This window comes from Bos mutus, chromosome 20 (genome assembly GCF_027580195.1).
Source record: "Bos mutus isolate GX-2022 chromosome 20, NWIPB_WYAK_1.1, whole genome shotgun sequence".
Lineage (NCBI taxonomy): Eukaryota > Metazoa > Chordata > Mammalia > Artiodactyla > Bovidae > Bos > Bos mutus.
Window position 1 is genome coordinate 55,753,486 of NC_091636.1, and position 144,179 is coordinate 55,897,664.

At 42.3% G+C, this 144,179-nt stretch overlaps 1 protein-coding gene across 5 annotated transcripts; it reads right to left on the reverse strand.

The window, feature by feature from the left end:
* Positions 1-28,745: 28,745 nt before the first annotated feature.
* Positions 28,746-118,247, reverse strand: BASP1 (brain abundant membrane attached signal protein 1). 5 transcript variants are annotated; one of them, XM_070357691.1, is made up of 3 exons: positions 83,876-84,115; positions 77,488-77,561; positions 28,746-30,348 (listed from the first exon to the last, which is right to left on the reverse strand). In XM_070357691.1, exon 3 carries the CDS (start codon positions 30,337-30,339, stop codon positions 29,656-29,658), a length of 684 nt encoding a protein of 227 aa, XP_070213792.1. In that variant the 5' UTR covers positions 30,340-30,348; positions 77,488-77,561; positions 83,876-84,115; the 3' UTR covers positions 28,746-29,655. The 5 variants fall into 5 exon arrangements, with proteins under 5 accessions (XP_070213792.1, XP_070213795.1, XP_070213793.1 ...); XM_070357694.1 differs by lacking the exons at positions 77,488-77,561; positions 83,876-84,115 and adding an exon at positions 118,229-118,247; XM_070357692.1 differs by lacking the exons at positions 77,488-77,561; positions 83,876-84,115 and adding an exon at positions 84,609-84,628.
* Between the last annotated feature and the right edge of the window lie 25,932 nt (positions 118,248-144,179).

Here is a 144,179-nt window from a genome sequence, read left to right on the forward strand (position 1 = left end):
ATAGCCCTTCGCAAACCATATTACACTTCTAGTGGTCTATTTAACTAGCCAACAAGGCATGAAGCTCCCGCCTCATTTCCAACATGAAGAATAACTTTTATTTTAAATCATGATTTTTCTCTGATGAAAATAGTGAATTTAACTTACAGTGACCAAAGCATAACGCCTCGAGGCAACAATTGAACAACATCTCTTTTATTCTAGAAGTCAGGCTTTGGGGAAATCTAGCCATCTTGAACACAAATATGAACGCAGAAGTAAGTTAGGCATGAGTGTGGAAAAAATCCAGGTCATTAAATCATAAAGTATGCCTAACGTTGCATTTATTTAGCCAGCTGCTTCCTGAGTACGCACCAAGCATGTTTATGCCCTGTGCTCATGGCTTCCCCCTTGCAATAATTCAGATCAGAGAAAAAATTACTGTCAAATAAAACGGCAATTCAATCAAGAACAAGTAAGGCTTTAAGGCAGATTTAAACTAAGACACTAGCCATAAATCCACAGAAAGTCAGGATATTAGAAAATAGCAGTGTAAGAACATATGGATGCTGTCAAGCCTGCATTTGAGATTGAGATTTCTATATAGTATAAAATTTTCCAAGGGCCTGACATTATTAACCCCGTCCATCCCCACAAGAACTCCAAAGCATAGGTACCCATTTTACAGATGTGGCAGAGGGTAAGTCATTCAGCCAGGATTATCCTTGGGAGAAGGCAATGGCACCCCACTCCAGTACTTTTGCCTGGAAAATCCCATGGACGGAGGAGCCTGGTAGGCTGCAGTCCATGGGATCGCTAAGAGTCGGGCACGACTGAGCGACTTCACTTTCACTTTCACGTTTCAGAGTCAGAACTAGATGTCAAGTCGTGGGAGATGAAACCTCTGAGTTTATTATTAACAAACTACACTGGGCTTCCCTGGTGGGCTAGTGGTTGGGATTCTTCCTGCAAATGCAGAGGACAAGGGTTGGATCCCTGCTTGGGGATGATCCCACCTGCCATGGAGCAGCTGAGCCCGCCTTGCTCAACAACTGCTGAGCCCAAGCTCTGGGGCCCACAAGCCGCAACTAACGAAGCCCTCGAGCTCTGGGGCCTGTGCTCTGCAATGAGAGAGGCCACTTCAATGAGAAGGCCGCTCACCGCAACAGAAAATAGCCCCCACTTGACACGACTAGAGAAAGCCCACTCACAGCAATGAAGACCTAGGGCAGTCAAAAATAAATAAATAACTCTTAAAAAAAAAAAAAAAAAAACTACAACATCCATTACCATGGTACCGATGAGCAAGAGAAATAAGTTTTTTCTTTTGACCTGATTGTGTGGCATTCTGTAAGGACTTTGAAATGCTAAAAGATGAAGTGTGGTTGCTGTTTAGATGTGCACTCCTTTGCGATCCTATGAACTGTAGCCTGCCTGGTTCCTCTGTCCAAGGAATTCTCCAGGCAAGAATACTGGTGTGGGTTGCCATTTTCTTCTCCAGGGGATCTTCCCAACCCAGGGATCGAACCGGGTCTCCTGCAATCCAGGCAGATTCTTCACCATGTGAGCCATCAAGAAAACCCCAAGCCCCTCCCAATTCCCCCTAGTTGTCAAGGCAACACATACCAGTGAGCCTTAATTTTCAGCCTTACAGGTGGCTTACAGCCTTACAGCCTTACAGCTGCAGGTGGATGAGTATGGAGAGAAACCGAAGAACAATATCAGGATTATCTGTACAGGCAAGAGGGTCAGGAAAGTGAAAGTGTTAGTCACTCAGTCATGTCTGACTCTTAACAACCCCATGAACTGTAGCCCTCCAGACTCCTCTGTCCATGAAATTCTTCAGGCAAGAATACTGGAGTCAGTTTCCATTTCCTCCTTCAGGGGATCTTCCCAATCCAGGAATCAAACCTGGATCTCCTGCACTGCAGGCAGATTACTATATAAGCCACCAGAGAGTCAGGGGATCTAGGTAAAAGGCAAAATTCAGAAATCATGCAGGTAGCATCTAGTCTTCGGCAAGCCTCTGTTGGCTGCAGCTGGATCTTGCCACTAGCAGTGAGCTCAGGACCTGGCCTCCCAGTCACAAGGAGGACTGGCAAGATCTAGGAAGGACCTCAATTCTGGAGGAGCACAGTTTACGAAGGCATAGATTCCAGGATATGCCGCTGATCCTCTAATCCTAAATAGGTCCACAGGTAGATTAGGTCCCAAAGCCTAGGTGGTACAGCCATAATTAGCCTCAATGTTGGGCTAAGGCTTCCTAAGTCCCCTGATGGGACTGAGGTCAAGAAATGGTCCTCTATCTTGGAGGCAAAGAGGAATCTTCATATGTAAGTGAAGTCTTCCCAGAGGCAGAAAGAAGAGGAATTCAGAGGATGAGAATCAGGCAGGGGCTGTGCACATAATGGAAGGTGATGGTGTGATCTTTCTGTGATTACATGGAGAAATCATGACCTGTGAGGATCAGGGTTCCAGCCTTCTAAATTTGGTAGGTATGCTTCAAAGGTGGCTCAGTGGTAAAGAATCCGCCTGCCAATGCAAGAGACTCCGGTTTGATCCCCGGGTCCGGAAGATTCCCCCGGAGAAGGGACTGGCTCCCCAATCCAGTATTCTTGCCTGGAAAATCCCATGGACAGAGGCGGCTGGAGGGCTACAGTCCCTGGATTGCAAAGAGTTGGACACAACTTAGTGAAACAGCAACAATGCTCTGAATCAATGGTTCTCGTCCAGGGGCAGGGATGCTGCTGCTGCTGCTGCTAAGTCGCTTCAGTCGTGTCTGACTCTATGCAGCCCCATCCCCCGTCCCTGGGATTCTCCAGGCAAGAGCACTGGAGTGGGTTGCCACTTCCTTCTCCAATGCATGAAAGTGAAAAGTGAAAGTGAAGTCACTCAGTCATGTCTGACTCTTAGCGACCCCATGGACTGCAGCCTACCAGGCTTCTCCATCCTTGGGATTTTCCAGGCAAGAGTACTGGGGGCAGGGATGACATGCATCTATTCTCTTTGAGAAGATCACTCAGTGATGAGAATTCTTACATGCCCCAGCATTCCATAAATCTCTGCTATGAACAAATCAAAGTTATACAGTCTTAACTTTTTTGGGGGGATCACATAGCGTGGCTTATGGGATCTTAGTTTCCTGACCAGGGATTGAACTCATGCCCTCAGCAGTGAAAGCATGAAGTCCTAACCACTGGACCCCCAGGGAAGTCCCAATTTAAGCATATTTCTATTTTAGTCCTCTGTGAATGTGGGAGTGGAGGGTATGCTGGGAAGCTTCTTCCTTGAGAAAAAGAAAACAAAACCTCTCCAAGTATTTAAAGACACAGAAACGGTCATTTAGCGGTCTCTTGTTGGAGGCCGAGCAATGTCTGTTCAACATTTCATGAATTAAGTTTAGCAATCATTCAGATATAGACAGCAAAGCAGAGAGCCCAGGAATTATTATTATTATTATTATTTTTAGTACCAGACTGGAAAAAAATTAGATACACACCTATGACATACATTTGAGAAATAGACAGTTTCCAACTGCATAGAATAAATATCATTAATTATTTGAAATCCCTTAAGACCTAGCTATTGATGTGTGGAGCAAGGACCAGCAGTGTGGGCACCCCTTGGGAGCTGTTTAGAAATGATGAGCCTTTGCTTCAGCCTAGACCTACTGAATCAGAATCTTCGATTTAATGAGGTTTCCAGGTGACTCATATGCATGCTATGTTTGAGAAATACTCTGAGATATTTACTAGTACCTTTACCTTTTCAGTATGTGCAATAAAGGAAATTTAGAAAATTACCTTCATTTCTTATGCAGAAAACTCTCCATCATAGTTACCATTTTGGTCAGTAAGTTGTGTCTGACTTTTTGATAACCATGCACTGTAGCCTGCCAGGCTCCTCTGTCCATGAGATTTCCCAGGGAAGAATACTGGAGGGAGTTGTCATTTTCTTCTCCAGGTTTCTTCCTGACCCAGGGATCGAACCCGCATCTCCTGGATTGGCAGGCGGAATCTTTACCAGCTGAACCAATAGGGAAATGAAGTTACCATTTGTTACCTTTAAATATAGCTCTTAATTGGTGAAAATAAATATACTAAGGAACTACTTCCTATCTCCACTCTCCACCTCAACCATTTTTAAATGGTGAAAATTCCCTTATGCTCAGCAAACTTATCAGAAACACAAGTGGGGTGAGGAATGGTGTGAGCAGCAGAAAGGAAGTCCACACATTCAGGAAAAGCTCTGGGAGGACTGGGGAGAAGACAAAAGGCTGAAGAGATAGACTGGAGAGAAATTGAAAGCATGGATCATCTATGGTAAATGCACGCATGGTTGGATGTTTGGTTTCCTAAATCACAAAAATCTCTGATTTCTGATCTTGCCTCTTGACTGGATGCTCAAGTGAAGAACCAGCTTCTTCTTCATCTGATTTGCTAGTTCCCAGTTGATATGCTTATTCCTGGGCCCTGTTGGTTTTCAGATATCTATTCTGTCTGCAACTATTACTCCCACACCTTTATTTTTCTAAGTGATCTTCTTCAAAGATCACATAAGCCTCTCTTCTAACTCTTCCATAAGCCAAGTTATCTCAAGGCAAATTGGAGAACCATAGTCTAGGATATTTTTTTTTTAAGGAGCCAAAATTCAAATGCAAAGTATCTTTTGGTTCAACTTAACAAAGTCTTCTGAATCAGGACCCATACTTTGGCCACCTCTTCTTTTTGGGCATGGTAGTTGCTTGTAGCTGGTATAAAATCTCTCATGAGAATTAGTTTGTGTTTGCTTCAGAGAGTTGGAAGATGGACAAAGTGAAGAATTCTGATTAGAACATCAGAAGGACCTCGTGGGAGTGACTTTGAGCTATGGAGTATAGACCATTGGGCAGCCAACAAAATGATGGCGCTCAAAAAAAGTAACAAGATTTAATCTAGCAACTTCTCAGTTGATAGACCCATTGATAGATCCATATGTTTCTTAAGACCAAGATTATAAGAAAGTATCAGCCAAAAAAGGTAGCGTGACTAGCCAGAATTTCTCCCTAAAATCAGATACCCAGGATAAACTACCAATGTGAACGTGTTTTATAACAAATATAATAATCCATATGTCTATAACCTTACACAGATTTTCATTGTATTATAAATTGGGTAACTGAACAAATTTAAGGAAAATAGTAGGATTTTTTTCTTTTTAAAGGTGCATTGTGATTGCAGTATCTTTTTGTATGCTCTCTGTAAGTGAAGAATAATGTTATTTTTTAATTATTGAAATATAATGAGGATATAAGTCTTCCCTTGGAGCTCCTGCCTGCAATGCAGGAGACCCAGGTTCAATTCCTGGGTTGGGAAGATCCCCTGGAGAAGGAAATGGTAATCCACTCCAGTCTTCTCGTCTGGAGAATCACATGGACAGAGGAGCCTGGCAGGCTACTCTCCATGGGGCTGCAAGAGTCAGACATGACTTAATGACTTAGTGATTAAACCACCATCAATGAGGATATAGGTATATGCATAGTAGCGTGATATGATTGATGGAAATCATGAACACATACTTTTTCCATAAGAAAAAGAAAATACCATGGTTCATACAAAGAAAATCTAGAAGAGAATTATGTACATTTCCACTAGAAGTTACCAAACCATCATCCATTACATAGAGAGAGAAGATAACTTGTATGTTAGTTTACTGTAAGGGCTTTGCCAGAATAAATTCACTCTCTAGTTACTTAATAACTCTGATGGATTGATTATAGACTTAGTGTGTAAATTCTTAGTTTCTTGTTTTAAAAAGATAAAGCTACTCAATGATTATTAGTGATCTTTAGGGAGACTCAGAGAATTAGGTAAATTAATATCAGCTCTTCTGACTGAACTTCCTATGGAACTTTCAGGAAAAGGCTGAAACTCCAAGACTATGCAACAGACTTCAGATTTCCAGCAACCCATGAAAAACTCAATAATAAATGTCACTTTCTCCAAAGAATATCAAGCAAAGCAGATTGTTACTCTAACTGCTTTCTAATTTCTTTTATTTTCTCCAAATTTAAGTTGAAAAATACAGCATTTTTAGCAAGATCACAGTAAGCTCATCTGCTCATTACCACCCAATTCCATAGGAAAACTACTGGAGAGCCACTGGAATCTATACTCAGATAGGAAGTGTATGAGGTAATTCCATTCAACTTCTTCATAAAATAAAAATGACTGGCTTCAATTTGTGATTCACAGATGCATGTTTTTGATTTGTAATATTTAATTTAGGACAAGCCTCACATCTCTTCTTTTCCAAACACTAGAGACTGCTATACTTTAAATTCCTTAATAAGATAACAAACTATGTTGTTTTCATATCATGTATTTGTAACAAATACCAGATACAGATTTGCCTTTATTAGTTGAGAAAGTCAAAACCAGCCACCCATGATGCAATTTCATTAGTTCTAGGAAGATCCTCATCAATAATATTGTTTTGCCCACCCAACATCACCTCAATCTTCCCCAAATAAATACCTCTCTTGTGCCTAACCATCTACCTGAAACTGGACAATGAAAGTCATTTTTACTTAAACCTTTTGTCTTGTCTAATAAAGCAAATAAGTCTGGGAGAAGACATAAGAAATGCTATTACATAACCCACTTCCATCTCAACAAATATTTTAAAAATAGTGTGAGGCAACATTCAAAAGACTGGAGATAAGAAAAGGAGAAGTTATATGTCTGCCTTCAATCACTCCCAGCTAATAAAGGACCTCTATGACAGAAAGGATTTGAAAAAGTCCAGTAAGGCTGGATTTTAGGAAATATTTGGAGAAGCAGAGAGACAGAAACCCTCAGGTTTTCTTTAGTCTGTCACTGGGCTCCAGTGAAAGTGAAAATTGGATTCCAGGTACAGTGCATCAGGTCCATGATAGCATTGATCTTGGTGACAACCCTGCAAGTTGGGTGAGAGTATTACTCCCATTTTACAGATAAGGAGGACAATGCACAAAGAGGTGAAGTAATTTGCCCAAGGTTGCTGAACTCAGAAAGTCTCAGAGACAAGCTTCAAACCAGGGAATCTGCTAATATCTTCTCGGTGTAGGGAGTGAGAGAGAAAGGGTCCAAGAGAATGGAGACATGGGAGGTCTTTGGAGAGATCCGAGGTGATCAGAGAAGTGAGTGCTAAGCCTAAGCCTAAAGCAGGTTCACCAACACAGACATGTGCTTTGTCTGAGGTCCAGCCTGCAGGGTCCACTGAAGCAAAGTGGAGAATACATCTTTACCCATTAGGGCCAGAATTCACTGTCCTCAGAGGGAGCATTAAAGCTTAATCTCCACGTCTCTCATCTCTGATTACTATCGGCCAACACACAAGTGTAAGTTACTGGAGTCACTTATTTGGTGCAAGACCATCATTCCCATAATGCACTGCTTCCCTGCCCAGCCTCAGCTGCGGAAGCACAGCATCAGAGCAAGGAAATGCCTTTTACCCTCTATCTTCTTTACGGAACATCCCTGCCCCTCCTTGCCTTAACTGAAGCCGTGAGGATGAACTCCCCAGAGACCTCTCACGTGAGGCTGGTGAGCTCTTTGCTTCCTATGGCAAACTCCAGAAGTGTATTGGGCAATGGTTCTGTGAAAAGTCTGCAGTGGAGGAGACCCGGATTCGATTCCTGGGTGGGAAAGACTCCCTGGAGAAGGGAATGGCAACTCACTCCAGAATTCTTGCCTGGAGAATTCCATGGACAGAGGAGCCTGGTGGATTGCAGTCCATGGGGTCACAAAGAGTCAGACATGACTGTATGACTAATACGTTCACTTTCTGTGAAAAACAGCACCGTCTGCTTTGAAGTTTATGCCCTTTGGCCAAAGCATTCCCTCCTCCTCACATTTTCATGGGTTCCTGTTTACGCCTTCTCTTTCCCCACGTCTTGGCCACCAGCCTTGTGCATGGCGTCGCCTTTCACATGGGCAGCTTAGCGCAAGTCCTGGCTCTTAATGGCTTCACTTCCTCTTATTCAATAACGTATTCATCTCCTCAGCAACCTTCTTCCTCAGTCACAAGGAAAATTGTCACCGTGCAAAACTTCTCCACCTCCAAAACTTCCTATTCCAGTGTCCTCCTCCATTTCTCAAACATGCTTTTCCAGCCACTCTTATCACTACTGTGGTTCAGCTTTCTCAATGTGTTATCCCACTCCCTGCTTTCCTTTCTCCCCATCTACCAGTCTCCTGTTGTTCACACTCCCTTGGTCTTATTGTCATGTGATGGCCACCATATCAACAAAAATCTTGCCAGTTCTCTAGTTGGATTTTGAGGCCTGTTTTTCTGACACGTGCACTGGAAAAGTCCAACCCTGGAGGCCCCAGCTGTGCTCTTTTTATATGTCTGCACCTAAGTAGTCAAGGAACTCTGAGGAAGAACAAGCAACAGAACATCACGATTCGTTAGTCAAGATAAGCCATCTCTGATGGGCCCTCAAGTGTGTCTTAAAAAAGTTAGTCTCTCAGTCATGTCTGACTCTTTGACTCCATGTACTATAGCCTGTCAGGCTCCTCTGTCCATGAAATTCTCCAGCCAAGAATACTGGAATGGGTTGCCAGTTCTCTTTTCAAGTGTATCTTACCACCTTACTAAACTTGGAGGTCATCTTGCAGATATTCCTTCTTCATCTTTAGGTTTCCTACCTTCACGCGAGTGTATGTTCCTCGGTTCTTTGTCTCGTCAAAACAAGGATTTGGAGCAACGGACATTAAAGCCCTCAGCGCATCACAGCTCTCGGGTCTTGGACAAACCGTGTTACAGCTCTTAGGCAAATCAGTGTTACAGCTCCATTTTATTTAGAAGATAGCAGGAGAATCCAAGACTCGAAGAGAAGAGAGTGGAGGAGTGTGTGGGGAGGGAGGGAGGGAGAGAGAAAGAGAGAGAGAGAAAGAGAGAGAGAGAGCACGTGCACGCACGAGGGAGAGAGAGTTCTGAGAAAGCGCTTTGGCTCCTCCTTTTATATGTTTTTTCCTCCACCTGGGTCTGCCCTATGCAAATTGGGCTTAGCCAGGAGTGCTGTTTGTTCTGTTTGTTCTGCCTGAAGTCTTCACTCTGGTCCTCGGACCTTCCTTGTCTTTTAGTCACCACCATTTTGGACTCCTTTTCCCTATTCTACCTACCTAACATTCCCCCCTCAAGAGATGGGAGGCCCAATTCTTTGGCAATAGGGGCGTTGAGGTCTTTCTGGCTACTTCCTGCTGAACTGGGGTGGCGAGGGGTATTGGGCCTCCCCGTCTTGCTAGTCTCAATCCTCAGAGTCCTTATAGCAGTGTCCAAGGGTGTGTGTGATATTTTCTGTGGTCAGTTGTAGTTTTATATCTTTGTTGAACTGGCACTGCACGTTGTAGCTGGTTGACCTGGGCAGAGACAAAACAGGTTAGCCAATTGACAGTACATGGAATAATCATAAGCATCATCAATATAGCATAACAAGGACTAGTAGGGACATTGGTCAATTTTAAATTCACATCACCAGGATAGCTCAAGTCCCTCCTTGTTCAGGGATCAGAAGATCTATCTCCTGTCTGTCTTAGAGTACAATCTCTGTCAAGCTGTGTTGGCTCCTTAGAGTTATCCTGAGAAGTCTTATCCCCAGAAACCAGATTTTGGGTGTGTTCATTAGAATGGCACTCATTGGTAGTTCTAAATAGGTATCTGTGATCTCCCAGGGGCTCACAGGTGTATTGAGTGTCTTCTGTTTTCTTCCACGGCTTGACTCGTGAGTAGTGAATCCAGGAGTCATGTCCTGGTATCTTGACTGCTGTGAGGGTAGAAAGTATTACAGGGTAGGGGCCCTTCCATGTGGGCTGGAGTTGAGCCTTTGGGGACCCATCTTTCCAGACTTTAATTAGGACTTGAGTTCCTGGAGCATATAGTGGTGACTCTTTAGAATCTTTGGGTCCTGGTTCATACCCCACAAGCGTATATCCTGTTGGAATTGCCCAATGGCCATGGTATAAGACTGGAGGGTCTGAACCTCTGGATCTAGGAAGAGGTCATTGACATAAACAAAAGGTCTCCCATATAGCATCTCATAAGGACTAAGACCAACCTGTTCCTTAGAGGCAATGTGGGTGTGGAGGAGAGCTATTGGTAAAGCCTCCTTCCATCCCAGGGAGGTCTCCTGGGTTATCTTTTTTATTGCTGATTTTAAGAGTTGATTGGCTCTTTCTACTTTTCCTGAAGATTGAGGCCTCCAGGCACAATGGAGATAATAAGTAATGCCCAATGCTTTCAAGACCCTTTGAGTGACCTTAGAAGTAAATGATGTCCCATTTACACTTTGTAATGACCTGGGCAGACCAAATCTTGGAATGATTTCATGGAGCAGTTTTTTTACCACCTCCTCAGCCTTCTCAGTCCGGGTGGGAAAGCCTTCAATCCATCCTGTGAATGTGTCTATCATAACTAATAGGTATTTATACTCTTGAGAAACTGGCATCTGGGTGAAGTCCATCTGCCAGTCTTCTCCTGGGTAGGCCCCACGTCATTGGATGGGCTGGGCCAGCCGGGGTCTTCGAGCTCCTTGGGGGTTGTTTAATTGGCAAGTGGGGCAAGAGGAGACCACCTGTCTTATAGTTGTTTGGAGGCCTGTTCCTCTGAAGGACCTTTCTAGTAATCTTTGGAGGGCCTTTTCTCCTAAATGAGTGGTGGCAGGTAAGGAGTTAACCAACTTCCATTGGAGGTTTCCAGGCAGAAAAAGGAGTCCCTCCTTTTTGAACCACCTCATAGGATCTTCTTGAAAGCCCTCGCTCTTAGAGTTTCACCTTCAGTATATGAAGGAGTTTCTGGCAAATTAGTCTGTGGAACTAAGGTGGCAATCCCTATTAGGTCATGGTTCTGTAATGCTGCTCTCCTAGCTGCCTGATCAGCTGCTTGGTTCCCTCGTGCCACTTCCGTGTTCCCTTTTTGGTGTCCTTTACAGTGGGAGACTGAAACCTCAGTGGGAAGATGGACTGCCTCCAAGAGTCAAAGAATCTGATCACCATATTTGATTGGGGACCCTCAGGTGGTCAAGTGGCCCCTTTCTTTCCAAATAGCCACATGTGCATGTAGCACCAGAAAGGCATACTTGGAGTCAGTGTAAATGGCTATTCCTTTTCCTTTTCCCAGCTCTAAAGCTCGAGTCAGGGCTATGAGCTCAGCTAATTGGGCTGAAGTACCTGGTGGCAGAGGCTTAGCCTCTATGGTCTCAAAATTGGAGACTACTGCATACCCGGCTCTTCTTTTTCCATCCAAGACAAAGCTGCTTCCATCAGTACCAGATTTCCTCAGGATTGGTCAGAGGATCTTCTGACAATCCCTCTCGGGGTTTTGTCCAGTGGTCCAAGGTTTCTAGACAAGAGTGAAAGGGAAGAGAGCCCTCGGGGGTAAGGAGGAGGGTGGCTGGGTTAAGAACCTCACAAGAGGATATAGTGAGGCCTGGATTTTCCATCAGCATTACTTGATATCTGAGGATTCTTTGATCAGACATCCATAAATGGCCTCTCCCATTTGGGAGTTGTTTTACTTGGTGGCTGGTAAAAACAGTTAGTTTGCCCCCAAAGGAGAGTTTTAAAGCATCTTCTATCATGATTGCAATAGTTACAAGATTTCGAAGGCAGAGGGGCCAACCTCGGGAAGTTGGATCGAGGCTCTTGGATTAATAAGCTACAGGCTGGGGCTCAGATCCCAATCTTTGAGTTAACACTCCCAAGGCTATTCCCTCTCTTTCATGGACATAAAGTTGGAATGCTTTTTCTGGGTCTGGCAACCTCAAGGCAGGTGCCTGAGTTAAGGCCTGTTTTGGTGTAGCCTCTGCCTCCTTTTGAGGAGTTCCCCACATCAGTGGGATTGAATCATCTCGTCCCTTTAAGCTTTCATATAAGGGCTGGGCGATTAGACCATAATTGGGTATCCAGATTCTACAATAACGTTAGCCCCAGGAAAGCTCGCAATTGTTTTCGAGTCGTGGGGGGAGGGCAACTGGAGGATTCCTTGTACCCGATCAGAGGACAGCCTCCTGGACCCGTGTGTAATCTGAACTCCCAGGTAAGTGACCTTTGTCTCGACCATCTGTGCCTTAGCATGGGAGACTTTATATCCCCTTTCTGCCAAGAAGTTTAGAACCTGAATTGCATGTTGTTGGGCACTTTTCTCATCTGGAGAGCAGATTAGTAGGTCATCTACATATTGTAATATTTTCCCATTAGGTCCCAGGTCTAGATCTAGGAGATTCCGACTAAGGGCCTGTCCAAACAGGTGGGGGCTATCTCTGAACCCCTGAGGTAATACTGTCCAAGTCATCTGTTGGTGTTTTTCTCCTGGAGCCTCCCACTCAAAGGAAAAAAGGTATTGGGATTCTTTAGCCAGTGGTATGCAAAAAAATAAAATGTATCTTTGAGATCCAAGACTGTAAACCATTTGGCACTGGGTGGGATTTCTCCCAAGATTACATAGGGATCGGGTACTGTGGGATGGAGGGGGTCTACAGCTTCATTTATGATCCGGAGATCTTGAACCATTCACCAGGTTCCGTCTTTTTTCTTTACTGAGAGGATTGGGGTGTTACATGGCAAACTGGTAGGGACCAATAGCCTACAAGCAAGGAATTTATTTATTAAAGGCTGTAGTCCCTCCTGAGCCTCTCTTTTGAGTGGATATTGTTTCCGGTTAGGAAACCAAGTGGGATCTCGGAGGACGATGATGACCAGTTCAGCTTGGTGGGCTCGTCCAGGAATCCCCTGGTCCCACACCTGGGGGTTAATTTTGTCTTCCCATAGTTTTTGGTCCCTCTCTATTGAAGGTGTAATGGGTTCTTCAGTAGTAACCAGGAGCTGTAGAGCTCTAGGGGCTGAAAAACTTCCCATCACAAGGGTGGTCCCCAGTTTAGTGAGTATATCTCTTCCCATTAAGGGGGTAGGACACTCAGGGACCACCAGAAACTGGTGGGAAAATATTTGTCCATCCCAGCAACAAAGAAGTGCTCGGGTGAATCTTTTAGTAGTTGCTTTTCCTGTAGCACCCAAAATGGTACAGGTTTGGGAGGAGAAGGCTCCGGAGTAGGAGATCAAGACAGACTAGGTAGCCCCTGTGTCAACCAAGAAATTCTCGGACCTACCTGCCACATCTAGTTGCACCCTTGGCTCCAGCCCCATGATGGTTATCTGTGACAGGCGGGCTGGCTGGAGCGGGCCGCTTCAGTCCTCTTGAACCATCGTGAGGGTAGGCTTGGCGCTTGACCTTGAGGCTCTTGGGTCCCAAGGGCAGAGTGCCGCCCAATGTCCCAGTTGATGGCATTTGTGGCAAGCCGTTCTAGGAGACTTGTCACGGTTTGGACACTCTTTGGCCCAATGCCCCACCTGTCTACAGATCAGGCATCTGTCTCGTGCCTTGTCCCTCAAGGACTCGGGGTGTGCCATAGGGCTTCTCTGGAGGGCGGCCAGCATCTGGGCATGCCTTATCTCTTTCTTTCTCTCCTTCTCCTGGGCCTTGGCCTCCTTCTCCTGTTCTGTTATAAAAGGTATTGGTGGCTGTCTGGACCATCTCATCTAAAGAGGCAGCAGGGTTCTGCTGTTGTAGTTGTTGTAACTTAATTCTGATATCTGATGCACATTGGGACAGGAATTTGTCCTTTAAAATCGCCCATCCCTCGTAAGAGTCTAAGTCCAGGTTGGTAAACTTGCCTTTTTTAGCCTCTCCAGAAAGGCAATGGGGTTCTCATTGGGCTCCTGAGTTATTGCTGAGACTGGGCACAGTCCCACAAGTAATAGGCTTCTTTATGTTTCCATGGGTGGACTTCCTTAGGCGTGAGTCTTTCTAAAGCTTATCCTACCCAGAACTGTTACAACCTGAGAGCCAGGCGTCCCCGGGTCAGGGTGCAGATCCCCAGGCAGACTGAGGCATGACAGCCTCCTAGAGATCGAATCCCCAGGGAGGTCGAGGCATGACGGCCTCCCGAGGATTGGGTCCCTGGGCAGATCGAGGCGTGACGACCTCCTGGGACCCCTGGGACTAGAGGATCCCCGAACAAGTTGAGGCGTGACAACCTTTTGAAGACCGATCCCTAGGCAGGTCAAGGCGTGATGACCTCCTGGGACCCCCCGGACTGGAGTTTGGGCGTCCCCAAGATCTCCAGTGTGACCAGTATTGGGTAGGATTAGGGGGTTGGATATTATAGAGTATTTCCCTCCCAAGGCCAGCTATTTTCTGGTTGTCTCTCCAGAAGATTGTAGAGGCAGTCTTGTGGGTCTGGATGGGGCTCAGAAAAAGAGCATGAAACAGGAGGGAAGGGGGCAGAGCACAACCTTTGAAAGAATGACATAGCACAAGGGTATAATGTAAACTAATTAAAATCAATTGGGTCCAAGATGACAAGTCAAATTCAAGTAAACCTTAATCCCCAATCTATAAACCAACAGACACACGCAGAGGTGGCAAGACAGCTCCAAGGCACAAGGTCAGAAGAGGGAGGAGTGGGTGGTTCCCCAATGGCTGGGATGATCCTCTCACTCATTAGCATATGAATTCCATCCCCTCACAAAACCTAGCCAGGCCTAATACCAGGGCCGAAGCCCTTGCCCTTGGCAATGGTTCACATCCTGGAGGGTGGCTTCTCTCTGGATCCTAACAAATCTACCTCTTATTGCTTTGTCTCTCAATGAATTTTTGCAATGAGACATCAGAGCCTGAGTTTCATTAGTTTTGGCCCGGCTTGAGTCCCGGGAGAGAGCTGAAGGACAGGAGGAAAAAGCAGTGGGTAAAACATGCCAAGGAATCCCCTTCATAGCCCACTGGAAAATTTGCTAAATATCTGACTGGTGCTCACAGTTTCATTGGTCTGATCTTTGGCACAGAGAAGAGAAAGGACAGAAGAACCCCCACCGGCTTGTATAACAGCTACTGGGGCTCAGCAGATAGCGCCTTTGGGACATGCTGAGGAGCAGCCTCTCCAGAGTCCCTCACTTGTGCCCCTGCTGCCCGCCTGTTCGCGGGAGGTTCGAGGAAACAAGAAACGAGAGATTGTAAAGGTCCCTCCAGCCATAGGAGCGAGGACCTCTTACCTTAACTGGAGGTCTTCTGGAATCTGAGACTGGGCCGCATGAGCTTTCTGCTGAGTTTGTTTTTCGCTGTCCCGGTTTCCAGCACCATGGGCCTTCCCCTGCGCTGGGTTTCTTCGCCTTCCGCTTCTAGCGCGGGAGCTTTGCTGAGTTGGTCTCCTGTTGTGCTTGGCCTCTTCCACGCAGAGGTTGTTTCAGCCAGGTTATATCAGAGTCACAGCACCATAGATGTCACGCGAGTGTATGTTCCTCGGTTCTTTGTCTCGTCAAAACAAGGATTTGGAGCAACGGACATTAAAGCCCTCGGCGCATCACAGCTCTCGGGTCTTGGACAAACCGTGTTACAGCTCTTAGGCAAATCAGTGTTACAGCTCCATTTTATTTAGAAGATAGCAGGAGAATCCAAGACTCGAAGAGAAGAGAGTGGAGGAGTGTGTGGGGAGGGAGGGAGGGAGAGGGAGAGAGAGAGAGAGAGAGAGAGAGAGAGAGAGCGCGCGCGTGCGCACACACACGCAGGAGATAGAGTCCGAGAGAAAGCGCTTTGGCTCCTCCTTTTATATGTTTTTTCCTCCACCTGGGTCTGCCCTATGCAAATTGGGCTTAGCCAGGAGTGCTGTTTGTTCTGTTTGTTCTGCCTGAAGTCTTCACTCTGGTCCTCGGACCTTCCTTGTCTTTTAGTCACCACCATTTTGGACTCCTTTTCCCTATTCTACCTACCTAACACTACCAAGCTATCTGCCCAGCACTCCAGCTGGTCTGCCTCAGTCACAGTAAATACTCTTTCCCCAGAGGAATAGTCATGACTTATCTGAGAACAGGGGTGTGACTTTACCTGGAACCAATGCTACATTCATTTTCAGTAGTTATATGGGCTTTCCTGGTGGCTCAGACAGTAAAGAATCTGCCTGTATTGCAAGAGACCTGGGTGTGATCCCTGGAAGGGGAAGATCCCCTGGAGAAATGAATGGCTGCCCACTCCAGTATTATTGCCTGGGAAATCCCATGGACAGAGGAGCCTGGAGGGTTACAGTACATGGGGTCAAAAAGAGTTGGACACAACTGAGACCACTTGCACTTTGGGGGCTTTTCTGGCTGTTATTATGGCAGTCATGGCCCTGGTGGGTGTGTCTTTAGCATTCTAATGTATTACAATGAAGTTCAAGGTCTACCGTAAGTCAAGACTTCCACCTTGGGCCTAGCAGGTTCTATCCAGTTCTTGCTTTGTTCTCTCTGCAGCTTCTTCCTGAAACTTAGATAAGAGTAGTTGGTTTCCATCAGGGAGAGACAGAGGTATGATTCTGGGGCAACAGTCCTGGTAACACTCATACACTGTGCCAAACACATCCTTTGATTCTCTTCACAATTCCCCACCCCCATCCCTAGACAGGCATGTTCTCTAATTTTCAGATTAGCATATTGAGGCTCTAAGAAGTTAATGCTGTCCTCAGTTCACAAAGTTAACTACACAATAGAGATAGGATTCCAAGTTCTTCACCTGCCATACACAAAGGGGATTCATTCTCCTTCATTGACTCATATCTTAGTTATCTCAGTAACCTAATATGAACATTCTCAGGAAAGCCATCTTGGATTTTGACCTTCCCCACCTCCCCACACCAAGTGGTTTCCATGCCTTGCATGTGTGTTTTATTTTTTTCCTACTGTTAAGTAGTTAGAATAGGAAAAAGGGGTCCAAAATGGTGGTGGCTAAAAGACAGACAAAGAAAGGAAAAGGCCCGCGAAAAGGGAGCAAAGGAAGTATCCTTGGACCTGAGTGAGAACCTCGGGTGAAACAAACATGCTCCCCTGCTGGCTAGGCCTAATTTGCATAGGGCAGGCTCAAGGGGGAGGAGATAAAAGATATAAAAAGAGGGAGCCAAGACTTGTTGAGGCTCCTCATTTGGGGTTGGCCTGCCCTCACGCCTCTTGCTGCAGCAAGACAAAACCAAGGAAATTACACACTCTCCCAGCACTACAAACTAGGCTGTTTCATCCAGGATAACTTGAGTCTCAAGTCCATAGTCATTGTCTTTGTATGTCCAAGGAAACATTAAGAAATGTCTTCCCATTACATTTTCCTTTGCAATTTAAAGACAAGCCAGAGCTTACAATCTCAGCTTTTTTAGAAACTAAAACCTTTGCTGTGGTTCATTGAGTATATGTCAAGAGTTGGTTACTTCTGGCTCTTGCTAAAAAATATTCACTGCAGCTTATTATTATTCCTTTTTCCTAATGAGGTAAGTGAGCCTCAGAGATGTTAAGTAATTTACTTAAGATCAAATTATCCTGAAAAACAGATTCTAACCCAAGTCTCTTTGAAAATTGTATGAAAGTCACACTATCTCAGTGAACTCCCAAAGAAGGGCTTTGTGAAACTCTTCCCCTCCCTCTGCCTTCCATAGGAACTGCTGGTTCAAAATCATGGCTTGGTGCCTGGATTTTGTTTATTTCAATATCCTAGAAGTTTTTAGGTAGTCAGGTTGTATGACATTTCAGAACCACTGCCCTGCCTTCTGGAAGAGTTTCTTGATGTGAAACCTTTAGGATTCCCTTTTAATGAGCACTCCACATCAAAGACCATTTAAAATTATTTTAGATTCTGATTTAATCCTCCTTAATCTCCCTGTTGCCAATATCGCTGGATCATGGAAAAACCAAGAGAGTTCCAGAAAAACATCTATTTCTGCTTTATTGACTATGCCAAAGCCTTTGACTGTGTGGATCACAATAAACTGTGGGAAATTCTGAAAGAGATGGGAATACCAGACCACCTGACTTGCCTCTTGAGAAACCTATATGCAGGTCAGGAAGCAACAGTTAGAACTGGACATGGAACAACAGACTGGTTCCAAATAGGAAAAGGAGTATGTCAAAGCTGTATATTGTCACCCTGCTTATTTAACTTATATGCAGAGTACATCATGAGAAACGCTGGGCTGGAAGAAGCACAAGCTGGAATCAAGATTGCCGAGAGAAATATCAATAACCTCAGATGTGCAGATGACACCACCCATATGGCAGAAAGTGAAGAGGAACTAAAAAGCCTCTTGATGAAAGTGAAAGAGGAGAGTGAAAAAGTTGGCTTAAAGCTCAACTTTCAGAAAACGAAGATCATCTGGTCCCATCACTTCATGGGAAATAGATGGGGAAACAGTGTCAGACTTTATTTTTCTGGGCTCCAAAATCACTGCAGATGGTGATTGCAGCCATGAAATTAAAAGATGCTTACTCCTTGGAAGGAAAGTTATGACCAAACTAGATAGCATATTGAAAAACAGAGATATTACTTTGCCAACAAAGGTCCGTCTAGTCAAGGCTATGGTTTTTCCAGTAGTCATGTATGGATGTGAGAGTTGGACTGTGAAGAAATCTGAGCTCTGAAGAATTGATGCTTTTGAACTGTGGTGTTGGAAAAGACTCTTGAGAGTCCCTTGGACTGCAAGGAGATCCAACCAGTCCATCCTAAAGGAGATCAGTCCTGGGTGTTCATTGGAAGGACTGATGGGGAGGCTGAAACTCCAGTACTTTGGCCACCTCATGCAAAGAGTTGACTCATTGGAAAAGACCTTGATGCTGGGAGGGATTAGGGACAGGAGGAGAAGGGGACGACAGAGGATGAGATGGCTAGCTGGCATCACCAACTTGATGGACATGAGTTTGAGTGAACTCCGGGAGTTGGTGATGGACAGGGAGGCCTGGTCCTGTGATTCATGGGGTCACAAAGAGTCAGACACTATTGAGCTACTGAACTGAACTAATCTCCCTGTTATTCTTATAGATAAGTGGGGGGAGGGGGAAAGTAAATAAAGTACAGATGAGTTCCAAGAAAAGTACATTATTCTTTCTGAGCAAAGAACAAAATAATGTGTTGTGCAAAGTAAAAAACAAAACAGTACACTTGATGTGTATGTAGAAAGTACACACTTATGATGTATATACTTTTTACAGTTTTTACCCAGGGTATGTATTTGCCTCAGTGTGAATTCAGTGGGCAGAAGGAAGGAAGGAAGGAAGGAAAGGAGGAAGGAGACAGTGGCAATATCTTTTTAGAATTTCACTAGCTGATCAAGGAAAAAAAAATAGAAGTAGGAAACTTGATGGGAAAGACAAAATACAGAGGAAGAGAGGAAATAAAAGATTTTTTTTTTAAGTTATAATGAAATTCTGGCTAGCATCAGAAATGTAAGTAACTCTTTTTTGTCTTCTATTTATGTTATTTTTGGTTTCGTTGTTTTTACTAGTGTGTGTGTGTCTGTGTGTGCATGTGTTATTTAGAAAACTTAGACTTTGCCCTGAATGTCAAGGCATTTTTCAGCCCCTGCTAGAGAAAGCAGATGAATAGGTAGCAAGTAAAATATAGGCTCTATTATACACAGCTAAAAAAAATATATATATATATATTTTTTTTTTTATTCAAGAAGAAGAAGAAGGAAAAGCACCCTCTGGGGAATTTGCATACTAGTCAGACTCTGGTGGCTGCAGTGGGTGGTTCCGGCTGAGAGGCAGCTCTATTCTTAGACGTCTGTGCTGAGGATGGAAATTGTTCACTGCTGCTACAGGACTGCTGTTCTTCTAGTCAGTGCTTTTAACGGGGTTCACCTGTCAGATCAAATTTCCCAAACCTGCGTAAAAGGTGATTGTAATCAGACGTGTCATTCCCTTCTGCTTATGGCAAATCTCCAAACAGGGCTCTTTCTGTCAGTAAAGTACTGAAATGTAGTCTTTCCCTTCCATTAAGAGGATTGCTTTCATTTTAGGGGCTCAGGGATTTTTTTTTTTCTTTTTCAGTTTTTTTCACTGTTCTTTTTGTTAACAAAAATGTATTACAAGTAACTATGGTTTCCTCTAGTTTAAAAAAAAAAGTGCCTTTTTCCTTTGAGTAACAACATTGATGGGCCAGAGTTTCTGAATGTGTGGCTCTTAAATACAAACCAACTGATATTAAGGATTAATTTAGTCAACAAGGCAAGAATAGTCTTTGGTGCTTATTTCAACATTGTTTCTACTTGAATAAATTCACAGCTTAAAAGCCAAAAGATAGTGAGGTTGCCAGTAGTCTACCTAGTGACTGAAACTGAGTCTTTAAGATATACATTTTTAATGTATCAGAATATTTATATAAGTTTAAAATAGCCAATTTCGTTTGAAGCTTTAGTAGACTGTCCGACACCCATGCCTTTGGGGAAGCCTACAGCCTGTCTGGCTTGGTTTTCCTTTATCTGAAACTGCCTTAGAATTAGGGAAATAGATGTAAAGCCGTATTCAAGATGAGAATTCCTCAATACAACATTTTTGGACTCTTTTTTCTTACTCTTAAATCCTGGACTACATAATCAAAAACATGTGAAGAAAGCAAATACGAAAGCTTTCTTGATGATTCTAAATTGGTGCTTATCGTGCCATCATTTTGTCATTTGACCAGTAAAGACATGAATCTGGGGGAGTTAAAGCAAAAGAAGTAGACACATTATAGAAGGCTTATTAATTTATAAATAAATGATGTTAAATGTGAATTCTCCTGGACTCAGAGGGAAACTTGGGAGAAACATAAAACCACCTTCAAAGGAAATGAAATGAGGAACAAATGTGATATTTGGGCCTTAGGAAAATATGAAGGTCAAGTGTACATGAGATAGAGATATATGATATTGCTATTCAATTTTCTATTTCAATGTGTACAGTTGTGCCAAGCATCCTTTTCAAGAGCATAGTTCTTTTGCAAAAAGATTTCCCTCCAGGAATTTAAATATGTAAGTGAATGGAAGTACACAGCTTCAGAAGAAAAATTGCTTTTAATAAAATGACTGAGAGAAGTTTGGAGAAATGTACTTAACCAATGGTTCGTGGATTTTGAGATTTCATACACTAATAAAATTTTTATCCTTAAAAAGGCACAAGGCATATAGGCTCATGAAAAGAAACTTTTTTCTTTTTAATCAAGGACATATATCTTTATTTAAAACTGCACTCCTAATACAGGGGGCACAGGTTCAATCCTTGGTTGTGGAACTAAGATCCTGCATGCTGCATGGCACAGTCAAAAAATACATAAACTTTTAAAAAGACAAATACTTTTATGAAAAACTCTCTGAATTACTCTCTTCACTTTCCCATGAACAGGAAGGGTTAAAAACTCCTGGCCAAAAAGCAGTCATTGACTAAACATTTAAAACATGAACTACTTGGCTGACCAAAACAATGTCAGTTATAAATGAGGAAAATTTGGTCTCCATTTATAAGGATGCAAAGAAAAATTCATCTGATTAATCCCACAAATATCAGTGGCATTGTTATTTGGTATATTGTTTTTTCCTTCATCTTAGCATTTTTTTAATTGGAGGATAATTGCTTTACACTACTGTGTTGGTTTCTGCCATATATCAACATGAATCAGCCACAAGTACGCATATATCCCCTCCTTCCTGAATCCCTCTCCCATTTCCCTCTCCATCCCACCCCTTTAAGTTGTCATAGAGCACTGGGTTGAGCTCCCTGTGTCACATAGCAAATTCCCACTTGCTACTTATTTTACATACGGTAATATATATGTTTCCATGCTATTCTCTCAATTCATCCCACCTTCTCTTTCCCCCACTGTGTCCATAAGTCTGTTCTCTGTCTGCATCTCCATTGCTGCCCTGCAAATAGGTTCATCAGCACCATCCTTCTAGATTCCATACACGTGGTAATATACAACACTTGTCTCTTTCTGACTTACTTCACTCTAATAGGCCCTAGGTTCATCCACCTCATTAGGACTGACTCAAATGCATTCTTTTTAACAGTTGAGTAATATTCCATTGTGTATACGTACCACAATCTCTGTATCCATTCATCTGTTGATGGGTATCTGGTTGCTTCTGAGAGAGTCAATTCTTAGGCAAGTTGATGAGAAGTCTGGGATCTCAGAGGAGTTGAAAGGGGTCTGGGGCTCTTGAGAAGGAGAAAAGGATAAACTTTTTTTCTACATTCCTTCATCTCATAAAACGTTTTCTTCTTTAAGCCTAGAGCTGATGATTACAAAACAAACAACTCAGCTTAAACTCTGTACCAGTGATTATATAACAACAATGTATCCTGCTCCAGGACATGTTTCTACTTCTTATGACCCTTTTGACTAATTCTGTCATCTTTAAATGTATATTATGGCAGTGGGTCTAGGAAGATCTTTCTATTGTTAGCTCTAATCCCTTTATCTTAAAATGTAAATCATGGGAGTTGGTCTGGTAAGACCTTTACAAAATTGAGACATTCTTCTGATTTACTGTAATAACAAATTGAAAAATGTATATAGCTCTCTTGCTAAGACTAGCAAAGGGGGCACGCTCCGTCCCCCTTCTGATGTCTATGTCAGAAGCTTCCTCTCTCTTTTTATACTTGAATAAAATTCTGCTATAGCAAGGAGAGATGAATCTCTTCAAGAAAATTAGAGATACCAGGGAAACATTTCTTGCAAAGATGGGTACTATAAAGACAGAAATGGTATAGACCTAACAGAAGCAGAAGATATGAAGAAGAGGTGGCAAGAATACACAGAATTATACAAAAATGATCTTCACAACCCAGATAGTCACAGTGGTGTGATCACTCACCTAGAGCGAGACATCCTGGAGTCCAAAGTCAAGTCACTATGAACAAAGCTAGTGGAAGTGATGGAATTCCAGCTGAGCTATTTCAAATCCTAAAAGATGATGCTGTGAAAGTGCTGCACTAAATTTGCCAGCAAATTTGGAAAACTCAGCAGTGGCCACAGGACTGGAAAAGGTCAGTTTTCATTCCAATCCCCAAGAAAGGTAACACCAAAGAATATTCAAACTACCGCATAATTGCACTCATCTCACACGTAGCAAAGAAATGCTCAAAATTCTCCAAATGAAGCTTCAACAGTACGTGAACCAAGAATATCCAGATGTTCAAGCTGGATTTAGAAAAGGCAGAAAAAACAGAGATCAAATTGCCAACGTGTGTTGGATCATAAAAAAAGCAAGAGAGCTCCAGAAAAACATCTATTTCTGCTTTATTGACTATGCCAAAGCCTTTGACTGTGTGGACCACAACAAACTGTGGAAAATTCTTAAAGAGATAGGAATACCAGACCACTTGACCTGCCTCCTGAGACATGTGTATGCAGGCCAAGAAGCAACAGTTAGAACTGGATATGGAACAACAGACTGGTTCCAAATTGGGAAAGGAGTACGTCAAGGCTGTATATTGTCACCCTGCCTATTTAACTTATATACAGAAGACATCATGCATCATGTGAAATGCCAGGCTGGATGAAGCACAAGTTGGAATCAATATTTCAAGAAATATCAATAACCTCAGATATGCAGATGACACCATCCTTATGGCAGAAAGAAAAGAGGAACTAAAGAGCCTCTTCATGAAAGCGAGAGAGGAGAGTGAAAAAGTTGGCTCAAAGCTCAACATTCAAAAAACTAAGATCATGGCATCCAGTCCCATCATTTCATGGCAAATAGATGGGGAAACAATGGATACAGTGACAGACTTTATTTTTTTGGTTTCCAAAATCACTGCAGATGGTGACTGCAGCCATGAAATTAAAAGACATTTGCTCCTTGGAAGAAAAGCTATGATCAACCTGGACAGCATATTAAAAAGCAGACATTACTTTACCAACAAAAGTCCATCTAGTCAAAGCTATGGTTTTTCCAGTAGTCATGTATGGATGTGAGAGTTGGACCATAAAGCAAGCTGAGCCCAGAAGAATTGATGCTTTTGAACTGTGGTGTTGGAGAAGACTCTTGAGAGTCCTTTGGACTGCAAAGAGATCCAACCAGTCCATCCTAAAGGAAATCAATCCCGAATACTCATTGGAAGGATTGATGCTGAAGCTGAAGCTCCAATACTTTGGCCACATGATGGGAAGAACTGACTCATTGGAAAGACCCAGATGTTGGGAAAGATTGACGGCACGAGGATAAGGGGACAACAGAGGATGAGATGAATGGACGGCATCACCAACTCAATGGGTATGAGTTTGAGCAAGCTCTGGGAGTTGGTGATGGGCAGGGATGCCTGGAGTGCTGTAGTCCATGGGGTCACAAAGAGTTGTACATGACTGAGTGCCTGAACTGAACTAAACTGAAAACTCTGCTATATAAAACCTTTTGAGTGATCAAGCCTGGTCCCTGGTCCAGAAGCTAAATCTTCTTCTTTGTAGATCATGAATCTGACATTGTTCACTTTAAGCTATCACTTCCATGCCCTAGCTATTGTTAAAAGTGCTGAATGAACACTGGGGTACACGTGTGCATGCTCAGTCACATCAGTGTGTCCAATTTTTTGTGACCCTTTGGACTCTAGCCTGCCAGGCTCCTATGTCCATAGGATTCTCCAGGTAAGGATACTGGAATGGGTTGCCATGCCCTCCCCCAGGGGATCTTCCTGACTCGGGGATACAATCCAAGCCTGCCTTGTGGGCAGACTCTTTACCACTGAGGAACCAGGGACACCCAGGGTACACGCGTATCTTTCACTAGTGCTTTTCTCAGGTTATATGCCCAGTAGCGGGATTGTTGGGCCATAATGTAGTTCTATTCCTAGCTTTTTAAGGACTCCACATACTGTTCTCCATAGTGGCTGTATCAATTTACATTCCCACCAACAAGGAAATAGTCACTCAAATCCAGGAAGCCCAGAGTCTGATACAGGATAAATCCAAAGAGAAATATACAAAGATACATAATTAATCAAACTAACAAAAATTAAACAGAAAGGAAAACTATTAAAAGCCACAAGGGAAAAGCAAAAAATGACATACAAAGGAATCCCCATAAGGCTAACAGATGATTTTTCAACAGAAACTCTGCAGGCCAGAAATGAGTGGAAGGATATATTTAAAGTGATGAAAGAGGAAATCCTAAATCAAGGTTACTCTACCCAGAAAGGATTTCATTTAGATTTGATGGTAAGAAAATTATCTTCCAAGCATCTGATTTCCAATATTGTGTAAATTGGTTAAAAATAAAGAGTAAAATAACTGCACTGTTATGCTGGGAAATAGAAATCAAAAGAATGAGAACTAATCTCATCAATCTTGAGGAAAGAATTTGGATTACAACAAAATAGTAAATTATCTAAATAGTAATTTTTTTTCCATAAATAAAACTTGAGTGAAATTTACTATATGTCAAAGCCTTATGTCTGTAAAGAAACAATGTAAATGTGTGTTCCTAAGCCAGTTTTGACAGTGGATGGACATCAATTGATGTTGAGTGTTACAATGAAGATAATGTGTTTCAATAGAGCATGGTATTTCATTTAATGAAAATTAAGATTTGGGGATGTTTTATGAGAACAAAGTGTGTAGCTGCTGCATTTAATAATTTTCCCAACTGAGGCAACTAAAGAATGTCTAGATTTTATCAGCACCAGATGGTTGACAACCATGTGCCTAGTGTACACCGAACCTTGGCCTTGACTCCTCTAACAACGGCAAGTGTGGTTCCTGGATGGTGGCCATGTGAGGCCTCTGCATCAGTGACCACAGACAGGCTGAAGATGGCCTGCTCTTAGGGTTGAGGCCAGGCGGGATCACCATGGCACACACCAGCTCTTGAGGACTTGAGTCCATCCCTAACATGCAGCAGCAGTGTTAGCTACTGGACAGGAGATTCAAGGTAAAGGGACAAAGCTGGTCACTGTGGAAAGGCTCATTTCACTCTCCGTTGCTTTTGCTGTAGGTACATTGGCACCCAGTGAGTGGAACCCTTTCTTCTCCGTAAAGCAGATGTTAAATACACATGAAGTGGTGAGCCAAACATGTGGTGAGTCCCCAAATAACTTGCCAGTGACGCACAAGTCTATGCAGTACCTTCCCTTTATTTAAGATCATTCATGAGAACGGAGCAATTGAGCTTCCTCCAGAGTTAAAATGGACGCTCAACATTTCCGGGCTGAGTGCATCACTCCCACACACAAAACACGTTCTGCTGAATACACAACTTCAAACCAAGGTTTTCTTCACTACAGTAAAATTAAATGTCATGAACCACGGTTGGGTTGAAATTCTGATTTCGGTACTTGGAGGACCACATTTCTGATAATTTTTCATTGCTGGAACACCGACTGGAGTTAGAAAAGAGAAAAATAACTCGGATTTTTTAATTCTCCCACACAACTTTAAGTGTAAATAAACTAAGGAAAGTGCCTCCTTGCTTTCGTTTATCCCTAAATGGGAATTTATAGCGATAAACACTAATCCAGGAGACTGATTTGATTGTTCTAATCACCCAAAAGCCTAGTGAGTTTTTTATGAGAAAAGGATGGAGTGAATTTATATGACTTTCATCAACGAGCACATCTATCTGCAAGAAATGCATGGTACTTAATATTAGTAATCATTTAAATACCCTCCATGGTTCAAAGAATCTGTTCTCTACCAGCACCACTAATCCACCCCCGAGCTATTTTACATAGGCCAGGACACACTGGTAATAATATGGACATTTCTCTGCTATTTTTCTTACCTAAAACAGCTGCTTGGTGGTTAATGTGTTTACATATTTCTTGCTGTGCTTTCAAGCATTAAGAGTTCAAATTTATTTCACTATAGAAACAAGAAACCGCATTGAACCCTAGTATCCAGTTTCACCGTTTCTTCTTCTCCAGTATAACCCACTGGCAACATCTTAAGTGTGGTACAGTCTAGACTACTGAGATGATAATTGGAGGGGACTTCTCCTTTTTTAATCCTGTGTAATGTAACCCATAAAAACCGAATAAGGTCCCTCCTCATCCACTGTTCACTAGTGGATGAGGATGAACTAATTTGGGGGATTAATTCCAGTATACTGGCCCTTCACAAATTCTAAAGAAAATTTCCTAGGTCAGGGTCTATTTATTACTCTATTACTATTATTTCTCTATTACCACCCAACCCACTCTTCTCAAACCTGCCATTTCATGGACTCAATCATGAGAAATCTTTGTCTAGGATTAACTTTGGGGCTTCCCTGATAGCTCAGTTGGTAAAGAATCTGCCTGCAATGCAGGAGACCCCGGTTGGATTCTTGGGTTGGGATGATCCCCTGGAGAAGGGAAAGGCTACCCACTCCAGTACTCTTGGGCTTCCCTAGTGGCTCAGCTGGTAAAGAATCTGCCTGCATGCGGGAGACCTGGGTTTGATCCCTGGGTTGGTTAGATCCCCTGGAGAAGGGAAAGGCTACTTACTCCAGTATATGGCCTGGAGAATTCCATGAACTGTAACAGTCCTTGGGGTCAGAGTCTGACATGACTGAGCAACTTTCACTTTTCAGGATTCACTTCACTTTTAAGTGCTTTATATTTGAGATTTGGCTTTTAATAACCCACTGCAAAAGACCTAAACCACCACCAAGAGATTTGAGACAATTCCTTCTTTTCTGAGGTTAAAGGACTGATGCACCTGCCTCACTGCTCCATAAAAGCGACTGCTGATACCAGTTTCCCAACCCTTCCCCATCTATGGAATATGAGCAGCCTGGGGTCGCCATTCCAGCCCTGGGGGAGAAAGCAAGGTGTGTCACAGAGGTGACGTACCTTCTGTTGGGACATACCTGTCCACCCCATAAAACCATCACCAGGCATATACACAAGCTAGTATTTCAGAAGTGAAACGGGTTTGTTTTAACCCCCTTACATGTAAGAGAGAAGCCTGCAATGTTCATCGCAGCACTGTTTATAATAGCCAGGACATGGAAGCAACCTAGATGTCCATCAGCAGATGAATGGATAAGAAAGCTGTGGTACATATACACAATGGAATATTACTCAGCCATTAAAAATACATTTGAATCAGTTCTAATGAGGTGGATGAAACTGGAGCCTATTATACAGAGTGAAGCCAGAAAGAAAAACACCAATACAGTATACTAATGCATATATATGGAATTTAGAAAGATGGTACCGACAACCCTGTATGCAAGACAGCAAAAGAGACACAGATGTATAGAACAGTCTTTTGGACTCTGTGGGAGAGGGAGGATAATTTGGGAGAATGGCATTAAAACATTTATAATATCATATAAGAAATGAATCACCAGCCCAGGTTCGATGCAGGATACAGGAAACTTGGGTCTGGTGCACTGGGATGACCCAGAGGGATAGTATGGGGAGGGAGGTGTGAAGGGGGTTCAGGATGGGGAACATGTGTACACCCGTGGCAGATTCATGTTGATGTATGGCAAAACCAATACAATATTGTAAAGAAAAAAGAAGTGACTTAAAAGCCCTCAGTCCCTCAGTCATCAGTGCAAAACTGGAACAGGAATCCAGTCACTGTAAAGGCCGGTTTCGTGTCTGCTTTCAGTCCACAGCTACCATGAATATGTTTACAAACAGATAAAATAACCTTCAGTGGTTTCACCACTTACCTGCATGTTATCTATCTATAAGACCTTATGATTCTCTTCTACCCAGCCTTTAAGTTCAAATCCATTTATTGTTTTACAATGTATTTCATTCAAAATGTGACTTTTAATTAATCACATCCTCATTTTTTTAAGAGTATATCTCCGTAGACTGACACTGATCCAGCTCATTTTTTAAACAAATAACCTTGAAGATCCTGCTTTATTTTTCTATCCAAATATACCCAAGAAAACTCCCAATAATTGTTCTGTTCTCTACTGAGGCAATGACCCAGGAGCAGGAAAGGGTAATGGTGGTAAAAAGAAAACCAGTAGTCTTCATGACTTCATTTTAATTGTTTAACTTTATTACTGTTGCACCATTTATACAATTACATATAATTTCAATGCATCCATTGTACATTTTTTTTTGTTTTTGTTTTTTTTTTAATTTTTATGTTTTTCCATTTTCCAATGAGTGGTGTGTTGGTGTCTGTGACACAGAATGGAAGAGAAAACTGGAACTGCAATGAACGCAGACTTTATTTTTTTTTTTTCATTTCCACTGACCAATAAACAGAACTACAGGTGCACCCAACCACGGACATGCATTAACTCGTCATGAGAAATCTAGGGAGGCTAAGTAGGATGAGAGAATGTTTGTTATTCCCAAAAAGACCGGGGGAGGAAAAATGGAGTATTGGCATCAAGATACATGTGGACAGGCTACGGTGGGCTGTCTGAAAGTTGGCATTCATCCACAACATTAAAAAAATATCAAAATAAGAAAAGCTGTAAATGAAAAAGAAAACACAGAAAATACTGCTTTCATAAACATCTGATTGCCTTGGCACAGCCCTGCGGGCAGAATCAAACGCCTCACTCCCCACCCCCCGCCCCTTGCAGAAAGACAAGATGTTCAGATCTTAGTGGCAGGAGCGCGTGTGACAGCAGTTCAGGTACAAAAGATGTACTGCACTTTCAGACATTGATCTTGAAAATCCAGGGCTGATTGGTAGAGTTGACTGAAGGTATATTAGATATTTCCCCACAAAAATACTATTTGGATTCTCCCCACCCCCTCCCTCCCTTTGATGGGACCACATCCTTATTCTTGGGCAATACATATGATTACTTCCGATTTGAAACAAGTTAGTATAGGAGAGAGAGAGACAGAGAGAGAGATAGAGAGACAAGAGAGACAGGTCGTCGTTAAGCTGTATTCTTTTTTCTTTCTTTCCATAGGCTGTCCTTTGTTACTCTTTCACTGCTACGGTTTGATCGGAATTAGCTGCCGGGGTCTCGGCAGGTTTGACCTCGTCTGCGGGGGCTGCGGGGGCCTGAGCCTTGGGCGTGGAACTCGGCGCTTCCGTGGCTGCCGGCGTCTCCTTGGAGGATGGGGCAGCCTCAGTGCTGCTGGGTTTTGAGTCTGAAGCTGGGGCCCCGTCACTTTTCGTCTCCTGCGCGGCAGGAGCGGCGGGAGCCTCAGTCTTTGTGGCGTCCCCTCCCTCCTTGCTCTTGTCATCCTTGGTGGGGGCCGCGGGCTCTGCTGCCTCAGCCTCCGAAGCTTTGGGGGCGTCGCCACCAGCGGAGGGGCCTGAGGCAGCCGCCGGCTCCTGCTCAGCATCTTTGGGGGGCTCTGGCTTGCCCTCGGCCCCCTCCGTCGGCTCAGGCTCTGCCTTCGGGGCATCTTCCTTGGCTGCCTCGGCATCTTTCTCGCCTTCCTTGTCTTCGGGCTTGGTGGTGTCCTGGGCATCCTTCTCCGGCTTCTCCTCTTTGCCCTCCTTCACCTCTGGGGTCTCGGCAGCAGCCTGGGCCTCATTCTCCTTTGGGGTTCCCTCCTCTTCTGTCCCAGCCCCTTCAGCCTTCTTGTCTTTGTCCTTGGCCTTCTCATCATTCACATTGTACCCCTTCTTCTTCTTGCTCAGTTTGCCTCCCATCTTGGAGTTCTGTAACAACACGACATAAAACAAAACAAGAAAGAGTTACTCGAGGCTGTAGACAGAATGTCTGTGTCCCCCCAAATTCATGGGTTGACATTCTAAACCCCCAGGTGATGGTATTAGGAAGCGGGGTGGGGTGGGTGACCTTGCAGAGGTGATTAGGACATGTGGGTGGGGCCCTCATGGACAGATTAGCACCCTCATAGAAGCAACCCCGGCACAGACCTCTCTGGCCCCCTTCCCCATGTGCCCTCGAAGCCAAGAACCAGCCCCCTATAATCTCAAAGCAGGTCCTCACCAGATACCAAATCTGCCCACATCTTGATCTAGGACTTCCCACCCTAGCAGAACTGTGAGAAATCAATTGTTATTGTTTACAAGCCACTCTGCTGCTGCTGCTAAGTCGCTTCAGTCGTGTCCGACTCTGTGCGACCCCATAGAAGGCAGCCCACCAGGCTCCCCCATCCCTGGGATTCTCCAGGCAAGAACACTGGAGTGGGTTGCCATTTCCTTCTCCAGTGCATGAAAGTGAAAAGTGACTCTTAGTGACCCCATGGACTGCAGCCTACCAGGCTCCTTGGTCCATGGGATTTTCCAGGCAAGAGTACTGGAGTGGGGTGCCACTGCCTTCTCCGACAAGCCACTCAATCTATGGTAATTAGCTACAGCAGCGCTAAGATACTTGTCAAGTATAAAAACTGAAAGAGGCTTCTATTTACAAAGTAAAGGGTTCAGAACACTACTGAACCATGCACCTTAGAATGGTAAACGCAGTAAATCATATGCTACAAGTATTTCATCACAGTTAAAATAAAATAAAATTTAAACAATGAATCATTTAAAGTATCTGATCAGTAGTAAGCCAAGGACATACCCAGCTAAAATCAAACAACAGTGATTAAAAAGACTAAGACTGTCAACTGCAAAGAGAAACGGAGCCACTATTTGTGGATCTGCTTCCTCATGTCCAGCTCAGACCCCAAGGACGGAACAAAATGGCAGTCACAGCCGTTTTAGATTTCTGGGGGAGCTAGTGAAAGGTGTCATGATTTTAAAACACATTCCAGAGAAATGACACAGCTGGAAAAAAATCACACACATCTCAAATTTCAAGAAAATAATCTCAAGCTTCAAACTCCACTATTCGTATATGCACTCACATCTTCAAAGACCAAAGGCAAGGAGGATTTGGTCTATCTCAGTATTAAGAAGGACCCATTAAAGGAAAACTATTGCTCAGAAAAGAGTGTCACTGGTTACATTTGGTTTGTTAATTGTGTCAGACTTGTATTCATTGCTTTTGAAGGTATTTTTGGCTTAAAAGAAATAGTTTCATAGTAATATAACAATGTCCTTCATGATCAATTTCCTGATGAGAATTCAAACTAGATACTCAAATTTAATGGTCATTAACAGCCTTTTCCCTCAAAGGTAAGTCTCCAACTCCCTGGAGGCTGACACTGACTCTGGTGTAAGAACCTGTGAGTGTACTTGATCCTGAATCTTTCTCCTCTGGTACTAAAGCATTCATCCAAATCAATAATCAGGTATAAATTTAGTTCAGATATATTTTTATGGCATCATGTATCAATGGGAATCCACTGAAATGTTGCTCTTTAGAGGCAAATTGGTTGCTTTTCCTTGATGAAATGTGGCAAAAATCACATGGCAATATTCTCTTTCTTCCCCACAAACAAGTTCAGGAGAAAAGACAGAGAGGAGAGAACGTACACGGTGTCCCCCCACACAGGGGGCACCTCTGGTTCTGTTTCAGGTCAGAACTGACCCCTGGCAGAATTATATTGCACTCTGTGATTTTTTTTAAGTATTTTCCATTTAGAATAGAAAATTTTCTGCTTATTCATTCCATTCCTTGGACTCATGATTCAGGACAGTGATAACCTACATTTATCTTATTTAAGAGCCGGGTGTTAGATACAAAAGTGCTATTCTTCAGTCAAAATCTGTCTCACCATGATGTACGTGAACTTCCTGTCCGGAATGACTTTAATAGTTGGGGAGGGAAAAAAAAGGCAATAAACCAAAAGATGACGAAAATACTGTTCCTGTTCTCAAAGAAGACCTTTATTATGTTATCAAAGTAAGAATTTCTCTTATACACATTTCTTTTTCAAAGGGGAGTGACTTTGGTCATAACCTACTTCAGACATCCGACAGGCTATATTTAATTTAATTTTTGGTTATTTTTCCCTCAGAAGTGAATGCAAGCATATATGGCAAAAAAACTTTAAATGCACTTTTATCCCCTAAGCAATCACAAAACAATAAATGAAAATATGAAAAAATAAACTGGAGCAGTATTTTAAATTATAGTTTAAACTCTTTCACTGAATTCTAAATTACCCACTATGCATGTATGAATGGTGCATGTCAAAATGTCAACTCTGATATTTCAAGATATTTTGGTACAATAGGTTAGAGCTGCTGTTGCCGCTGCTAAGTCACTTCAGTCGTGTCCGACTTTGTGCAACCCCATAGACGGCAGCCCACCAGGCTCCCCTGTCCCTGGGATTCTCCAGGCAAGAACACTGGAGTGGGTTGCCATTTCCTTCTCCAATGCGTGAAAGTGAAAAGAGAAAGTGAAGTTGCTCAGTCGTGTCTGACTCTTAGTGACCCCATGGACTGCAGTCCACCAGGCTCCTCCGTCCATGGGATTTTCCAGGCAAGAGTACTGCAGTGGGGTGCCATTGCCTTCTCCAGCTAAGAAATAGAAAACCTGACAGGTCTGCCTGTAGGAGATTCTCCCAATTCCATAATAGAAACCCATGAACCAACTTAAGACAGTACAGAAGACAAAGTATAAATGTGGTGGGCGTATGACCATAACCAAGTGTCCTCTCTGAAATACACAGCATGAAATTGTATACAGGTATCCCTAGAGACTTAGAGTCATGTTAGTTTACAAACCTAAAATCTACTTTACTAAAATTGATGTTCTGAAACACAATTAGGACCAATCCTATTCTTTGTTTCTGGGCAGGAAATGAACGTACATAATCAAATTCTAAGTAAGAAAGTATGTCTCAATTCCTACTGGTCTTTGAAAGTTAATAAACACTATTACTTTTTGCAAATTTTTCTATGTTAGTTATAGTGAGGTATCAGAGGGAGTCTTACAGAATTTTCTAGAACACTGGAAAAGCAGAACAGTCTGATTATTTCTCAAGAAAATATGGGTGAAAAGCTTGCTAACAACCAGGGATAAATTAGAATTCTAATTTCAAGTCTATTATCTGTTTCCAGGGATCCAGGAGCAACCCTAATCCCAAATATGTTAATCTTCTCAACATCACCATGAGATCATAAGTATACCATTAGTATCTTCCTTTTATCCCTATCCAAATTCTAACTAGCTGAGTTCATGGAGCAGTGTCATAAAAGAAAAAGGCCAAGTCCTACAAAACTAGGTGAGGCAGGATGGCATGGTCTAGGTCGTCATAGAGAAGTCTACCGAGAAACTAGCAAGTGGGCAAAGTTCTCCTCTCAGGAAGGGTACCCATCCTGAGTCACAAGGTTGGTGCAGATCTAGGGTGACTCAAAACCCAAGATGTTGACATGATTAGGACAAATTTCAGATTTTCTGGTACCCTCTGTCCCTGTAACTTTTTATCATCCCATTTGCTAATGGAGCTTTGTATCAAAATCCTAAAGAAATAAGGGGTGGTGGGCATATATTTTTTCTCTTATTTCTATCACTTATAATTTTGAAAGAAATCAGTTGGTGTAGAAATTCAGAAGTTTGAACTTCTAAATTAAAAAAAAAACAACAACAACAAAAAACAGTTAAACACACACACAAGCCCATCAACAAGTAATCCATCCTGGAAGGTACTTAAACCCAAATCTTTCCCTGATAGCTCAGTTGGGAAAGAATCCACCTGCAATGCAGGAGACGCTGGTTCGGGAAGACCTGCTGGAGAAGGGATCGGCTAACCACTCCAATATTCTTGGACTTCCCTTGTGGCTCAGCTGGTACAGAATCCACCTGCAATGTGGGAGACCTGGGTTTGATCCCTGGGTTGGGAATATCCCCTGGAAAAGAGAAAGGCTACCCACTCCAATATTCTGGCCTACAGAATTTCATGGCCTGTATAGCCCACGGGGTCACAAAGAGTCGGACGCAATTGAGCAACTTTCATTTTCAAGCTATAATGAAAGGGCTAGGCGACCTCTGCATTTCTCCACATTGGGACATTTACCAGCCATTGAGTGACACAGCAGGAAAACTCAGACCTGTGCACTGAACTATGCTCTCCATGTTGATATGACAACCAAACACTAAAGTTGATTTATTAGTTACAACATCTCAGAGGAAAGCAAACTCAGGAGTTGTCCTTGGAAATTACAAAAGAATTGTATGTTACAAGGGCCAAAACTACGGACTGATGGCTTCAAACTGGCCTAGAAAACAACTGCCGATCAACATCAAGAGAGAGAAACTTCACTGTTTTTAATCTTGAGATGTTGGACAGGAATCACTTCATGCAGACGTTGCACGTGCCATTTCAAGAGCCTGCAATAAGTGCTAGTTCTTTCCCCCATCATTTAATTCTGCAATTCTTAGATAATCATGTGCTTGTAAACTGTAGGAGAATAGTAGGGCACAGGTTCCACACACACACAAGATCCAGAATCAGGAATTAGAAGCACTGTGATTAAAATATTTTTAAATGGCATCAAGATTTTTGGTATCTGTGTTCCAAGGATGCTCCTGCTGACTGGATATATGTGGAAAAGAAGTCTGTGTGGTTATCTGTTGTCGCCACCTGTGCGTGCATGCTGAGTTGCTTTAGGCGTATCCGACTGTGACCCTGTGGACGGTAGCCTGCCAGGCTCCACTGTCCATGGGATTCTCCAGGCAAGAATACTGCAGTGGATTGGCATACCCTCCTCAGGGGATCATCCTGACCCAGGGTTGGAACCTGTATCTCTAGCATCCCCTGCACTGGCACCATCTGGGAAGCCCTTGTCACCTATTACCCCCATACTGCTAATATTAATATTAGTCTACTTCTTTGATTTGATTCTTTAATGTACTTAAGATTCTTGAGGTTAGAAATCTTTTAAAAATATAAACAGTCAGTCTATTATACCAAGAAATCATTTCCCAGACAGAAGTAAAAATTATGGATCAGTCACCAAATCTACTTCCTCCCAATTTGAGCTCATACTCAGAGTGATCATAGAAGAAACATCATTTTATCTTCCCACTAATTCTCCATCACCTGGTCCATGGAAACAAGAAAAAAAACTCCCTTTCAGTTCTCAGGATGAAAAGAGAATCCAAATTCAATTAAAACTCTTCATTTTACTCATATTATATACATATGTGAAAGGCAAAAAAAAAAAAAAAACCGATCTACACTTTATCTTGGGTAATAAGCTAAACATAGAATGCTTATGAAGGAAGGTAACAGTCAAATGCCACCACCTATCTGTTTCTTCCCACAGATGAAACTTTTCTTTTATAAAGTCCCAAATCACTTCATATTTTTCAGGTACTACAGTATTCTAAACGGCTCACAGCTGTCGTGTGACTATCTGCTCCTCCATTCTTATAGCTGTCTAGTTAATTAATCCCACTTGGCTATATACACAAATACTCCAGAAGAATGAAAACCGCTTTTTGGTGAAGACAGAAAGTGACATTCTAGCACTGCTATGTGATGAAAGCAACCTGGAAGGGAAGAGGGGAAAACAGGAGCGAAGCCATGAGAATCAGAGGGAAGATCAGTGGCGGGTATGAAGCCCCGGAGTCCAGTTCTTTGCCTACACTTCCCATCAGGACTCAGAAAGAGATCACATCCATGTTTTTGGGCCTCAGAAATAAATGCATGAAGTAAATAATAAATGGCCTTGAAATCAGATTTTAACTGTTTCTCCAACACAAATATTTGGAGGATTTTGGTGAGTCTTCGAGCTAACAAGTATTTATTTTCTTGTAAATGGAATTCCTGTTTACAAGGTAATGGTCAACTACCAAGTTGAATACTAATATATATCTATGAAGAGAAAAAAATGTAATTCTACATATCACCACTACTGCAAACCTTAAAAAAATTTTCTTTGAGGCATTCAGGCGAAGAAATAATTTGAAATATTATATGGTAATAATGATACTCTAATAGACAAAGATAGTCACCTCCACAAAGCTCTTCAAATTCTTTGATCCTTTTGCTCCAGGAAGGCTGTCAGAGAACACGGAAGATGGTCCTTAGCCATTCAAATTATCTCAGTTTGTGTTTATTTTGTACACACAATCCCAGGACATGCTGGGCAAAATTACATCTGTATTAGATGAACCACAATTCTTGCAAATTCTCTTATGATCAACTCATCCAGGACTTTCCCAATATGTTTTTAAAGAACATGCCTGCAATGTAGGAAACGCAGGTCAGAAAGATCCCTTGGAGTAAGGCATGGCAACCCATTCTAGTATTCTTGCCTGGAGAATCCCATGGACAGAGGAGACTGGTGGGCTGCAGTGCATAGTCACACAGAGTCGGACACGATTAAAACAACTAAGCATGCACATCAGCATAGCCTACCAAACTGAAACTCAGCTTTCATTTTGGGAAAATAAAAGTAGACAGGCAGAGGACAAAGTGTCGTTTTGGAAAAATTATAAATATTTTCTTTACAACTCATGTCAAAAACAAGCCACCTAGCACTCACTCACAGTATTATCATTTCCTTTGGAAGGGACCATTTTTGCTTTGTTTTGCTTTGAACTGAATTGAGCCCAGAAAATGGAATATTTCTTCTAAGAAAAAAAAAATTTTTTTCATTTTCTCATAAAGGCCTGTATCTTTTCATGGATTCCCTTGCATGTTTAGAATCTGACTAGAAAATAGTTTTACCTAAGAGATCTCTCATGAGTTGCTTGTTTCCAAAATCAAGGGGTAATTCATTTCTACATCTATTGTAATGGAAAGCTATACCACACAGAACTAGGACACAGCTGCATTGTTACAGAGCTACTTGGAATGCAACATTTGAGAGGATTTTGTTTGGAGTTTATCATAAGTTGGGAAAGAGTTCCAGTCATAGATTTTTAATACCAACATCTTTGCTTTGGGAATATCAGCATGAGGTCATGGTGACTTTAATACAGTAAGAACAAAGATTCACTGCGTGCTAAGTTGCTTCAGTCGTGTCCCAACTCTGTGCAACTCCATGGACTGTAGCCTGCCAGGCTCCTCTGTCCATGGGATTCTCCAGGCAAGAATACTGGAGTGGGTTGCCATTCCCTTCTCCAGGGGATCTTCCCAACCCACGGGGAACCCGATTCTCTTTTGTCTTCTGCGCTGGCAAGCGGGTTCTTTGCCACTTCTCCAGGGGACTGCAAATACTCCTCTTTACCTCCCTTTACTGCGTATGAATATCTGCTCTTCCTCTGGATCCAGTCTTTCTCCGTACTTTAACTTATAGAAACTGAAGCCAAATATTCAATCCTACAAACTTCTTGAGGAGGACAGCTTCAGAGGCAAGATAAAGTATCTAGCAGTAAAGGATTTAAATCTTGACTCCATCCTGCACCAAAAGTAAAGGGATGGTAGTAGGAACTGGAAGCCCACTGGAATAGTTTCCCTGTTCCCAGTGCTAAGAAAAGGAGCCGCTGGTAGACTATGTGAGTGGAGTCACTGAGCCAACCTGGTTCTGAGTAGTCTCTATAGAAAGCAGTTCCGCCCCTTCCACTGACTAAGGTTCTCAAATAACCTGGCTACCCCGTGAAAACACACGGCTCAGCCACTCTGCCCATATAATTCCTTTGCTTTCCATCACAACTGTCTGTGTTTTAAGACACAGGAACTCAAAATCCTACCTACCAGGATAGAACCTAATCAATATTCTAGCCATTGTGAAAGTGTTATGGTTTTCCAGAAAAATAAGATGTTTCTGGGACTCCTATGTACTCTTTCCTTTCTTTAGTCTGAAATAAAGCACTAAGTAAGCTGGTTGTGTTCAGTGAGAGAGAATGGGGTAAATATTGGATTGAAAGGAGTTTAATTTGGAGAAATAATAAGGTTGTCATCACCAACTTTAAAATCTCAGTTCTTAGAGGCAGGTCATTGGGCATTCTAGATAGCTGGGTCACTCTAGATAGCTGGGTCATCCAAAGAACTCTCAAGAACCATTCTGCATTCTGAAAGCAAAAGTATTGGTGATTAAATGTAAAATGTTTATCTCAGCCCATGTACTGAATTTTAGATGTTCTGATATGCAGATGATCACCTAAATGATGATCACCATCATTTAGGTAGCACTTTGTTGGTTACATTCATTAGTTGGCTTCTCATATCTTCAGATGAAAAATGCAAGTCCCAGTTATAGCACTGACTCTCTTCAGAAAATGCAACCTTGCATAATGACACAGTTTCTAGGCATTAACTACCTGGAAACCACAGGGATTATGTGTACTATAGTCTTCCTACAATGACTACATACTTCATGACATTTCCCAGTTCCATTTCTCCTCAGTATAATTCTGTATTTTTGTTACTTTGTCAATGAACAATGATGTAATTCTGTGACAATGAAAATCACTGGCATACATTAACTGGTGTATAAAACAAAACAAGAAAATGATTAACAGAGTATTTCTCCATATGGCCTGAAGTTTACAATATTATGACTTCAATGCTATTTCTATTTATATCTCTCTCTCTGCACTATTATCTAGGCATTTTTCTATATAGGACAGCTTGCATCATACAAAGGTCCCATCCACTGCCAAGTTTCTACTTTGAAAATATGAATTTGGATTAATCACTTCATCTAGAACCAGGAGACTATAAAGTTCTTAGGGATAATATCAAACAGATTACAGTGAAAAAGATGACGCCAAGTCTATGGCAAAGCCTAACATGAATATGCAACAGTATGTGTCAGAGACTGAAGTGTTATTTCTGGTTTGATTGCTGCTTCATGGTGTGATCAAGATGAGGAATAGTGTCTCCTTTTGATTCTGTTTCCATCTGTGAGGCAGATATATTTTCTGCTGATTATAAGATGGAAACAGAATCAAAAAAAGACTATTTGTCTTGATCACATCATGAGAACCAATCACGATTTCCTGACAAAGTTAAATATGTGGTCATAGCAAATTAAACTGTGTCACTCTGCAAATTCAGGGCTACAAAAACTCAACAGGTTTAAATACAAGACAATCCAATTATTGTTTTTTTTAAGGTAACATACAAAGTTAGAACTGACTCATAAAATGCATCTGCAGACAAACATCACCAGACATGCTGGTTTCATAATGATTCTGGCTGAAAAAATCCAAGTTGTTGATCAAACCTACCTGCATTGGCTTCAGGTAGGTGTGATCAACAACTTGGGTTGTTTTTTTTTTTTTTTTTAACCTTAAGGAAAGAATTTTAAAAGTATGGAGAAACACAACAAATTCAAAATACATTTACAATAAGAGTAGAGGGGGAGAAATCTAAAACATGATTGTTAATGTCCAAAAATTTCTGTTTTTAATAAATGACTGGCCTTTTCCTTTCAAATGCCGAAAGTTTTATTCTAGAAGAAAATTAATGCCTGGTGATAATGTCCATTGTTGGAATTATCTGATTCAGTGAAAGCTTCCATTTGGTAACATCACCAACATTTAGGGATGGGAATGTCCTCCAGGGATAGGGTACTACAGTAAGAATTGTCAACCCATGTCTAAATTTCTAAGGCAAACCTATTAAATATGAGTAAAATTTTAGAGAAACATTTTCAAAGTTAATTTATTTCCCTGTCACAATAAAAGTGTTCAACATTGTAAAAATGTACTGTAAAATGTGCAAATCTGTGGAAGGCACACAGATACACAAACACTCACCCTGCTACAACCCGATTTTCCTAGAGAGCTGGTTGAGATGAGTTATAACTACAAAGTCAGAAAGCTCTCTTGTAGAAAGGGAAATTAATCACAAATGACATTTCTACTCTCCTTTATGAAGTCCAGGCCCTATAGAGCACCCTCTAGTATCTTTAAGGATCTCTCATCAAAAATTCAACACACAGGGACTTCCCTGGCAGTCCAGTGGTTAAAGCTTCATGCTTCCAATGTAGGGGGTGTGGGTTCAATCCCTGGTCAGAAAACTAAGATCCCACATGCTCGGATAAAAAAAAAATCCAACATGCAGAGTTGACTTAAGAACTTAAAATCTTCAGAAATTATTCTAGATTTAAAAATAGACTTGCTCCTTAGTAGGAAAAGAAAAATTTTTTCAAGTTAAGTGACACAGCAGAGAACGCATGAGAGCAAAAAGTCTACTCTAGTCTAGCATGAGGGTTCAGTTCAGTTCAGTAGCTCAGTCGTGTCCAACTCTTTGCGATCCCATGAATAGCAGCATGCCAGGCCTCCCTGTCCATCACCAACTCCCAGAGTTCACCCAAACACATGTCCATCGAGTTGGTGATGCCATCCAGCCATGAGGGTTAGACATACAGAAACAATTAAAATGAGACAGCAAAAAATTAGTTTTCCCAGAAGAGATGACCTTTAGTTGAAGTTGGGAGACAGACAAGGTGGAGTTTGAAAACAGTAGAAATATCCAAACTATTTATACACAGGAACTTACTCTGTCTAGGACTGTCTTACTATTTAATCTTTACATATATTAACCCATTAGTCCATAATCTCATCAATCCTACAAGAAATTATTACTAATTCCACTTTATTACAAGGAAACTAAGTCAAATAACCTACCCAATATGACACAACTCATACTCTGGAAATAGTGGTGTGAACCCACACACTCTGTCTCTGGAGTGAGGGCTCTTAATCACTATGATAAACTGCCTTGAAAGATGACTAAGCTACCTTTAAATGAAAATAGGGAATTGGAAAGCATTTATGTTAGAGCAAACAAACAGGATGCTTTCAAATTATGGTGCTGGAGAAGACTCTTGAGAGTCCCTCGGACTGGAAGATCAAACCAGTCCATCCTAAAGGAAATCAACCCTGAATATTCACTGGAAGGACTGATGCTGAAGCTGAAGCTCCAATACTTTGGCCATCTGATGCGAAGAGCCAACTCATTGGAAAAGACCCTGATGCTGGGAAAGATTGAGAGCAGGAGGAGAAGGCGGCACAAAAGATGAGATGGTTGGATGGCATCATCCACTCAATGAACATGAATCTGAGCGAAGTCTGGGACTGCAGTGGAGGACAGGGAGCCTGGCGTTCTGCAGTCCATAGGACTGCAAACAGTCAGACACAAGTTAATGACTAAACAACAAACAACAACAAATTCTTGTCTGGAAGAATCTAGTCAAGAGTGTATGAAAAACTTATTTACACTTTGGAGCTAGGTGAGGTCTCATCTACCTGGAGGGAAGGGTGATGGAACATAATCTATCAAGGTTGCCTAACAGAATGTTTATACCTACGTGGCAGAAAGCAGAAAACCAGATTTTTCCAGAAAGGGGAAAAAAAAAAAAAAAAAAAAAAGGTGTCAGAAGTCAAGAAAGAATTTTAGGAAGCAGCTTGGAGGAGTTAGATTCTGCTACAAAATGAGTTTTTTAAAAAAACAAACCAAGAACAGAAATTGCGCAATTTGATCTTGTGATGAGTTGTTTACTACTGACCCTGGAGTGACTCAGGTAGGAGTGAAGACATTCACCTCTTTGCAAAAGGCTCAAAAAAGACATGAGCCAGAAAAGATATCTACAAAGGCCCACACTGAAGGGTTTTGGTGAAGTGAAAGCAATCTCAGGGCAACAATTTACAATTTTGTCAATATTGGATTTTATTTGCTTATAAGGATTTGGAAGAACTGAAAATATATATGGGAAGATGGGATGAGACAACGAATAAAGAGAGAAACTAAAGTGGAAAGATAAAGGAGAAATAATGGACAGGGCACAGTTCTGAAAGACTGTCGGTCAAGATTAAGCCTGGTAAGCAGGAACCCTTGCTATACAGACGGAGGAGGGAGAGAAGTTAAGTGAATTTCAAATCCAGTGGTTTTCCCAGACTGGCCATGGCATAGCTCTCTTTTAAGTGCATGTAGTCAATCAGAATTATTCCAGACCAAAGACTCAGTAAGGTCTCTCTAGTGTCAACATGGTATCACGTGTCTTGGAAATAGCCATTGACCTATGGTACTTTATCTTCTCAGTTCTTTCATGTAACAGTTAAGAGATTTCTCAAGTACTGGAAGGAAAAGGACTGATATTTCATCAACTAAAATGTCTGAAAATGCTAAAGAATGAATACAGTGACCACTAAACCAAGAGAGGCCTTATTGTGAAACAATCTGATGTGCAAAAGGAGAGCAAACAGGTTTAGTGCATTACAAAGGAGTTTAAGAGTTTCTTAGATAACAAATGCATAGTTGATATCTAGACCCATATTTTATATAAATATAAATATGAAATTAATTTCTTTTTTGCTAAAGCCAAAATTTATTTATTTATTTTTAATGTTTACGTTGGAGTACAGTTGATCAACAGTGTTGTGTTAGTTTCTGGTATAAAGCAGAGTGATTCAGTTTTACATATCCATGTATCTATTCTTTGAAGGCAGGAGGAGAAGCAATGACAGAGGATGAGATGGTTGAATGGCATCATCGACTTCATGGACATGAGTCTGAGTAAGCTCCAGGAGTTGGTGATGGACAGGGAAGCCTGGCGTGCTGCAGTCCATGGGGTTGCAAAGAGTCGAACACGACTGTGCGACTGAACAGATTCTTTTCCAAATTATTTTCCCACTTAGGTTATTACAGAGTATTGAGTAGAGTTCCCTGTGCTGTACAGTAAAATCTTGTTGGTTATCCATTTTAAATACAACAGTGTATACAAGGAACGTTAATTCTTAAGAACCTAATTGCTGCTGCTGCTGCTAGGTCACTTCAGTCGTGTCCGACTCTGTGCAACCCCATAGACGGAAGCTCACCAGGCTCCTCCACCCATGGGATTTTCCAGGCAAGAGTACTGGAGTGGGGTGCCATCGCCTTCTCTGAAGAACCTAATTACTACCCTATTATTTCCTTATTATGCAATCTAGTCTTAGATAAGCCTCTATCTTTGGTTATTTATCTATACCATCATTTCTTAACCCTTTTACATTGTGTTGTATTGTGTTGGAAGTTTTAGCAGTAGGATAGACTGAACCCCATTTCAACATCAACCTGTAATCTAACTTCAGATTTATTCAATGTAAATATAATGATACCAGAACAAGATTCAGTTTTCAAGTTATAGGCTCAGAAGATGAATCTATACAACCATATAAATTGAGTTATATAAACTGGGCTTTCACTTAGCAGTAGAAATAAGGCTAAATTAAAATGAAATGTCCATTCCATTAAATGGGACATGGCCAAGTTCCAGGGATCATCCATGATGAGAAACTCTAAAGCATTAGAAGCCATCACATAATTAAAATGAGAATACACAGAAACTACTACACTAATATTGACAAGGCATTTTTCTTTTAGATTACTATGTGTATATTGTAAAGATCAATTTTTCAAAGTATATCTCCTAATTGATTCTACAAGCTCTGAGCATAAAACTCTGAATGGACACTGCTGTTATAAATATGGCAGATGATGGTTAAGCTTGTCTTGGAATAACTAAATGCAGACCTCATGCAGAGGGTTTCTTATCATCCCACTTTTAAAATATCCTACCACACAGAGCAAACACTATCAGAGAACATGTATTATTCATTCTCATCAATTGTCTAACATGCTTTTAGAGTCTGCTGTACACACACATCGTTATTTATTTGCACTTAACGGGTGAGGTGGTCCTTTCAAAAGCCACGCTTAACTGCATTCTAACATATGAGTTTAAATGAATCACCTGCTCTTTTAGTCAATAAAGCTGGTAAAGGAACAACAATCAGCCCAGGAAATGCAAGCCACTGAGATCACTTCTGAACCATTCCTCTCTTCCACAGACCCAGGAAACTAGCATGTCTTATCACCACGGCTAATTTTGAACTCTCAAAACAGAGTTTTTAAAGCACAGGGAAAAAACTCACAGGAGCTAAGATGGATTAGACAGACCATCATGGGCTCTGGAACTGTAACAGACTTGCTCAGTGCGGCTCACCCGACAAAGAGAGGCTGGTGGCCAAGGAGACACAGAGGCGGCCGCCTACACTGAGAAGAACTGCAATTTCATTCCAGTAATTTCTACATCCAATCATAAAGGGAGGCCTGCACTTTCTGTGAACACCTAAAGTCACCATATATTGACATTTTAATGTGTCTTTTTCTTCTCCAATGGCACAACAGCAAATGCAGTATTTCCAGTCCTGAGCATTTTTGATGAAAACCATTCCAAAATTCTCTACATGCATCCTTGATTTTTATTTTATTTTTCATTTATTTATTTTAATTGGAGGCTAATTACTTTACAATATTGTAATGGTTTTTGCCATACATTGACATGAATCAGTCATGGGTGTACATGTGTCCCCCATCCTGAACCCCCCTCCCTCCTCATCCCATCCCTCAGGGTCATCCCAGTGCACCAGCCCTGAGTGTCTTGTCTCATGCATTGAACCTGGACTGGTGATCCATTTCACATATGATAATATACATGATTCAATGCTATTCTCTAAAATCATCCCACCCTCACCTTCTCCCACAGAGTCCAAAAGTCTGTTCTTTACATCTGTGTCTCTTTTGCTGTCTCACATATAGGGTCATTGTTACCATCTTTCTTAATTCCATATATATATATATGCGCATCCTTGATTTTTAAACAAAGAATCTGCTTTTTTTCTTTGTGTTGTGCTTAGCACAAATAAGGATTCAGTACACATATTCTGAATTAAGATACAATGCATTAAATCCACAGGCAAATAGTATGTGCTATATCTATCTTCAAAAGGCTATGGCAATAGAGTTTAAGCAAGAGTGTTAACATTTAATGTCATCTGTCATCTGGCCTCTCCATACAAATCAAGTTTGTTTCTCAAAACTTCTCAATCAAACATTCTATCCCAAGCTGTCCATGTTCATACTCCCTGCCATGCTTTTTGTCTGCTTCAAAACTGAGCATCTTGGCTACTTAATGAAGCACTGAAGAGACATTAAAGGTTTGAGTCTCAGGGGGCTGTGAGATTTAAAAACACAACTGAGGGCTATTTCTTCCTAACCATGCAACTACTGAAAAAGAGACTGTCTTTTATTCCAGACCAGGCATATGGCAAAAGCTCAACAGATACCTTCTCAAGTAATGAATCAATGGGAAAGAATTCTAATTAAAGCAACTAGAATTCAATACCAATTTGTTCCTTATCCATGATGTCATGTGAAGCAAAGTCACTCAAATTTTCTTTTTGGTTGATATTTCAATATAATGTGTCAAACAGTAGTAGTGAAATCTGTGTACGTAGAAATCACCAGTGAGGAGCCTGTTAAAAATGTAGAACCAGGGTCTCATTACAGAGGCTAATTAGGGGGTCCAGAGTGGGTCCCAAGAATCTGTTTTTCAACACACTGAGCAGGTGGAGCCAAAGCTGGTGACTCAAAGTCATTATTGAGAAATACAGATATATGGAGTTTGAAGAGACACTGGGTCAGTTAAGGGATTTTTCGCCATCTCTAAAAACTGAAACATGAAACCAGTGTGATTCTGGTGATTACAAAGCTAAAAACAATCATGGCAGAACATCTAGCTGGGTCTAACTCAGAAATAAGGGTGGAAAGAACAAGGTGGTATCAGCCCCAAAGAACGAGCCATTTTGTCTTTGAGTTCTCTTTGCTACCAGAATTATCTGGGCTTATTCTCCTTCTCCCAAACGCCCCAGTATTCAATCATTCCCAGCTTCCCTGGTGGCTCAGATGGTAAAGAATCTGCCTGCGATGCAGGAGACCCAGGTTCGATCCCTAAGTTGGGAAGATACCCTAAGGGAATGGCAACCCACTCCAGTATGCTTGCTTGGAGAATTCCATAGACCTAGGAGCCTGGCAGTCTCCAGTCCATGGGGTCGCAAAGAGTCGGACACAAGTGAGACAGTACCACACACACACCACCCCTCCACCACCCCCTCCCCACCACTCTCCTCCCTAGGCCCCTCATTTTAGACATGCGAGCAGCCCACTTAGAAGAGCAAGGCTCCTTCCCTTGTTACCCTAGCAACTCTGCCCATTACTGGAGTGGAAACACAGCTCAGTGGATATTCGGCTCTGTAAACTCCCTTCTTATATAACATGAGGTTTACACTGTTGTTCAAGGTTTACAGTCCACCCTGTTGAGACAACACCGTTTTCAGAAGCATCCATTTTATGTAATTAAGAGTTCACGTTTCAGAAAACAGGTTTTCCTTTTTTTAGTTTCAAACGGAACTTTGATGGCTTGCCAATGAGTTTTGAGACCTGATCCAACACTCTGTGGGGGGAAGTGTATGGGCAATGGGGTCAGCCGGCCAAATTCAGCTACGTGAACTTGGGCATGAACGTTAACCTCAGCAAACGCAGCCTCAACCATAAAAGAAAAAAGAGGGAGAGGAGGTTATTAATAGCACTTAAATGGAGAATTTTCAGGAAAGGCCATAGTTCAACTAAAGACACACAGCAGGTATTCAGTAATTTTTTTGTTTACTCTTTTACCTAAAACCATTTCTCAGTTGTGTCAATAATAAGGAGTAATCTTGAATTTCAAGATTAAGGAAAACAGAGGTGAATACAAATTACTATATTCAAAACAGGCAAATGAAAATGGATCCAATTATAATCAAACTAGTAATCACTTCCGTTAATGTTTACATTCTATATTGAAGCTCACAATATCCATTCTATAATCTGTAGATTTTAAAAGCAATAAATGTTACTAAATGGGTAAAATCTTAAAATGATGAGAACAGATGTTGGTTCTTGGACATGAGTCCACCTTCTCCCCAGGTTACCGGCCTCCTGAATAAAGCAATCTTTCCTTCCCAATCAACAGTCTCTAGTACTGGCTTTCGAGCAGTGAGCAGCCAAACCTGAGTTAAGTAACACTGGGAAAAGATGAACGCCGAACTGGAACACCAAAGGACCAAGTGTGCCCAGCATACATGAGAAAACTCTACAGGGAAAATCAGAAGGGACAAAGGATCTTAAAATGTGCTTTAAAGCAGCCTTGGGAGAAGGGAGAGTCTTTTCCTGACTATTTTTCTCTTACTGCTTTAGATTGAGCAACTGTGGTGAAGGGCCATACAGAGTACCCCTGTTTTGCCCACTTCACCTGTCTGGAGTTCACACCGTAAGAAGGAATGAAGTTTGGGCACATGCTACCCCATGGATGAACCTTGATGACATTACAAAATGAGCCAGACATCAAAGGACAAACACTGTATGCTTGCACTTATATGAGGCACCAAAGGAGTTAAATTCACAGAGACAAGAAACAGATGAGAGGCTACCAGGGGCTGGGGGGTGCTGAGGCTTAAGGGGAATTCCTACCTAATGGGCACAGAGTTTCTACTTGAGATGATTAAAAAGTTTCAGAAATAGAAGTGGTGATGGGTGCACAGCACTGTGAATGTAATTAATACCACTGAATTAACTGAACACTTAGCAATGGTTAAGTTGACAAATTTTATATGTATTTTTCCATAATTTACTGCTGCTGCTACTGCTAAGTGACTTCAGTCGTGTCCAACTCTGTGTGACCCCATAGACGGCAGCCCACCAGGCTCCGCCATCCTTGGGCTTCTCCAGGCAAGAACACTGGAGTGGGTTGCCATTTCCTTCTCCAATGTATGAAAGCGAAAAGTGAAGGTGAAGTCGCCCAGTCGTGTCCAATTCTTAGTGACCCCATGGTCTGAAGCCTACCAGGCTCCTCCGTCCATGGGATTTTCCAGGCAAGAGTACTGGAGTGGGGTGCCATTGCCTTCTCCGTTCCATAATTTAATGGAGTTTTAAATGTAATACACAAACTATTGAGTGTACACTTTAAACAGGTGGATGTACGGTATGTGAATTATATCTCAATAAAGTGGTTATAAAATGATAATATCAATAAACCTTTTCCTTAGGAATATCTTATTCTTCACCTACAGCTATAAAATAATACATTTAAATACAAAGTAAAGGAAGGAATTACCAGATATCCTTTCTAGGTCTCAGGAAAAAAATTCAGGCAAGAAGCCAGTCACTTCTCTATTTTTGCCTTTAGACTTAGAAAAGCAAGTTAAGAAAAATCCAATTGTCTGAATCCATAAGCATGTTTCCTGGGAGTTGGACAAGTCCTAGGAAATGTGGCATTGAGTTCTGAGCCACACCAGCATCATGCTAAGACTCAGTCTGTTGACCAAGTGCTAAATACCATCCCAACATGGGGAACTTAAAACAGGCCACCCATTTCATGCCTCAGTGGAGTCCCTCTAGGGCCGTGCAAGCCACACAAAAATTCACCTGAATCGCTCTCCCTCAAAAAAGAACTGACACCACTCCTTGTGAACCTAAATCTTTACAAATATCTGTTAAGCCTGAGCTTGAATCTCACCATAACCAATGCTGACTGCTTATGTTAAATAAGCCACGTTACTCCCCGGGGCTTGGTTATTTCATTTGTAATATAAACAATTAGAACTATATCCCTTAGGTCTATAATCTTTCATCTTTACCCAAAGAAGCTGCAATAATGCACAAACTTAATGAGATGTTGCTGAGTACTCAAATCTGCTAATGCATATATTTCAAGAATGCCACTAACGTCCAGGCGCTGTGCTGGATGCCCAGTGGGAAACAAAATCAACTCTGACAGCCCCATCCTTTAAGTCCAGGTCAGACGAAAATTCTTTCTCTGAAAAAGGTCAAAGTAACAGCACATGCTAGCTTGTGGGCTGGATGCTAATGGTATGGCTTAAACTATTTCAACAAAAACATTTCAGCTCAATTTATTCTGCAAAAGTTACAGCAGAAAATACAGAAGTAGGGACCAAAATCTTTGCCAATGAGGCTTTCGTTGTCCTTCAAATTTTTTCCACAGTATCTGAGATACAGACCAAGATGGGAGCTGAAAGGACCAAGAAAAGCACTAAAAAGCGGGGTGGGAAGGCATGCTGATACCAGACAAAGGAAGGCCGAGGGACACCTGTGATGTCAATGACAGATACACCAGGAGTCACTCAGTCGGGCACAAATTCCTTCTGACCAGGAAACCAAGGGTCCCATCTGTGCACTCAACCCGTGTCTCCTATATGCGGGTACCTGGAGTTCAGAGTCTATAACGTGTTCTGATCCGTAGGATGTTGCTAAATGGAATACACCAGTGACGGTCCGAGTCTTAAGCAACCCTGGCGTTGTGACAGATACATTTGACGACAGGTGTGCTGTCTTAATAAGAAAGTCAAAGGCAAACATAGTGTCCACTGAAAACAGAAGGTGGAGGTGATAGAGAAGATGCATTCAACATGACAAAAGTTACCTGATTTAGGCAAGCAGGAAAAAGTAAGCTTCACTAAAGATCCTGAGGCTTCTACAACTCATCCCCATCACCAAGCTTGCACTCCCACAACTTCCTGCCTGGTAACACTTTTAAGGGTAGTGGGTAACAATTACCACACTTCCTGATTGACACGAGGCATCAGTGTGGGGCAAGAGATTTCAAAAGACACAAGAGCCTTAGTCTGACACCGGTACCACAGATGCTACACAACTCTTAAGACCCCTACATCCCAACAAGTTCCGTTCCAATCAGTTCAGTTCAGTCGCTCAGTCGTGTCCAACTCCCTGCGACCCCATGAATCATAGCACGCCAGGCTTCCCTGTCCATCATCAACTCCCGGAGTCCACCCAAACCCATGTCCATTGAGTCAGCGATGCCATCCCACGATCTCATCCTCTGTCATCCCCTTCTCCTCCTGCCCTCAATCTTTCCCAGCATCATGGTCTTTGCCAATGAGTCAGCTCTTTGCATCAGGTGGCCAAAGTACTGGAGTTTCAGCTTCAACATTAGTCCTTCCAATGAACACCCAGGACTGATCTCCTTTAAGATGGACTGGTTAGATCTCCTTACAGTCCAAGGGACTCTCAAGAGGCTTCTTCTGTTCCAATACCACATTTTAAAGTCCAATTTGTTCATAAGTCCCACAGAGTTAGCCTAGGTACCCAACTAACACAATCGGCTATACTGTACTGCAGTGGGTTTACAGTATTAATATTGGAGAAAGAAAGGGCACCCACTCCACTATTCATACCTAGAGAAATCCATGGACAGAAAAGCCTGGCCGGTGACAGTCCATGGGGTCACAAAAGAGTTGGACATGACTGAGCAACTAACACTTTGACTTCACACAAATAATACACAAAAAACATGTATACTGAAATACATAAAAAAAAATGTATACCTTTGGCTCTTTCATGTTGATGTGTGGCAAAAACCAACACAACATTGTAAAGCAAGTATCCTTCCATTGAAAATAAATAAATTTATTAAAAGAAATATAAAAAATAAAGAAAATATTTTTAATCTTACAATACAGAAAAATACAACAGCTGGCACTGAGTGAACAGGCAGGCAAGTTACCGACTGGAAGAGGAAGAGGTAGGAGATGGTGGAGCTGAAGAATCACCAGCAACAGGGGGCAGAGAACAGGCTGTACTTCACTCATGTCTGACATTGATGGCAAAGGTTCCGGTTCCCTGTTGGAACCAGATGCATGTCCACATCTTTGTAAGTTTGCTCGTAGGGCACTTACTTTACAGAATCAGAGTGTGGAAGGTAACACCAGGCTGTGACTCATGAATCTACATTAATGGGAAAATCCTAGTGAACCCACTAACTATAGTATGAAGTGGGTATATTACTCTACTCTGTTACTACCAGGGGTCCTAAAAAGATTAAGTTGAACCAAAAGGAAGGAGAATCTCTGTTAGAACGGCGTCCTCTTGCACCTGCTCCCCACCTCTCTAGACCTGTAATGCTTTTCTATAAAACAAAGTGGCTGAGCTGTTTCCTCTCTAAAATATCATGTGTCTAAATGATGATGACAATAAACACTAGTATAGAAGAATTCACATGTCCCAAATTATTAACTTGTTTGCCAAAATGGGTCCAAATAAGTGAATAAATAAATGTTGCTTGTTAGAATTATCATGCAACATGAAGAAAAATCAAAGCTATACCTTCAGTCAATTGGGAGGCTAAAAGGAAGCACAAGGTGAATTAAAATTACCTAAGACCACCTACAAAAGATGGAGCATCTATTAAAGGGCAAGATCAGCGTCTGAACCGTGTTACTTCTTTTGGTGCCAACTGAAATAGGCCAGCCAAGGGGCCATCCAGTGAAATAAGGACATTCAACATAGACACTGCCTTAGGATTTACTCCCTCCACTTTAATATTGGATCGCTTACTAATTTAAGCCTAAAATGTCTTAGGGATCATTACGAAGCATGGCGTAGAGTAAAAATTCCTTACGCTACATCAGGATTCAACTTTGTGATGACTCAAACATGGGCTTTGCGATTGTTCCCAAATTCTTACCTGAGAAATGAACATAGTTATTCAAAGCTTATTGAATTCTTCATTAAATACAGAAGATCTTTCGCAAATTAAACACTTCTAACAACTTACCTCACTTTACTTATTCACACAGGTTTATTCCATTTATGACATAGCTGTGAAAGCAGACAATGTTAAAATCCAAACCATCTTCTTTGGCAAAACTCTCTTTACTTGGAATTAATGAAAAGTGTCACAGATGATTATAATAGACTCACTATAATAGACACCCAAACTCCACCAGGACTTCTCAGTTCCCCCAGGCACTCAAATTTCAAAGACCTTCTGTATAAGAATGGTATATTTCCTGTAAGTCAAGAGGAGAGCCAAAGGGCAAACAGATAAGCAGGACTCTACAGCCTCGAGGGGGCCATTCCCCAAAGGTGCATCCTGTATTAATGATGCACACAGCCAGCCTGGCCTGGGGGAGGAAGGGCACTCTGAAATGAACATGCACGGCGGATGAAAATTATTTTAGCAAAGATTTGCTTTTTCAATTACAAATAAATGAGAACTGCTAAAGAGAATCAAGAATCTGCTTATGATTCTTTTACAAATTCATTATGCTCATTTGTTATAATCAGCACTTATTTGCATACAAAGTCCTGGGAATTTGTTCTTTCATGAGAAAAAGATAATTCCCTTAAAAACCCTGTGTAGCTCATATCACCTCAAATTCTCTACTATAATACAAAAGCAGATTTGCAATTTGAACCTACTGGAAAACTATCAACAGTATATATACATATATATGCATAACAAAAATTTTAGAAAAAAACAGGAGATAAAGTAACTGAGGTGCAGACGTTTTCTATTCCATGCTGCTGCTGCTAAGTCACTTGTCGTGTCCGACTCTGTGCGACCCCATAGACGGCAGCCCACCAGGCTCCCCCGTCCCTGGGATTCTCCAGGCAAGAACAATGGAGTGGGTTGCCATTTCCTTCTCCAGTGCATGAAAGTGAAAAGTGAAAGTGAAGTCGCTCAGTCGAGCCCGACTCTTAGCGACCCCATGGACTGCAGCCTACCAGGCTCCTCTGCCCATGGGATTTTCCAGCCAAGAGTACTGGAGTGGGTTGCCAGTGCCTTCTCCGCACCTTCCATAAAGTCCCCTAAATGTCATAGTGGTCTTTTCTTTGGTAAGTAAAATGCATGAAACTTTGCTAATAATGCAAGTAGCCAAACATTCAGATTCCAGTCTGTAACACCACAGATGTTGGGATACACACACATGGATGATGATCAAAGAACTCAATGCCTCAGTTAGGTAATCAAGGCTTTCCATGATTTGGGGACTGACTTGAAAGATATGGATTTATTTTGAGAGATGTGGAGGGACCTTCATAACTCAGAATTCCATCAAGACTAGACAGGAGAAAATAAAATAGAGAACAAAGGAAATCCAATTTCATACTTTGCAGCTGCTCTCCCCAAATTGTCATTACACTTATAAAAGATCATATAGAGATAAGTTAATTTTAAAAACAAAATTGGCTAAGTATTTTGAGTTCTGGAAATGAGAGAGAATGACTGCCTTTTTTTTTCACAATTTTGTTAGATGATTTTACTTGCAGCATTAAAAGCGGAAATTCTAGAACTTAGCTTTCTTCTAGAGCAGGGGTCAGTAAATTGGGCCACCTGCTCATTCTTGAAAATAAAGCTTAACTGGAACACAGCCATCCCATTCATTTATACATTACAGCTGCTTTCATGTCGCGAAAGCAGAGTGGAATAGATATGGTAGAAACTGTAGGGCTGGCAAAGTCTCAAATATTTACTATCTAGTCGGCACCCCACTCCAGTACTCTTGCCTGGAAAATCCCATGGACGGAGGAGCCTGGTAGGCTGCAGTCCATGGGGTCACTAAGAGTCAGGCACGACTGAGCGACTTCACTTTCACTTTTCACTTTCATGCATTGGAGAAGGAAATGGCAACCCACTCCAGTGTTCTTGCCTGGAGAATCCCAAGGACAGAGGAGCCTAGTGGGCTGCTGTCTATGGGGTCGCACAGAGTCGGACACGACTGAAGCGACTTAGCAGCAGCAGCAGCAGCAGCAGCAGCAGCAGCAGCAGCAGTCCTTTAAGAAGATGTTTGCTGACCCCTGTCTAAGCTAGAGTCTTGGATGAACATACTTCACCAGTGACTCAGTTCCTACTATCAGATGAAAGTGTGATCCAAGCCTAAAAGATGCTACAAAGATTAATCAGGCTCTTTTGAGCCTGCAACAATATTATCAGTAAAGAAGAATGTCACATGGGAATGTTTTAAGATTGGGAAACAAGATAATTTTTTTAAAAAACCTCTTATCACATACTTTGTATTCTGACTGCCTGAGAACAGAGAGACTTAGGTTTGATATCAACACAGCAAGTCCAGGTTAAAAACTCTGGACAAGCCAGTAGTGGAAAATTAGGTTGATTTTTCATACTTCTGTAAACTCAATGCAGGTAATCTCACACACACACAATAGACAAGTTCACCAAAGAACACACTTTCTGTAAAGTGCAAAGTTTTTATAAAGAACAAAGTGACTTTTTATAGTCAGGAAGATCATGTATCAACTGAAATAGGAGGTGCAGTTTAGTGAAGATTGATTAAACAGCACAAGCAAGAGCAGCTCTTTCTTCTTGCAGTAAGGAAAAAGCAGAAAGGAGCTCTAAAAACACGTTTAAGGGTGGACAAGAAAAAAGTTGTGGGTTGAAAAAAATTAAGTAGGAAGGAGCAAAGCAAGCAAAGATAGAGACATGCTGGTAATAAAAAAAAAAGAGCCCTTTATAGAAAACACGATAGAAACTACTGGGTTGGCCAAAAAGTTCATTCAGTTAGTCAATCTGTTATTCAATCAAGTTCTTGATGAAAACTGAAAATATGTCTTTTATTTTTACTTAAAACCAAATGAACTTTTGGACCAACCCAAGAAAATGGCAACCCACTCTACCATTCTTGCCTGGAGAATCCCATGGACAGAGGAGCCAGGTGGGCTATAGTCCAGAGTCGCAATAGTCAGACAGGACTTAGCGACTAAACCACCACCAACGAATTCATGATTAAAAAAGAAAAAGAGGCTGTGTTTAGCAAGTGACTTTAAATAGTGTGTGTGGGTTTTTTAATGTGTGATGAGACATACTGCCTTGGCACTGATTAAACAGGACTCCTAGGGTCTCACTGAACTAGTACCTGAATCTGGCTTGGAGAAGTACCATGAAGAAGGACCTGTATACTGTAACTCAAAGAGATGCAAGCTCAGATTTGTTGCTACAGGCTTAGAGGAGCAGATGTCTTCTCACCTGTGACCAAATTTTTTTCCGGGTGAAAAATAAAAGGCTTCAGGAAGACTGACATATACTGAGTCCCTTGGATAGCAAGGAAAACAAACCAGTCCATCCTAAAGGAAATCAACCCTGAATATTCACTGGAAGGACTGATGCTGAAGCTAAAGCTCCAATACTTTGGCCACCTGATGTGAAGAGCTGATTCACTAGAAAAGACCCTGATGCTGGGAAAGACTGAAGGCAGGAGAAGGGGATGACAGAGGATGAGATGGTTGGATGGCATCACTGACTCAATGGACATGAGTTTGAGCAAACTACGGGAGACGGTGAAGCACAGGGAAGCCTGGCGTGCTGCAGTCTGTGGGTCAGTAAGAGTCAGACACAACTGAGCAACTGAACAACAACACAGGTCAGACCCACCCAATCAAGAGCAGAATTCAGCAAGGCGGAGCCAGCAACAGGGATGGTTCCAAGTCAGGCCCTGCAGGTACAGGGTGAGGGTGTCTGAGCTCACAGGGGCCCCTGGAATGTATAAAATGTTGAGATCTCAAAGAAATTAAAGACAGCCTCCAAAATGCAAAAAGACCTCCAGATTTTAATGAATAAGTGTTTTAACTGTTGCTACAGACTGAATGTTTGTTTCCTCCCCTCACCCAAAATCCACATGTTGAAATCTAATCCCCAAAGTGATGGTGTCTGGAGGTGGGGTCTTTTTGAAGTATTAGGTCTTGGAGGCAGAGCCCTGATGAGTGGGATTAGCACTCTTATAAAACAGATCCCAAAGAGCTCCTTGTCCCCTCCAGACACAAGTCTGCTGGCATCTTGATCCTGGACTTCCCAGACTCCATATCAAAGTGAAATTAATACTTACTGTTGAAGCCCAAATGGACTCTGACAAATGCATCTACAGTAATACTTATGCCAATGAGCACCTACACTTCAACACGGTGAGATTTAGTTATGTAAATAAGCCTTCCATAATTAAGAGATGCTAGAACTTGGTGGAATGGTGGTTATGTGACTAGAAAAAGGTAATGAAGAAGCCTAAAAGAAGTGCAACCGTAGGTAAAAGTGCTAAAAGTGATGAAAAAGCACAACGGCAACGTGCCATGTGTTTATAAACAATATCTGTTATTGTTCAAACAATGATCCTGTCTGATATTATGGTGTCAGAGTCACCCAGTGCCCTCCTGTTTGACAGAGGCCCCCAAACATGCTTGTTTTAGGACATCATGCTCTACCACGGACTGCAAACCACCCAGGACAACACACTGCTCCTTCCTTCTGAGTTCAGGAGAACACTTTCATGACTGAACTTGGTTTTACTAATCCTCTGGTTTATGCAATGGGAACGTTCTATGGTAGAATAAATATTGGGAAGTGTAATGGCCAATTCAACCTGAAGCAGATCTTTTTTAACGGTCCTGCTGAAGGGACTTCCCATTTAAATTCACATAGTCGACTAGAGCAGCAACAGGCACTGACGTTTGGAAATAAATTTGAGTTACAAAATCCTTATCTGGCACACCCAGCAGCAGCACATGATGAAAACACCTTTTATTTTAAAGTATGATGTAACTGTTTTCACACCAAATCAAGAAATTAAGGTCACAACAGAGGCTGCTCTGAAATGCACACTTATTGGTCACTTTTTCCAGGTAATAGACACCAGGTGTGAACGTGGTCCTTTCGCTGCAGTAGTTTATAAACAATAGCTATACTTAGTGTGTGCAGAGAAAGTCACACCTATAGCTTAAATGAGAATTCTGACAATATGACTATAGGCAACCGTCTGCTGCTGCTTCTGCTGCTGTCGCTTCAGTCGTGTCCGACTCTGTGCGACCCCACAGACAGCAGCCTGCCAGGCTCCCCCGTCCTTGGGATTCTCCAGGCAAGAACACTGGAGTGGGTTGCCATTTCCTTCTCCAATGCATGAAAGTGAGAAGTGAAAGTGAAGTCGCTCAGTCGTGTCCGACCCTCAGTGACTCCATGGACTGCAGCCCACCAGGCTCCTCTGTCCATGGGATTTTCCAGGCAAGAGTGCTGGAGTGGGGTGCCATTGCCTTCTCCGAGGCAACCGTCTAAAATGTATTTAATAGAATACTGACCAGCATGAAACCATTTGCTCACTATCCTAGATCTGGAATACTTCAATGTTTGAACTGAAAAAAAAAAAATCATAAGCAACTGAGAACAAGACAGAGGAAGCCTTAAGACTGTGAGGCTATGGATCAGTCCATGCCTAAGGCAGCGTCGTGGTGGCCCAGATGCAAAGAGATTCACAATTTCTCTGATCACTAATGTTGCTTTTTCAGGCAACAGTGGGGCACTGCTAAAGAGACCACAAAAATGTTAACTATTTCCCAAATCCTCTGCAATACATTTATCCCCTGCTTCTTGTAACACAAACTCCACCAATTCTTTTGAGTTACATCTGGGCCATGTGAAGTGCCGAAGGATTTCTTCAGCCACACTCATGCACTTCATTTCTATCACTGTCTTATACACTGAAAGAGATACGATTTCAAACACACTGCTTAAATCTGACTGAGGGGCGATTCCATCAAAGGCAGGCTTAAGTGCTGGCCCAGGAAGTTCATGAGCCACATCAAAGCTGGTTTCCAACCACAGATACCTCTGAAGGATCAGCATCCATGATATAGTTACAGCTTCAGATCAGTCTCAAAAGCCTGACAGCCCAAGGAACACACACCCACTGGACAATATGGTACTCAAATAACTGCTTCTGTCATCGAATGAAGACATGGTAACATTTATGTTTTCCCAATCTCAGAACTAAATGAAAACATCTCAAAAACCCCTTGCACATATAAAGTCAGGATCCACATCCTTTAGAGCCCATTGGAGCCCCCTTTTCACACGGAAGACTCCTGGATCAACAGCTTCCCAGATCCAGTGGCCAGTACTTTCTATGCTGACAACTTTAATCCAAGTAAGAATCCAACATTCAGAAATCCAGATGACTTTTACAAGGTGACACAAAATGACAGAGAAGACAGGGCAACTTTCCTCCACAGTCACAGAGCTCAGAAGCCCAGAGACTGAGAGGTAGAAAAATGCATTTTGAAAAAGATCCCTCTCTTCAGATTTTGCCAAGTTACAAGTATCTATATAAGCTTGTATCTAGATGCAGGGATGTGAGTTGGCCCAAAGCACAGCACCATTCCTTTCACAGTGAGCTACACTTAACAAAGTTTGAACTAAACCAGCCATTACTGAAATAATAACCTGGGTTTGAGTCTAAACCTAGAAATCCTCTAAGTTTACTAGTTTGTATGCAGGTTAGCCCCTGGCACATGAATTTCTTTCTCTCCCTCCCAAGTAACACCTTTATGCATTGGAGAGCTGTGGATTTGGGAAACCTGGGGTATTCAGTTAGTTATCAGTCTAACTCTCCACAGCCATCTTGCAAGCCCCAGTTTTAACCTATTAATTATTATTAATAATGGGATTCCCTGGTGGCTCAGACGGTAAAGAATCTGCCTGCAATGCAGGAGACCAGGGTTTGATCCCTGGGTCAGGAAGAAGCCCTGGAGAAGGGAATGGCAACCCACTCCAGTATTCTTGCCTGGAGAATTCCATGAACAGAGGAGCCTGGCAGGCTACAGTCCATGGGATTGCAAAGAGTCGGACCCGACTAAGTGACTAATTATTATTATTAATTAATATTAATAGGGTTCTGTGATCTAGGATCTCTCCCTTCCAAAGGTCTTTATGGGGAGTCTTTTGTTCTTGTCAACACAGTCGAGACTGTCCTCTGAAGGGGCTAATAAGTCTATACTCAAAGCAGGGACAAATCTTGTTGAAAAAGCCTCCTTAAATACCTTTGGGGGGACTCCCTGATGGTTTAGTGTAAGACCCCATGCTTCCACTGTAGAGGACAGGGGTTGGATCCCTGATCCAGGAACGAAGATTCCACATGTCGTGCAAAAACAAACGAATGAACAAAGAAGCACACAAGACCTTTGAGTAGGATGGGGCTCTACCATGAAGCCTTTCCCAGTAATTCTAGAAAAGTCTAGGGAAAACATTCTAGAAAAAGCTATTCCCTTTCCTTTTTGAGAGTGTTCTTCACACGTTTGTCTCTGTCTGTACATTCACTGATATCATTCAACACATCAGTACCTCGCTACTGGACCCAAGGTTTGTTCTGACTCCAGGAAAACAAGCACAAGTTCAAGCTTTGCACACACAGCTCTGAGTCCTGGTACTTCGGAGTTATTCTGAGCTTTGTATTTATTCACTCTGAAATCAGTTTCTTCTCCTCTCTCTTCTTTTCTGGTCTTCCCTCCCTTGTCCTTTTCTCTACTTTCACCTTTTCCTACCCAGAAAGTTTTTTCTTTTTTTTTTTTCCAAGTGAGACAAACAGTAAAGACCAAGGAGATTCTCTTTTTAGAGGGAAAAAATGTAACTTTCTATGTGCATGTGTGCATGCTCAGTTGTGTCCAACTCTTTGCAACCCCATGGACTTTAACTCACTAGGCTCCTCTGTCCATGGGGTTCTTCAGGCAAGAATACTGGAGTGGGTCGCCATTTCCTATTCCAGGGGATCTTCCCTACCCAGGGATTGAACCCATGTCTTCTGCACTGGCAGGTGGATTCTTTTACCACTGAGCCACCTGGGGAAGCCCCAACTTTCTATGTAGAACCTAGTAATTTTTAAAGGCCTATAAAATTATAAGTTTATCCTTAATCTCAGGATCTCACATATTGCTGAGGTGAGAGTGTTTATAAAAGAAATAAAATTAATAAGGGAGGCAAGGTGGCATTTATAGATTTGTATTACTTTATATACAAATATTATGTAGTTGGCATTTATATTTATCATTTATAAAATGTCTGTTAACCATCAGAAGAGTGAAACCAATCAGTGTTAATCAAATAGCTCAACTGAGACAAAGCAGCATAAGGATAAAATTAACTCCATTTTCAAAATCAGTTAAAAATAATTTTTTAAAATTTTAATTTAAAAATAATTTTAATGTTAAAATATTAAAATTTAAAATAACTTACATATAATGTATTTGACATCCACTAAAAGAAAAAAAGTCTTAACTACCTTTTTAAAAACTGTAATGACAGTATTTTGCAAATAAATGTAAATATATATTCAATGTCTAAACACCTATCAAGGCCCCTACACATTAAAACATAACTTTAGGATCTGTATATATAACAGCAGTGTGCTTGTGGGTAACTCATAGACCCTTTGGTCATCAGTTCCCTCACCCCTAAAAGGGAGAACTGAAAGACAGGGCTTCCAGGATTCAATGTCAGACCTCAACTCAGCAGAAGTTACTGGCTAGAATGTAGGTCCCCAGATATCCACGTATACCATACTCCTAAGTCATTATGCGATTCCTGATACTGGACAGCACTTTGATGTTTTATTCATGTTTGTGACTTGATATAATTTTTACCTATCCTCACAAAGCAAATCAAACAAAACTGACATTATACAAAATTTGGTCTGAAGTTAAAGCAAGATCACTCAGAAGTATAAATCCAATTATTCTGGCATGAGTTAAATTACTAGTTTGGAAGAAAAAAAAGCATAACATTGGACCAGCCTTTCACCTACATTCTGTCCTCCAGACCTTGTGATGTATAATACATACTAATACATTCTTACCAAAAGGGCATATATTGAAAAATTTAACATAGAGATTCTCACTGAAGGAAACGTTCTCATCCAATATTTGAGAGCCTGAACTATCAAAGAGAAACCTTCAACTCTGTGTTACAGTTTACAGTGTAGGGATATATTTGCAAGGAAACAATGTTACCTGCAAGGAGATCCAGTCAGTCCATTCTAAAGGAAATCAGTCCTGGGTGTTCATTGGAAGGACTGATGCAGAAACTGAAACTCCAGTACTTTGGCCACCTCATGCGAAGAGTTGACTCATTGGAAAAGACTCTGATGCTGGGAGGGATTGGGGCAGGAGGAGAAGGGGACGACAGAGGATGAGATGGCTGGATGGCATCACCGACTCGAAGGACGTGAGTTTGGGTGAACTCCAGGAGATGGTGATGGACAGGGAGGCCTGGCATGCCGCGATTCATGGGGTCGCAAAGAGTCGGACACGACTGGGTGACTGAACTGAACAGAATGTTACCTGATTTTATGTAATACAAAGCATGTATGGCACTGGAGAAACTGTGTCTGATAAACACTTTGGCAACAGCTCCAGTGCTTGGTTTTCTGTGTGGTTTCTTCAGTGGCAGAGAGAGGCGTGAAACCACAGTAAGACACTGGCTTCTCAGACTGCTCCTTAGAGTGGAAAGATTCTTGATGTTTTGGCAATTACTATCAATTACACTGATTTTGTTGGAGAAGGAAATGGCAGCCCACTCCAGTATTCTTGCCTGGAGAATCCCATGAATAGAGGGGCCTGGGGGCTACAGTCCATGGGGTCTCAAAGAGTCAGATGTAACTGAGCATGTGCGTGCATGAGCACGCACACACACGAACTACAAATTCAGTGTGGTGGTGGTGGTTTAGTCACTCAGTCATGTCCAACTCTTTGCAACCCCATGGACTGTAACCTCTCCAGGCTCCTCCGTCCTGGGATTCTCCAGGCAAGAACATTGGAGTGGGTTGCCATTTCCTTCTCCAACAAAATCAGTGTAATTGATAGTAATTGCCAAAACATCAAGAATCTTTCCACTCTAAGGAGCAGTCTGAGAAGCCAGTGTCTTACTGTGGTTTCACGCCTCTCTCTGCCACTGAAGAAACCACACAGAACATGAGGGAACGGGGTCTCAGAGATAACCACCTTCCCTTAAAATACAGCACACTTCGTATTCTGTAGGGAGATCACAGTATGGTTCAATATTTCAGTTGAGTTCTCTGATTTAATTCTTTAAGCTTAAATTTGAGTCTCAGGAATTCCAAAGTTTGCACGCTGAATCACTGGATGAGTTTTGCAGCCTGGTGCCCAAGTCCCCATCTCCTGGTCGCCGAGTGGTCTGGGGTCTTGGTTTTCTTTTGGTAAATTGACCCACAGGATCAATTCCCACCCACTGCAGCCAAAAGGGCTGGAGGAGAGGCAATGAGACACTGGTGGCCCTCAGTCTCACAGGCAGACACAGGGACCTCTGTGCACACTGGCTCCACTCCAGCCCCCGAACAGACATAGCTTCCGACTCCTGTTCTATTTCCAATACAGCTAATGCATGGCACTTACTTAAAGAGGTCAAGAGAAGTGACCCAAATTGGAAGCAACAAATTAAGTTTTTCCATTGACCGGAATGCTTCTGGCAAGTGAAGAGCATAGACTGTGGCCCAGAAAGGGTTGGTGTCACAGGCTGTGTGAGCTGGGATTTATGGCTCTGTGCATCAGTCTTCTCATCTGTACAATGGGAGGATAACAACACGTCCCCCTTCAGGTTGCTGTATCCTAAAACATCGGCATCTGTGAAGCCTGCGGCACTACCTGCTTGGTCCCTGCTAAGCTTGTGTTCAGCACACTAAAAGGCTTTATTTTATAATAACATAATTTTAAAAGATTATAAAATGCTGTGAAATGCCGTTTGAAAACCACATCTTTGTGTGGTTTTACCTTCCCTGTAATGATGGTTTCATGTTATCAACTTTGAGTCAAAACCATAACATCTTAGGCCTTTTTAGAAGCACTTTTGAAACTCCATCAACTATTAACAGTGTCAAATACAGGCCTACAGGTTGGAAGACTGAAAGAAAACGCAACCACCACCACACTCCTGGGTGGCTTTCCCGAAGACTCCACTCTGCAGTGGTTACCAGTCAAGAGGATTTCACACACAGGGGTGCAAGGGGAGGGGAAATCCAAACTGGAGCAGTTTTGCTTCCTTAAGGGAAGCTTCTGTTTTCAACCATTAAAGGGCATTAGCAGACACGTATATGCCAGACATATCTCAATTCCTAACTGGGTCCAAACTGGAATCAGCCTTACATTGCAAAGATCCTGGAAGGAAGGTAACCAAAGCTGTAATTAAGATGATGGCCCTAGCTATCTCAACACATCCTTTAGGACTCTGAGACCTAGGTTCCAGCTGTGTGTGAGGCCAATGGTTATCACCAAATACACAGCCCTCTGTGCATGGACTAACATCGACCTTCTTATCTGGACCTGGGGCCTGGTAACTTAAGGAAAGAAAAAAAAGGGAGTGGGGGAAATGAAGTGAGAAGACTTTTCATCTATGCTACACTTTCTTTCAGAAGGAGCTAGAATACTGTATAATATTCGGTTAAAGTGAAAGGGAAAGTCACTCAGTTGTGTCCAGCTCTTTGCAAACCCATGGATTGTAGCCCACCAGGGTCTCTGCCCATGAAAGTCACTCAGTCGTGTCCAGCTCTTTGCAACCCCATGGATTGGAGCCCACCAGGGTCTCTGCCCATGGACTTCTCCAGGGAAGAATACGGGAGTGGGTTGCCATTCCCTTCTCCAGGAGACCTTCCTGACCCAGGGATTGAACTCAGGTCTTCTACATTGCAGGCAGATTCTTTACCATCTGAGCCATCAGGGAAGCCCAGTATCAAGTCAAGTGCTGACTGATGAGTTAGGTGAGAGTAAAGGACTTGTGTGGCTTTACTGTCACTACTGTACACACTCCTTTGGCTCAAAGCAGCTACACTGGCTTCTTACAGCCTGAACTGAACAAGCACTAGACCCGTCATCCTTTTCTAGCCATTCACTAGAGAGCTGTGTAGTCTTCACCTGAGAAGTTGGGTCCTTAAAACATACTGAAGATAACCAACGTTGGATTGAAAGTAGATGATTCACAGTTTACACTGAGAAAGAAGCTTCCACATATTCTTTGGGAAATCACTGTGATATCAATATTGAAATATGATTCACAATGAATCACGTTTAAAGAGTCATATCCTTTACACCACACTTCAGGTATTTATGAGAAATTAGGAGCCAACATGGCGCTGGAAAATGGGATGGCAAACTGGAGATGGCATGAGGCACAAGAAGAAAAGGAGACAAAAGGTGGGACAAGCTCCGATGGGAAATGGCTGGGGCTGAACATCAGTACATTTGGTTGAGGTTATCAGGGAGCCAGGCAAGCATTTTTCCTCCATGCTTTCATGGATTCCACAGAAACCCATGATCAGAGAGTATCAAATGCTCAACAAAAAATATTAAAGCTTTCTGCACACTGTTCTGAAGCTTGATATTAGTCTCTATTAACACTTGACTACGTGTTTCATCATATAAACCTCAAATTACTCCCAAGATAAACACTGGTAGGTGTTAGTTGAAAGGGAGAGAAGGGATGCTCAAGCTTCTTCAGCGTCTTTGAAGTTTTATTTTGCCTTCAATAAAAACTCAGATAGGCAGCTATGTCAGGTGAGTTGGCTGAAAATGGTGACCACTTTTTCTAGATGAAACTAAGATGCTGAGGAGAACCAAAGAAATCTGGAATGAGTTTAAGAAGAAGAAAGTGCAGTGCTATTCTGAAAAGAGAAAGCAATGGAAACAAAGGGGAAAAAACAAACGAAAGGCACCTGGACAATAGAATAAGTACAATTCACAAACATATTCCTAGTCACACACCAAGTAGTGTTAGGCAAAGTGTCTCAAAGTGCTCAGACCCATCCAAGAGAATGTGACTGAGAAACTCAGAGAAGACAAGACTCCAAATAAGCATTTATCACATGAACCAGCCTCTCCACACACGTTTGTACTGTTCGGTGACACACGTTACTGTCACTGTTCAGTCGTTCAGTTGTGTCCGACTCTTTGCAACCTCGTGGACTGCAGCATGCCAGGCTTCCCTGTCCTTCACCATCTCCCGGAGTTTGCTCAGATTCATATCCGTTGAGCTGGTGAGGCTATTCAACCATCTCATCCTCTACCACCCTCTTCTCCTTCTGCCCTGGCCAGGTTACAGAAGCCTCATTTAAACATCTGTCTCTAAAGGTCTACACGGTAATGCCTTCAACCCAACCCCAGATTTAGGCAGTTTTCTTTCTTCAAAATGAAAAGCGTCAAAGTCAGTAACATTAAAAACAGATCTTTAATCCATGCTTTAATTTAGAAATGCATTCCTGAGGCGCTCAAGGAAGGTTCTTTGCTTCCCTCTCAGAAAACCTTATCAGTCTTGCTTACAACACCTCGAGAAAGAATTTGTGGTTGTTTACTGCAAGGTGAGCTGGAAAATTCCATTAACAAACTTTAAAAGGTATACAGAAAAATACCAGCTCTTGAAAGTATCAGGATTTACACAGTGGCTTGTTTGATATGAAGACCTGATATATTTACATCAAGACTTTCTGTTAAGAATTTTTTCTTAAGATGGATCTAATGAGAAGTGTGCTTTATCCAGTACATTTGACTTACTCAACGTCTAGATATTAGGGTCTACAAAGATGATATAAATAACAATGATGTGAAAACTAAACTCTTAGGACATGGTCTCAGGATATACTCAGTAGCCATTTAACTACTTAAGAGAATATCAACAGAACATGAATACTATAATTCCCATCTATCAGCCAGAAAATTAGTTCTCCGAATGACCTGCCCAAGGGACTCACAAATGTGTCACTGGTTTAAATTCATGTAATAACAAATTTTTAAAATGTACAGAATAATCATTCTTGCCTCTCTCCCTCAAGGTAGATAGTCTCTAAGACTAATACATTGATTTATGTTGAACAATATTTCTGAGACAACTATTGCCTAAGTTGTAGAAGAACAGCAGTCAAGTGGACAGGGTTTCTATGTCCAACGAGTTTCCCCATGGGGTTGAAAAATAATCATTTGTCAGTCAGCGGGTACAGACAACAGGTAGTACAAATCAAACTAGAAGGTGAAGGTTAGAGGAACAATATGAGATTGGTTACCAAACTTGCCATGAAGTCATTGAGATTTCTTTTTAAAGTCATGTTCACGTATCTCTGTAAGCTATTTGCAATACAGGAATCAAGAGAAACCAGCACTTTAGAGCAAAAAGGATTAGACACATAAGTAAATATAACTCCTATGACAAAACATGGAATACTAATAGAACAATGATATGTTATTAACTTTAGCACTGCAAACTTACCTAATCCAAGAAACTTTAGAATTAAGATTTTCCAAAGCACCTTTTAGCAAAATGAACTTTGTACAGAGATACTCCTTAGTCCCAGATCAGAGTCATTTCCACACTCCTCCCATTGTGTTCCTAGAGATTCCAACTCTCTCTAGAACAAAGGACAAGCATCATTCATTCCTGAATTCAGGAAGCAACTTCCCAAGAATAAAGATTTGAAGGATCCTACAAACCATTCAGTGCTTTTCTGAGACTTTCAAAGAAAGAACAAGAGAAATTCTTCCCTTTTATTTCTCAGGCTGAGCAGCCTGTCTTACAGTGGTCAGGGGGCACCAGTTGGGAACCCTTCCCTGATAGGTCCCTCAGATACTGAAGAGGCTGCTCTGCTTGAGACCTAAAGCATATTCATATGTGTTCTGAGAATTAACTAGGCTTGAAGGTTTTCCCTTCAGTTTATAATCCCAAAGTACTATGTTCTTAATGAAAATGTAAGATATGTAAATGACTTCTCTACCGAGTGATTAAGACCTTTGAATTAAATGAAACCAATGCTGGATTCTATATTCTCAAAAGTGATCAGTTCAGTTCAGTTGCTCAGTCATGTCCAACTCTTTGTGACCCCATGGACTGTAGCCTACCAGGCTCCTCTGTCCATGGGATTTTCCAGGCAATAGTACTGGAGTGGATTGCCATTTCCTTCTCCCGGGGATCTTCCCAATCCAGGGACTGAACCCGGGTCTCCCGCATTGTAGACAGACACTTTACCATCTGAGCCACCAGGGAAGTCCCTCTCAAAAGTGATAGTTACATAAAACTCTTTAAATAATAGCCTACCAAACTCGGAATATCCCACATGGATGGCTTAGTTAAGTAGAAAAGATGGATCTACCAACAGCAGAACAGAGAGAAGACAGAGATAATGATTGATCCAGGCTGCTAATTCAATAGTCATCTAATATCTCTATGTGGATACAGACCAATGCTTTTGTCTCACTGTAATTACTGGTGAACCTTTTTGCCTTCACCAACTGTAAACTCCTTAAAAACAAGGTTAACAGGTCTTTGCGTCTCTCAGCTCACTCAGCAAACAAACATTAACTCTACAAGATTTTAATGTGGTTTGTATTTTCCTACACTGCATTTAACAGAGTAGCAAACTCCCACGTCGGCTGCTCATTTGAACTCCTTTTAAAAAGCTTAGTCTTAAAAATATGCTTACCAAAACCACTGCCTGTTTTGTTTTTTAGAAAACCATTGACATTAAAATAAAGACTGCATTCATTAGCAAGTAATACCTGTACCTTTTAACTATATAAAATCAATTTTTAGGCTTAGGTCTTCAAATGTGTGCGTGTACATCATGTGCACCCAACCTGATAATGCATTTATAGAACAGAAATAGAACTGTCTTCACAAAAAATTGAAGGGGAGTAACACAGGTATCCACAACAGCAGGAGGCTCACACAGAAGGCTTCCTGGAGCTGGGGTATGAGGGACCTGAATGTCTAAGCCAACCATGCCTTGGGCTTCCTTACTGCAGCCACAGCAACTTTTCTGTTTATATTCCTCAACTTTAAAACCAAAATGACATCTTTATCCTAGCAAGCCACATTAAGACGACTTTTTAAAAAAATAAATCAAGGAAAGTATTGCTTAGTAAATTCTTCTTGGAAATACACATCCAAAGGTCTATCAGTCATCCAGTTACTCATTTGTGTCATAAACCGCTGCTCAACCATCAATACCATGTCATTCCAGCTAATTACATATTCCAAGTACATAATCTACAACCTCAAGGCTTCAAAACAAGAAGTCTGGTATGTGAGAAGCCAGCTGTCAGTATGGTGAGTTAGGGATACTCAACAACACATAAGATCAAAAACTAACTGCAAAAAGTGTCACTGCCCTTTTCATTCTACTACTCAATTTAAATCCAACTCACATGACCCTACAGCGTCGATGATCCCAGGCTGAGCTCTCCCTTCGGATGGCCAGTTCCCTTCAATCCACACGGATGTGCCATCCTATGTGTTAGTAGGGAGGGACATCAGAAAGGAAGGGGGAGATGAAGGAGCCACAGCTGCAGAGAATGCCACTGGCTAATTCACAAACTGAACTCACTGAAAATGAGACCGTACAAGTCTACAGCCATCTTGTAGAACACGCCCCATTTCATCTAAAATGAGACCATTTTAAGACAACGTATTGATTTACTAGTAAAAGTAGCATGTGTTTATGGTATTAATCATGTAGATGGTATGAGATGTCCGATAGCCAGCCCAACACAGCTCAAAGATAAAGACAATCAAGACCCAGATATCACTTCACCTTTAACCGCGCATTGAATGTTTTTAAAAAGTAGACAATTAAAATAAAAATGTTGCAAATAAAATATCAATATCTAGAAATGTTTTAGAATAAGTTGTATTGCCAGATTAGACTTGCTTTTAACTGGAACCTTACATTATTATTTCTTAACTACAGGTTATTTTAGAAATCAATTTCCTATAATTGTCAAAAACTACAAACTTTTTTTATTTAATAAGAATTCTATCATTAAGAATGAGGTTTAGACCACCAGACAATGTCCTGTGAGAGATCTCAGGGCTGAGAAGAAAATACTTATCTCTAAGAATTTTAGTTCACACTGAAGCTAAAGACACTCAGGGATAAGACAATGAAAGTTGAATACTGACCATCAAAGAGTACGTGTAAGTGGCAGGGGTAAGGGGTGGGTGAGGAGTAAATCACCACCCTCTAAATTGTGTTCACCCCACCAACCCAAAGGAAACACTGTGATATCTGCTAAAAGTTTGTTACAAGCTGGTTCCTGGATATGAAAGTACAGCAAAGGTCAATGCTCTGAAATATGCCTTTATCTGCATAGCAAGATGTCACATGGCCATAAAACACGACCTCTTATGCATTCAGTTCTTACTGGACCATAGGTTTTGTGCTAGAAACTGATAGCCAAAGATGAACAAAACAAAGCCTTGTGCTGAAACTCACCATTTAGAGTAAGTGGTCACAGCATAAAATCAGGGCTGTGTGCTCAGTCATATCTGATTCTTTGCTACCCCATGGACTGTAGCCTGCCAGGCTCCTCTGCCCATTAAATTCACATTTACTTCATTAGGTTTATAATCTATTGGTGTTAAAATCATTATGCTCATCTGGAGGCCTAATACTCCTGACCTCACAAAGACTGGTATAAAAATTCAATGGTTAAGATGCTCAATATGACCGATTCATGGCAGACCCGTGACATTCAAGCACTTGAAAGAATGCATGAGAAGTCCAGCTACAATCTGCCCCAATGTTCACCGGCTGTGGATTCTGTCTGAAAAGACCTCACAGGGTGATACTGCTTGTTTCCCAAATAACACAATTTCATTATTTGACACCCTACCTTAGGAGGAAGCCTGGATGCCTGAGCCATTAGTACTAATTACTCCATAATGTCATAGGCCTGCAGAACAATTACCACTAAGGTTAGTGCTTGGAAACAGAATAATTACACTAATTGGAGTTCATCAGGTATTCATCTTCATAGTAAGCACAACTGATGAGGTGAAATTGCATGTCAATACATGGAAGTTATCTCAGCCACCAAAGGTGACTTTCAGAGGATGTGTGCCCTCCATGAAATATATGGTCCTGTGGGCAACCTTGACACTGAGCAAATATGAAGCGCCACGTAAGCCCCAGAACTGCTGGACAGCTCTGTCACGGATCAACAAAACTGACGCATCCCTGCCTCCTGGGTCTTTCCATCCAGAGGAATGGAGACATTAAATAATCACATCGTGTTTTGATCAATTAAGAGCCAAAAATGCCAAGCGCTCTGAGAGGGATGGGGACAGTCAGGAAAGGAACGTCTGAGAAAGTGGCATTTTTAGGTTGAGGAGTACTTGGACAATGGAGAAAAGAATATTCCAGGCAGAAGAACAATGGGAAAGAGGTTGGAGCATTTGGAAGCACTGAAACGCAGGCCACGTGGGTGAGAATGGGGATCAGAGGAGACTGAAGAGGAAAACAGAAGGTGAACACGAGGGAACTTACAAATCGGCAAAGGATTTTGATAATTTTATTCTACGTGTAAGAGAAAGTCATGATAAAAAGTGTCAGCACAGGGATGCCACGTTTGCATTTAGCAGAGTATGATCACAGTAATCGAGGAGAGGGGTAAAAACTTCAACAAGGTTCACAACTTAGTGTAGAGAGGAATGGACGGATATGAGGGGCAATGACCAGGGAGATGCCAGACTTTTGTTTGCAGGATGATCCCCGTTTTCTGGAATGAATGGAAGAAGGTGCTATTGACCAGAAACTGAACACTGAAAGAAGACTACAGACATCGGCTCAAAAACAGATATTGCATAAATTAAAGAATTAAAAAAATTCTACAGTAACATTGCAGGTTTTATGAAGACAATTATTTCTATAAAAGATATTAAACAGTACCAACTTTCAATTAGTTTAGGGCCAGTAGTTCATCTAGCTTCATCAAATTGAATTACTATATTCAATTAGACTGTGGCTTAGTGAGGTAATATTTTTATTGCTATAGTTAACACAACATGACGTGACCTGCAGCTCGAAACAGAAAGGCAATGATTGAATCACTTGAAAGGGCACTTTCAAAAGTCGTAAAGTGCTTTTTGCAAAAGAGCCGCCAAAGTGTTACGTGAAGACACAGTCACACCCACGCTTGTTGAGAATGCCCCTCAAGAGTCCCTTCAGTATCACTACTTGTTTTACTTCTTGGAAAGGCCCCAGAATTCATAAGCCCTGATTTTTTCGTTATCAAAAATTTCATATGACTCCTGTCACTAACTTCCCTACCCTTACTGTCCCACTGTAGAGAAACCTGTCAAAATTCCAACCATTCTTTCCACATTTGCTTTCTGTTAAAACCTGTATCTTCTAATGTCTTCAACCATCCATCCAATAAAACTTGCCCACAGTAAGATTCTTCTGGAGTCTGAATCCCTACCAACAAGCATGGATGCTGGTACAGGATTTTAAACTGGCTTACACATCTGGTCAACCCTTCCGTCCACATTAAGAAGGGCTCTTGACCAAGGCCACTGCTGGTAGGAGTTACCTTTTTTCTTTTTCTCCCCCAGAACACCTGTTTTAATTTATTCAAGAATAGGTGTCCTTTACATGACCTGGACTATGTAAATCCTCTTCTCTTCCTTTATTCCCTTGCTGTATTTAGAAATATGGATAACCAATGGAAAAGGCTTCATGCAGAGGAAAAGCATGATCATATAGTGCTGGAATGAAAACAGGCTTCACCACAAATTAACGCCTATTGATTGGTGGCAACTGCCTAAAGCACTGTGTTGAGAAGGATTCTGAGGCCTCATCCCACATCTATCCTGAGTCCAACAGAGAGAATAGTACCTGCACACACCCTTTGCCATCCCCAGCCTGAGGGAGCCATAGAAACAGGCTTTGAAGTCCACATAGGTTCTACCTTTCCTAGTGATGTGAATCTCAGGGAAATTAACTTCTCTGCATCTCATGTCCTCAAAAGAGAACACTGCTCAGGCTTGCCTCACATGGATTTGCAAGGAGTAAACCACAGGCACTGGAAGGACTGATGCTGAAGCTCCAATACTTTGGCCGCCTAATGTGAAGAGCTGACTCTCTGGAAAAGACCCTGAGCTGGGAAAGATTGAAGGCGGGAGGAGAAGGGGATGACAGAGAATGAGATGGTTGGATGGCATCACCGACTCAGTGGACGTGAGTTTGAGAAAACTCCGGGAGATGGTGAAGCACAGGGAAGCCTGGCGTGCTGCAGTCCATGAGGTCACAAAGAGTCGGACTTAGTGACTGAACAACAACAAAACCAGAGGCTCCAGGGCAGCTGATTCTCCCCACCTCCTTTGTCTTAAGGGCAGGGAACGGGGCACTTTGCATAGGGGCTTTGAATATTCCTCTAAACCACCTTTCCTAATATGAAATGAGCTGTGCCCTGCTTCCATTCATATGCTGAAGTTCTAACTTCCTGCAGCTCAAAACTTAAGAGGTAAATTAGGTGAAAATGAGGCCACAGAGGTAGGCCTAAATCCAATAGAACTGGTGTGTCCTTATACAAAGAGATTAGGACATAGAGAGAGAGAGAGACCAGCGACCAGCAGTGCAGGCACAGACAGAAGACCCAATGAGGACACAGCCAGAAGGCAGCCATCTGCAAGACATGGCGAGACGTCACAAGAGGAAGCTGAACTGGGCAACACCTTGACTTTGGCACTGTAGCCTCCAGGCCGGGGAGTCTGTCATGGCAGCCCTAGCTGAGGAACCCAGGAACGAAGTGTCCTGCCTCTGCAATTCCTGTTACACGAGAGTATCTCCAGCTCTCCTCTCCTGCCCCTCCCCTGCCTCCTCTCACTCTCCAGGCTCCTTTTTCTCCCCTGAAAACACTAGATAGAGGGGGTTGGGGCTTAGAAACGAGGTCACCGACTGCTGATCTAGAACAATGCAGTTTTGCTTCCTGTATTGTACTTACCAGAAACCCTGCCCACACAAGGGGAATCCAGACACTCTCAGGAACAGAAAGGAATGGTGTTCCCCTCTCTCCATCTAGAAACACAGCTGCAAAAATACCCCGTGGAAACTTCCCTCAAGCATAGCCATTTCCTTCTTTTCAGAAGGATTTTCACAAACCTCAGTATTTAGTAAGAAATGCTATTACTCCCAAAGGCCTCGCCCTCTCTCAAGATGGGACGGTTTAGTTAGGGTGGTAGTTAAATGTGTTATCAGAATCAGAATTCAATGGAAATTCTTCCACAGCCAACTTGCACTTCACACTAACCACGGTGCATGTTAGCGATCTAAAACATTTGTTGTAGCAGTTAGATATTTTCTCTGCCGGGTAAACTATGTGAACAACTACTAACATGTCAGGGCTTGCTGCTTGGCCGTGCTGTGTGCTGCTAACAGTAATTTTATTATATGATGCTATCTAAATACCCTAAGGGTTTAGGAAATTGAGGGGGCTGGTTTTTAGATATTATCTGTCCCAGATGACACCCTCTTTCAACAGAAATCATGCTCAATTCTATTGGGTTGAGCTTTTCTTCATTCCACTTATAACAGCAGTAACATTTTTTGCAGACATCATTCTGGACTTCTTTACCCTTTATTTGGGACCCTTGGCTATCTCACTACAGATATGACAAAGAATACTCCTTAAGTAGTATGCCTAGCAACGGGGATCACTAACAGGAAAGACACGTGCAAGCGGTCACTCTTGGTCATAAAGAAGGCAAGTTAAAGGTGGCAGTGTGGGGACAAATCCTAATGTAACTGGGGACAAACCCTAATTTGCCAACTGATCCCTCGAACCACCACGTCTCCCCTTAATATGGTAATATTTGTTGCTGGAAATAAGGATACAGCCATAGAATGTATTACTACTGACAACATTAAAGTTTAAAGTACAACCATGTGATATTTTTCAGGCAGGAAAGGACCAATTAACATGGTTGGGTGAGGCAGAGCCATGAGAAGCTTGGTGACCTTCAGACTCAGTTTTTAAAAATTCTTCTCTTACCTTAGTGAAAGTATATGTCATAATCCCATCATGTAGTTGTTTTTCTCTGCATTGTAGCCAGTTGACTTCTCCTAGGAGGACCTCGGACCCACCCACCCAGGTGACTTTAGTATAAATGAAATGAAAGCTAAGCTCTCTGGAAGGCAGAAGCAAAGCCAGTTAGAACAGAAAGGGTGGAGGTTAAGTGGAGTGAGCTACTGGTTCTGTCTCTTATACCAATGAAACTTTCAATGAGACTTTTCCTTAGTCAACCACTGGATTAGGTAGTGGACAAGAGTGATACTTAGATGTGAGTCACATGTAGAAACACATACCTGGGAAACCATCAACCTTGTGTTAACAACCTGTGGGAGACCATTGCTACAAATGCTCTCTGTGGGAGACCATTGCTATAAACACTTGTTACTATTTGTCTGAAAACCACATAGTAGAAGTTCTGGAACCAGGTTTCTGAAGTCCAGCTGGGTGAGCCCTGGGAATTCAAAGCTTGAAGTCTCAACAAAAGATGACCAGGGCTACTGAGACACTCTAGTGCCTAATAACCTCTGGTCAATTGTATTCACTGAGGCTGGGTGATCACAAGACTCTGTAAGAGCTACTGTAACCATTTAATTGTTGATTGAAACTCTTTTTTTCCTACCTTAGGAAAATGAGTCATGCAAATTAGATTCCTGAACGCCTCATTTAATCAATCAAGTCTTTAGTGAATACCCAAGTGGTCATATAATCTACCTCCTGGATGGAATACAGGATAAAGGAGGAAAGCCGTCTCAAATCTCTCCATCTGTAAGTCACTGATTTCTCTAGATTTTCCTTTTTCCCAAGTCTTAAACATGCCTAAAGCAAACTCAGATGCTCTTATTCCATGTTGAAACAGCTGAGAATATTCATAAAGGTCAGAGTCAGCAAACATTCTACAGCCCCTATAGTTTCCAAGACAAGCTCAGAGAGGCTTAAAACAGGACTGTGGGAAGATCCAGTGATTCCAAGGAAATCTGGATGTCCTCACAGGCACTAGATGGCTGTTATTGCTTTCTCTTTTGATATACTATTTCCCCAAGTAGATCCTGTTACTGTTTAACTTGGCTATTGTATTAATCTATTGGCAATGGTGTTTTGAATGGCCACCATCAGGTAAATGATGTGGGTCTTTTCAAAATTAGTTGGCCACGCAATCTAGGACACTTGTAATTTAGAAAGCTTAAGCAGGAGAAGCTGTTCTCTGATATCCTTTGCCTCATAAACTTAAAAAAAAGGGGGTTTAATTTGGCTTTATTTAAGAAATATGTCCATTTCTGAACCTGTAAAACTATGATAATTTAAAAGCATTAACAAAATTGCAAAGTCATTTGTTTATTGCAGGGTTCCCTGGGAAAAAAATATAAATTTATCTAAGACTCATTCTCTACTTACTGAAATGTCTAAATAGATTGTTTTAAATATGAATTAGAACTCTCTTATCTAAAAATAAACTTATCATAGTTTCTCCAAATACAAATGCACACAGTTTACATTGCTAAAATTCATTTCAAACATCTGAATATTAAGCTTTATCAAGTGTTTTAACAACTTAAGTACTTCAGTTTCATATTTTAATGACTACTTCAGAAACTTACTGCCCTTTTAAATCCTCTAAATCATCCCAAATACCACAAACGATCATTCTGATCATTCTAAAGAAAAAAGATCAAACCTCATGTTTCATGCAGCTCTCAAGCCAGTAAACCGGACTGTCTGTGTGTGCTAACTCGCTTCGTCTGACTCTTTGCAACCCCATGGACTGTAGCCTACCAGGCTCCTCTGTCCATGGGATTCTCCAAGTAAGAATACTGGGCTGGGTTGTCATGCCTCCTCCGGGGGATCTTCCTGACCCAGGGATCAAACCCACTGTCTTCTATGTACTTTGCATTGGCAGGTGAGTTCTTTATCATTAGTGCCACTGGGAAGTCCAGATAACCCTAGGAACGGACAGAAAAACTCATGTCCATCTCTACAGCACTGTGCACACTGGATCTTCCAAGAGATTCTGGAGCATTTCTAGGGCACAATGCTTCACTGCTCTGCTCACTCCACAGCCCCCAAAGTAGTCTAAAACCAACTGGCTTTCTTTTCAAACTCCTACCCTCCATCTGCAGGCTCCAAACCCTGCAACATTTGTTTATTTTAGGAGAGAAACAAAGATACGACACAAAAATTTAGTCTTCTGGGCGAAATTATTTTAACGCATGCCATAAATTCTTTAGCATCTGAAGGAAACCACACGCCTATAATAAGAAGAAAGCGGAGAAGACGGCATGTAGCAAAAGCAGCAGCAGGCAGGAAGCACAAGTGGTGCTATCGAGAAGGCGGAACTGGTTCTCTGCTGGAGAGAACACAGGATCAGGCTGGATTGTCAAAACCTGGTATCAGGGACTTCCCTGGTGGTCCAGTGGTTAAGGCTCCCCCTTCCAAGGCTCAGGGTGTGGGTTCCATCCCTGGTTGGGGAACTAAGATCCCACATGCCTCAAGGGTCAAAAACCCAAAACATAAAAAAACAGAAGTAATATTGTTAACAAATTCAATAAAGACTTTAAAAAAAACCCCAAAACTGGTATCAGAGTCAAAGAAAGCAAGGAATTTTTTTTAAGCTGAAGATAGTAAGAGTTTGACTCAATTAGACCAAAAGGAGGGTTGATAGGAATGGAGCTTTAGCGGGAAATAACCTGGGTTTCCACTTGGCCACTGACCAGCTCATGGGACCTCGACTAAGCTACTGACATTTCTAAGGTCCTCTGAGTTCCAAAAGAAGTGTTTTAGTGATGAGCTTACAATCCTTCTGTTAGGATGATGCAAGAATTTACAAAAGACTGAGGTTGCATTGATAATTAGGAGAGTATTTAAACGCAGCCACCAACTTTGCGTAAATGAACCCGTAAATGAACCCTCCGTGGAGGTAGAGTGAAAATGGGGTCACGAGTTTAGGACTTGGTTTATTTCTAATTAGGCAACTACAGAGCTGGAAGAGGGCTGACTAGTGTCTCTGATTAGTATATCAAAAGTAGAATTACAGGTAAGGCATTTGAGTGATTATTTCCACCTGTGAAGTGCAACGAGGCCATTTTTCTATGGTCCTTCAAAAGCAGCCTTTATCATCATCGTCATCCCAGAAAGAGAGATGACTTATAGACATCAGCCTATATTCACACAACAGGAAGCATTTCTAATCTAGAGGCCACTAAATGCATTTATGGATTAAATATTTATTAGACAGTGTATCTCTTCTAAGATAATTTTTCAGAGAAGAACCTAGCACAACTCTCTCTAAATGAATATTGAAGAGGTTAATGTGTTACAATATATTACCCATTTTATCCCAAGTGTCCATATTACATGAGATAAAATAGCCAAGGCTTACGGGAAAAAGTAGCATTGGCCAGCAGAATAGGACTATTAGACATGGATCCAAATTCTATTAATTTCTGTTAGCCCTAGGATCTTATGTACATTATTTAATCCTTTTTTTTTTTTTTTTTTTGGTTATTTATTCACAGGCAAAATGCCTCTTACAATTTGTTTGAGAGGATAAATTTCAATTACAGCATAAGACACATAATAGTCAATAGATGTCCAATTTCATCCCTTAACTTCATCTATGATACACTTACCATACCCAAAACCGCTTTCCCACAGTGGATACCTGACAGATAAATTAATTTCCCTCCTGATTCCATAAGATTCAAAATCTTGTTTAAAGAAACTATTAGAAAAATAATTTAACCAAAATGAAAAATGACTTTACCTTCACTCAACAGCAAAGTCCAGTGTCCAGAAGGCCAAAGATGAATCACTTAGGCAGATCCCTGAATTAAATGCCTGAAAAGTCAAAGTGATTCCAGGATGAACCATCTCAAATATCTGGAAGGCCAAAGAACTTCCTTTTTTTTTTTTTTTTTTTTTGTCACAGTGACTAAGGTTGCCAGGGGGGATAATTATTTCCAGAGATTTTGTCAACAGGTAACAATACCTTCACATCTCTGAGTAAGACAAGCTTTGGTTTTACTTCTGGTGTGGGTGGTGGGGATGTGGAACAGTGTCCTCAGTATTTTAAATATCTAAATTGGTTTTTACCAATCTTTGCACTAATGACTAAGACACTTCTTTCAGATGCTAATGAATACATCTTGATTCAGGACACCACAAAGCCAAGTCTTTTCAGGTTATGAATGAATTGTGTCTACACCTAAGGTCATCCAGTGGAGTCCAGATCAAAACAGAGAGCCTTTCTCTGAAAATCTCCACTGGAGTGGGTTGCCATTTCCTTCTCCAGGGGATGTTCCTGACCCAGGGTCAAACCTGGGTCTTCTGCAGTACAGGCGTCTGTAAGTATGGTAAAGTACTTAAGTCACCAGGGGCTTTAAGTTTCAAAGACTTTCACAGTATTGTTTTTCATTGTAATACTAATCAATATGGGGCTGGGGACCCACTCTGGACTTTTAAAACTAGCACAGTGTCTTGGCAACAAGTTCAAGGTATCAGAGCTATATCTGGAGGCTTTTCTAAACCAGCTTTCTATGTTCTACCAACTCCTGTCCAAGGTACCCCCACCAGACTTTCTTGCAATAATAACCTTCGAAATAAGAATATAAACAGCTATAGATACAGAGGATGAAGTAAAGAAAGCTGGTCTGCTCACCTCTCTACAGTGAGTGTGTATTATAAAGGTACACAGAATGTGGGAGGCATTCCCCTGATTACTTAATCTTTACAGAAACTCTATATTGTAATCTTCATTTTACAGATGAGAATTGAAGCACAGAGAAGTTAAACAATTCGACAAAGGTCACACAGCTAGTAAATGGCTGAAACGAAATTCTTAAGTCATTCAAAATGATTAAGAAAATAAATCAATCCAAAAACAAGTTTAGAAAGCCTCTTAAGTGATAAGAAGGAAATGTGGAAATACTTGGCCTTCCCAACTGAACACCATTTTCTTATAATCTTGAAATGTGTCCTTATGACCTGGGTCCCTGTGGTGCTTGCAGATGGCTTCCATTTCAAAGACTCTAAAGCTTTCAGGAATTTACTCCAAGACTTCGAGGCATGCTCAATTACCACCTCCCCTCTCTGACTTCCTTGGCTAGTCAAAAAAACTCTGGCTTTCCCTGTTTTTGTTCAAAAACATCTACTGCTTTTGGAAAGCCTGATTTTTAATGTTCCTTAAACCCTTAGGGTGCAGAAGAAGAAAAATATACTATGAGACTCGGCTTCCACGTCATCCCATTTCTGAGTTCCAGAACAAAGAAGAGAATGTCGTTTAATCACTTTGCTTCCTAGGCTTGTGTGTTTTCAAAATTACAATTTAACTATCCACTGGTAAGATCTAGATGATTATCATTTACTTCTGATAAGATTTACTGGACATTTTTTTCTTACGTGACACTTACCTAGATGTCTGTCTTGATAGCAGGGGAGGGGATGGATTTAACAAAAATCTTTGGGCAGGTTGGGAACTTCTGTGGTTTTAAGACCACCCCTGTATTTTCTCAAAAGAACTGAAATGCCATCTCTTGAGTTATGTAGGCAGCTGTGGGAAATTCAGTGAGGGTGGCCATTCTGGCATCATTCAGTCTACTTGGGATCAAACTCTCATACGGTGTTTCATAGAATTTCAAATATGTATCTCCATGAGGTTTGAAATATCCTATTTCTGACTGAATATACTGAAACCCTCAAGTCTTAATCAGCATGGAACAAAAACACAGCTCAGTATACAGAAATTAGTTACTGATGTCATTCGCACTGATGGCTACGTTGAAAATGCAGACTGAGAGGGCGAGGGGCCCGAGGAGCCGGCCACTGTACTTACGCCCTTTTCAGACATGTGCGATCCTTTTTATAGCCTAAAATTAGGAATTATTACTCCAGTTTTACAATTGGATAAAATGAAATTCAGAGCGGTTTGAAGCAATTTGGTCAAAGTGGCCCAGCCAGTGCCTAGAGATTTTTCAAACTGACTCTCCTTTCGACTACACCCTAGGAAACCCCCCTATCAAGAATATTTTCTCTCTAAAAAACATTCTGGCTATTCACAGCCTGGGTTATTTCCTGATACTAATCCACCAGACTTAAGCTGCAAAGTAAAGTTCCCAATGCATTGTATTACCCAAAGTCTTAAGAGTCAGAATAAATGGAAAGGATTCAATGCGTTAAGAAAACTTGATAAAACAACAGATTCTGCTCCCATCCCCCCACCCACCTCCAGAACTTCAACTCATATACAAGCTCAGTTTTACCTCCACAGTACCTGGCTTCCAGTTTACCAACTAAAATAATCTTCAAGATGTTAATCTTTTGATAGAGGATATAAATAAAGTAGTAGGTTAAAACTACATATTAGAAAGATAAAGACCTAAGCAATTCAGAACATCTCTTTCAACAGAATCAGACACCAAAGGAAATAAATTGCTTTTGATGAACAATAGTGAGCAGGCCTCTTTTTAAATATTTTCAAAACAAAATTTTACAAACAATAACAAAAATAAGGCAGAGCAACTTTATAAATCTTCTGTTTACTATAAGCATTTGTTTATTACAGCTTTTAAAATGCTTTCATGTGAATGTTTAAGAACCTAAATGAACATGCTAAGATGCTCAATGCAACCCATTTATTTCAGGGGTACACTGGTAAAAATTGGAAATGAGCATCTTAGTAGACTAGCTAGGCTCTCCTTTCTATATACATACTGAGAAAAACAGAAAACTGATTATTTTCCAAAGACCAACATGAAGCACTATAAAATGATATTCTGTACCAACTATTTTGTTTCATATCAGTAATAAAATTTATTTTGTAACATGAGTATATATATATATACAAATTGTGTGTGTGTGTGTATACATATGTATACACCTTACTTTCCTTAAAAATGGTTTTGGATTTTGGTAATTTTTTACAAAATTACAGTGGATATTACAGACATCCATTTAACAGTGACCAAATCTCCTAAGTTTTTCATATTCCCCTTATCTTGATTGCGGAATGAAAATGGTTTGAAATTGTCCTTAATATGAAAAAAATTTTAAAGACAAAAGTTAATGAGACAGAATACGTCACACCTTAGATTATAATATGGTTTGTTCTAGTAAATCCAGGAAGATTGCAACGGATGCCTCCAAAGATAAGGAGCCAGAGCCCTGTAGGACTCTTCCATTCAAATCAGATGTTCAAATTAGGGTGGTCTGTGGGGAGAAAAGGTTCTCTTCCGCCTGCATAATGAGCAAGTGCATCAGTTAAGGAGAGATACGCCAGTGGCACCACTGATAATATGGTCATTGTTGGCGCATTTTGTCAAAAGGCTCAGCTCCCTTTCTCCACCTACTAAAGCTTGCCAAAAAGCTAGCCGAGTAAAAAAAATAAGGTAACCCATCATTTATAATTCAATTTAAAAATGGTCTTGCTCAAAAACCTGAGACTCATCGAATTGGGGGCATATTGGTATATACTCGTTACTGCATGTGATCTATACTCCGACTCATCTGTTCCTCAAAAACATAACCTAAAGAAAAAAAACCTACCCCTAGCCCTCTAAACCCTAAAAAATCCACCCAATACTATGGAGGACAGTGGGTAGCAGGCGGCTACCCTCCATATTAAATAAAGGTGCTGATACATTCAACTTGATCAATATCAAGTCTTATTAACAGGAACAAAAGAGATAATTTCCATTTTCCTGCCACGTGTTGTCTTACCGGGGTGTACTGAGAATACTGAAACATAAAATTCTTTCAAGTGTAATGTACCATGGCAAAAATATAATTATTTAGCTCCTTTTTATACACAACAGTTAAGTCTCTTTTTAGTTGGTAGAACAAACTGGCCCAAAAAGAGGCCATAGTCTGCATCACTGGAAAGAAAAATCAGTCATCAACCATCAAATGTGTGTGTGTATGTCCATATATATATGGACACATATATCGATATATATGGAAAAGAAAAATTCAGAACTTAATAGACCATCTTCACCCCAGCAGCCCCATCTGCCTTCTTCCTCCCCTACCAGTGGTCTCCATCTCCATGGGGTTCTTCTTGGATTTTCCTAATGAAACAATGAGGTAGGAATCAAAAGAAAACAGCGTTAGGATCCTGACAAAGTAACCATTTTCTCATCTCTGGGTTTTGTAGGCCCTCTTGTTTGAAGAAATGCCAAATGTCTTAATTTTTCCCATAGTGACACCAGGGGCAAGAACCACTGTCATTTTTGAGACCAATGTCCCTTCATCAAACGGCCAGCAGCAAAAACCTTTCAGACAAACGGTTAACTGATGCAAATTAATAGGGCCACCATCACTGCAGTGCGATATGTTACAGGAAAAAGAACAATGAACAGCACGAAAAAGGAAAAGAGCAGTGTTCGGTTACAAAAACATTAAACCCCACAGTTTGCCCTCAGCATCAAGGCTAATCTTATTTTTCATCAACTGAAATGGCTAAGAAGGCAAAAGATGAGATAGCCTAGGAGAAGAAATACACGCACGGGGTGGGGGGAAACTGTCATCTGTATCCAAGGGTTTCACGCAACATTTAGGGCAAACGCCTTTGTTCCTGGGCTTGGGAAGGGAGTGGGTGGGTGGGTGATGGAGGGATCAGATGGGTCGGCCCGGGCCCTCCACACCCTGCTCTCCGGCGCATGCGCGAGGCCAAGACAAAGGAATAGGTAATTACAGTCCGGATTCATTCATTTTGCCCGCAGTACTGAGGTCTGTGAGCCCCGGTTGTAATCCCTGCGAGGCTGATCCACACCCCTAATGCAGGAAGACCACCTCTATGACAGTGTTTGATTTTAACCTGCCGCAGATATGCTAGTGGCCTCGCGGCAGACCGAGGCGTGGTTGTCAATCCTGTTCCAGGTACTAAAAAATGCACCCATGTGCGCTGCGTTATTTTAAGCAGGGTGAAAATTACACAGGCAAAGACTGTTCACGGAGTTCGTTTCAAGGCGGAAATGTCTCTTGAGGAAGCAGATAAGGAGCCCAGCCAAGCGTTCGATGAATATTCATGAAAAGAATGCGGTTTGTAGCCACGCATTGTGTGTGCGCTCGGATCCAAGGATTCTGCAATTTTTATTCTTTGGGGAAGGAGGGAGGAGGCGATTGGGCGAAGAAGGGGGAACAGGGGCTAGGCGTCGGGTTTCAGTGTTAGCGCTTTAGGCAAAACCTACTAAACCCCAAACCTTCGCTCCCGGCCGGGCTGGGCGGCGAAGGGCCGCGCGCTGTCAGGTTCAAGCTCACACCCTCCGGGCCAGGGCCGCCAGAGGAGGCGCCCAGCGCATTCTCCGAACTGAGTACTGGAGACAAGGAAACGCTCAGATGGAGCCCACAGGTTAATGGCAAGGCAGCTCGGCCCCGTCCGGGGCTGGGGCTCTGATGGGCTCAGTGGTGCTTCGGAAGGCACGTTGTCGTGTGAACCTCGCATTCCTCGCCCACCCCAAGCCAAGATTCAGGAGTCCCAGCGGCCAAGGAAACCCATTTGCTGAACCAAAAAGCCACCTCCTTCCTTCTGATCACACCACGTCCCCCCGTATCCCTTCTCCCCCTTACACTCCCGCCCCGCCCCACCCCCACCCTTCGTCTTCTGCCGCTGCGACCCCCGCACCCAGCGCCTTCTTCCCGGCGATGAGCCGCGCGGGTGACAGCCTCTCCCACCAGACACAAAACCGTCTCTTCGGGACTCAGTGCACCGCAAAGGCTTCACGTTCGGCAATCTCCTGCTGCACTAGCTGCTTTCCTCCCGCTACCCACCACCGACTCTGCTTAGCAGGCTCACCAGCCCCCCCATGCCCCCAGCCTCCCCACCCTCCCCACCCTGCGAGTAGCTGCAGCCACCCACCTCGGGGGGCCGCCCCCCATCTCCCCAGTTCCCCCCGGCGCGACGGAGCCCTCCCCAAGGGATCCCCACCCCCCACGACCAGCGCCGTCTAATCGGGGGCCCCGCACCACTCCCCCTCCCCACACCCCCCATCCCGGGCCGCGGCGCCGAGAGAGAACAAAGGGCCTCGGGGGGGTGGGGCGGGTGCAGAGGAGGAAAGAGAGGGGGTGGCGGTGGGGGGAGAAGGAAACGGAGGCCCCCGGGGTGACCGGCACCCCGGGTTCGCGGCGGCTGCGGGGGCCACCGGGGCGCGCCTCCTTACCGGGTCTGGGTGCCTGTGGCCGCCCCTAGGTGAACGCGGTGCCGCGGTAGGGGCCCGGGTCGCTGGGCGTCGTCCGGCCGGGTGCCTGGCCGCTGGGCGGGAGGCTCTCTCCCCGGCTCGACGGCGGGGAGCCCGGAGCGAGGAGCGAGCTGTCGCGCTGCTGCCGCCGCCGCCCTCGCCGCTGCCGCTACTGCCCTCGCCGCCGCCGCCGCAGCCTCTGCATTTCTCGCGCGCGCGCTCCCCTCCCCTTCCTGCCCTGCGCCCTCCCCCCGCGCGCCCGCCCGCCCCCCGCTCGCCCCGCCCCCCGCACGCCCCTCCCTTCCCGTCCCTCTCAGGGCCCCGCCCGCCTCCCGTCTGCTCCCCGCGGTCCCCCAGCCCCGCCCGCCCGGGTACCCCCACCTCCCTTCTCCAAAGGGCTGGTTCCCCTCCTCGCCCCCTCCCCTTCCCTCCATCCCCGGACCCCTCCTTCCTTCCTAGCCCACTCCCAATCCACCTCCCCTCCACTCCTCTCCAGTCCCTGGTCCCCCATCTCCGTCGCCTCCCCTCCCCCCGCAGCGCCGGCGATGTTTGGGGCACACACACACACACACACACTCTCTCGCTCTCCATTGCGCCCCCCTCTCTCTCTGTGTCTATTCTGTTTGGAACGGTTGGGTAAGAAGGTCTCGGGCTCTCGCTCAGACCTTGAGGGGCCGCCTCGAGGTGGTGCCTGACGCCCCCTGCCCCTTCCTACCCTTTCTCAGCATCCCATCCGAACGCTCGCGATGTCTGGCTGAAATTCTGATACCCGGGCAGGCAGTGAGGTTCGGGGGAGGGGTTGACCTGGTGGCTCCGTTCGGGCCGTGAGGACCGACGCCCGAGGGTGGACAGTGGTCTCCCAGGGCAGGCACGCCTGGGCGGCGCCCGGGTGCACCGAGTGTGCTGCGCCCCGGCAGGGTTCGGCTTTGGACCAGCGCGGCGCGGAGGTCCAGCCTGCTGGGCGCGCGGCGTCGCCCCTGCGAGGATGCTCTCAGAACTTGGGAGAAGAAGGAGGAAAGACCAGAGCCCTAGGCACGGAGCCGTCGGGTTTTTGTTTTTGTTTTTTTGATGTCTGTGCTTAACGGAGGCACCAGTTCTCAGGAAGAGCGAGTTAGCCGAGACAAGCCGCACAGTGCAAGCTCAGAAACGCACAGGTTAAAACCGTGGCCAACTGCGGGGTGTGGGGTGTCCCGGGGGGGCCTGCCACTTTATCACAGGAATACAAAATAACCACCAGGGTGGGGATATATGCTCACCTTGCTTATCTGTTGGCAAGAAGCAAATGCGAAAAGTAACGTAACACGACATCGCTTAGAACGGTATAGCTCTTTTCATTAGACAAAAGCCAATTTTACCCTCCCTGCAAAACCCTTCTGAGGCTTTGGAACTTTCATTTGCGGCATTTGGGCGCCCTCTGGTGGTATCTGGATTGCTTTCCGGCTCGCCCACATCGCAGCAAAGAAAACCAAAGTATGCTGCTCCTGCTTCTCCAGGATGGTTCTGCCCTCTTGACCTGGGCGAGGATTCGAGGATAGGAATGTATCCAAAGCCGGAATGACACAGTGTAACCATGTGTTACAAGGAGGCAGACGCCAAAGGCAAGTGCATCTGCATTCAAGTGGGAAAAGGTAAGTCCATTTCCGATTAACAAGGAAAAAACTTACCAGAATTTAATTGCTGTATTTAAATTAAGCTGGGTGACAGTGTCAGCCCCATACAAGCCTCCAAGTTTTGCAATGGAACAAGGCTCCCCAACTGTACTGATATTTACAGTTTATGCGGGTCACGCCAAATTAGACGAAGGCGTGAAAGCTGGAAATATTCACCTATGAAAGCCAAAGGGGCAAGGGAATTTTGCTCTTTTTCATTTTTTTCTTTTGTCTGCCGTTTAAATGAAATAACAATGTGTGTGTGTGCGCGCTCAGTCGCTGAGTCCTGTCCAGCTCTTTTTGACCCTTGGACTGTAGCCTACCAGGCTCCTCTGTCCACGGAATATTCCAGGCTAGAATACTGGGTTGTCATTTCCTCCTCCTAGGGGATCTTCCTGACCCAGGGATCGAACCCACATCTGCAGCTTCCGTATTCGTAGGAGAATTCTTTATCACTGAGCCAAAGAAGTAAACATGGTACAAAAACAGGGAAGAAAATTACAAATGAAAGCATTTTACTTGATTGAACATAAATGTTCAATAATTTTCTATGATCAGTATATGTCCCTCATTCCAGCACATTATTTATGAAGTTAGATGTAGGGTTTCTCAGTCTCCTGTTTTGGACAGATAATTTTCTGATGGGGGTGGGGATTGGGTGGATGTGTCCAGTGTAACGTAGGTTGTTCATCATCATTATTGACCTCTATCCATCTACTAGTTACCAGTAACACACACAGAAACACACACATGTATCACCCCCACCACCACCACTTGTGACAACCAAAATGTCTCCAGACATTGCTAAATGTCACCTGGGAGGCAAAAATCCCTCCAGGTTGAAAATTACTGGCCTATCATTTTTTTTGAACTGTTATGAGCAAGTCTTTAAGTTTTAACCCTATTCAATTAAATGAGCATTTACAATTTTATGCTCGTAACATGTACTGAATATATTTGTTAGGGTATCTGCATAGTTATTTCATTTAGCATTCAGTTTTTATCCCTGTGATCTTCCAGTCATATAAACTCATCCCCAAATAAGTAAATATATGTTCCTATTGTGTTTGCGTGGTAAGTCTTTGGATGTTATCTTATATCTTTTCCTTTTTTCAATTAAAAAAAAAAAAAAAACCCTAACAATTAATGTTTGGTACTTGCAGTGCTCCTAGCTAAATTTTCATGATGGAGAAAACAAGCCTTTCAAAGGTGTGGTTAGAATATAGATCACAGGTTACCATAGAAACGGGAGGCAAAAGCTTACATCAATGAGACTTCAGGTCTCCTCAGTTTGGTCTTCCATCAGATTTGTTTATTTAGAAGATTTTTAAAGGAATTCTTCTTTAATGAAATAATGCTGTAACTGGCTGATAGTGCTATTAATCTTAAGAATGGAAGCTTTTCCAGAATTTGTAGATATGCACCATATCGTACCCAACACGTTATATCTGTTATATCCCAATACATTATAAAATCCAATTTGCTGATGTTTTTAGTCTCATTTTTAGTTGTTCATCTAACATCTTACATTTTTAAGATGCATGCTCTTGAAAGGTTGTTTGTTTTTTTTAACCCACACTTAGGGAATTAATGACTAAGCAATTTAAAGCTCTGGAGTTCAGAAAATTGTTAACATAAACTATTATGGATGCCACTAGCTGTTTAGATTATAGACGAATTAACTTGGAAGTAGATGTTAAAGGTGCAGTTTGTGACAAATGTAATTAATTTTCAACATTATATTCATGAAAATAAAAATTGCTTTACTCTCTAAAAGGAGTGAATAATTTTTAATAAAACTAGACTTCCTGGGATGTAAAATGAATTTCACTGTCATTTTCAATTGCCTACATATTTTGCTTCAGTGAGGCATAACCTGCATTATGGAAATATTCATCAAAAAGATAAATGATTCAGCAACTACTGATTTTTACTAAAGGATTTGCTGTAGAATTGCTTGCAATGAAATGGACTCATGTCATCTAAATGGGTAGGCTTACAAAAACCTTAATATGTGTTCAGCTTTTCATATCTATTGTTATTGAGACATATAGGGTAGATTATTATGTAGACCTCATCTCACCGCCAAAGCTCACCCACAGCTCCCCTCTCAGTACCTCTCATATCACCCACCGAGGCCAAGCACCTTCCCAGTCCCCCAGCCTTTCCTCCTAAACAGTGAAAAGAGAATTACAACCCCAAATAATACCTGTGGACCAACATGAATGAAGCAGAAGCATGGTCACAGTCATGTCACCGCAGTGTTCCCCTAGCCACCTTTGCCTGACATCTTTTTGACTAGATCTTGTTCAGGGCCACTGAATTAATGCAAACCCACAGAGACTTCTATAGAGAATTTGATCAATTCAGCAGGACAGCTAAGTATTGGGCAAAGACTGAATTGCTGCAATTTGTTCACAAGATCTCTTCTATGAACTGCAAGCTAAAGGTTAGACAGGCAATATTACATATGGAAGCATATAGCTTTTCTTTCTTAAATACATTAATAATTTTTAATCGAAGGAAAATGTTGACATGTGCATATTTACTTCCTCTTTCTCCCTTTCTACCTCCCCCGCTGCAGCTTCCACTGCCGTTATTACAATCACAGCCTTCACATAGCCCAGAAAGGACTTTGTTTCAGTCAGTGGTTCTCAAGCAAGCGTTCTTCTGAGTCAAGAAGACATGTGGCAATATCTCCAGGCTTTGGGGGAAACCCATAAGGGGGGAAGTGCTACTAATAGATTAAGATCAGGCATCTTTAGATTTAACTAATGTAACTAATAGATAAAGATTAGGGTTACTGCTAAACCTCCTACAGTGCACACAGAACGGCCCCATAACAGGCAGTTGCTCATCCTTAAGTGTCAGTAACAGCAAGTGGAGAAACCCTGGTTTAACACCTGATTTTTCTGAAGAGCACGTGCTGCCTGAGGACCTGTCTCTTGCTGTGGTTCAAGGTGTCAGTAGAGGCAGCAGGTCTGGAGGTGCAAAGACTTAACAGATTTTCCTTTGAGCAGGGGCTGCATTGCGCCCTGAGCGCCTTCATCGCCACCTTTCTTGGATAGATTACAGATCTGGGCAGTGACTTTCAGAGCCACAGCAAAGATTTTTAATTCACTGTATTCCTACATGCTGAGTAAAAGGAAGAAAACAACTTACCTGGTCCCCTGTTTCACGCTCCTCTTTATGTCCTGTAAGAGGAGAGCTGGAAACCTGAGCCAACGTGTGTTTACCACGAAACAGTGGACCTGAAATGCAAGGAGCAACCTGGCCTTGGCACCACACTGGGAACATTTTTGCCCAAGATAAAAGACGGATAAAAAACAAATCTTATCCTCTACCTGAATAGTTCTCATTCCCAACTCCCTCCTCCCTTTCACAGACAGGAATTTCCCCACCTATCCTGTAAATCCCAAAGCACTTTATCTACTCACTAGCATTTTCTATGAAGCAAATACACAAAACTAGATGTAGAAAATGTCAACTACAAATTGGCACTTGCCAAGAGCATTGACAATGACTGAACAGCAAGGGCATTTGCCATTTGCCTCTGCAGAGATGGACTGCCCCGGTTGCTCAGAGGGTAAAGCGTCTGCCTGCAATGTGGGAGACCTGGGTTCGATCCTTGGGTTGGGAAGATGCCCTGGAAAAGGGAATGGCTACCCACTCCAGTATCTGAGAGATACTGAGAGGCCTAGAGAATTCCATGGACTGTATAGTTTATGGGGTCACAAAGAGTCGGATATGACTGAGCAACTTTAACTTTTGTGTTACGATCTCAGTCCTTGCATCTCCTTATAATCTAGAAAAGCACTAAATCCCTTCATGGTGACATCAGACCCTCACTACTAACAGAAAACCTTTTGTAAAATGAGTGCTTAATGGTTCTGAACTTGGCCTTCTCCAAAACCTTATATATTGACCTTCCCCCACTACCTCTTCAGAGCAGTCTCTCAGAGCTGTCTGAGGTGCTGCCTCCCGGGCTGCAGTCCTCATTTTGCCCCAAATAAAACTTCACTTGCAACTCTCAAGTTGCGCATCTTTTTTTGTTGACAAAAACAAACCTATGGTTACCAAAGGGGAAAGGTGGTGGAGGTTTAGTCACTCAGTCATGTCCAACTCTTTGCAACCCCATGGACTGTGGCCTGCTAGGCTGCTCTGTCCATTAAAATCTCCAGGCAAGAATACTGGAGTGAGGGAAGATTCCCTTCCCCGGGGGATCTTCCCCACCCAGGGATTGAACCTGGGTCTCCTGCAATTTGCAGGCAGAGTCTTTACCATGTGAGCCACCAGGGAAGCCCCAAAGGGAAAAGCGGGGGAGGATAAATTAGGAGGTTAGGATTAACAGATACCTACTACTGTTTATAAATATGACCTATATAAACAAGGACCTACTATATAGCACAGGGAACTATACTCAGTATTTTGTAATAACCTATAAGGGAAAAGACTTTGAAAAAGGATGTGTATGTGTGTGTATAACTGAATCTGCATACTGTATACTTGAAACTAACATGATACTGTAAATTGATTTTACAGTAAATCATATACTTATACATATATTTATTTACAGTAAATAAAAGAAAATACATAAAGCCAGTGATCAAAGGATGTTTGCCTCCCTAACCAGGGAGGGCTTTTTTCAAGCACTGCTTACCTGTTTCTACAGACATAGAGCAGAGGATTAGAACAGAGGGACCTTAGTCTTGGGGAAATAGTCCTTAATTCTTTGGCTGCCCTTCCTCCATAATCACCCATTAAGCTCTTCAAATAACAAGTGACTTTACAATGGCATAAAGAAAGAATGTTGTAGAACACTTTTTCATATGGTTTCCCTTTTGAGTAAAAGAGACTATAGAGGTTCCAACATTAAGTATTGTGAAGCTTAAGACCAGCCGCATTTCTTGTTACCACCTGCTTCTCTCTCAGATCAAATACCCCACTGGTATTTTTACTTTTAACTCCAATGCAAGAAATAGTGCCCCAAATAAATTGGTTTTAAGTGCAAAGTAAGTTGCCAAGCAGAAGGCAGAGAATGCACTTTTTTTTTCTTTTTTTCTTTTTTTGCTGTAAATTAGTAAAGTGATGCTGCTTTGCCTACTCTTCCAAGTGCAAATATTGTCAAATTCCAACATCTCCCCAACTCTGCTCTTTGAATAGACTCCCCAAGACTTCCAAACAGAAACCATAGCCCTCTTGCTTCTTAAGCCTAGAAATCTCCTACTCAGCAAAGTTCAACGTAATGTCAGAAAGAATGATTCCTCCCCAAACAGAAAAGCAAAATAGTAAGAAATAAGAAAGCCAAATTGCAAATGTATTCAAGCAAGAGGTGGCAAAAATGGTTGAGGATATCTAAAAACCAACCAACCACAAAAACAGCTATTGTATCAGTAGTTTTAACGGGACCCGAAAGTCATCTGTGAAAATGAGTGATGGGCCAGGAAATTGGACACACAAGGAAAGCGTGGTTCCTGTCTTAAAGCATCAGCGTTTCTGGACGACTTGGAACAAAAAAGAAAAGCAATCTCATTGTAGTAATTAAAAGACTCGTAGTAATTAAAAGACTCGTGATCAAAATCAAACACAAGGAAAGATGTCAAAAACAACTTCTTAGGTGCCTAAAGTAAGTTCCTGAACGGTGTAGCAAGTATTACTGTCCCTATATTATGCTATACGTAAATACACAGGCAAGAGCTACAGGATTTCAGCCCAAACTGTTCACTGTAGATCTCAGTGGGAGTCGGTGTCGTTTCAGAGGTGGGGCAGAAGGTTACTCGGCTTTCTAATATCATGTTCTAAAGTTCTATATTGAATGACTGTTTTTGCAGTGACCTCTCATTACTTTGGGAACACAATGTATAATTTTGTGCACTGCTCGGGAGACCTGGGCTAAGAAATCACTACTTGGAAACTGCCTTCTCATCAGCTTTCCTGGCACTCTGTATTTTAACACCACACCACTGCTTCTTGCATCTCTCTGCTTCTTCACCTTTAAATTAGTGGCTCGGTTTGGATGAAGAATGTGGCCGCAGCCTTGGCATTCTCCTTTCGGCTGCTGGCCGAGGTCCCTGGGGTGCCCTAATCCAGTCCAGTTCTAATGCAGAGAACTGCCTCCCACTCCCAGATTCTGAGATGGGGATTTCATTAATAGGAGGAACAAGATTTTAGTCTATAGTTAGTTCCTGCCACTCCATCCATGTAGTAACTTAGTTTTTGTATTTGCATGATCAAAACAGAGCTCTGTTTTCTTTACAATGTTGTTTGTTATGTCTTCCTCAGTGTATCAGTGAATTCTAGTACACAGCATTGTTGCTGAATCAAAATCACCTGAGCATTTCATCTTCTACTGAAGACTAGTTATCTCCTTTCTGCTAATAATGCTGCAGTGACAGTTTTGAACACATGGTTCTCATCTTTTAAAGTATTTCCTCGATTTCAGTTTCTAGAAAGAGGACCCATAAATTGACACTATGCTGATTTCTATGGTTTTGTCCTCCAATAAGATTAAACAAATTTGCTGCAACCAGAAGAACCTAAGAGAACCTACCTCTCCAGAGCTCCAATGCCAAAACATTTTATAATGGTTTTAAGGTGCATATTAATTACAGACAAGACTAGACTGTTTTCCCAGTGTTGATTCATTGCTTGGATTTCATTTGATGCCACAGCCTCAGTCTCTTGTGAGAAGGTTAATATCAATTCTTTGGATAAAAGTCTGCTATTAGTAATTGTTCATCCTCTTAATCTTTTTTTTTTCAATGGGAAAATTGATTACATTTTTACAGAGCTGGTCTCTTTGACATCTGTTGAAACCCACCAGAATATGGCTGGGAGAGATTGTCCGTCTCAGTGATTGAGTTGACAAGCTTGGCTTTTAGGTGATAAATGGTATCAAATCCTAACTTTGCCTTCACTTCCCAGCCTTACGATCTTTCTTGTCTTTTAGTCTTAGTCTTTTCTTCCAGAAGATGGGAAAATTACCAATTTCATTGGACTGTTCTGAAAATTATATGAGAAAATGAATGTAAAACTCTTAGCCAGTTCATAAAACATACTCAGAAAATGTATTCTAAGGAAGCTAATTTTGTAGCCCCACCAATATGACCTTTGAGGACGGGATAAAATAACAAAACTTAAGCAATGAATCAGGGAAGACAGGAGGGTTCAGAAAACCATAACGGAAGGCCTGAAGTATGTTGCTATGTTTGCACAAAGAATTTAGCTCTAAGTTTCTTGGAAGCCAAGAGAGAAAAAAATCAAAATATCATGGACTGTTAATTTTTCTGATAAGGGAAAACATTTCAAGTGTGTCAGAAGGAACAACTCTTCCTAGCAATCAGCTTTAAGAAGAATGTATCTCTATATCCCTTTCTGTAAAAGATACTAAATTTCTTAAAGGAAAAATTTTCATTAATGACTTTTACTGGAGATATAGCAGTTTTCTCATGAGACCATTTATTGTATCAATATGCAAATGCAGAAACCATATTAGTATAATTCTGCGAAAACATTTTTATAAAAAAGGAAAAATAATGAGGTCCAGACCAGCAACTGTGGCTGGAGCACATAGACAGATTCTCCATGTGGGTGGAGGGCACGGGAAGGGAGCAGGGAGAGTCTCCTGGCACTGGGCACAGTGTCCACTGTGGGAGCAAGGTCGGTTCAAAACATGTGTCTACTCCAGTCCCCACGCCCTGGTGCTGCCTCTCCCTTTCAGTCTTAGGCAGAAGTTTTCAACCTGGGAATCCAGGCTCCTAGGGAACCAAGGGGTGGCCATCCGGGAACTCTTCACCCCTCCCCTTTGGCTCAGTTCAGTTCAGTCACTCAGTCATGTCCCACTATTTGTGACCCCATGGACTGCAGCACGCCAGGCTTCCCTGTCCCTTACCAACTCCTAGAGCTCGCTCAAACTCATGTCCATTGAGTCAGTGATGCCATCCAACTATCTCATCCTCTGTCATCTCCTTCTCCTCCTGCCTTCAATCTTTCCCAGCATCAGGGTCTTTTCCAGTGAGTCAGTTCTTCGCATCAGGTGGCCAAATTATGGGAGTTTCAGCTTCAGCATCACTCCTTCCAGTGAACACTCAGGACTGATCTTTAGAATGGACTGGTTTGATCTCCTTGCAGTCCAAGGGACTCTCAAGAGTCTTCTCCAACACCACAGTTCAAAAGCATCAATTCTTCAGCACTCAGCTTTCTTTATGGTCCAACTCTCACATCCATACATGCTGCTAAGTCACTTCAGTCGTGTCCGACTCTGTGCAACCCCATAGACGGCAGCCCACCAGGCTCCCCCGTCCCTGGGATTCTCCAGGCAAGAACATTGCCTGGAGAAAAGGGTTGCCATTTCCTTCTCCAATGCATGAAAGTGAAAAGTGAAAGTTAAGTCGCTCAGTGTATCCGACCCTTAGCGACCCCATGCACTGCAGCCTACCAGGCTCCTCTGTCCATAGGATTTTCCAGGCAAGAGTACTGGAGTGGGGTGCCATTGCCTTCTCCACACCCATACATAACTACTGGAAAAACCATAGCTTTGACTAGACGGACCTTTGTTGGCAAAGCAATGTCTCTGCTTTTTAATATGCTGTCTAGGTTGGTCATAGCTTTTCGTCCAAGGAACAAACATCTTTTAATTTCATGGCTGCAGTCACCATCTGCAGTGATTTTGGAGCCCAAGAAAATAAAGTCTGTCACTGTTTCCACTGTTTCCTCATCTATTTGCATGAAGTGATGGGACCAGATGCCTTGATCTTAGTTTTTTAAATGTTGAGTTTTAAGCCAGCTTTTTCACTCTCTTTCACTTTCATCAAGAGGCTCTTTAGATCCTCTTCACTTTCTGCCATAAGGGTGTGTCATGTGCATATCCGAGGTTATTGATATTTCTCCCTGCAATCTTGATTCCAGCTTGTGCTTCATCCAGCCCAGCATTTCACATGATGTACTCTGCATATATGTTAAATAAGCAGGGTATACAGCCTTGAGGTACTCCTTTCCCAATTTGAAACCAGTCCATTGTCCCATGTCCAGTTCTAACTGTCACTTCTTGACCTCCTTTCTCAGGAGGCAGGTAGGTGGTCTGGTATTCCCATCTCGAAGAATTTTCCAGTTTGTTGTGATCCACACAGTCAAAGGCTTTGACATAGTCAATAAAGCAGAAGTAGATGCTTTTCTGGACTTCTCTTGCTTTTTCTATGATCCAACAGATGTTGGCAATTTAATCTCTGGTTCCTCTGCCTTTTCTAAATCCAGCTTGAACATCTGGAAGTTCTCAGTTCACGTACTATTGAAGCCTAGCTTGGAGAATGTTGAGCATTGCTTTGTTAGCATGTACAATGAGTGCGGTTGTGTGGTAGTTTGAATATTCTTTGGCATTGCCTTTCTTTGGGATTGGAATGAAAGCTGACCTTTTCCAGTCCTGTGGCCATTGCTGAGTTTTCCAAATTTGCTGACGTATAGGGTGCAGTGGTTTCACAGCATCATCTTTTAGGATTTGAAATAGCTCAGCTGGAATTCCATCTCCTGCACTTTGGCTGCTTCTTACTAAATGCCAGATATTTTGGAGTAAAGGTGGCTCAGATGGTAAAGAGTCCGCCTGCAACACAGGAGACCCGGGTTCTATCCCTGGGTTGGGAAGATTCTCTGGAGAAGGAAATGGCAACCCACTCCAGTATTCTTGCCTGAGAAATCCCCCGGACAGAGGAGCCTGCCAGGCTATAGCCCAGGGGGTCACAAAGAGCTGGACACAACTGAGCAACTAACACACTTTCAGACTTAAGTAAAAGCTGAGGTGCAAAAATCAACTTCTCAAGTATGGTATTGACTGAAAAATAATAAGAAAACATTTGTATTTTAAGGTTTTCTTTTTCTTCTTTTAGATTTAAGACCTGGCTTGTGTTTTGGCCAGGGAGGGCTCCTCAGGTCTGCCTGAAGGGCTGCTGGGGGAGTCTGGCGATGGACACCCTTCCAGTGGGGCTCGCTGCAGGCCCTAGCAGAGTGCAGAGATGGGGGAGCGGGACAGAGCCCTGAGGGCTGAGAAAAACAGGGTTGGCCTAAAGTACATGTGTAACTACTACTAGAAAATACCACCCACTGCAGAAATGTGTATGCTATATGATGTTTCCCAGAGTTATTAACTGATCATCTCAAAGGGGTGGATACTTTTTTAAAGGTAAATTAAAAACTGAAGTTAAACCTAGAATCCCTGTCTTCAAAAATATACAATCTAGGGAATTCCCTGGTGGTCCCAGAGGTTAAGACTCCATGCTTCCACTGCAGGGACTCAATCCCTGCTCAGGGATTAAGATCTGCTACATGGTGTGGCCAGAAAAACTAAGCAAGTAAATTAAAAGGCATATTAAAACTACTTTAAATATTAAATGTTTTTAAAAAATAATCTAATGGAGAAGCTTATAAGGCCCTCTTCCTCCTCCTCCTACTACTGCTAAGTCACTTCAGTCGTGTCCGACTCTGTGTGACCCCATAGACGGCAGCCCACCAGGCTCCCCCGTCCCTAGGATTCTCCAGGCAAAAACAGTGGAGTGGGTTGCCATTTCCTTCTCCAATGCGTGAAAGTGAAAAGTGAAAGTGAAGTTGCTCAGTTGTGTCCGACTCTTAGCGACCCCATGGACTGCAGCCTACCAGGCTCCTCCGTCCATGGGAGTTTCCAGGCAAGAGTACTGGAGTGGGGTGCCATTGCCTTCTCTGAAGGCCCTCCTAGAAAGGGCCAAAATAGTAAATATTTTAGGTTTTGCAAGCCAGGAGAGGTCTGTCTGCCACTGGGACTCTGCCATATCAAAAGAAAGCAGCCACACAGACCATAAAGACAAATGGACACGGCTGTGGCCCAATAAAACTTTATTTACAAAAACGCATTGACAGGTCAGCTTTGACACAAGATTAGCAGTTTGTCCAACCCTGGTATACATCATTAATAATTTCCTCCCACTAAAATCACCAATCACTATCTTTTCTTTACACTGAGATAAACTCTACCCATTCTTTTAAGTCTCCATGTCCATTCAGGTGTTTTTTTATCCACTCGAAACGTTTATGAGTGACTGAGTGACCTATGAAGTGATGAAAATTTGCATTTAATCCTGATCTTCATTAAAAGGGGCTTACACTCCCTTCTGGGGTTCATTTTTATCTTAATCTCATTAACTTCACATTTATTATTCCCATAAGGGAAATAAAGCTTGAAATATTCATCAGTCTAGCCTGGGATTATCTCCTTGTAAAGAAGCAAAATGGAAAAAAAACCAAATGAAGCCAGCCAACTAGAAGAAAAGATAACACATCTAGGGAAATAAAATAACAGACATAATAAATACCAGACAGTGCAGGACATTTTTCTGAAAGGAAGATTTTTACTATACAATAAAATGCTTTTCTTTCAAGATATAGGATATCAGATGAATTCTAGTTAAATAAATAGATGTAGATCCCTTTCAATTCATCTTAGATTTATTCCTGGAGATTGTAGTTTATAATTTTGAGTCTGAATTGAAACCTTACTCTATCATTAAATGTTGAGAACTGCTCAAAAGTTTAAATCTAGTTCAAATTTAAAATGCAGTTGAAATGACAATGTTTTGGAAATCTGTCTTTTCAAATCACTTCACATTTAGAGCTGAAGGAAGCCATGTAACCCAGGAATGCCCAGCCAACACCATCTTCCACATCCGGTTGGGCACTGCTAATCAATCAATATCAATCAACCACAGTATCCTTTTACTGGGCAAAAAATTCTTTGTTATACTATACCCAAGATGCCACCGTCAATTAGATCTTACCGCAAGGCTGATATATAATTGTCATCTCCAACATATTCCATCCCCTCACTTTACAAATTGGGAAGCCATAGATTAAAGCATCTTTCCAAATGCTAAGCATAATTCTTATCAACTTGGTGCTTTTTCTAGGGCTTCCCTGGTGGCTCAGACAGTAAAGAATCTGCCTGAACTGCTGGAGACCCAGGTTCGATCCCTGGGTTGGGAAGATCCCCTGGAGAAGGGAATGGCAACCCACTGCAATATTCTTGCCTGAAGAATTCCATGGACAAAGGATCCTGGTGGGCTACAGTCCATGGGGTCATACAGAGTTGAACATGACTGAGCAACTAACATTTTCACTTTCTAATGCCTTTTCTAGAAGCAGCAGCAGGGCTGGGTGGGAGTTGCCATTCTTGCAATATGATTTCATGTGTAAACTAAACATTTACCAAGCACCTACTAAATGCCAGGAACTCTGCCAGAGTGCTGAGAATTTAGTAATAAAAGAGGCCGGCGAGGTCCTTGTAGGCACAAAGCCTACAAACAAAACCTTGAGAAGTTTTATTGTGATGGGAAGCAGAGAAATGCAGCATTAGCTAGAGAGAATTTGGAACAAAGGAAAGTTGTTTGTTTTTTTTTTTTTAATGACAGCTATTGGAGCATGTGTATGTGTTGAAGGGAATGTACAAAGACTGATAATGTAGATGAATGAGGGGTTAATTATAGTTGCTAAGTCCTTGGGAGGGCAAGAGGTATTTGGATTTGGAGAATAAAAAGGGGATGAGCTGACATCTATAGAAAGAGGTTATTTTGCTTAAACATAGCAGGAAGAATGGTAAAGAACATGGGGTCACATTTCCCAATTTAAACTTACAAAAGTCTTTTCGCTTTCAAACTTAAGTTACAGGAAGGTGGAGATTCTTGTCCATTTCATTCACTGTCATAAGCCTAGGGTGTAGGACATTGTTTAGTACACATTATGCGTGTGCTCAGTCACTCGGTCTTGTCCCTGACTCTTTGGACTGTAGCTTGCCATGTTCCTCTGTCCATGGAAACTTTCCAGGCCAAGAATCCTTGAGTGGGTCACCATTTCCTCCTCCAGGGGATCTTCCTCACCCAGGGATCAAACCTGAGTCTCTTGCATCTCCTACATTGGCAGGCAGATTCTTTGCCACTGCGCCATCTGGCATTGTTGTTGTTCAGTTGCTAAGTCATGTCCAACTCTTTGCAACCCAATGGGCTGCAATATGCCAAGTTCCTCTGTCCTTCACTATCTCCTGGAGTTTTCTCAAATTCATGTCCATTGACTCAGTGATACTATCTATACTATACTATTTCATTCTTTAATACCCTCTTCTCCTTTGGCTTTCAGTCCTTCCCAGCATCAGGGTCTTTTCCAGTGAGTCAGCTCTGCGCATCAGGTGGCCAAAGTACTGGAGCTTCAGCTTCAGCATCAGTCCTTCCAATGAATATTTAGGACTGATTTCCTTTAAGATTGACTGGTTTGATCTCCTTTCTGTCCAAGAGACTCTCAAGAGTCTTCTCCAGCACCACAGTTTAAAAGCATCAATTCTTGGGCTCTCAGCCTTCTTTATGGTCCAACTCTCACATCCATACATGACTACTAGAAAAACCACAGCTTTGACTAGACGGGTATTTGTCAGCAAAGTGATGTCTCTGCTTTTTAATATGCTGTCTGGATTTGTCATTGCTTCCCTTTCAAGGAGCAGTTATCTTTTAATATCATAGCTTCAGTCACTGTTCACAGTGATTTTGGAGACCAAGGAAATAAAATTTGTCACTGCTTCTACTTTTTCCTCTTCTATTTGCCATGAAGCCACCTAGCATTAGGAGGTCAAAAAATACTAATTCAAGGAAAAGTACTACAGAACACTTGTTTTACCAAATCTGATTTTCCAAATGACCACAAGATGGCAGGCTTATACCGAGAAAACACTGTCGACTGGTTGGCTTGTTTCCATAATGTGACAAATGTTAAACCCAGGGAAGTGGTGGCTTTTTAATGAATATTTGAGTAAACTGGAAAACAGTTTCCAGTAGTGAGATGTGTATGAACTTGTCTTCACAAGTACTTACTTGTCAGACAAGACTTTATGTAACCATTAGAAAGGAAATAAAATGCAAAGATTAACTAGGTACCCAGGAGTTTAAGATACACTTCTGGTGATGGGAAACTATTTCCTCTTAAGATTATATCCCCTTGAAACAATAAAGCTTAACTGACCCAGCTATTCCTCACATTTGGCAAATTTAGAGTCACGTGGTAAATGTAAAACACTACAGAATCCCCAAAGGGAAACAGGATCTTCTTTGAGACCACCTAAGCTGTCTGAAATCTAGATTTTAGAATCTGAGTTTAATTTGTAGAAATAACATTAGATTGGTCCTTTTGTAAAGAAATCTCTTGGTGTTATTCCTCGTAGATAATACCTTAACGTTTTCTTTTCTTATAATAATAACCTACAAAGGAAAATTATTTCTCTTTTTGAAAAAGTTGCATACAGGGTTTGATTCTCACATTTCTGCATTATGAAGCCCTCCACATTGTGTTTTTGTCTTGTTTTTCTGATTTTGTTTTGTTGATGGTAGGTTGTATTCCTCAAAATATTTGCTGCTGTCCCTGAAGAATGATTGGACTTCTCCACCCACAGGGAGCAGGCATGGACATGTGATTTGAGATGTGTTTCCATGAAATAGGACTTCCCAGGTGGCACAGTCATAAAGAATTCACCTGGCAGTGCAGGAAATGCAAGAGAGCAGGTTCAATCCCTGGGTCGGGAAGAGCCCCTGAAGCAGGAAATGGCCACCCATTCCAGTATTCTTGCCTGGAAATGCCATGGACAGAGGAGCCTGGAGGGCTACAGTCCATAGGGTTGCAAAGAGTCGGACGTGACTGACTCAGCAACTGAGCGCGCACACTCACACACACACACAGACACACACACACACACACATACATTCCATGAAATAGAATAAAACCTCCCTGACACGTGCAGGTCAGGAGTGACTATGTGACTAGCTTTGGCCATTCAATGGAGGGGTGAAATGACATGTCATTGAATAGAAATTTTGAAAACTCTCTCCTGGTTTACCAGCTCTCCTCTCTCATCACCTGAAACTACCAGTATCCACCACCCAGGAGCTGCCCTGCCTTGGGTCCCTAGTGAAACAGTCCCATGATGGACATGTCATGTGAATAAAAAATAAATGTGTGTTGTCATAATCCTTTGAGATCTATTTTTATCTGGGGTCTATATATTTTTTTTAACTGCAGCGTAACTTAATTGACTGATACAATATCTTATATGGTAGTTATAAAAATAAGTGAATAAATACCTAAAAAATGCTTAGCCTTGTGTGTGGTGGATATTAAGCAGTGAATAAATGTTAAGTTATTCATTAGTATCATTGATCATTTCCATTCATTCACTTTACCCACCAGAGTCATGATAAAAGCGCCCTTAGGTCTTATTTAAGTTGCATTAGAAGGTATTGGCATCGTTTTGAGATTTAAAATGAGATTTAGAGTCCAATAAAAAGACTTGGGCTTCCCTAGTGGCTCAGATGGTAAAGAAGCTGCCTGCAATGCAGGAGACCCAGGTTCCATCCCTGGGTGAGGAAGACCCCCTGGAGAAGGGAATGGCTAACCCACTTCAGTATTCTTGCCTGGGAGATCCCATGGACAGAGAAGCCTGGCATGCTATAGTCCATGGGGTCGCAAAGAGTCGGATATGACTTAAACACTTTTTACGTAGAGAATGATGGAAAGTATGAGCGATTAAGTGCTATCCATGGCTCCATGGAATGCACATACTCAAGAATATTTATTGAACAACTAGTGTTAATTTCCCTGGCGCTGCTACTCTGCCTTTACAGCCTGATAATCAGAAGGTACTCATTTCTTTTTTTTTTAATTAAAATATATTTTATTTGTTACCATTCATTCAACATTTTTATCATTGTTGAGAATCTACTGCTATACTAGATAAATTCTGTGAATACAGAAATAATTTTTAAAAAACATATGGTTTCTACCCTCATGCCCTCTTAGGGTTCACAGTCTGGTGAAGGGGATGAACAGTAACTGAATATCTTAGTCAGCTCAAGCTGACTATAGACCAAATGGTAAAATAACAGACATTTATTTTCTCACAGGTCTAGAGGCTGGAAAGTCCAATATCAAGCCAGCAAATTCAGTATCTGGTGAGGACCATCTTCCTGGCTTGCAAATGGCTAATAAGGTACACATTTCTTTGACTGCTAGGTACATTCAATGAAAACAAATTACTCAACCTAAAATATTCTGATTTTAAAATTCCATTTCATTAAATAATTTTGTTCTCTTCCCTTCTGTTCTTGGCATCAAGGAAAGGAAGGGACATCTCCCCTACAGGCCCCAGGGCACAGTAACAAAGCAACATCTATTTGGTGCCAAATTAAAATTATTTTTACATCCCCTTGATGTTTCTGCAAGAATGCATTCTAATGTCCCAAAGAATACAAATTTACTTTCCCGTTGGTGACAACTTAGTGTTCTTAATACAGCTTTCAGTGTGTGCCTCTTAACAGCCAACTTGCTGAGTCATGTAGATTCTAACCTGCAGTTTCTGCTGATTCTTTCAACCCAGATCAAGCATCACAAATTCCACCCCATCACACAATTCACAACAATCTTTTTCAACTAGTCCTTTTAATGAAAAACAAAATGGTTTAAACTGTAATTCTTTCCCAGAAGGACTGGAAAGTCAGCTTACCCTATAGAGCTTTCAAAGATCCAGGACTTCAAGGTGGAAGATACCCAAAGGCAGGGAACACTGCAGGGTTTTGGTTGACAGTCTCTGCACAGAACAAATGTACCCCCAACTTCCCTCCCAAGTATTCAACTGAGGCAACCACCTCCAAGCTCCCTGCCCCCAGCCTTAACTGGACACTTGCTCTAGAGAAACTGACTCCAAGGTGGACAGACTTAAGAATGTGTCATACAGAGTGAAGTGAGTCATTAAGAGAAAAATAAATATTGTATATTAACACATGTATGTAAAATTTTTTTTTAAAAATGGTACAGATAAACCTATTTCCAAAGCAAGGAATAGAGAGGCAGACAGTGAGAATAGATGGATGAACCCAGAGTAAAAGAAGGGGAATGAGATGAGTTGGGAGATTTTGACTGACATATACACACTACCATATATAAAACAGATAGCTTTCAGGAAGCTGTTATATAACACAGGGAGCTCAGCTTGATGCTCTGTGATGACCTACATGGTGGGAATGGGGGTGGAGAGGTCCAAGAGGGAGGGAATAATTGTACACATATAACTGATTTACTTATTATACAGCAAAAACCAACACAACATTGTAAGTCAAAATGAAACAATCATGTCCAACTCTTTGCAACCCACCAGGCTCCTCTATAGCCCACAAGGCTCCTCTGTCCGTTAAATTCTCCAGGCAAAAATACTGGAGTGGGTAGCCATTCCCTTCTCCAGGGGTTCTTCCCGACCCAGGGACTGAACCCAGGTATCCTGCACTGCAGGCAGATTCTTTACTGTTTGAGTCATCAGGGAAACCCCACTATACCCCAGTTTAAAAAGAAAAGAAGCACCAGTCTAATGGTTAATGATGAGCACCAGAAAGAGGATGAGGCAGGCCTGAAAGCAGAGGAATTAACTAAGGGTCAGCCTAGTCATGGTAGAATACTCAGTCCACTTCCTCACAGCTTGATGCCAGAAACATTTCTCAGAACATGGTTCCTGCTGTATTTTCCTGTAACCAGAAAATAACATCCCCACCCACCCACCCAGTAGGAGACTGGAGGCTTCTCTGGAGAAATGGTTCACTAATGAGAAGATCAGTTGGCCCTCTAGCCAAAATTTTAGTTAGACATAATTGTGAAGCCTGCAGCTCTAACCACACAGAGAGCTTGCAAATTGTTTTCAAGTCTCTTAGTCTTAACTACAAAAGGCCAGCCAAAGATTTCCAGGTATTTAAGAAAATTTGTACATGAGTTAGAAGAGATGGTAGAAATGACTCCAGGGAATATAGAGACGATGCAGGAAACAGATGTCTGTGTGTATGTGTGTGTGTGTGCCATCAGAGCTATTAGAGAAGAGAGTTTGTTCATAAAATAACAAGTATCAAAGAGCAAGAGAGATTTCTTGAGAATTAAAAAAAATTTTAACTAAGATATAAATTTCAATAAGAAGGTTACAATATAATATGGAGCAAATTCTAGAAAGTAAAGCAAAAATATTAAGAAATAGAAAGACAGGTCTGGAACAAGAGGCCCAACATTTCTGAAATTTGAGAAAGAGAACTAAAAGGAAGAAATCGTCAGAGTGTTTATAGAAAGCTTTCCCCAGGCCTGAGGATCACAAGTCTTCAAATGAAAAAGGCACACTGAATGCCAAGTACAATGAATGAAGAGATCACAACAAAGCAGACTCTTGAAATTCTCCGAGGATAAAGAAAAGGTGCTAAAGCCATCCAGAGAGGAAAGACACCAATGGAATCAGGAATAAGAATGGAAACACCAGAAGGAAAAGCTAAAACATTTTAAATTCTAAAGGAAAATTGTTCTCAATCTAGGATTTTATATCCAGCCAATCCATCCACCAAAGTAAGAGTAGAATAGACGTTTTCAAACTTTAAGGATCCCAGCAGAATGAGGGCAATACCAAAGAGAAGTGGGACATGGAACCAAAAAAAGATGTTCAACATAGGAAAGAAAGGGAGGTCCCGGTGGAACAGCAGTGCTTCCAGTTCAGCCAACAACTGGCCCAGACTAGATCAGGTGAACAGAATCTGTGGGAGGAAGATTTCCTAGCAAAACCTGAACTGAAAGATTATATGTTGCATTTGAGCATTTGGAAAATAATACTGACAAACACATTAGTTTTATGAGAGCATTTGGAAATAAAATGAAAGATAGTTTCAGAGACAACAAAATGAAAGTTTAGGGAAAAAATAAGCCCATATACTCTATTTGGCTCAGTGATAAACCATATTATATAGTCATAATTATGTAAATACTGACTAATAATTTAACAGCAAAAGTTGTGATTTTATTAGGAAAATGTAAGCTGAAAAGGGGGGTGGGAATGATGGGAGGAAGAACACCCTATGTTTATATTCCTTAGCAGAAATTCAATAGATAGCCTATAAGTGACAATTTAGGAACTAGAGAAAGAAAAATAATACATGGAGGAATCTGCCAGGAGAACCAACTAAGAATTGAAAGGGAATTCCTATAAGGAATGTGAAAAGAAAGATGGAAAGGAAAGAGTAGAAAAATGGTATTTTTTATTGTAAGTCTTTTCTGATGTACTGATGACATTTTAAATTATGTACACATATTATCTTGATTGTTTTTAAGTTAAAATTAAAACTTATCGTCAAAGAGTTACAATTTAGTTGGGAAGATAAGCACAAGATATTAAACTAGATTACTAATTATAGAAGTTTCAATAACAATTAAAGACAGTAATAGAGAATAACTCAGTAAGTAGTTTGACTAATTTCCAAAAGACTATTTTGGAGTCAGAGAGAGGAACACTCATTGAAGACGTAAGGTTGTAAGGAAAGACTTTGTGAAGAGATGAGATTGGGCCTGAGTTTTCCTGGAAAAGTACAATTGTCTACTTGATCATGCAGAGGGTAGTTCAAGGACTTTAGAGGCCAAAATGAGGACTACTCAGAGAGGATACTGAGCAATCCATTTGTACCGAAGTCTAACTCTGTACCTCCAGTTTGGTCCCAGGTATATGACCATCTGAGAAAGAAAAGCCAGCAGAGACCAGGTTCTGGAGGGTCTAGTAAGTAGGGCTAAACAGTTTGGACTTTATCTGAAGAAAATGGTCCCCAAAGAGATGATTCAGTTAACCACTTTGCTGTACCACAGAAATTAACACGACATTGTAAATCAACTTATATATATATGTAATATATAAATATATAAATATTTATATATATATATTTATATTTTATATAAATATATATAATATATAAATATATATATATGTATATATATATTTAGCTCAGCTGGTAAAGAATCTTCCTGCAATGCAGGAGACACCAGTTCAATTCCTGGGTCAGGAAGATTCCCCTGGAAGAGGGATAGGCTACCACTCCAGTATTCTTGGGCTTCCCTGGTAGCTCAGCTGGTAAAGAATCTGGCTGCCATGCTATTGTTGTTTTTAATTTGTTGATATCAGTTTTGGTTTTGTCTGGTTCACTAGGTCACTCTCTTGTACTTTGTTTTCTTTGGACTGTTTTGGTTTTGTGTGTGTGTGTGTGTTCCTTTGCGTTTGTTACTATTTACCTAATATTGCATTGACCAGTTATCTGGGATTCTTTTTTTTTTCTCCTAGTTCTTTTTGTTGTTGTTCTCACTTCATTCAGACTATTAAGAAAACAAAAATATTGTCCATTAAGACAATTAAGAAAATGGAAATAGGAACATACATATCAATAATTACTTTAAATATAGTAGGTTAAATGTTCCAACCAAAAGACACAGACTGGATGAATAGATACATAACAAGACCCATATATATATGCTGTCCATTATGGACCTACTTCAGACCTAGAGATGCATACAGATTGAAAGTAAAAGATGGAAAAAGATATTCCATGCAAATGGAAATCAAAAGAAAGCTGGAGTAGCAATTCTTATGTCAGAAAAAACAAACCTTAAAATGAAGAATATTACAAGAGATAAGGAAGGACACTACATGATGATCCAGGGCTCAATCCAAGAAGACATAACAATTGTAAATATTTATACATCCAACATTGGAATACCTCAGCAGATAAGGCAAACATTAACAGACAGAACGGGAAATCAACAGTAGCACAATAACAGTAGAGGACTTTAACACCCCACTTACACCAACGGACAAATCATCAAAACAGAAAGCAAGGAAACACAAACCTTAGATGACACATTATACCAGAGAGACCTAATTGATATCTTCAAGACATTCCATCCAAGTGCAGAAGAATAGACTTTATTCTCAAGTGCACAAAGAACATTTTCCAGGATAGATCACATCTTGGATCATAAATCAAGCCTTGGCGTATTTAAGAAAATTGGAATTCTGTCAATCATCTTTCTGACCACAATGCTGTGAGACTAGATACCAATTACAGGAATAAAAAAAGAAAAAGAAAAACTGTAACAAACACAAACACATGGAAGCTAAACAACATGCTTCTAAATAACCAATAGGTCACTGAAGACATCAAAAAGGAAATTTTTTTAAAACCTAGAAAAAAATGACAGTGAAAACACAATGACCCAAAACCTATGGGATGCAGCAAAAGCAGTTCTGAGAGGGAAGTTTATAGCAATACAAGCCTACCTCAAGAAAGAAGAAAAACATCAAATACACAACTTGACCTTACACCTAAAGCAACTAGAAAAAGAGGCACAAAAAACCCCAAAGTTAGCAGAAGGAAAGAAATCATAAAGATCATAGCAGAAGAAAATGAAGAAAATAATAGTAAAGATCAATAAAACTAAAAGTTAGTTCTTTGAGAAGATAAAAGTACCAAATCATTAGCCAGACTCATCAAGAAAAAAAGGGAGAAGATTCAAATCAGCAAAATTAGAAATGAAAAAAGAGAGGTTACGATAGACAATGTGGAAATGCAAAGGAACATAAGGAGACTATTAGGAGCAACTATATGCCAATGAAATGGACAACCTGGAAGAAATGGAAAAATTCTTAGAAAAGTTTAACCTTCCAAGACTGAACCAAGGAAAAAATAGAAATTTTGAGCAAACCAATCACAAGCACTGACATTGAAGCTATGATCAAAAATCTCCCCCAAAACAAAAGCCTTGGGTCAGATGGCTTCACATGTAAATTCTTTCAAATGTTTAGAGAAGAACTAATGCCTATCCTTCTCAAACTCTTTCAAAAAATTGCAGAGGAAGGAACACTCCCAACTCATTCTATGAAGCCAACCTCACCCTGAAAACCAAAGCCAGACATAGGCATCATAAAAAAAGAAAATTATAGACCAGTATCACTGATGAACATAGATGCAAAAATTCTCAACCAAATTCTAGCAAACAGGATCCAACAACACATTAAAAGGGTCATACACCATGATCAAGTTGGATTTATCCAAGGGATGCCCAAATTCTTCAGTACATACAACTGAATCAATTTGACACACCATATTAATAAATTAAAAGATGAAAATCATGGTAATCTCAATAGATGCAGAAAAAGTTTTTGACAAAGTTCAACACCCATTTATGATAAAACTCTCCAGAAAACCAGCTAGAAGGAAGCTACCATTAAGGTAATAAAGGCCATATATGATAAACCCACAGCAAACATTATTTTCAATGATGAAAACCTGAATTTCTTCTAACATCAGAACAAGACAAGGGTGCCCACTCTCGCCACTATTATTCAACATAGGTTTGGAAGTCCTAGCCACAGCAATCAGAGAAGAAAAAGAAATAAAAGGAATCCAGATTGGTAAAGAAGCAAAATTCTCACTGTTTGCAGGCGACATGATACTATATATAGAAAACCCTAAAAATACTATCAGCAAATTACTAAGAGCTAATCAGTAAATTCGGAGAAGGCAATGGCAACCCACTCCAGTACTCTTGCCTGGAAAATCCCATGGGCAGAGGAGCCTGGTAGGCTGCAGTCCATGGGGTTGCAAAGAGTCGGACACGACTGAGCAACTTCACTTTGACTTTTCACTTTCATGCATTGGAGAAGGAAATGGCAACCCACTCCAATACTCTTGCCTGGAGAATCCCAGGGATGGGGGAGCCTGGTGGGCTGCCATCTATGGGGTTGCACAGAGTCAGACACTACTGAAGTGACTTAGCAGCAGCAGCAGCAATCACAAAAGCAGTAAATTTAGCAAAGTTGCAGAATAAAAAATCAATACACAGAAATCACTTGCATTCCTTTACACTCACAATGAAAAATCAGAAAGAGAAATTAAGGAATCAATCCCATTTACCATTGCCACAAAAATAATAAAATACCTAGGAACAAACCTACCCAAGGAGATAAAAGAGCTATATACAGAAAACTATAAGACACTGATGAAAAAAATCAAAGACGACATAAACAGATGGAGAGACACACCATGTAATTGGATGGGAAGACTCAATATTGTGAAAATGACTATACTACCCAAAGCAATCTTAATGCAATCCCTATCAAATTACCAATGACATTTTCACAAAATTAGAACAAAAGTTTTGTAATTCATATGGAAACATAAAAGACCCAAAAGAGCCAAAGCAATCTTGAGAAAGAAGAATGGAGATGGGGTAATCAACCTTCCTGATTTCAGACTATACTACAAAGCTATAGTCATTGAGACAGTATGGTTCTGGCACAAAAACAGTAGTATAGACCAATGCAACAAGATAGAAAGCCCAGAGATAAAACTCATACACTTGTGGGCACCAGATCTTTGACAAAGGAGGCAAGACTATACAATGGAGAAAAGATAGTCTCTTCAATAAGCGGTGCTAAGAAAGTTGGACAGCTATGTGTAAAAGAATGAAATTAGAACACTTCCTAACACCATAAGTGAAAAGTGAAGTCACTCAGTCGTGTCCAACTCCTAGCGACCCCATGGACTGCAGCCCATCAGGCTCCTCTGTCCATGGGATTCTCCAGTCAAGAACACTGGAGTGGGTTGCCATTTCCTCCTCCAATGCATGAAAGTAAAAAGTCAAAGTGGAGTCACTCAGTCGTGTCCGACTCCTAGCAACTCCATGGACTGCAGCCCACCAGGCTCCTCCATCCATGGGATTTTCCAGGCAAGAGTAAACAAAGGTAAACTCAAAAAGGATTAAAGACCTAAATGTAAGACCAGAAATTATAAATCTCTTAGAGGAAAACATAGGCAAAACTCTTATTGACATAAATCACAGCAAGATCCTCTGTGAATTGCCTACTAGAGTAATGGAAATAAAAACAAAAATAAACAAATGGGACCTAATTAAACTTAAGAAACTTTTGCACAGCAAATGAAATCATAAACAAGATGAAAGGACAGCCCTTAGAATGGGTGAAGCAACAGACAAAGGATTAATCTCCAAAATGTACAAGCAGCTTATGCATCTCAAGAACAGAAAAACAAACAATCCAATCAAAAAATGGGCAGAAGACCAAAACAGACATTTCTCCGAAGAAGACATCCAGATGGCTAATAAACACAGGAAAAAATGCTCAGCATCACTTATTATTAGAGAATTTCAAAGCAAAACTACAGTGAGGTATCTCCTCACACTGGTCAGAATGGCCATCATCAAAAAATTTACAAACAATAAATGCTGGAGAGGATGTGGAGAAAGTGGAAGCCTCTTACACTGTTGGTGGGAATGTAAATTGATACAGCCAGTATGGAAGACAATATGGAGATTCCTTTAAAAACTAGGAATAAAACTACCATATGAATACTCAGCAATTCCACTATTAGGCAAATACCCTGAGAAAATCATAACTGAAAAAGACCCATGTACCTCAGTGTTCATTGCAGCACTGTTTACAATAGCCAGGACACGGAAGCAACCTAGACGTCTGTCAACAGATGAATGGATAAAGAAGTGTGGCACATATATACAATGGAATATTACTCAGCCATAAAATGTAATGCATTTCAGTCGTTCTAGTGAGGTGGATGAACCTAGAGCCAGTTATACAGAGTGAAGTAAATTAGAAAGAGAAAAAACACATGTCATATATTAACACATACATTTGGTATCTAGAAAAATGACAGGGCAGGAATAGAGACTCAGACATAGAGAACAGACAGACTTGTGGACACAGTGGGTATGGGAGGGGGGTGGTGGCTAGTAGGAAAGGTCAGTTCAGTTCAGTTCAGTCACTCAGTCATGTCTGACTCTTTGCGACCCCATGAACCACAGCTCTCCAGGCTTCCCTGTCCATCACCAACTCCCGGAGTTCACTCAAACTCATGTCTATTGAGTTGGTGATGCCATCCAACCATCTCATCCTCTGTCGTCCCCTTCTCCTCCTGCCCCCAATCCCTCCCAGCATCAGAGTCTTTTCCAATGAGTCAGTTGTGGCCAAAGTATTGGTAGGAAAGATAGAGTGGGACTGAAACAGAAACATTAGCATGTGTAAAACAGATAGCTAGTGGGAAGTTGCCGCATAGCACAGAGAGCTCAGCCTGGTGCTCTGTGACAGCCTAGAGGGATGGGATGGGGTGGGAGGTGGGAGGAAGGTTCAAGAGAGAGGGGACATGTGTGTACCTATGGCTGATTCATGTTGATGTATGTTAGAAACAAGCACAACATTACATAGCAATGGCTGCTGCTGCTGCTGCTGCTAAGTCGCTTTAGTCGTGTCTGACTCTGTGCGACCCCATAGACGGCAGCCCACCAGGCTCCCCCGTCCCTGGGATTCTCCAGGCAAGAGTACTGGAGTGGGTTGCCTTTGCCTTCTCTGCATTGCAATTACCCTCCAATAAAAAATTAATTAATTAAAAAAGAAAATTATGAGTAATAGTATGTAGTGAATTAACTCCCAAAATGCACAGAATAGGAGAATCCATAAATTATGTAAATATTTGGTGTCAACTGGACATTGCGACACTGTGGCCCATTTGGAGGAATACATGTGAAAAGGGAACTAAATTTGAAAAGAAAACCTAACAATTAAATATTTGTAAAATAAGGGCTAGATAAGAGAAAGCTTAGACTCTAAAATAGCTGATCCAAGCCTAGTGGGAGAAGGCTCTCAAGAAAGTTCTCTATTGTTGTGTTTTCCTGGGCTCACAGGGCTCCTAGTAAGTAGAGAGTGTGCCCCAGGGGGTGGGGTTAAGTGTAAGGTAGAGTGGCAGGAGAGCCCAGCGCAGCCATCCGCCATCCCCAGGAGATCTGTGTTCAAGGCTCCATCACTGGGCACTGGTGCGTACAGGGGAATGCCAGCCCCTTCCAGAGCATCTTACTGAATCTGTGCTTGTCATTTGCCTCTTCCGGGTGAATTAGTGACCTTTTAATATGGGGAAATTCTACTGCATGATTTTAGACCCACTCTGGCTGTAAATTGCTGATTCTAAGAGTCTGAGGCTTTCCTTTTTAAGCGTGAGCACTACGGAGGTTAGCATTGCCGTGTACAAGAGTGCTTGGGCTCTGAGCGTGAGCACAGCCCATCTGTCCGGGATACTCCACTCGCAGTTCTGCACTAACCTGAGAGGATTAGCTAGGCGGTGTCTTTGGGTCCTGCGGTCCCCAGGGTTCTCAGTGACCTGACTTTCTCATGTACCCTCCACAGCAAGCAGAGCCCAGCAGGGACAAATTCTGTAACCCCTGGGGGGCAGATTCTCTTTTTCATGGTTCATCTCTCCTGATACAACAGTGGGCCCTGCGTCTCAGTTCCAAAGAAACCACACAGTGGAGATGCACTCCAAATTACCAGGGAGAGTCAAAGTTCAGGATCAGAGTTCCCCCAAGTCAGTCCACAGACAGCTGCCAATTCAGAACAAACTTTTCCTTGTTGCATGGTGAAATGAAAGACAAGGAAGGACAACAACACATACATATTTTATATATATATATATGTATATAAAACACAACTTCCTCTGGATGAAATGTCCATCTATAATTACGTCTCATCTTTTGTGTTAAATTGTTCTCTCTTTTATGAACTAATGTGGATAGTAGTTGTGTAATTACTACTTTTAATGCCATTTATTGGAGAAAACATTTTTTAATTAGCAATCATTCTTTAATTCCCCATTTAGAACTTTCTTTCCTTTTTGGCTCGTTTGCAAAATCTCAAGTGTGGGGATCTATGCGATAGCTTCAGAGAGGACTTGAGAACCCCCCACTCACACCCCAATCTGTTTCCCATAATAGATAAAACTTACTTGAATCCCTAGACTTTGCACCGCACAGTCTTCTAGAAGCTACAGAGCCAGGAAGTGAGGCCAGGGCCTTCACCTCCACCCTAATTGTGGGCCAGAAGGAGCCGGAGCCTGCAGAGCAGCTGGAGATCCCAGAAGTTGCTGATTAAAATGGGGATAAAGTTCAGGGCAGAGCATCTTTATGCAAAGCAGTAAGAAAGTGGTCTTTATCTGGGGAGCCGCTGTTTCCTCCCCATGTACTTGTCACAAGCCCTCAGGCTGAAAATAGAGGTCAGACTCTAGCCACAGAAATTCATATCCTCATCCTGTTAAAAATTTAAAAAAAAAAACAACTTTGAAAAAAAATTGTTTAGTCATGTAAATCTCAGTTTTAAAGCTTCACTATACCGTATTTCCAGAGTTTTTGTTTTCTAGACACATACATCATGTTACCAAGCACAGTTCTAAAGTCCTCATGGTCATTTCCTTCTGTGCCTGTTTAATTATATCTCCCTTCCTTCTCCCTTTTTTCCTGAAATTAGCAGGGGACGTGCAGAGAATCTCATGTGAACAATCAGAGGATTATACATATACATAATTTGGTCATATATGGAAGTGAACTTTTGTTGGGAAAAAAAAAAGAAAAAAATACAGACCTACTTTAGAAAATAATGTTTGCTAAAATGCATTCTATTTCTGGCAAGTAATCAACCATGAGAACCTTGTTAGAAAATATCCACTAGGGGGCACTGCAGTCAAAGCAGACAGGAGTGAACAGCCAACGGTTTCATCAACTTGGGTAAACTGGAGTCATTTCATTAATACTGTCAAAAGCATATTGTTTTTGCAAAAATGAGCGGCCACCGTGTTCGAATTTTGTTGAAGGAAAAATAATCCGTTTTCTGGCAGCAGAAGCTAGAAAGTAGCTGACTCCAGTCATCCAGAATTGACCCTGTACTCAGATTAATATACATGAACCTGCATGAGAATGTGAACCAAGACTGTCAGGCTGGAGGTGACAGCGAGTCTTGGAACTGTCCCTGGTGGCTCAGTGGTAAAGAAGCTGACTGCAGTGCAGGAGATGCGGGTTCGATCCCTGGGTTGAGAAGGTTCCCTGGAAATGACAACCCACTCCAGTATTCTTGCCTGGAGAATCCCATGGACAGAGGAGCCTGGCGGACTGCAGTCCATGGGGTTGCGAAGAGCTGGACACGACTGAGCGACTGAGGCATGCATGCACTCTGCTGGAAATGTCCTCCCCTGTCTTTCCTCCTCTCCTCCCACTCCATCACCCCTGGTGATAATCATACACAAGAAAATGCAGGAGACCAGAGAAGCTTTAAAATAAGATTTAGCAGTAGAAGGCATTTAATTTTGTAACGCATCTGACATCACCAGCTGCTTCCAGCTGAGCGATGGCATCCTCTCGGGGGAGAGGGGCATGGTCTCTTTGCTGCAGAAGGTCAAGAGAACTCCTCTGTGGCTGTGGCAAATAGAGCTGAGGAAAATGAAGCGGAGTGCAAGAGGCCAAGAATGCATGTTCTGACCCTTTTTTAAAAAAATACATTTGACCTTTTTATTTAACTAACCCCATTTTTTTAAATGGGAGTATAATTGCTTTACAATGTTGTGTTAGTTTCTGCTGAACACAAAGTGAATCAGCTGTATGTATACATAGGTCCCCTCTTCCAACTAACTCTCATTTTAAAGTGTTTGATTTATCTGTTAAACTAAAAATAAATGTCTTGGACAGAGAGCAGAAGGACAACTGAGGCAGGGCCAGGGGTGGCTAGTTGAGGGCACTATGGTACCCAGGGAAAAGTTGCATAAAGGCACACACAGCACAATTCACATCTCTGCAACTCAGTCCCTGGGCTCCCTGCCTGCCCTGGAAGGTGCCCCCAAGATGCCTCACCCACACAGAGAGTTGCCTTCATCACCCAGGCAAAGTGAAGATTTAGTTTTAAGTTGGTCAGTATTGTAGGTTGAAGTGTGTCCTCTCCTCAAAATACGTTGAAGTCTTAGCCATCCCCAACACATGTGAATGTGACTTTATTTGGGAATTAGTTCTTTGCAAATTAGGATGAGGTCGTTAGGGTGGACTGTAATCCAGTATGACTGTTGTCCTTATAAGAGAAGGCGGTTTTGATGCTGAGAGTCACCGAGAGAGAAGGCCTTGTGATGAAAGAGACAGAACTGGTCATCCAACACTCACAGAGAATAAACTTAAGGTTGCTGGTGAGGAAAGGCTGGGGGAAACAGATAGACTGGCAATTTGGGATGGACACGTGCACACCACTGTGTCTGAAATGGATAGCCAACAAGGACGTCCTGTATAGCACAGTGAACTCTGCTCAGCGTTATATGGCAGCCTGGATGGGAGGGGAGTTTGGGGGAGAATGGATACATGTATACATATGGATGAGTCCCTTTGCTATTCACCTGAAACTCTCATAACATTGTTAGTTGGAAGGCAATGGCAACCCACTCCAGTACTCTTGCCTGGAAAATCCCATGGACAGAGGAGCCTGGTAGGCTGCAGTCCATGGGGTTGCTAAGAGTCAGACACAACTGAGCGACTTCATTTTCACTTTTCACTTTCATGCATTGGAGAAGGAAATGGCAACCCACTCCAGTGTTCTTGCCTGGAGAATCCCAGGGATGGGGGAGCCTGGTGGGCTGCCTTCTATGGGGTCGCACAGAGTCGGACACAACTGAAGCGACTTAGCAGCAGCAGCAGCATACTCCAATTGTTCAGTCACTCAGTCATGTCCAACTCTTTGAGACACCATGGACTGCAGCACGCCAGGCTTCCCTGTCTTTCACCATCTTCCAGAGCTTGCTCAAGCTCATGTCCATTGAGTCAGTGATGCCATCCAACCATCTGGTCCTCTGTCATCCCCTTCTCATCCTGCTTCCAATACTCCAATATAAAATACAATTAAAAAAAAAAATTAAGGTCGTCCGTCTGCAAGTGAGGAACACCAAGAATTGCAGACAATGGCTAGGAGACAAGGAAGGACCAGATTCTCCATCAGAGCCCATTGAAGAAACCATCCCCACCCAGACTTCCAGCATCCACCATTGTGAGAAAGTTAATTTTTGTTTTTTCAAGCCACCTAGTTTGCTACTGCATCCCTAGGAAGCTAATTATTTCTGTGAACTCAAAAACAGTGGGATGGAATTCTGGAAATGGCAATGAAAAGAGACTTAACTGAGCATAAGGTTTTAAAGAATTTTTTTCTATCACTTCCTTTTTTCCTTTCTACCCAGTGCCAATACTCCACTTTCTTATTAAACATAAGATATTGTTTTTAGTTTTCTTTAAACGCACAGCTCAATGCTTTCTAGAGATGTCTGCACTTTTTTCCTGCTGCATTTTATAGTTCTCCTCAAATACCTAAAAACTTCACAAACCAGATGGCATTTTTAAAGCACTTAGCTCCCTGGAGTTACTCAAAGTATGACATGAATATTCCCTTATTCTTCATGACATCTTAAAGGAGATTTTTCTTTTTTTTAATCAACAGTTATTTTAAACCTCAGGAAATGTAGAGGCAAGTTAAGCATCTTGTCCTAAATCATATGGCCTTCCATTGGATGAACCGAGTTTGAGAGGCAGACCTCCCAGCTCTTTGTATACAGTAGTTCCCACTTATCCAAGGTTTCACTTTGCATGGTTTCAGTTAACCAAGGTCAACCGCAGTCCAAAAATGTTATAAGGAAAATTCCAGAAATGAACAATTCATAAATTTTAAATTGCTCACTACTCTAGGTTGCATAATGAAACCTCATGCTGTCCCTCTGCGTCCCACCAGGGATGTGAATCATCTTTCTGTCCAGAATATCTGCCCGCTAGTATAGGGGAAAACATAATATACAGGATTTGTCATTATCTGTGGTCTCAAGCATCCACTGGGAGTCTTGGAATGATCCCTGTGGATAAGTGTGTGTGTGTGTGTGGGGGGTGCTTCTCCGGTCTCTTTTAAATATTGTACAGTTCTATTTTAATCTTAATTATCTACGTATAAGAGAAGAGTGAAGACATCCTTCAGAATCATGGTCAATCAGGAGTTACCTTTGGGATATCTTTCCTGTGTTTTGTATAGAAATGTGTCTGTTGCTCTGGGAATTCATAAAACCTCAAGCTGCATGGATGAAAGTCCTTTGTCATGTTCTTATCTCCCAGTATCTGCAAGAGTTTCTTCTCTCTTCCTCCCCATTCCATCCTGAGAAAGGGCCATGCCACCTCTCAGAATACGGGAAAGGTCAAACACAAGCCAGGTTAAACCTTCTCCCCATCTTTCCTGCCTCCCCACATCCCTGGCACAGGAGGGTCATTAGCTTGCTGGCTCTGTGTGCCAAGATCATTCCAAATGCCTTAGGAAGCCCTCCATTCAATTCCCTCTGCTGTCCCCGTTCCTCCTCCCCAAAAGCCATCTTCCAAGTCTGGCTCACACTCAAACAGAATTCCTTATCCTTGCTGTGACTCAGCAGGGTTAAGACAGACTGGAATTTCCAAAAGTCCCAGTTTAAGAGAAATGGAAGAAAGTCAAGGAAGCACAGAAGCACAGCTGGGTTTGTCCCAGGACTCCAAGGTCTTTGTCTGAGATCAGACACTGAATTCAGGTGACGAAGGTTACCTCCTGGTGTCCTACCTACTGGGCCATTCCCGTGTGAGAGTGCCACCCTGCTTCTCTGCCGAGAGTGTCCTAGATGATCACCCCCTGGGATCAGGGCCACTCCTGACTCAGGGCCCAATCTCCAGATGAGAGGTAGAGGGTAAGAGTCTTCCCACAGGGAGTAGTTTAGTCCCGTGTTCATCCTTAAGTGGAAGAATTATGAAAATACAACCTTAGAACAAGCCTGACGTTTATGTGAGATAATTACCTATACAGCACAGCCTGTGTAGGTTTAAGGAAAGTCAGTCATCTGACCAAGGCTGAAGGGTTCCACCTGGTGATACAAAAAGACAAGGACAGGACTTCCCCAGCAGTCCAGTGGTTAAGACTCTGGGCTCCCAATGCTGGGGGCATGGGTTCGATTCCTGGTCAGGGAGCTAGGATCCTGCAGGACACATGGGGAAATAAAAATTAAAAAATAGACAAAAGAAAGAGGCAAGGATATGAAGGATAAGAAGACAGTGACCCTGGCAGTGAAGTGTAGACCAGGACATTGTCATAAAGAAGTGGGATGGGGGCGCGGCAGAGATGCCCCGATTCAAAGAAGGCAGGGCTCACTGGTGGGGAACAGCTTGGGTCATTCCAAAGAACACTAAAGTTTCCCCAGCTGGTGGGATTTGGAAGGAAAACAAGCAGCCCAGTGTGATCATAGTTAACAATTCTCGAGTTATGCCGGAACCGTGCCAATCGCCTTATATGGATCTTCTCACTGCATCCTTGCAACTACTACATTCTATAACAGCTACTGTTATCTATCTGCATTTTCCAGAAGAGTTAACAACCTTAAAAACATTCAGGTACTTGGCCAAAGTCACACAAACAAATGTATACAAAGCAGACATTAGAATCCAGGTCATCAGATGTTGCAGCTGGGGTCTTGACAGTATATAGGTACACACACACACATACACAGAGACACATCTTAATTGAATTGGAGAAGTGGGAGGGAGCAATCACCAGGACATCCCAGAGGGAGACAAAAAGGAGGAAAGAGAGGAATTACACAATGTCAAGGAGTCAACAGACGGGGGATTATTTTCCAAAAGGAAGAAGAATGATGGATTGCAAGTGATTGGGGTGGGGGGACGGGTTGGGGAGGAGAGGACTGACATAAGCCTAAATCCCCAACCCGGCTGATGGAAAATAGAAAAGTAGAAAGCAAGCCAGATTTCAGTTAAGGTTTGCATCCTTGGAAAACTCTGAGGATGCAAAAGGGATTATCCACCTAGTAGCCAGGACCCAGACAGCCCAATGGGACCAGCTGGCATGGGAGCAGAAGAGGAGTCAGAAGCCCGTGGATGGGAAAGACCCACAGAGCGGCAGGGAGCCAAGAAGACAGGTTACCGGGGGCCGGCACGTGGGTGATCCCTGGAGATGGCAGAGTGGCAGGCAGGATGGGACTCGCGAGCCTCCAGAAGCCCCGCAGGCATCCAGTCCCGTTGTTTCCAGTCCTCTGAGCCTCCAGGGCACTGGAGTGCTCGATCAGCTGGGCGCCGCCCCAGGTGGAAGGGGCGTCTCTAGGGCCACAGGTGCCTTGGAGGAGGAAGGAATTCTGCCCCACCAGCTGACGGCTGGGAGCTGCCAGTCCTGCAGGAGGAGAATTAGCTGCTCTAGGAAGCTTACCCTGGCGTGACAGAGGGAAGGTACAGTAATCTGCCTAACGTACATTCCTTTTTCCACTGGAAAATCTGAAACAGAGAACAATTTGCCTTAAAGCATGACTGTCCCTTCTGGACATGACAAAGCATGACAGTCCTTCCAGACTGCTTGTCTGGAAGGGGTGGGACACACAGTGATGCCAAAGAGCCAGACCTGTAGTATTTATGATAATTAAGACCCTAGAACCAAAGCTCTCTCTTTTGGCTCCCAGGTAAATTCCAGTACGTAGCAGCCACATAACTAGTCTCAGGATCACTGGTGTTGGTCTATTTTTCTAACCCTCAGGTCCTGTTGCTATTTGGAAACCATTTCAATCATCTGCTAACGATATGTCATATTCTTTCTCAACCATCTTGTACTCTTGCCCTCTCTTACTCCTCCCAGGCTGAGCTGTGTTGAAATAGTTTTTGAGTGTGTTTAAAGTTCCAGGAAATATTTTTAAGGTTTCCTTAAAAGATGAGTTGGAACTAAATGGAAGTCATGCTTCTGTTTAGCTCTTCTCGAATGTTCTGAGAACAGCCCCAAACTAGGGCCATGATTGTTTTTTTTCTTGGCAGTGTTTTCTCTCTCCTTTTCCTTGTTTTAGTAAGGAAAGTTCCAAACTGGCACCACAGCCTGGAGGGAACAATGATGACGCCCTAAGTATTCATCACTCAGCCCCAACAATCATCAGTTCATTTTGGCCACTAGATTCAATAGACAGTATTCCTTTGCAAATGCAGTGAAATGTTGCACACAATTTGGAGTATGATCCCCATTCCCTCCATATTTCCAAGGGGGCATTGAAATAGCGCTCAGCACAAATGACAAACAACATGTTTTTGCAAACTTCTTAGATTCTGAGTTTCAAATAGATTTTAGGGAAATCATTAGGGGGTGGGAACTAGGGGCCTCCTTACAAAGGCATGTATCTCATTGTCACTTGCTATTCTGAATGTGACTCTAAAACAAAAATGATCCTTTATGCCAGGCTCACATTTTACTTTTTGGGGATTTTAACCACATGAAACAAATTCCAGTAAGAAGCTTTAAAAATTTCCCAGCTAAAGAAATGCTGGTGGTGGCAGGATAGGGGCGGGTACAAATAACTTTGAATTTCTGTAAACTCCAGCCAAGTCATGCAAGTTTACATTGCAGACTGTTGAAAAGGGTCCATGGGAGATCCCTTGGAGGTGAGTCAATGGAAGCTACTCTGGAGGGAGCAGACTTCTTGAATAAGGAGGAGAGATCGATCTGTTTGCTGAAAGTTTCTCAAAAGTAGCTTGTCACTTCCTTCCTTCTTTCTCTCTTTCTTCATGTCTTTTTAAAGAGCCTGGTCTTATTAAGAAAATGAGACTTTACCTCATCAGTATTAGCAGTCACACAATCACTTTTCTGTCTTCTGTTAACAGGTGAAAGTGAAAAGAAAAACTATGAGCAGGAGCTTCCAATTCTTGCTCAAGATCTAGCTATATTTCCAGAGTCACTGGAAACTTTCCGTTGTGGGATTTGGTGAACTCAAATGATAGCCTCCAAATCCTGACCATGTCTATGTAACAGTAAACAATAGGTTTGGCGTGAAATAGATCAGGGCTGAAATCTTGGCATCTGCACTTCCACGTGTATTCTTCCTTGGAACAAAATGTTTAAGACTTATCTCTAAAATGAATGCTGTCCCATGGAGGAGGCTAGATAGCTACACACACACACACACACACACACACAACACACACACACACACACTCCATACACAAATAGAAATAAGGACACCCATTATCTTGGGCCAAGACTGCCCTAGAAGGCTCCTTGCTAGGACCCTGAAATGGAAGCGTTTCTTCAAGGACCCCAAAGGTGGCTGCATTCACTTAGGACAACTTTTCACATTCTTGACCATCTGCAGAGATGCAAAAGAAAAGACCATACTCCAGAGAGTTAGTGGCCTGGGTTTTATCTGTGCTCCTTCAGGGATTTAAATTGCAGGATTTAACATTCAGCTAATTTCTTTAGCTCTGGTGATCTAAAGGTCTAAACGCAGATCTAAATTCACAGTGGGCTATGAACACAGACCAGGGCTTAGCATCTGCTGGCGACAAGTCTTAGCTCCATCCATACAAGCTGTGTGTCTGCGAGAATGTCACTTGACTTCTTCCACAAACTAGAGAGAGGAATGCCTAGGTCACAGGTTCTTGTGCATTCTTTAAACATATAGAAAGTGCCTGACCTATGGAATATGCCATAATGCTTATACTCTCCTTCCTAAAATGCTTTTATTTCAAACATCACAGAGTCTGAGAAGGTTGCCTGTCTGGAACACAAGAAGATAACTTAGTCTAAAATATTTCCCCACACTAACTTTTTACTCATAGTAGAATGAAAATCATGGGCTTCCCAGGTGGTACTAGTGGTAAAGAACCCACCTGCCAATGCAGGAGACACAAGAGATGTGGGTTCAATCCCTGGGTCATGGAAGATCCTCTGGAGTAGGAAGTGGCAACCCAATCCAGTAGTCTTGCCCAGAGAATCCCATGGGCAGAGAAGCCTGGGGAAGTTCATGGAGTCACAAATAGTCGGACACAACTGAAGTGACTTGACACACACACACATGCCCAGAATGAAAATTATACAAATTTGGGTCAGTACTACTGAAAAATACACACGAGATCAAAGTATCGCATAGTTCATGTTTTATGGGAGATATTTTTACATTTTTTCCCCTTTGTTTGTTTCAGTTCACTCAGAAATTAAAAAAAAAAAATGATATATGCTAAACCAAGCTGGAAAAGTGAAGTCTTTACAAAGTTTATATTACTAATTAAATTAAGATTTCTAGCAGATCAAGGCCAAATGACTGGGTTCAGCCAAATATTTCCTTTGATCTTGAGTTTTTTTTTTTTTTTTTTTTTCAAAGAGTAACCAGTGGGATCACACAGGCTGCCAGGGGCTCCTCCAATCTCTACAACAAGGGGCTCATGGTGAAAGAGGAACTTGTGAGGATCCGGGGCTTGTGTTTGTCACCTACCCACATCCCATGAGAAAGTCACTTACTTATCTTGTAGATTTGAAATAATGTTGGGTCTTTGGATACATCAAATACTCAAATCAGATTAAAAACTAAAACCCCAGCAGAGTGACTTCCCCAGTGGTCCAGTGATAAAGAGTTCATCTTGCAATGCTGGAGACTGGGTTCGATCCCCGGCCAGGGAACTAAGAGCTCACATGCCCACAGAGTAAATAAGCGCGCGTGCTCCAGAGCCCGGGCACCTCATTGAAAGACCCCCTGTGACACAACGTAGATCTGACCACAACTCAGACCTGATGCAGCCAAATCAATAATAATAAAACCCCAGCAGGGTCCTACAGCAGTTGGACCAGTTTGTTTTTTTTTTCCTCCCAGAGTTTGTTCACCATCGTCTCTCTGCTTTAACAGTACGTGCTCATGACTCTTTGCTGACTGAGCAAGGGACGCATAGCGTGGTGAAGGATGGACCCAGGACTGTCTGCCCCTCAGGCTTGCTCTTCCCTCGTCTGGGACCATCGCAGGTATCCAGCCATTGCAGCCCTGATTCTGCTTAATCCTGTCCTGCGCCATGTGCTCAGTCACTTCAGTCGTGTCTGACTCTTTGTGATCCCATGGACTGTAGCCCATCAGGCTCCTCAGACCATGGGATTCACCAGGCAGGAAGTCTAGAATGGGTTGCCATGCCCTCCTCCAGGGGATCTTGGGCTCAAACCTGAATTTCGTATGTCTCCTGCATTGGCAGGCACATTCTTTACCACTAGCACCACCTGGGAAACCCACTTAATCCTGGGATATAGTTAAAAAAAAAAAAGAAATACCAGAAATACCAGGGTTGGAGAGGCAGGGATAAGGGCAATGGAGGAGATCGGGGCCCCCAGCCACAGGCAAAGGAAGGGTGAGTTTGGGGACAGAAGGGGACATCCCGTGACACCTGCCTTGACCCAGCTCAATGTGTCCCATACTGTTGTGGTCAAGAGCATCTCAGCACTATGCCCCTAAGCCCATGTTTATTTCTGACTGAATGGATCGAACGTTCATAGGTTTCCAAATTTTCATCAGCCCCAGGAGATAATCACCCTCCTTTCCAGTGAAACACAACTTCAAGTCAGCCTGAATTCTTAGTCACAGAGGAAGGCTTGGGAGACAGGGGAACCCAGACATCGACTCCATGATGAGAACATAATGAATAAACTTGAAGAATCTGCACTGCGGCCGTTACAGATGTTTTTCAAGTCTCCCTGTCTCTCTGAGTTTCTCTCTTCCACATTACCTCTGGACAAGCTTCATTTATCAGAATCAGAAATAAGGGCAGGAGCTGAAAGGCCAAACTTTGCAGTAATTCGAGCTCCTGGCTAAGCACGGGTAGAATCCCCCTGTGAGTGTCTCCATCTAGATATTTCAACACCGGGGCTCCCAGGCCTCAGATGGATGGTTCTTCCCTGACGTTGGGATGGTTTCCTAATCTGTGTCAGCAGTGAGTCAGCCCCTGGTGGAGGCATGATTCCATGGACCAGCATGGTCGGGAATTCCAAAAGACAGAGACTCACTCAAAGATACGATATCAGTCAGGATGTTTGAGGCTGCAAGTCACAGGAAACCCAGCCTAAAGTGGCTTAAACACAAGGATGTGTATTTGTCTCACATACCAAGAAGTCTAGTGACTTGGTGGTTCAGGGTATTGCCGTTCTGTCAGTTCTAGGCAGGATGGTGTCACAGTGAGAGGCATAGCCTCTGCTCTCAGTGTCCCTGGGTTCAAATCCCAGCTGTGGCACTTCTTGGTTGTGGGACTTCTCTCCAGTTAACTACTCAAGCTTCAGTTCTGTGCTCTGTGAAACTGCAGGTAACTTAGCACCTCCCTTCCAGGGGTCTTGCCAGCATTAAATTAGTTAGCATTAAATTATTAAATTAGTATGTGTAAACTGCTTGGCCAGGGCCTGATGTATGATAAACACTATGTGAATGTTAGAGGTTTTGTTTGTTTTTGTCTACACAGCATGTGGGATCTTAGCTCCCTGATCAGGGATTGAACCCCGGCCCTCAGCAGTGAGAGCGCAGAGTCCTAACCAATGGACCACCAGGGAATTCCCCATAAATGTTAGTTTTTATCATCTTCATTTATTAATATCACCCTCTCATCAACACAAGAGGGTTGCCAAGTCAGCAAGCTTCACACTACACGTGACAACGTGTAGGGCAGGGAGGGAAGTGTGGGCAGGGGACAAGGCAGGAGGTGAGAATGACAAGTGCTTCCTGGTACATCCCTCTCCATCATCAAGGAGAAAAGTCCTTCCCAGATGCCCACATCCCTTTGCACCAGAACCTGGAGGTCAGGATTGGGCCAGGGAGCCATGTCTGACAATACCTGGCAAAGAGGACGAAAACCATCACGGTCTGGTGTCTTTGTACCATCCAACATGGTAGCCATTATCCACCATGAAGTGATTTAGAGTTACATGACAATTAGTCACAGTTAGAAATTCAGGGACTTCCCTGGCAGTCCAGCGGCTAAGACGCCAGGCTTCCACTGCAGGGGACACAGTTTTGATGCCTGGTCGGGGAACTAAGATCCCACATGTTGCTTAGTACAGAAAAAAAAGAAAGAAAAGAAAGACAGTTGCTTGGTTTCACAAGCCACATTTCAAGGGCTCGATAGCCACATGCAACCGAAGTCTCTAGAAGGGACAGTTTGGATAGAGACCGCTGCCCCCTTCCAGAAAGTTCTATCGGACAGCACTGGAATCCAGGTTCATAACTGAGGGACCCACCTTCCCTAAGCACATTTTCTCCCGTGTGTGAACAAATTCAGGGCTCTGTTCACAAGGAGGATGTGGAGGTGGACACTGGGCTAGTCATCAACCACAAAGGAAGACCAGGAGGAGGACCAGCATAGACACTGCTGTGAAGGTGGAGGTGGGGGCCGGGGTAGGCTCAGCACAGTCAAGGACGTTCGGTTACAGTTCAAGTTTACCACCCTAGCCTCTGCTCACTAGGCTCCCTTACACACAGGAACCCAGCTTTGATGGTGGTGGAAATTGGGATTATCAAGAACATGCCAGACCCCCATCTGAGTTGTTTCAGACACTAAAGGACAAAAATGAGCCTCCAGTCCACCTGCAGCCTGGCCTCCCACCTAGCGTTATAACAACACTGCAGATCACCACACTGCTGTTGACTGTTTGCATGATGGTGTAACGTGGGGTGATAGCCATTTTCCACTTTGCCTAATCACCCTGATGCGCAACAGACAACCTGACAAAGCCCTCGGGAAAGTTCTTCCGGCCTAGCTGCAGAATGCAGCAGCGGGATCATCCTTGTTTACCCAGGGGATCCTGGGCAGCAATAAAATCCTCAGAGCTCCTGCTAAGTGTTTGAGAAGGTGTTGGTTGACTGTGGCAGGAACGAAGACAGAAAAACAATAATGACAACTGATGTGCTCTTATTCTTAAATATATGCCAGGCATTGGCCTGGGTCAGGAAGTGGCCACGTGGGACATGCACCTAGAAGTTTTGCTGCCCAAGCCCTCTGACCCACTTCCTTCCTGGGTCTCTTGACGACTAACCTCTTTAGGTCAATGGTGTTCGAGTTCCAGCATGCAGCACAATCATCCAGAAAGCTTGTTGAAACACAGCCCCGTGGTCCGCTAGCATGCTAGAGCTGGTCCCCCTATCAGCTTAGGAGAGCGGATGGTGTGTATCTCTTTCCAACTCAGCAACAACACATTTGATACTTTGCTTTGGTAGCTTGAATGCAGTCATAATGGGAGAATCTAAACCACAGGAATCAGCAAATTCTAAAGCGTATTTTCTCCTGGTGAGCCAGTTGTTAAACCTTTATCAATACATCACCCAGAGTCTCTGATTCTATAAATCTTGGATGAGGGGCCTGAAAATTTACATTTCAAGTAAGTTCCTAGGTGATGCTGATTCTGCCGGTCCAGGGACCACACTTTGAGAACCACTTCAGAGAGGCCTGAAATGGATGGCAGGCTCTTGTCCAGACACAAGTCATCACTGGTGTGAGAATCCTGAAAGTCTCAGCAAGGAGTGTTGGCCGTAGATGATCCTATGTCAAACCAATACTAGTGAAGAGATAATGTTTACAGAGTATTGATAATAGGCAGCTACTGTCCTAGTCATGCCTTGCAGTAACTCAATTGTCCCAACAACCCTGAACAGTAGGTTCTATTAACGTAGGTGAGACCAAAACCCAACACAGTCAAGGTTGTACAAGGAGTCAGCGGACATGCTGGGATGTGAACATGGGCAGTCTGGTTCCAGAGCCCACAGGTTTCAGGGGTACCACAAATCACAGATGAGACCACAGATGCGAGAAGCAGAAGGAAGTGGGAAGGGGGTGAGGGGAGAAGAGAGGAGAGGAAGAGCTAGGGAGGAAAAGAAGGGGGACTTCAAAGAACGCTCACATAAAAGCGGGCTCAAATTTGTTTCTCCCAAGTAGACTTTCCTGACTTTACAGGAAAAAAATGGATAAAGATGTTTTCATTATCCTTCCTTCAACATCCTGAATGTACAGAGCCACATGACAAGCTGATGAGAAAGTCATTCTCCCGGACTGAAGTGAAGTCGCTCAGTCGTGTCTGACTCTTTGCGACCCCATGGACTGTAGCCTGCCAGGATTCTTCCTCCATGGAATTTTCCAGGCGAGAGTACTGGAGTGGGTTGCCATTTCCTTCTCCAGGGGATCTTTCCGACCCAGGGGTTGAAGCTGGGTCTCCTGAAGGAGTTGGTAAACTTTTTCTATGAGGGACAAGGTAGTAAATACCTGAGGCTCTGTTGCGGCTACTTGACTCTGCTATTGTGGCTGGAAGCAGCCACAGAGGGCACATCAGAATGAGAGGGGCTGTGCCCCAGTAAAACTTTGTTTACAAAGACAAGCATAGACCCTACTCACGTGTGGCCTGAAATTTGATGACCTGTCCTACATTTATCTACAAGTTACTCCTTGTATGTGGTGTGCTTAGTTAGTTGCTCAGTCGTGTCCAACTCTTTGCGACCCCATGGACTGTAGCCCACCAGCCCCTCTATCCATGGGGATTCTCCAAGCAAGAATACTGAAGTGAATTGCCATTTCCTCCTCCAGGGAATCTTCCTGACCCAGGTGTTGAGCCTTCATCTCCTGCATTGGCAGGTGGATTCTTTACCACTGAGCCACCAGGGAAGCCCCTAGCAGGAACTATACCTTCATTAAATTTATGCAGAGTTTTAGACAAGAAGCAAAACCAAAGAAAACATGCCAGTTTATCTTAGTAATCATTTAACAGATTCCACTGGGAGCTTCCTAAGAAGACAGTCCATTTCTCTGGTTCTAGTGTGGTTAGAGAAGTTCTTCCTCAGTGTTAGATCATGATGATTGGTTTAGTTGACTGGAAAATCATGCTACTGAGATAGACTTCCGCAAATCCAAAGTTTGGTTCAGTTTCAGTTCTCTGGGTCAAGAGGGGAACCAGAGTCATGACCTCATTTGATCACCTCAAATACATCATGACTAGTCTAGAACAAATTCAGAATCAGTCATGCCATCTTTCTTCTTAAAAGATGAAATGTTCATTTGATTTTATAAACCAACAAGGATAGCAAAGAATATGAAGGTGGTCTGTAAGGAATTTGAAAATGATGGATCCCAGATTATCTTCTCATTAACATTGAGATTGCTGCCTTCTTGGTAAATGCCCCCATAACCTTTCTCCTAGTCTCTAAATTGTTCTCCTTACCTCCAGGTCTTCCCTGCCCTCATTCACTTTCTTAACATTCATTCCTGTTCCTTTACTCTCCTAATCAAGAAACTCTCTCTGAATTACCATTGCATATTGACTTAAAGCCAAAATCATCAGAGCAGCATTCAAACACTGGTAAGATCTGGCCTCACTTTTGTCTCTCTCTCAGTTTATCTCAAATGCACCCAATTTCCATACACCCACATAATCATGGAGTAAGAAGTTCCAAGGGCTGAGTCAAATGAGACAAGTGTTTTAGCAAAAAACCACACGTTCATGGAAGTACCATAATCACAGCCAATAGAAAGACAGACTTGAAAGCAGCAAGGTTATCTAGAAATCAAAGGAAGGCTGTGGGACAAAGTTTCAGAAATGAGACAATAGAATATGATACTACCCTTCTTCTGTGGTGTCTGACTGCTCTAGGTCAGTGCTTTCCAAACTCACCTCTCTGTTAGAACCACTTGGGTGGTTTTTAACCATACATATTAAAGTGCTGCACTCAATATGTCAGCAAATTTGGAAAACTCAGCAGTGGCCACAAGACTGGAAAAGGTCAGTTTTCATTCCAATCCCAAAGAAGGGCCATGCCAAAGAATTTTCAAATTACCATATAATTGTGCTCATTGCACATGCTAGCAAATTAATGCTCAAAATCCTTTAAGTTAGGTTCCAACAGTACATGAACTGAGAACTCCCAGATGTAAAAGCTAGGCTTTGAAGAAGCAGACGAACCAGAGATCAAATTGCCAACATTCACTGGATCATGGAGAAAGCAAGGAAGTTCCAGAGAAACATCTGCTTCACTGAGTACACTGAAGCGTTTGACTGTGTGGATCACAACAAACTGTGGAAAATTTCTAAGAGACAGGACTACCAGGCCACCTTATCTGTCTCCTGAGAAACCTGTATGCAGGTCAAGAAGCAATAGTTAGAGCCAAACATGGAAAAATGGACTGGTTCAAAATTGGGAAAGGAGTATGACAAGGAGTATTGTCATTCTGCTTATGTGCAGTATACATCATACGAAATGCCGGGCTGGATGAGTCACAAGCTAGAATCACGGTTTCTCAAAGAAACATCAACAACCTCAGATATGCAGATGATGCCACTCTAATGGCAGAAAGTGAAGAGGAACTAAAGAGCCTCTTGATGAGGGTGAAAGAGGAGAGTGAAAAAAACTGGCTTAAAATGCAACATTCAAAATACTAAGATCATGGCATCTGGTCCCATCATTTCATGACAAATGGAAGGGGGAAAAGTGGAAGCAGTGACAGATTTTATTTTCTTGGACTCCAAAATCACTGTGGACGATGGTACTGCAGCCATGAAATTAAGACACTTGCTCCTTGGAAGGAAAGCTATGATGAACCTAAACAATATATTAAAAAGCAGGGATGTCACTTTTCTGAAAAAGGTCAATATAGTCAAAGTTATGATTTTTCCAGTAGTCAAGTATGGATGAGAGAGATGGACCATAAAGAATGCTGAGTGCCGAAGAATTGACGCTTTTGAATTATGGTGCTGGAGAAGACTCTTGAGAGTCCCTTGAACTGCACGGAGATCAATCAGTTATTTCTAAAGGAAATCATTCCTGAATATTCATTGGAAGGACTGATGCTGGAGCTGAAGCTCTAACACTTTGGCCACCTGATGCGAAGAGCTGACTCATTGGAAAAGACTCTGATGCTGGGAAAGATTCAAAGCAAGAGAAGAGGGCGGGAGAGGATACGATAGCTAGATAGCACCACTGACTCAATGGACATGAATGTAAGCAAACTCCAGGAGATGGTAACGGAGAAGGCAATGGCACCCCACTCCAGTACTTTTGCCTGGAAAATCCTGTGGACAGAGGAGCCTGGTGGGCTGCAGTCCATGGGGTTGCTAGAGTCAGACATGACTTAGCGACTTCACTTTCACTTTTCACTTTCATGCATTGGAGAAGGAAATGGCAACCCACTCCAGTGTTCTTGCCTGGAGAATCCCAGGGACGGGGGAGCCTGGTGGGCTTCCATCTCTGGGGTCGCACAGAGTCGGACACGACTGAAGCGACTTAGCAGCAGCAGCAGGAGATGGTAAAGGACAGAGGAGCCTGGCATGCTGCAGTCCATGGGGTCACAAAGAGTTAGACATGGCTTAGTGACTGAACAACAACAACAACTTTAATAGTCCCCATTCCATTCCCAAGAAAAGGGCCAGAGAATCTGAATTTTATTATGGTAAATGCTTAAGATCATTTTTATGATTGTTCATGTTTGGGAAAATGCTGGCTTCAAACTAAAACCACCTGCAGGCCATACAGAGCTCTCACATGGAGAGGCCACATAAAGGTGTGCTGGCTGACAGCCCAGCCAAGGCTAGGCTGGGCCAACAGCTAGTCTCAACTGCCAGACATGTGTGAAGATGCATCTAGATGATCCCAGACTCCAGGTACCAGCATATCCCAGCCGAGTTCCCAGACGTCATGGAGCAGAGACAAGTTACCCCCTCTTTGTCCTGTCTGAATTCCTGACCAACGGAATCCAGGAGCTTAATAAAATGATTTTTTTATTTTTATTTTTGGAAAAAATCATCTAGGGAGCATCTAAAAAAAAATTCTGTAGCTTAAATCTTGTCCCTAAGACATCCTGATTTATTTTGTCTAGAGTAGAATCTGGTATTAATTTCCCCCCTGCTTTTTGTTATAAAAAATTTTACATTAAATTAAATTTAATGTTTAACATTAAGAAGAGTAGAGAATAATACATGGAAATCTACGGACCCATCACACTGGTGAATATTTCACAATAAGATAGACTGATAGATGATAAATAGCTGATAGAGAAATAGATGATAGACATATAGAAGCAGAGATAGATACATAGATACAATTAGATACATGTAGCTGAACTATTTGAATATACTTTACAGCCATAACATTTTACCTGTAAGTACTTAAACATGACACTATCCAAAAGCAAAGGCATTGTCCTACATAAACACACTACCATTATCATGTCTAAGAAAATAATAGCAGCTCACCAATATCCAGTCCATATTCAGATCTCCCCAGTTGTCTCGTGCAACGTAGGCAGATTCTTTGCTGCTGAACAGTCTGGGAAGCCCTACCCCAATTGTCTCAAAAAATCTCATTTTTTTTTGTCTTTTTTTTGGTTTGTTTGTTTCAAGCCAGAATCCAATCGTGCATTGTACTTGCTTATTAAGACTTTTTAGTCGATCTTCCCTGGTGGTACCATGGATAAGAATCCACCTGCCAATGTAAGAGACGTGGTTCGATCCCCGGTCTGGGAAGATTCCACATGCTGCAAAGCAACGAAGCCTGCGCCACAGCCACTGAACCCGCACACCTCGGGCCGTGCTCCACAAGAGGGGCCACCGCAGTGAGAAGGCCACACGCTCAGCGGGAGAAAGCCCACGCAAAGCCACAGACCAAGCACAGCCAGAACGAATGAATACATACATTTTCAAAGAGTTTATGTCTTTAAAAAAGATTCTTTAGTCTATTGTTCTCCCTTTATTTTTGTTTTAAATCATGTTGACATTTTAAAGCAATTAAGCTGGCTGTCTCATAGCATAGTCTAAAATCTGTGTTGGTCTGATTATCTCTCAATGGCATTATTTAACTTATGCATCTGTTTCCAGTTGATCCTAAACTGAAATGTAAGTTAAAGAGACTAGGCTCAGTTATGTCTGACTCTTTGTGACCCTATGGACTGCAACACGCCAGGCTTCCCTGTCCATCACCAATCCCGGAGCTTCCTCAAGCTCAAGTACGTTCAGTTGGTGATGCCATCCAACCATCTCATCCTCTGTTGTCCCCTTCTCCTCCTGCCTTCAATCTTGCCCAGCATCAGGTTCTTTTCAAATGACAACTTCAGCATCAGTCCTTCCAATGAATACTCAAGACTGATTTCCTTTAGGACAAGGGACTCTAAAGAGTCTTCTCCAGCGCCACAGTTCAAAAGCATCAATTCTTCCTAAACCAATGTATGTATGTATTAGGGCAACCGTCACCACCACTCTATAGAATAGTCCCCCTCCCACCCTCGCCAAATCCCCATATCCTGTTCCAGTCAGCCCCCAACGCCAGCCCTTGGCAGCCATTCGTATATTTTCTGTCCCTTTAGACTTGCCTTTTCTAGAATGTCACACACATGGAATCGTACACGGTGTAGCCTTTTGAGTTTGGCTTCTTTTACTTAGGACTTCCCTGGTGGCTCATACGGTAAAGCATCTGTCTATAATGCGGGAGACCTGGGTTCGATCCCTGGGTTGGGAAGATCCCCTGAAGAAGGGAATGGCAATTCACTCCAGTACTATTGCCTGGAAAATCCCATGGACAGAGGAGCCTGGCAGGCTACAGTCCATGGGGTCGCAAAGAGTCGGACACGACTGAGCGACTTCACTTTCACTTTCTTTTACTTAACGGAATGTATTTGCGATCCATCCGCGCCGTTCTTGTGTCTGTCAGTGTTTCCTGTTTATGACTGAATGAATCCCCTTGCAGGAGGCACTGCACGTTGTTTAGCCATTCCAAGGTGAGGGACATTTCAGTTGTTTACAGTTTGGGGCAATTACGAACAAAACCAGACAAATATTTTCATCCAGATCTTCGTGTGAACTTCAGTTTTCCTTTCACAAGGGTAAATACTTAGGAAGAGGATTTCTGGGTTGTTTAGTAAGTGTATGTTTAACTTTATAAGTGCATGCTAAATTCTTTTCTTCAGTGGCTGTACCACCTTACATTCTTACTCATGATGAATGAGAGTTAGATGCTCATTATTAAGATTCCATAATCCTTTATATTTTTTAACTGGCAATCTCTCATGGCATTGAAAAACATTTTCTCATTAACTTAAGATGAACTATATCTCTTATCATTAAGGCCCAGAGTAAATGCTAATTCTTTTTGCTTAATCACCTTTAGCAGTAGCAAGCAAGGTTTTCTTTTTTCTCCTTCTGTCTCTTTCTTTTAGATAACTACGGGCTTCTGAATTTATTTTACAATCAATAACATGTATCATTCTTTTAAAGTCTCAGTGTCCTAAATTTGCCTAATGGAAATGCTATAAAGTTGGTCTTCTGACCTTTTGATGACTTCATTCGCCTTTGACAGTTTTGTTTTTTTTTTTTCCTTTCTGGCATAAGATTCCCATTCTCACCTTGGACTTCTCTTGACCCAAGCCTAGAACTGACCATTTCTCCAAAAGGACAAATTTCTTGAAATGACGCTTAGAAACTAAGTGTCCAGTAGCCTTCTTATGGCTACTGGAATGTCATCATTTTAGTTTCTTTCAGTAGAAAGACACACACACACACACACACACACTTTAAATGAAGAATGAAGATATCTCAGTTCAGTTCAGTCACTCAGTCGTGTCCAACTCTTTGCGACCCCACAAATTGCAGCATGCCAGGCCTCCCTGTCCGTCACCAACTCCCGGAGTTCACCCAGACTCACATCCATCGAGTCAGTGATACCATCCAGCCATCTCATCCTCTGTCATCCCTTTCTCTTCTTGCCCCCAATCCCTCCCAGCATCAGTCTTTTCCAATGAGTCAACTCTTCCCATGAGGTGGCCAAAGTACTGGAGTTTCAGCTTCAGCATCATTCCTTCCAAAGAAATCCCAGGGCTCATCTCCTTCAGAATGGACTGGTTGGATCTCCTTGCAGTCCAAGGGATTCTCAAGGGTCTTCTCCAACACCACAGTTCAAATGCATCAATTCTTCGGCGCTCAGCCTTCTTCACAGTCCAATTCTCACATCCATACATGACCACAGGAAAAACCATAGCCTTGACTAGACGAACCTTTGTTGGCAAAGTAATGTCTCTGCTTTTGAATATGCTATCTAGGTTGGTCATAACTTTCCTTCCAAGGAGTAAGCGTCTTTTAATTTCATGGCTTCAATCACCATCTGCAGTGATTTTGGAGCCCCCAAAAATAAAGTCTGACACTGTTTCCACTGTTTCCCCATCTATTTCCCATGAAGTGATGGGACCGGATGCCATGATCTTCATTTTCTGAATGTTGAGCTTTAAGCCAACTTTTTCACTCTCCACTTTCACTTTCATCAAGAGGCTTTTTAGTTTCTCTTCACTTTCTGCCATAAGGGTGGTGTCATCTGCATATCTGAGGTTATTGATATTTCTCCCAGCAATCTTGATTCCAGCTAGTGCTTCTTCCAGTCCAGCGTTGCAGGGTGACAATATACAGCCTTGACGTACTCCTTTTCCTATTTGGAACCAGTCTGTTGTTCCATGTCCAGTTCTAACTGTTGCTTCCAGACCTGCATACAAATTTCTCAAGAGGCAGGTCAGGTGGTCTGGTATTCCCATCTCTTTCAGAATTTTCCACAGTTTATTGTGATCCACACAGTCAAAGGCTTTGGCATAGTCAATAAAGCAGAAATAGATGTTTTTCTGGAACTCTCTTGCTTTTTCCATGATCCAGCACATGTTGGCAATTTGATCTCTAGTTCCTCTGCCTTTTCTAGAACCAGCTTGAACATCAGGAAGTTCATGGTTCACATATTGCTGAAGCCTGGCTTGGAGAATTTTGAGCATTACTTTACTAGCGTGTGAGATGAGTGCAATTGTGCGGTAGTTTGAGCATTCTTTGGCATTGCCTTTCTTTGGGATTGGAATGAAAACTGACCTTTTCCAGTCCTGTGGCCACTGCTGAGTTTTCCAAATTTGCTGGCATATTGAGTGCAGTACTTTCACAGCATCATCTTTCAGGATTTGGAATAGCTCAACTGGAATTCCATCACCTCCACTAGCTTTGTTCGTAGTGATGCTTTCTAAGGCCCACTTGACTTCACATTCCAGGATGTCTGGCTCTAGGTCAGTGATCACACCATCGTGATTATCTGGTCATGAAGATCTTTTTTGTACAGTTCTTCTGTGTATTCTTGCCACCTCTTCTTAACATCTTCTGCTTCTGTTAGGTCCATACCATTTCTGTCCTTTATCGAGCCCATCTTTGCATGAAATGTTCCCTTGGTATCTCTGATTTTCTTGAAGAGATCTCTAGTCTTTCCCATTCTGTTGTTTTCCTCTATTTCTTTGCATTGATCACTGAAGAAGGCTTTCTTATCTCTTCTTGCTATTCTTTGGAACTCTGCATTCAGATGTTTATATTTTTCTTTTTCTCCTTTGCTTTTTGCTTCTCTTCTTTTCAGAGCTATTTGTAAGGCCTCCCCAGACAGCCATTTTGCTTTTTGCATTTCTTTTCTATGGGGATGGTCTTGATCCCTGTCTCCTGTACAATGTCACGAACCTCATTCCATCATTCATCAGGCACTCTATCTATCAGATCTAGGCCCTTAAATCTATTTCTCACTTCCACTGTATAATCATAAGGGATTGATTTAGGTCATACCTGAATGGTCTAGTGGTTTTCCCTACTTTCTTCAATTTCAGTCTGAATTTGGCAATAAGGAGTTCATGGTCTGAGCCACAGTCAGCTCCTGGTCTTGTTTTTGCTGACTGTATAGAGCTTCTCCACCTTTGGCTACAAACAATGTAATCAATCTGATTTCAGTGTTGACCATCTGGTGATGTCCATGTATAGAGTCTTCTCTTGTGTTGTTGGAAGAGGGTGTTTGTTATGACCAGTGCATTTTCTTGGCAAAACTCTATTAGTCTTTGCCCTGCTTCATTCCGTATTCCAAGGCCAAATTTGCCTGTTATTCCAAGTGTTTCTTGACTTCCTACTTTTGCATTCCAGTCCCCTATAATGAAAAGGACATCTTTTTTGGGTGTTAGTTCTAAAAGGTCTTGTAGGCCTTCATAGAACTGTTCAACTTCAGCTTCTTCAGCATTACTGGTTGGGGCATAGACTTGGATTACTGTGATATTGAATGGTTTTGCTTTGGAAATGAACAGAGATCATTCTGTCGTTTTTGAGATTGCATCCAAGTACTGCATTTCGGACTCTTTTGTTGACCATGATGGCTACTCCATTTCTTCTGAGGGATTCCTGCCCACAGTAGTAGATATAATGATCATCTGAGTTAAATTCACCCATTCCAGTCCATTTTAGTTTGCTGATTCCTAGAATGTCAACATTCACTCTTGCCATCTCTTGTTTGACCACTTCCAATTTGCCTTGATTCATGGACCTGAAATTCCAGGTTCCTATGCAATATTGCTCTTCACAGCATCGGACCTTGCTTCTATCACCAGTCACATCCACAGCTGGGTATTCTTTTTGCTTTGGCTCCATCCCTTCCTTCTTTCTGGAGTTATTTCTCCACTGATCTCCAGTAGCATATTGGGCACCTACTGACCTGGGGAGTTTCTCTTTCAGTATCCTATCATTTTGCCTTTTCATACTGTTCATGGGGTTCTCAAGGCAAGAATACTGAAGTGGTTTGCCATTCCCTTCTCCAGTGGACCACATTCTGTCAGATCTCTCCACCATGACCCGCCCATCTTGGGTTTCCCCAAGGACATGGCTTAGTTTCATTGAGTTAGACAAGGCTGTGGTCCTAGTGTGATTAGACTGACTAGTTTTCTGTGATTATGGTTTCAGTGTGTCTGCCCCCTGATGCCCTCTTGCAACACCTACCATCTTGCTTGGGTTTCTCTTACCTTGGGCGTGGGGTATCTCTTCACGGCTGCTCCAGCAAAGCGCAGCCGCTGCTTTGACATTTCTTTTCGCCTTCTCAGCATTTTTTACTTTTTAATCTCTTTCCCCTTTCACCAAACATTAATAAAATGAATATACTTACTAATCTGCTTTATCTCATCACACAAATAAAATAATATCAAGATCACAATGCCAGTATGACTACTAATAAAATGGCTGAGAGAAGTTTAAGAATTCTTTGCAATTCTTTTTATCTTTACTACACTTCCAGCTGGAGAAGGAAATGGCAACCCACTCCAGTATGCCTGCCATGAAAAATCCCATGGACAGAAGAGCCTGGTGGGCTACAGTCCATGGGGTCGCAAGAGTTGGACATGGTTTAGGATGTCTAAGTACCACCAAAGATGTCTAGTCAGAGTGCAAGTGCTAGTGCTCAGTCACTGTGTTGTGTCTGAGTCTTTGTAACCCCATGGACTGTAGCCCACCAGGCTCCTCTGTCCATGGGGATTCTCCAGGCAAGAATACTCAAGTGGATTGCCATGCCCTCCTCCAGGGGATCTTCCCGACCCAGGAATCGAACCTACGTCCCTTGCATCTCCTGCAGTGGCAGGAAAGTTCTTTACCACTAGCGCCACCGGGGAAGCTGATCTGAGTTCAGAACTCAGTTGGAATCATTCTTTCCCTTGAGTGGTTATCTTCCAACTTGATATACAGTTAGGTGTATTTGTTCCACTTTTTTTCCATTTTATGGTCTGGCCTCAATATGTTTGAAAAGCTCCCTGAGGATTCCAGGGTGCAGCTCTAGGCTGAGAGGCACTAACTGGGTGTTTGCTCTCTCTTCCCTCCCCGATCCCAAAACTGCTTCTCTCCAATTTCCATTTTTGACTAGAGAATTGTGAAGATAATAATAATAATAATACTGTAGCATTCCTCTGGACACCTCCCATGGCAGCTTTGGATAGAGTCTGAAGACAACCGTTCACCCAGCATGTGCTAGAAGAAATGGATACCTCTGGACTTCCCTAGCAGCCAAGTGGTTAGAACCCCCACTTCCACTGCATAGGTTCAATCCCTGGTCAAGGAGACCTAAGGTCACACCTGGTGCACAGCATGGTTGCAATAAAAAAAAAGACACCTACATTACAAAAAAAGAAATGGATAACTCAACAAAATGAAACCACTCATTAAATGTGAGGCTGCTTTAAGAAGACCTAGAAAAGAAAAAGAAATTCTCATTTCTTTGTTTCTGCATCTGCTCTCAGAGGTAAGGAGATGTCTCTCCCAAAAGAATAACAGCTCTAACAATTGCCATATTTGTAATTTCAAAGGTTTCAGTGAAGTTAAAAAGAAAAAAGCTCTGTGGAATGTGTTAGTTTTTGTTTTATTTTTGTCAGGGAGAGTCAAAAAGTATCAGCTGGAAAAATGATGAAATTCTTTAAAACAAAAAATCAGCCTCCCCTTCATGAACCCTATAGCCTTTTGACCATTCCTAATAGAATTTCTAAATCCAGCTCATACATCTGGAAGTACAGCTGGATTTCACAAAGGCAGAGGAATCAGACATCAAATCGCCAACATCTGTTGGATCATAGAAAAAGTAAGGGAATTTCAGAAAAGCATCTACTTCTGCCTCATTAAAGCCTTTGACTATATGGATCGCAACAAACTGTGGAAAATTCTAAAAGGGATGGGACCACCAGACCACCTTACCTGCCTCCTGAGAAATCTGTATGCAGGTCAAGAAGCAACAGTTAGAACCTGACATGGAACAATGGACTGGTTCCAGATTGAGAAAGGAGAATGTCAAGGCTGTATACTGTCATCTTGCTTATTTAACTTACATGCAGAGTACATCATGTGAAATGCCTGGCTGGATGAAGCACAAGCTGGAATCAAGATTGCTAGGAGAAATATCAATAACCTCAGATATGCAGATGATACCACTCTAATGGTAGAAAGTGAAGAGGAACTAAAAAAGTTTCTTTATGAAGGTGAAAGAGGAGAGTGAAAAAGCTGGCTTAAAACTCAACATTCAAAAAACAAAGATCATGGCATCTGGTTCCATCACTTCATGCAAATAGATGGGGAAACAGTGGAAACAGTGACAGACTTTATTTTCTTGGGGCTCCAAAATCACTGCAGATGGTGACTGCAGCCATGAAATTAAAAGATGCTTGCTCCTTGGAAGAAAATTTATGACAAACCTAGACAGTGTATTAAAAAGCTGAGACATCACTTTGCCAACAAAGGTCCATATAGTCAAAGCTATAGTTTTTCCAGTAGTTACGTATGGATATCAGAGTTGGACCATAAAGAAGGCTGAGCACCAAAGAATTGATGCTTTCAAACTGTGGTGTTGGAGAAGACATTTGAGAGTTCCTTGGACAGCAAGGAAATCAAACCAGTCAATCCCAAAGGAAGTCAACCCTGACTACTCATTGAAAGGACTGATGCTGAAACCGAAGCTCCAATTCTTTGGCCACCTGATGCAAAGAGCCAAGTCATTGGAAAAGACCCTGATGCTGGGAAATACTGAAGGCAGGAGGCGAAGGGAATGACAGAGGATGAGATGTTTGGATGGCATAACTGGCTCAATGGACATGAATTTGAGCAAACTCCAGGAGATAGTAAAGTACAGGGAAGCCTGGCGTGCTGCAGTCCATGGGTCACAAAAAGTTGGACACGACCAAGCAACTGAACAACAAATAGGACTTCAATGAAGGCAAAACACTGAAAGTTCCACCTTGCAGTCCTTGTGTCAAGAGTCAGCACACTTTGACTGTGAAGAGCCAGGTAGTAGATACTGTAGGCTTTACAAATCATATGCATCTTTATCACACACCCTTTCTCTTGTGTTTTAATTCTTCATATTCTCAGCTACCAGAATGAACAAAAACAAGCAATGCTCTGAGCTTTGACTTTTGGATTGTTGTCAGCACCTTCCTTATGTCACCTTATTTCGGGTGCTCTGGGGGCAGGAAAGGTCTTACTCATCCCTGTGTGCCCCACTTACAGCTGAGCACATGGGAAGAGATGCTCACTCAGTGGGTGCAGAACTCATGAATATACAACATCAGTATACAGCACACTTACAAGAATTTGTTATTAACAGAAAATTGAGCTCTAAAACAGAACTATAAAAACACCATATACAAACATAGAACAATGGTTAGAGACCTGAGTGTCTAACTCTGACAATGGTTAGAGTACCACCCTGAGTGTTCAGACACTTGCAGAGCCTTCTTCCAAGGGTGAGACGAGATTGGTGGCCGTGTGTGGGTCTGATCATCATGGACACGGAGGTTCTTAGGGCTAAACACAAGTGGCCAGAGAGTGACTTAATACCTACAAATGTACAGGAACAGACAAGATATCAGAGGAGGGAGCAATTAATCTTCCATCCTTATGGCTCCTAATACCTGGGAAGGCGGGACCTCCCTTCCCCAGGAGATGCTCACAAAATGAGAGGCAGCTGTGGTTTTCAGAAGCCTGACTCCATCTTCATCTGGGTCTGAAAAAGAAGCAGAGGTTGGTACCATCTGGAAGAGAATGGAAACAGATCTGTAGCTCATTTCTAGCTCTTGGACACTCTGAGTATGTTAGGGTGAAGGAAAAGAAAATAGGACAGGATTAACAGTCTGCACAGGGTTTCCCTGGTGGTTCAGCTGGTAAAGAATCCACCAGCAGTGCGGAAGACCTGGGTTAAATCCCTGGGTTGGGACGATCCCCTGGAGGAGGGCATGTCAACCCACTCCAGTGTTCTTGCCTGGAGAATCCCATGGACAGAGGAGCCTGGTGGGCTACAGTCCATGGGTTCGCAAAGAGTCAGACATGACTGAGCAACTGAGCACAACAGTCTGCACAAGAGCAGGGCAGTATGCTAAAATCCTCCCGCCCACCCCTCCCCACACACACACCACCACCATCACCTTCCAGAAACAGCTCCTTAGTGCGAAATGCTAATTTTACTAGAAGAAAAAAAAGAAAAACTGGAAATACTTTTTTAGAATCTATTGTCTTGTGGTCTGGGAAGTTTCTACTGACACTAAAGTTCCACTTCTGACCTAAATCCTGGTGTCCGGAGATGTTACTTCCCATGGCAGGGACCTCCTCTTCTAAGCACCTCACATCTCACACTAAAAAGTAGATGTCTTTGTGGCTGCAGCCAAGAAATTTAAGAGTTCATTTGAAGTTTTTTCAGTCCAAGAAAATTCATTTCCATGTGTAGTGGGGATGAAAACTATATGCAATCCGTGAAAAACAATAGCGCTTTATAATAATGATGTTTGAATTTACAATTTTGTTTCTTCCCTTAGCTAGCCTTATCTTAAGCCATATGTTGCTGTAAAATTAAAAGAAAAGGACATTTAAAGCAAATGGTTTCTCCGCATAGCATTAATCCCATCAAGAGTAGTTTGTGACAAAAGGTAAAGATTGTGCTCTTGCCTTTTAGGAACGACCAAATCAAACATTCGAACTTTTTCTGCTGTCTCTTGAATACTAAGATGTAACACATTGGTGATATTTGTTGACATTTGTTATACTTCTGCTGAACAATTAGCCCACAAGAATATTAACAGGAAATTCCATTCATGAGATAAGCAGCTGGCCCTGCAAGGCTTCAGCCAGATCATGGGACCAAAAATCTTCTTTATGCAACTACTGTTTGTTGAATAGTCAGCATTCCTTACGTCTCCAAAAGGAAATGCTTTGAAAATAACTTCTAGGGCTAATTTTGACTCTTCCATTTTCATAAGGAAAAAATGACTTTTATGATTAATTGGGTCTCTGATGCTTGCAATTTGTAGAATGTGAGTATTTAGTAGTGTCCTGAATCACCATGTGAATTTCAGATAATGGCACTAACCAGTGACTAATTCCAGTAATTTCCAACCTGTAATGTAGAGTCATGAGTCTAGACTTAACAACCCTAATTCTTCAGCATAGCCTAGTGCATTCTTCATTCTTGATGCAAAAGGCTGGGTTCCAATCTTTATATGCAACACTCTCTTATGCAAAAGTACAAATCTCTTCCATTTTTGAGCCATTAAAACATTTAATGTAATGGTCACATTGCAACATTTAACTTCAGCTCAGTTCGGTTCAGTTCAGTCGCTCAGTCGTGTCTGACTCTTTGTGACCCCATGAATCGCAGCACACCAGGCCTCCCTGTCCATCACCAACTCCCGGAATTCACTCAGACTCATGTCCATCGAGTCAGTGATGCCATCCAGCCATCTCATCCTCTGTCATTCCCTTTCTCCTCCTGCCTTCAATCCCTCCCAGCATCAGAGTCTTTTCCAATGAGTCAACTCTTCGCATGAGGTGGCCAAAGTACTGGAGTTTCAGCTTTAGCATCATTCCTTCCAAAGAAATCCCAGGGCTGATCTCCTTCAGAATGGACTGGTTGGATCTCCTTGCAGTCCAAGGGACTCTCAAGAGTCTTCTCCAACACCACAGTTCAAAAGCATTAGCATCTACTAAATTGCTACAAATACATATCTAAAAGACAGACCGGAAAACGACCGGTAACTAACTAGGTGGATTGCAATGCCATCACGGAATTGATGGCAGTTCTATAGAAGTGCTAGAAAGACAATACATTCCTCACTGAGTGCTAGGGTTTTATCAAGGATTCACTCACAAACCACCAGTCACCAAATCCTAGATACCATTCCCATCTGTCTCTTTCCCAACTGCTTCATCTCCTCCTCTGTTCTATGCCATTAAGGACAAAAAAAGAAATCTGGAAGGCCCTTGGGTTTATTTTAAAGTACAACAAAAGCCCATAATTGTGTCCCCATCAGTAAAATATTTCTGAGCAGGCATTCCCAATCTGTGTACATTTATTTATAAATTATACGCATGTAATCCTCTGAAGCAGTGTTTAAATATCAGTCAAATTCAGTGTCTTCTATTTTCAAATAAAAAAGTACATCTGCAGCCAATATTCTCCTAATATTTTCTTGCATGCTTTTCTGAGTACAGGAGTCCCCAGCAACTTGTGAGATCAGTGCTCAAAACAGTCACCAGAGCAAACTTTCTGAAATGATATCAGATCATAATTAAGACCCTTTCTGAAGTCCTGTGATTTATGGTGTTCAGCTTTTACTTTAAAGGCTGGATTTCCTTTTTTGCTCACTGTAGCCTCCAATCTGGCTCCAAAGATAAACACGTCTCTGCTCAGATAAGCAGACCCCACGTGTCCCCCAGATCCTCACTCTCATTTTCCTGCCCCTCACCCCACAGCACATCCAGCCCTCTGCTCCAGTCCCGCAGAACTTTTGGCAGCAAAGGAGTTAAGACAGAAAAGATGGAGGTTCTGGACAGCCAGATGCCAAGTTATTCTCCAGTGGGGAACACCCCTGAGGTTTAACTGGCCAGAAGTCTGAAATACAATCTTTCAGGATTAAGAAGTATCCCTTTCAGTGAACTTAGCTAAAAGATACAAACTTCCAGGATGTGATAAATAAGTCCTGTAATGTACAGCATGGTGACTATAGTTAATAACACCGTACTGAGGACTTCCCTGGCGGTCCAGTGGTTAAGACTTCACGCTTCCAATGCAAGGGGCTCAGGTTTGATCCCTGGTCAGGAAACTAAACTCACACATGGTTCGAGGCATGGTAAAACCCCCCCAAAACCAAAAAACCAAAAACACTGTATTGTACACTTGAAAGTTGCTAAGAGAGTAGATCTTAAAAGTTCTCAATACAGGGGAAACAATTATGTGTGTGGTGATGTATGCTAACTAAACTAATCTTGGCAATTCTTTTGTAATATATACATATATCAAAATTATTGTAAACTAATACAATCTTATATGTCAGTTATATCTCAATTGGGAGGGATAGATTGGGAGTTTGAGACTGACATGTACACACTGTTATATTTAAAATGAATAGCCAAAAAGGACCAACTGTATAATAGCACAGGGAACCCTGCTCAGTGTTATGTAACAACCTAAATGGGAAAAGAATTTGGCAAGAATAGATACAAGTATATGTATAATTGAATTCCTTTGCTGTATACAGCTGAAACTAATACAACATTTTTCATCAACTATCAGTCAGTTCAGTTCAGTTCAGTCGCTCAGTCGTGTCCGACTCTTCACGACCCCATGAGTCGCAGCACACCAGGCCTCCCTGTCCATCACCAGCTCCCGGAGTTCACCCAGACTCACGTCCATCGAGTCAGTGATGCCATCCAGCCATCTCATCCTCTGTTGTCCCCTTCTCCTCCTGCCCCCAATCCCTCCCAGCATCAGAGTCTTTTCCAATGAGTCAACTCTTCCCATGAGGTGGCCAAAGTACTGGAGTTTCAGCTTTAGCATCATTCCTTCCAAAGAAATCCCAGGGCTGATCTCCTTCAGAATGGACTGGTTGGATCTCCTTGCAGTCCAAGGGACTCTCAAGAGTCTTCTCCAACACCACAGTTCAAATGCATCAATTCTTCGGCGCTCAGCCTTCTTCACAGTCCAGCTCTCACATCCATACATGACCACAGGAAAAACCATAGCCTTGACTAGATGAACTTTTGTTGGCAAACTAATGTCTCAGCTTTTGAATATGCTATCTAGGTTGGTCATAACTTTCCTTCCAAGGAGTAAGCGTCTTTTAATTTCATGGCTGCAGCCACCATCTGCAGTGATTTTGTAGCCCCCAAAAATAAAGTCTGACACTGTTTCCCCATCTACTATGCTCCAACATAAAACAAAAAGTAGATACAACGTCATTTGAGGATCACAGCATTCAGTGCCTCGAACTATTATTTTCAGCTGCCATTGTAAAATAAGCAACAGGAAAAATTTTAAATGATTGGAGTCTTTTCTATTCATTTCATAATGACTCTTATCTTCAGTTGCACTGTATGGGTCATACTATATACAACTATTATAAAATAGAAGGCTATTTGAGTTACTCTTCCAGAGCATATAGTTGAGCTAAATTTAAATTTGTTATCCACCCAAAGTAACAACCAAGAAAAACACTGGCCAGGGATACGGTCCACAGAAGAAATATCGAGGATACTAAAAATCACTTATCAATGTAAAGGACTTTTAAAATGCCCTATCAAAGTAAAGGACCCAGAATAGCAAAAATAGAAATGGGGAAAAGCTCCGAAGGAGATTGTGGAGGAGAGATTGGGATGGACCTTCTCCCAGGTAAGAAATCTATTGTATATCAAGCACCTGGTGTTTGAAAGCTTTAAGCAAACTGCCCTGACGGTAATTCAGTAGCTAAGTCATATCTGACTCATGCAACCCCATGGACTGCAGCCCACCAGACTTCTCCATCCATGGGATTTTTCA

Bases quoted from the DNA above. Each gene is read 5' to 3' on its own strand.
- BASP1 (XM_070357694.1), bottom strand. From the start codon at position 30,339: ATGGGAGGCAAACTGAGCAAGAAGAAGAAGGGGTACAATGTGAATGAT.